The sequence below is a fragment of the Juglans regia genome, chromosome 2, assembly GCF_001411555.2.
Source record: "Juglans regia cultivar Chandler chromosome 2, Walnut 2.0, whole genome shotgun sequence".
Lineage (NCBI taxonomy): Eukaryota > Viridiplantae > Streptophyta > Magnoliopsida > Fagales > Juglandaceae > Juglans > Juglans regia.
In genome coordinates this window covers 30,134,220-30,247,075 of record NC_049902.1, presented here as the reverse complement: position 1 = coordinate 30,247,075, position 112,856 = coordinate 30,134,220, and the positions used below count along the sequence as shown (strand labels likewise).

The 112,856-nt window shown below is 35.1% G+C and overlaps 8 protein-coding genes, 1 long non-coding RNA gene and 1 other non-coding gene across 16 annotated transcripts; 5 read left to right on the top strand and 5 right to left on the bottom strand.

The window, feature by feature from the left end:
- Positions 1-4,819: 4,819 nt before the first annotated feature.
- Positions 4,820-5,476, top strand: LOC108985088 (late embryogenesis abundant protein At1g64065-like). Its single transcript, XM_018957254.2, has one exon. The coding sequence runs from the start codon at positions 4,820-4,822 to the stop codon at positions 5,474-5,476; it is 657 nt and encodes a 218-aa protein (XP_018812799.2).
- A 14,004-nt stretch (positions 5,477-19,480) lies between these two features.
- LOC108985091 lies at positions 19,481-21,136 on the bottom strand. Of its 2 annotated transcripts, none has more exons than XR_001995130.2 (4): positions 21,025-21,136; positions 20,802-20,946; positions 20,180-20,249; positions 19,481-19,783 (listed from the first exon to the last, which is right to left on the bottom strand). It is a non-coding gene; the product is annotated as an uncharacterized LOC108985091 (long non-coding RNA). The 2 variants fall into 2 exon arrangements; XR_001995129.2 differs by having other exon boundaries at positions 20,802-20,935.
- Positions 21,137-22,553: 1,417 nt separating this feature from the next.
- LOC118347702 lies at positions 22,554-23,204 on the top strand. Its single transcript, XM_035687734.1, has one exon. It carries the CDS (start codon positions 22,554-22,556, stop codon positions 23,202-23,204), a length of 651 nt encoding a protein of 216 aa, XP_035543627.1.
- A 6,111-nt stretch (positions 23,205-29,315) lies between these two features.
- LOC109020678 (probable membrane-associated kinase regulator 2) lies at positions 29,316-31,654 on the bottom strand. The gene is made up of 2 exons (XM_019003197.2): positions 30,031-31,654; positions 29,316-29,885 (listed from the first exon to the last, which is right to left on the bottom strand). The coding sequence occupies exons 1-2, from the start codon at positions 31,292-31,294 to the stop codon at positions 29,767-29,769; spliced, it is 1,383 nt and encodes a 460-aa protein (XP_018858742.2). The 5' UTR covers positions 31,295-31,654; the 3' UTR covers positions 29,316-29,766.
- Positions 31,655-53,028: 21,374 nt separating this feature from the next.
- On the top strand, positions 53,029-55,541 carry LOC109021182 (reticulon-like protein B2). The gene is made up of 5 exons (XM_035685309.1): positions 53,029-53,446; positions 54,256-54,436; positions 54,523-54,664; positions 54,881-54,950; positions 55,038-55,541. The coding sequence occupies exons 1-5, from the start codon at positions 53,224-53,226 to the stop codon at positions 55,205-55,207; spliced, it is 786 nt and encodes a 261-aa protein (XP_035541202.1). The 5' UTR covers positions 53,029-53,223; the 3' UTR covers positions 55,208-55,541.
- A 1,532-nt stretch (positions 55,542-57,073) lies between these two features.
- On the bottom strand, positions 57,074-68,947 carry LOC109021181 (putative cell division cycle ATPase). 4 transcript variants are annotated; one of them, XR_002001048.2, is made up of 17 exons: positions 68,438-68,947; positions 64,528-64,649; positions 64,336-64,424; positions 64,226-64,261; positions 63,944-64,037; positions 63,387-63,429; positions 63,186-63,286; positions 61,795-61,859; positions 61,148-61,644; positions 60,986-61,073; positions 60,747-60,890; positions 59,033-59,595; positions 58,453-58,591; positions 58,309-58,377; positions 58,068-58,220; positions 57,531-57,770; positions 57,074-57,449 (listed from the first exon to the last, which is right to left on the bottom strand). XR_002001048.2 is itself a non-coding variant. In XM_019003771.2 (16 exons), the coding sequence occupies exons 1-16, from the start codon at positions 68,647-68,649 to the stop codon at positions 57,657-57,659; spliced, it is 2,529 nt and encodes an 842-aa protein (XP_018859316.2). In that variant the 5' UTR covers positions 68,650-68,947; the 3' UTR covers positions 57,074-57,656. The 4 variants fall into 4 exon arrangements, 3 of the variants coding, with proteins under 3 accessions (XP_018859316.2, XP_035542213.1, XP_035542216.1); XM_019003771.2 differs by having other exon boundaries at positions 57,074-57,770; XM_035686320.1 differs by lacking the exons at positions 57,074-57,449; positions 57,531-57,770 and having other exon boundaries at positions 58,119-58,220; positions 58,309-58,361.
- A 9,195-nt stretch (positions 68,948-78,142) lies between these two features.
- On the top strand, positions 78,143-78,226 carry TRNAL-CAA. The gene has a single exon. It is a non-coding gene; the product is annotated as a tRNA-Leu (tRNA).
- A 247-nt stretch (positions 78,227-78,473) lies between these two features.
- Positions 78,474-82,270, bottom strand: LOC109003498. Its single transcript, XM_018981648.2, has 3 exons — positions 81,943-82,270; positions 81,425-81,577; positions 78,474-79,633 (listed from the first exon to the last, which is right to left on the bottom strand). The coding sequence occupies exons 1-3, from the start codon at positions 82,096-82,098 to the stop codon at positions 78,893-78,895; spliced, it is 1,050 nt and encodes a 349-aa protein (XP_018837193.1). The 5' UTR covers positions 82,099-82,270; the 3' UTR covers positions 78,474-78,892.
- A 1,142-nt stretch (positions 82,271-83,412) lies between these two features.
- LOC109003496 (potassium transporter 3) lies at positions 83,413-94,531 on the bottom strand. Of its 2 annotated transcripts, XM_018981644.2 has the most exons (9): positions 94,387-94,531; positions 93,341-93,584; positions 93,000-93,248; positions 92,813-92,863; positions 91,954-92,214; positions 91,819-91,871; positions 87,535-87,649; positions 85,671-85,925; positions 83,413-84,802 (listed from the first exon to the last, which is right to left on the bottom strand). In XM_018981644.2, exons 1-9 carry the CDS (start codon positions 94,387-94,389, stop codon positions 83,700-83,702), a joined length of 2,334 nt encoding a protein of 777 aa, XP_018837189.1. In that variant the 5' UTR covers positions 94,390-94,531; the 3' UTR covers positions 83,413-83,699. The 2 variants fall into 2 exon arrangements, with proteins under 2 accessions (XP_018837189.1, XP_018837190.1); XM_018981645.2 differs by lacking the exon at positions 94,387-94,531 and having other exon boundaries at positions 93,000-93,258.
- A 3,010-nt stretch (positions 94,532-97,541) lies between these two features.
- LOC109003497 (calcium-dependent protein kinase 1-like) lies at positions 97,542-110,108 on the top strand. Of its 2 annotated transcripts, none has more exons than XM_018981647.2 (9): positions 97,542-98,395; positions 98,512-98,655; positions 98,842-98,994; positions 99,450-99,565; positions 99,900-100,067; positions 108,697-108,824; positions 108,903-109,002; positions 109,483-109,567; positions 109,681-110,108. In XM_018981647.2, the coding sequence occupies exons 1-8, from the start codon at positions 97,723-97,725 to the stop codon at positions 109,564-109,566; spliced, it is 1,566 nt and encodes a 521-aa protein (XP_018837192.1). In that variant the 5' UTR covers positions 97,542-97,722; the 3' UTR covers position 109,567; positions 109,681-110,108. The 2 variants fall into 2 exon arrangements, with proteins under 2 accessions (XP_018837192.1, XP_018837191.1); XM_018981646.2 differs by having other exon boundaries at positions 109,672-110,108.
- Positions 110,109-112,856: the final 2,748 nt, after the last annotated feature.

The window sequence follows — 112,856 nt, the reverse complement described above, 5'->3', positions numbered from 1 at the left end:
AGGGCGAACCTCTAAACCTAATTTCCCTCCTGGCCAATTTGTCGAAAAACCCCACATGTAACCAAACACCATAAGGAAGACATGATGAACTCAAATGTGCAAGCTGAGCTTCTTTACCATCACGTTGGGAATGCCCCAAAATACCACATGTAAAGCAGAAATCTGGCAATCTCTCATACGAGAAACGAACCCAACAAGACTTCTCCCCCCTCCCCTCCCCCCAAACTCATTTTTTTCCTAGGTTGCAGAGGTTTTGAAATATCCATTTTGACTCTTGCCCTCCTATACTCCCCCACTCAATCTCTCCCTTATCCAAATCAACTTCCAACACCTCTCCCAACATTCCTCCAATCAAATTACCCACATACAAATTATGTGCCAACAAACATAGATCATGGATACGTACCCAAAACGACGCAAGAAGAATTTCAAGATTATTAATTTGCATCATACCATCAAACTCCTTCACAAGTACCAGTTTTTTATCAAAAGTCCAAGACCCCTCATGCAACACTTTGGACTTATCACGAGTATCCTCAAACTCAACAAAAGTAAACACAGAACTGAGATCATGACGATACTTGACACTTTTCATTGGCCTCCAAATTTTCTTCATAGTTTGCTTTAATGCTACATGGTTATAATGCTTCCGAGTTAACAACTTCATGATCAAATAGTTCTCCCCTCTAGCAAGAACTTCCTCTACTTGGGTAAAATCCACCACAACATCTTGTTTCTCTTTCTCAGTTAAAGACAAACTGGCATATAGATTTTCGAGGTCTTCATCCATCCTGAAAATCCAAGCCAAGCCAAACCTCATACAGATGACAAGAGGAAAAAAACCACTACTCTAGACCCAGAGAGAGTAGTTTAATGAGTAATGGTACATACAGTCGTGGAGTGTGCAAGCGTCGCGCAATCGCTTAAGAAATAGTATGATCTACTATTAAAAATTTAGTTTTTTTTCATATGGGTCCCCTTTTCATTCACTTTTTTCAAAGAGATTGTGCAGCATTTGCTCATTCCACGACTACAAATATTATTTCTCTGTGATCAATTATTTGTTATAAAATGATTATTTTTTACTAAAATGAATATATTCTCGTCCTAAATAATCATTCTCAATATCGCAACTATATAATTGATTTATTATTTTTTTTTCTTAAGATATTCATAAACACACATTAAACATATTATAACGAGTAGTGGTTGCGCGTAAGCGATGTTTTATATATATATATATATATATATATATATATATTCAAATATTGTCTGCATGTTGATCAGAAATTACCCCGTAAGTAAGTACTTTACAGCAATTGCCAGATAGAAGAAATTGGTATACTATGAGCATCAGTGCATCACAAAGAAACAATGAACACTTCGCTATAGAATACTTTTTTCTTTTTTTTTTTTTAATTTCTGAAAGGCGCTTTTCAATATTAATTTTTGTGTATATATATAATAATTAGATTCCTTCCTGCATCATGCATGGGCTGGAAAGCTAGTAGCTCATCATGATGCATGTAGTAGTACTACGTATAGCTAGCATGCACATCATGTATATAATTAAGATGGTCTCAGCTCCTTATAAAACCAACTCGATCGCGCATTAATAATTTTTCAATTCGGTCAATAAAATATTCTAATTCCAGTCTCTTTCCAACCGAGTCCCATTGTACAATATATAATTAATTGCAACTTTTCAAATACACGCCTACTAGTTCTTTACGACTACTATGATCTATTGCAGTAGAACGTCCCTTGGCGGCTTGGCCCAGGCCAGGAAGATCAAATGCGTCTCTACTTATACAGACAAGGAATATTTAATATCATGTCATGACTCACGAGTACGTTGTAGTTTCAAGGGAATCATATGATTATGTGCTGTATATATATATATATATACACGTAGGTTATACGTACGTCCAGCGATCGCAGTTGGGAGAAAATTAAAGCTAGCTTGCTCCAATTGCAATGGTGGCTTAAATTAAAGTACCGCTAGCTCTATGTATTCCACGATTATAGAGCAAGGAACTGACCAGTTATTGTCGTAATTAATGTAAATAATTAAGACCCCTGAAAAAGGATTTTTCCTAATAATAATAATTAAATTACAGGACAAGATGTGCATGCTTTAGAAAATATATATATATATATATATATATCTCTGTGTGTGTGTGTGTGTGGGGTGGATCATTTTGATCATATATATAATGGTTTTCCGAAATTTCTTTATAAATGTATTTTATTCCTTTATAAATCAATTTGTTAATTTATATGGTTTTTTATAAGAAATTAATACAAATTCTCAAATAAGAATTATTTTGAACAGGACTTTTTACCTTATTTTATATAATGCCGCGCGATTCCTCCACCACTATATTTTTGGCGATGATAAAAAAAAAAAAAAAAAACTATTTGCAACTGGCTGAAAAAACCCCCGCGTAATTGGGTGATAATTTTTTTTTTATCTCTCTCTTCATTTCGTTCCCTCTATCTATCAATTTTTTTCTACACTCTTCTTCCTCTCATTCTTCCTCTCGATTTCACCCTCTCTTCGCGCAACACAAGTCTAATATCCCGTCCATGAAGTTCAATACCCAGGACAAGCTCACACCAGTTGATTTCTCCTTCAGAAACCGATCAAGTTCTTCCATTACAATGATGGAACTTCCAGAAGTTCCAGAAGTTTTATCTTCAAATCCAAATCTGCAACAGTTAAATCTCTTCAACAACTCATTTTTCAATAAGCTACTCAATAACCTAGGCAAATATTCCGACTTGGAGGATTTCGATGTTTCTACAAACAATTTCATCGGTCAGTTGCATGCCCAAGTACCACTGCTTCTAAAAGAAGCTTCAGAATCTAATCGCATTCAAAAATCGATTCTCTGGAAGTTACCAAAATCGTACGGTGGCTCTTCTTGGTGCCGGCGAGTCGTGCTCATCACCGACATTGGGCCGCTACTTCCTGGGCTGATAAGGAAGTTGCTTTCTCTGCTTGAGATGAATGGAGATTGTAGATTGCATATGAATGGACAATGCCAACTGACTGCTTCTTTTGTTTTTTTTTTTTAAATGTAAAAGTTGATTGAGGGGAAGGAGATTGCAAAATTAAAACGAAAATACTATAGAAACTGCCTTGGGTAATCCTTGGGAAACCATTGCCCACGTAGAAATGAAACGTTCTGTTTCATTTGATAACTCAAAACGCACTCACCGTTGGGCTTCTCCATGAAGCCAACCCCTTCCCTTCCCTTCGTCTTCTCCACTCCAATGCACATCTCCTTCTCTTTCTCTCTCTCTCTCTCTCTGCCAAACCCAAGAAGCCATGGAGATCCCAGAAAAGCTTCTCGAGTACAAGTTCCCCATCATCTTCACTCTCACTCTCACTCTCACTCTCTCTCTCTCTCTCACCATCATCTCCATCATCTTTGTAGCACCCAATTTCGTCACCATCTTGGCTTACTTCTGGCCCCTCTTTCTCTCCACCACACTCTTCTTCTTCGCCGTGATCCTCTTCGGCCAGACTTCCATAAAGGGCACCAACGTCAATGATGATGACAAGGCCGGAGAGTGACTCCTCGATTACATCACTAGTCAACCTAAACATCTGGTAAAGAGCTTCAAGTCTGAGTAGCAGCACGGAACAACAAAGCTCTTTCGTTCTCCAAAACCCACAAAGTGGACAATAGCTCATACCCAAAAATTAGAGAAGAAATTAGCAAATGGAAGAAAAAAAGATAAATAAAAATCTAGAAAAATTCGTAGCGTTTTCGGCATCAAATGGGTTTCTCGTCGAAGCATAAGTTGTTGAGGTACCACATGGGATTGGAAGAGGAAGGAGGAGTAGAATGGTCAGCTTCTTCCTTTCAATCTAAATGCTCTGCAGTTGAAATGGGATTGGGAATTTTACAATCAATAGTCTTCTTCCTTTCACTCGAAATGCTCTACAGAAATGGTTTTGCGGCAAAAATACAATGTTTCCCCCCATTTCTTGTCACTTACGAGGCCACAGTTGATTTCTAGACGCAACATTCAAAGGAACTTTCAGATAGAGTAACAAGAAATGGTCAAAATTCAGTGCCCTATTTTCTATAATTAACTAATATATATAAGATGAAAACCTAAGCCAACTTGGGAGTGATAGGGTCAAAGAAAGAGATCGAGCAAAAGACAAAGCAAGCCCACATTATCATACTAGTAAGATTTGTCAAAGAAATTCTATAAATGGTGCAAGGGAGAGAGAATGAGAAAAAAATAAATGAATTTCCAAATGACGACCATTGTTGACCAATTCCAAGCAAAATGATATTGCAGGTGTGGCCAATATTGGAAATAACGCTCCTCAGCCATTGCTAAGAAGATACATGCAACATGATGTTGGGTGTGGCCGATACTCTATCTTCCAAAACCGAGGTCTCTTTCCTTTCCTTTTCTCTGTTTTATTTTAAAATTTTTTAATATATTTACTGAGGTGATTCTCCTATGTTGCAACTGCCGGTCGTACGTAGAAGAATTGATTTTTAAGAGGGCCGCCAAGCATCGCATTAAAGCTCTGGCCCACAATTGTCGTACAATTCAACGCGGTAGTTAGCATAACATCCCCATATATCTATCTACACTCGTAGATCAAGATCATCGGTAACTCAAAACAGACCCTTCATTGTAGTTAGTACGCCTAGTTCCAACACCATTATTAGTTTAATTTGCAGCACTTTTTCAGATCCCCTGCACACCATCAATCTTAAAAAAAGCCTACCAATTACTCGGTTCCTCAACCCTTCTAGCTAGCTCCAAAATATAAAATAAAAAAATGGCAGCTGATGATTCAGTTCCATTTACACCCAGCAAACTGTATCCGAAAAGCGACGAAGAGATCGCCACGTTCAAAGCAATGAAAAAAGAACGAAGTGGTAAATGTTTCGTTTATGTTTTTGCTGGAATTGTCATCCAGTGCGTTTTCATATTGGTCTTTGCCTTGGTTACGCTGCGTAGTAGAATTCCGGATGCTAAGGTAAGCTCGATTATGGTGAAGAATCTCAGGTACAATAATGCCACTTCTTCAGCATCAATATCTCCTTCTTTTAATGCCACTTTGGTCGCCGAGGTGACCATTAAGAACACAAATTTTGGGCGGTTTAAGTTCGAGAATACCACTATGAGTGTGCTCTATGGAGGCATACAGAACGTTGGAGATACAAAAATAGGACATGGGAGTGTCAAAGCTAGAGGCACCCAGAAGATGATCAATCTTACAGTGGAAGTGAGATCTAGTAGGGTATTCATGAATCATTCTCAGAATCTTAGCAGTGAAATCCAATCAGGGATGTTAAAACTGAGCAGCTATGCCAAGTTCAGAGGCAGCGTGAATTTGCTGAATATTGTTAAGAGGGAGGAGATCGCACAAATGAACTGTACCATGATTCTCAATTTCACAAGCGGTAAATTCCAGGATCTTCGATGCCGGTAATTATAGGACAGTTTTGTGAGTCTTTTTATTTTATTTTATTTTCTTTGTTTCTTTTTCTTTATATTGTAAGACGTGGTACTACTTTATATTGCACAAAGAGGTTTACTAATTATAGGAGTACTAGTCTTCTTCTGAGTAATATGTGAGCTTCATATAATGTTCTAAGTAAATTATAGGAGAGAACAGCTTGTTTGCCATTTATAAATATCCCATATGTATCTACTTTCGTGCGTGCTGCGCTTTCTAAAGAGCAAGTACGTACTGACTGCATTCATGCAGCTCTATAATCAAGTTTTATTTGATGTTTTTTCATGGCCAGATTGATTTAGATCATAACAATATCGATCTCTGCTTAATTCGTGATTATTCGATCAATATATCTTAAGAGTCAAGGCTTGCATTTCTTTCTTAAATCTAGAAAAAGTGATCAGATCATCCACAGACTTTTTGAAATATCCGACGTCAGATCAATTATTGAATTCAATTAAATGCAATTTATGGGCAGTCGCTTTAGACAGCCTCATCCCGCCAACTCCCAATGGGGCGAATGAGCTTTCGTTACGGAAAGAAATATCTTTAGTTTTATACATAATTTATTTATTTGATGATGCTGATAGCATAGTAATCCATTCAAGCTTCCTAATTACATGAAGTCCTTGATTTAGATACATGCGTGCCAGTTTTAGTTAGAATTGGATCTACTAATGATTGACACGTGTTCTTTAATATGAAATATCATCATGTGTTTGATCTTATTCGATGGATCCAGTTGATCTATATATAAATATATATATATATATATATATATATATATATAATTGGAAACTGATGAACCCAAATATTACAAGGATAAAATTTATAAGTTGGATATATTTGGAAACTATTATTTTTAAAAGGGATATTAATGATTGGGAAGTGGATGTTAATTAAGGCATTGTTGGTTAAACTTTACGTATTCAAAGTTGGGGCTAGAAATAAAGGATAGTGGATTATTGCTGAAAATAAACTGGTCCAATATCAATTTGCCAGGTAATAAGCTTCTCAAAGTCATCTATCTCACATGCCAAGTTTCATTCTATTCAAAACCAATTCAGACTAATGGTGGGCTCTAAACAATAGCCACCCAAAAGAAATAAAAAATAATAATACCACTGTTCTGAATCTGTAGTGAAGATAACTAGGTAAGTTAACTAGTCCTTAAGACATATTAAGGCTCATCTGGTTGATGGTCCACGTATAGAGATAAACCTCCATAGTAATCTAACATGGAGTATACTAAAATTGAAAATCATACATTATGATACCAATCCTTTTTGAAATTTGGTATGATACATGTGATCTTGTCTATAATTGTTGTATTGTACCCTACGATTCTATTGTAGAAAGAGTATGAGAGTTGTGCGGTAAAGGTTGGAAGGGGAATGGGCAAATGCAGTAAAATGGTTTAGGGTCAGGTACAAGCAAAATGGTTTAAGAATATATCTTTAGGAGAAACGTGTTGAAATAGAGCATGATCATAGTGACAATAATATCAAACGAAAGTCCTTCCCTAGTATATAACCTTTCAATTAGAAACAAAAGCAGGATTTCAGTCTTCGATCTTTATGGAAATATTTTTTCCACAACCTTATATCATCCTCTTCATAGACAGATTTTACACAACCATATGATGGAAAATTGCACAATATGTTACACAGTCAAATACACAGATTCACAAATTACACATATTACACATTACACAATAGAATCAACACAAATTACACAGATTCACAAATTACACAATCATATCATCACAAATTATACAGAGAGAAGAAAGAGGCTCACTGTGTCAACCTAGTGCGTCTACTGGATTGCGACAGGCAAAGGTGGTTGGGGAAGGGTGGCTGATTGGGTGAGGTCGCGCTAGGGGTGGGGGGACTAGCGTTAGGTGACTGGGTGAGGTCGTAGCAGGGGGGAGAGGTGAGGTCGTGACTTGCAGTCGTCGACAGAAATAGAAGAGCGCCCCGGGGGGGAAGGAGAGAAGAATGGGAAAATGAGAAAATGCGATGACAAAAAGTCACCGAAAGAGTTGATAACTTCGCTGTAAAAAATTAATAACCCACGAATGGATAAAAATTTTTACCAAATTGTTTGCAGCGAGAAAAAGTCACCGCAACAAACTATTTTTCGCCGCAAAAAGGCATCTCCCCTCCCAAAATAAAAAGTTTTACTTGCCGACATCATTTCGTGGGAAAAGACTTGTTTTTTTTTTTTTCCACATGCAGTTTTCGTGTAATAAGGTAATTATTTGCCACAATCGAAAAACAAAATTATGGTAAAATTCCATATAATTTCTTGTAGTTTATCCTAAGTATTGCGAAGAACTACGTACGTACAGGACTAACATTTCAAACTTCTAATTTCGTTTGAATAGTGAGATGATATGATATGATATGATTTTAGATGAAAGTTGAATAAAATATTGTTAGAATATTTTTTTTTAATATTATTATTATTTTGTGATTTGAAAAAATTAAATTATTTATTATATTTTATATGAGAATTTGAGAAAGTTGTAATGATGAGATAAATTGAAATGAAATGAGATGAAATACTTTTACTATCCAAATAGACCTTAATCAATCAATTAAGATCATCAACATGATCTCCTGCCACGCACTTGTAGTACGTGAAGCAAGCATGGTATCTCCGAATGACATGGCTTCAGCTCGGATTGGCTATAAGGGACCAGATTCGATTCTGGTTGGCCTGGTTAACTACAAGGTTAGGCCCTAATTAACTTCTGCTTTCTTTCAGTCCCAAAGATCATCCACCTCTCACAATACCATCATCGTAGCATTAGCATAATTGGATAGGCAAAGACAAATCTAAAATTTGACTACTATCGCATGTTTTACTTTTTGTTGATTCCAATCAAAACCTATTCTTATATTAGATTATCCATTTATTCGCTAAAATAATAATAAAATATTATTTATTTTTTATTATCTAATTTATTTTTCTCATATTTTAGAATTCTACTGATCATATGTTAATTAATAATCATATATAATTAAATTATTATTTAAACAATCATATTTTCAATAGTCATTTAACGCTAATAACTACCAACTTTTTGTTAACGCTAATAATTACTACAAATTTTTTGTTAAACTCACCTAAGATTCCATATCAAAGAATTTTGCCTCTTGATTTCCCAAGTAAAAATAAAAAAAAAATAAAAAATCTAGGTAATGACTCCCTTTAATTAGGCTGTCTAAAACAACATATGTTGTCCTTATAGCATATACATGTCAACAGCAAGGTTGATTAGAATAAGAGCAAAAAGCAAGAGGCCGGCCAATCAAGAATCACAATCACAATCAGAAAAGAATCAAAAGCATTTGGGAAATATGCTCAAGTCCTGCATCTTTTAACCCTTCTTGAATAAAAATAGAGGAATGAGAAGCAGCATAAGATTTGGGTTTATTTCGTGCAAGCCATATCTCCCATACAATTGGAGAAGAGACCAGAAAAAAAACCACCAAAGCGAGCACATCTCTCACCAGATATGCACTACTATGTGGTGTGATGATAGCATTTGGGTTTTTCCTGACCAAGCTAGGAGATAAAGTTGTTTTTCTTAAGATAAATAAAATGTTTTTGTAGAAGGCCTAAGTTATACAATGTCGGTTCTTTTTCCCTGGCCACACAGAAAATAATTCAAAGGAACATTGGGGCACAAGTAGGATCCGCCAAAATTTTTATTCACTTGGCAAAGATAACTACGATGCCATAACCCAACTAATTGGGCAACTCAGTAGGACTGTAAATCTTTAAAGATAACACATGGGGTCCTATTAAGTCCATCCCAAAATGTGTTTGTGATCAACATTGGTGAAACCATATGTAACAAGCTGACATTGGGACTACATATCAAGGGATCTAGGTTTTCTACTGGGAACAAGAAGGAAGACATAAAGCTCAAAAATGTAGATACAAAGCACGGCACGCGTGAAGTACTTTACTTTCAAGTCAAAGAGTCCAAGTCTTTTGTTTATAGTTTGTACTTAGTCTGCAGATGGGGATCGTCGGCCATCATTTGGGCTTATTTTAGCATCTATTTTGGCCCAAGGCCTGCCATAGGGAAGAGCAGTATCTATATCGTACAGAAAAACATTCTATAAAGGCATCTGGAAATCTAATATCCAAAAACCCTAAATTTTTCATTCGCCTATTTTCTCTCGAGGCGCTCCCCTCAAAGTGAGCAACCATTTCTTCACTATAATCATTTCCTGGTTTATTTGGTGTGTTACATAGTGGTATCAAAGAGATGCCGGTCTCTGTGTTATCTATTTACAAGTAATGGTAGAGGGTAGAAGATTAAGCCTCGTTTGTTTTCGGAGATGAGATAAGATTAAAGTTAAAAAGTTGAATAAAATATTGTTAGAGTATATTTTTTAATATTATTTTTGTTTTGAAATTTGAAAAAGTTGAATTGTTTATTTTATTTTGTATTGGAAGTTAAAAAATTTGTAATGATTAGATGAGATGAGATAAGATGTTTTCCCAAAACAAACGAGGCCTAATCAACTGTAAAATGGACAAAATGCCCTAAAACAATCTACTGATTTGCAACATCAGATGCTAGAATCACAGTATCAAAACCTAGAAATCGAGATGCTAGCATTAAAAATGAAAAATGAGTCAATAGTCTTGCAGCTCGCAGCTTTAACAATGGAGCTGCAAAAGGAATCAAAATGGCAGCAATGGTGAGTCATCGACTGAAGTTCAGAATAGAGATGTTGTTGTTTTTCTCCAACAACATAACATGGGTGAAGTCCACACCAAGACTATAAGGTTGGACTTTTTGATTTTCCATGGTGAGGCTCCTGTAGGTTGGGTTTACAAAGTCCATCAGCTTTTCAGTTTTCATAATACACCACCACAACACAAATTAAGGCTAGTCTCCTTTCACATGGAGGGTAAAACCCTCATTTGGTTCCAGGATCTAGAGGAGAGTGGACAGATCCTTGATTGGGACTCTTTTATTAAAGCCTTATTGGTTACATTTGGTCCCAATGCGTATGAAGACCCCATGAAGGTTGTTACTAGGTTGAGGCAAACTATTACTGTGGAAGAATATAAAGCAATGTTTGAAACCATGTCTAATAGGCTAAGATGACTGTTGGATAATTACAAACTAAGTTTTTTTTAAGTGGGTTAAGGGATGAGATTCGACTGCCAATTAGAATGTTTAATCCAAACACCCTCACATCCGCCTACAGCTTAAGAAAAATTCAATAAGAGAATTTTAACTTGTTCAAGAAAAGCTATAGAATTAATTTATCATATTCTCCAAACCCAATAATCCTAAAAAACCCAAACACCAGTTTGAAAAGCTAAAAGTTACCCCAAAACCCTCACTATCCATCCAAAAAATTAACCAAGTCCAAATGAAGGAGATGAGGGACAAAGGCCTCTGTCATTATTGTGATGCTAAATGGATTCCTGGACATAAATGCAAAAGCCCAAAACTTTACCTTCTTGAAGAGATGCTGCTAGAGAATGGTGGGTGGGAGACACAAGGGGAAAAATCGGGGGAGAAAGGAGGAGAAGCAGTAGTTATTGAATTGGAAATCCAACAACAAAATCTTAAAAATTCATTGCATGCTTTAACTAGCTCTCTTAACCCGAAAACGTTGAGAGTCAAAGGAAAACATGGTGCAATTTGGGTAACCATCTTGTTGGACACGGGTTCGACCCACAACTTCTTGATTTGCTACCTCTTGATAAGGCTAGCCGAGTTAGTGTGAGGGTGGCCAGTGGTGAGATGATCCCTAGTGAGTGAAGCTGCAGTGGTGTTAAGCTAAAAATTCAAGGAACAATGTTTATTGTGGATGTGAGTGTCCTAGTCCTAGCTGGATGTGATATTGTGCTATGAGTACAATGGCTTCGGGATTTGGGGTCTATCTTGTAGAATTTTTAAGAACTCTCAATGAAATTTATTATGGGGGTAAGGCAGTGGAAATAAAAGGTTTGGTTGTAGCTCAATTGATTGAAGAATAGTCTGTAAACAAATTTCATGGGTTGGAAAAAGAAGGGAATCATTCTACAAGTGCTACAGGAGGAACTAGACTATGTGCCCAAAGCTAGAAATGAAGTACCATTAACCCTACAGCCCATTTTATACCAATTTAGTGATGTCTTTTCAAAAGCAAAAGGAGTGCCACCACCAAGAAACCATGACCATGCCATTAACCTAATCCAAGACACCAAACCAATATCCATGAGACCTTACCGTTATCCCTACAACCAAAAAGATGAAATAGAGAGGATCATGCAAGAACTCATATATTCTGGTGTCATACAGCCTAATCAAAACCCATACTCATCACTCGTGCTACTGGTTAGAAAGGCAAATTGGACTTGGAGACTATGTGTAGACTATAAGGGCTCAATAACGTCACGATTAAGGACAAATTTCTCATACCCGTGGTGGAAGAGTTGAATGATGAGTTGCATGGGGCCACTATATTCTCTAAGGTGGATTTGAGGTCCGACAATCACCAAATTTGAGTTAAACTCGAGGACGTACACAAGAAAATATTTAGGACTCATGATGGGCATTACGAGTTTCTAGTGCTACCATTTGGGTTGTGACTAATTCCTCCTCCACGTTCCAAAGTCTAATGAATTAGGTGCTTCGCCCTCACTTGAGAAAGTTCATTTTAGTTTTCTTTGACATTATTTTGATTTACAGCAAGATAGCTTTGGAGCATGAAAACCATATGCAAAAAGTCCTAGGGATTCTGAGACTATGCAAAGCAGTCCAAATATTGTTTTGGATGCGATAAGTAGCATATTTGGGGCACTTAATCAAGGCTAGGGGAGTCTGGGCAGACCCTAAAAAGTTTAGAGTCACGAAGGAATCACCACTTCCTAGTTCCCTAAAGGACTTGAGGGGACTTTTAGGCCTAACGGGGTACTACCACAAATTTATTAGAGGCTACGAAGGAATCGCAGCACCACTAACCAGAATGCTAAAAAAGTATAACTTTGTATAGAGCAAGGAAGCTAAGGTGGCCTTCCATCGATCGATTAAAGGAGGGTATTACTCAACCTCCGGTGTTGGCACTTCCTAACTTTTCGATGTCTTTCACCATTGATTGTGATGCATCGGGAAACGCTATTGGGATTGTATTAATGCAACAAGGCAAGCCCATAGCCACAGTCAAGCTTGGAAGGGAAGATCACTAGCTTTATCCATGTATGAGAAGGAACTTTACGCTGTAGTTTTAGCCATCGCTATATGGAGACTGTACCTCTTGGGGCAAGCCTTTATGGTCAAAACATGAACTGTTGTTGTGCAAAGGGAGACTATACAGTTCTAATGATGGGAATTTTAAGATCAGAGTCTTAGAGCTTATCCTTAGTAGCTTGTGGGGAGGACATTCAGGTTATGATAAGTCCCTACAAAGAGCAAGGAACGACTTTTACTAGCCCAGACTAAAAAGAGATTTAAAAGAGTTCATTAAGTGATGTGATTTGTGCCAAAGAGTTAGGGCAGACAACACTAAGCCCAAAGGATTGTTACAACGCCTGCACCTACTCTCCCAACTATGGACTCGCATCACCATGAACCGCATAGAGGGGCTGCCCGAATCTAAAGGATTTAATAGTATTTGGGTGGTAGTGGATAGACTCATTAAGTTCAACCACTTTGTTGTCCTTAAATGCCCTTATACTACCAAGGACATAGCAAAACTCTTCTTCAAACATATTTTGGAAGGAGCTATTGTTTCAGACAGAAATAACACTTTTACAAGTTGTTTTTGGCAAGAGCTATTTACGCTATAAGGAGTGCGAATGTCCTTAAGCATGTCCTGTCATCCTCAAACCGATGGCCAGCATGTCCTGTCATCCTCAAACCGATGGCCAGTCTAAGGCTGTGACCAAAACCCTCGAAAACTACCTAACATGCTTTACACTTTTACTGGGGACAAACCAAGTGACTAGCTCCTATGGCTACCCTTGGCAAAGTGGTGGTACAACACCATTTTCCATCTGTCTAATGGACTTACACCATTTGAAGCATTATATGGGTACCAACCACCAAGGATTATGAGTTACATACCAGGCACTACGGGGCCAGAAGAAGTGGAAAGCAACTTAAGATCCCGAGACCAGATCCCATAGCTGTTGAAGGAAAACCTGCAGAAGGCACAAAATCGAATGAAGAGAAATGTGGATCTAAAGAGAAAGGAGCAAACACTTCAAATCGGTGAGTGGGTGTTTCTGAAATTGCAACCTTATAGATAGACTTCAGTTGCACACCGCAAGAACCTTAAACTATCCCCAAGATTTTTCGGGCATTTCCAAGTTTTACTTAAAAAAATAAATAAATAAATTTGGGGAGGTGGCTTATCGGCTAGATCTACCAAAGGGCTCATAAATTCATCCAACATTTCACATATCATAATTAAAGAGGACGATTGGAAACAACATTACTGTGAATCAAGCTTTGCCACCAGTCGACCACCAAGGGATCCTCCATCCTGAATTTGAAACATTGTTGAACCATTGCATGGTGAAGGCTGGAAATAGGGCTCGAGTTGAACTATCAGTGAAATGGCAAGGGCAATTGGAGGATAAAGGTACACGGGAATCTTATTCGCGATTGAAGGATCCCTTCTCCCACCTTGTGGGCAAGGTGTTTTAAAGATGGGAGCCATGATCAAGCTGAGATTGGGACTGCGTATCAACGGATCTAGGGTTTCTACAGGGAACAAGAAGGAAGACATAAAACTCAGGAAGGGATACGAAGCACGGTAAGCGTGAAGCACTTTACTTTCAATTCAAAGAGTCTAAGTCGTTTGTTTACAGTTTGTACTTAGGAGACGTTTGGATTCGCAAGTCATCTCAGCTCATCTCAACTTATCTCACTATTATTTATTACTATTCAGCAACTTTAACTCACAAATCTCACTACTATTCACAACTCATCTCATTACTATTCACAATCCATCTTAACTCATCTCAGCTCATCTCAAATCATCTTCGAATCCAAACATGTCTGCAGATAGGTGTTGTGGGGCATCAACTGGGTTTATTTTAATTATGTTTGGTTTTTGTAATGGGCCGGTCCACTAGTAACCGAGCCTTGTTTTGCTTTGCTTCCTTTATTTTTGTCAAGCGGGTCTCTTTTAGATAGCATCTATTTTGGCCCAAGGTCTGCCATAGGGAAGGGCAGTATCTATATTGTACCGAAGAACATTCTATAACGGCATCTAAAAATCTAATATCCAAAAGCCCTAACTTCTTCCTTAGCCTATTTTCTCTAAAGTTACTCCCCTCAAAGTGAACAACCATTTCTTCCCTGTAATTCTTTCTTGGTTTATTTGGTGTGTTACACACCATAGAAGTAAGAGATTTAAAATCTTTATATGTGGCGTCTTTGTTCGTGGTCAAAATCTAAACTTGGGCATTTCTGATTTCTGAAAATTTTCAGGTTCTTATAAATGGTAAATACAAAAGTGTGGAGTACAGAGTGTACAGTAAACACTATGTAACAAACAAGTTGCAAGGCAAGTAAAGTTTTGCTACTTATCATCCTCACACATCACACACCACACTTTATTTTTTTTATTATTTTTTTAAAAATTTAAAAATTTTATTTTTCTTAAACTTATTTTTTCTACTCATTATCCACATTCCACACATTTGATAAAGGAAAAAATAAAAAATAAATAAATAAATAAAAAGTGTGATGTGTGGAGATGATGAATAGAATTTTCCAGACAAGAATACCATGGAGTTTGCAAATATTCAAACCAGAAACTCAAACTAAGATCACATAATGAACATGCACCAATAATCTAAGAACTTAATAAAATATTGTACAAGTACATGACCATGAAATCAGAAACAGACTTTCGCGAACCTTGATCCTCGTTGTCATGTTCATTTCAACAAGTAAAATTACAATAATAATAGGAAATTGGAAACAAAAGAAACATGTTCTTCGACAAGCTACAGAGCAGAGTCAGAAATACTAGGCATTTGGAAAATATGTAAAAGAATCAATAGAGATTAAGGTTTCTTCTTTATGGGTGTTGTGGAATGATCTTGACAACCCCATTTCCAGAGCCTTCAAAGTGAATCTCTCAATTATATAAATCCCACTTAAACCAGGTCTTTCACAAAACTAAGAATTCAGATACCAGTAATATTTTTCGAGTAAACAATCACTAAAAAAAAATATACTTAAATGCCTAAGCAGCCAGCCAACTTTCCTCTAAGATTGTACATCTCAACTCATTAAACTAAGTAACAAACCTTAGTTTGCAAGCCTCCAAAGTGAAACACCAAAAACACACTTCAACAAGACTTGAATAATTGTTGAATGGTGGCTTGCTGTGCGAAGGAAACTCAAACCGATGGAGAGAGTTTCCAAATATTGTTGAGCCAAGTCAAGAGAGACAAGAAATCGCACAACCCTGGGACAACGGGAACTAGCAACGAAACAATCGCTCGATGAACGAGAGAAAATGGAGAGAAGGGGATAGAAATGCGAGGGTGCCAACAAACACGAGAGAGAGAGAGAGAGAGAGAGAGAGAGAGAGTTTCACACCAAATATAATCAATGGGAGGAGTTTAACTAATCCAATAAAGTAATGCTACTCATCATCTTAACTTCCATCATCCTCCCATCATTATATGATGTGATATTAAATGATTAGAGATTATTTATTATATTTTACTTGTGAACCTATCATTTAATGCCATATCATTGGATGATGGGAGGATGATAGAAGTTAAGATGATGAATAGAATTTTTCAATTATAGGTATTTTAGTGTTAAACGAGGCAAATAACTCAATTCACTGGCTAAGCCGAGGCCAATGCTCTTAAAGTAAGGAAATATATACTGAAGTGTAGAAAAATAGGAGTCTTCCCCGTGGGCCTTTTATAATTACTCGAAACTTACCATTAAGATTTAGCATGGTATCAACAATATTTAGCACAATGAATTTTAATTTAAAATTTTAAAAATAATGTCGATGTGGCAAAACAAAATCCGTATACTTTGTGAATGCTTTATGTATAAGTTCTTGAATCTGAATTTTTAATTTGAAAATAGTGCCACATGCGCCTCGTTAATTCTTGAGAAAATTATTATGTACGTTATTTATTTGAAATAACACCTTAATTAATGGTTTATTCTGCCAAACACAATGTTTATGCTTATGCAAGAGTAATATTCATAGAAAAATTCTACTCATCATTTCTATGCCACATACTGTACATGTTTTTATATTTTTTTCTTTACTAAATATGTGGTGTATGTATGATGAATAAAAGAATTCTTTTAGTTTAACAAGAATAAAATATAAATAAATCAAATGTAATGTATGATGTAAAAATAATTAGTAGAATTACTTATATTCATATATGGATTCGTGCTATTTAAGAGGCCCATTTAACAATGAACACTGTGTTTTCACTCATTGTTACGAAGCCCATGTGCAGGCCCAATCCGAATAGCAATTTCAATGTAGCCTGTCTTACTACAGTCAACAGCTACTATGGATATAGATATAGATTTATTGAAAAAAAGTGAAACTCATTAAAGAAAATTGAATTTTTTTATAATTGGTTTTTTTTTTAAAAGACGCACAATCTAAATTTGTACAACTCATTTTTTAAAAGACATTTAAAACGAGTTGTAACTTTGAAGTGGTAAAGAAAAAGTTTAATTTTAATTTTCAACTTTCGGATACTATATGTGATATAGCTATAAAAAAAATCATATATATTAAAATAATTTAATATATTATATTAAGTCACGTTAATTTATAAATTTTTTTTTATGAATTAAGATATTTTTCTTGTGGTATACGAAGATCATAACATTGAAGTCCTACGGTCAAACCATTCGTGCAAATCACGACCTGTTTTAATGATGTTAGTGGAAAAGTAGCAAAATGTTACTGAATGGCTTTTTTAAGTTTTTTGTCTAAAGCTTTGTTTGTATTGGGAAATTCTCTCGACTCATCTTAATATCTCATCTCATCTAATTATTATTATTTTTTAAAATTTTTATGTGTATATATTTGAAATTGTGGTAAAAAATATAGCTTATATAAATTGGGTCAAAGCTCCATATGGTGGAAAATATAACTTGCAAATCAAATTATGTCAAACAAATAGTTTGGTGGGAAATATGATTTTCCTCAAATGTATTTTTAACTTATTTGAGATTAAAAGTATTTTAATATGTAACATCCAAGCAACTTAATTTTTCTATTAAAAATTCTTTAAAGCTATTTAAATACTTTTTAAAACTCTTAATGCAATTCCCAAATAAACTATATAATAAACAATTCAATTTTTTTTAATTTTAAAATAAAAATAATATTAAAAATAATATTATAATAATATTTTATTCAATTTTTATCTCATATCAACTCATTATTCAAATCTCTATCAAGTTTGTCGATTTTGGATATAAAAAGGCATCTAACTCATCTCATATAATCTAATTGTTATTATTTTTTTAAATTCTCACACAAAATATAATAAATAATTTAATTTTTTTAATTTTAAAATAATAATCATATTTTAAAATAATATTTTATTTATCTTTCATTTTAACTTATTATTCAAACCTTACATAAAAAATAATAATAAATTCATTCACATTTTCCGATCAATCTATGATAAGAAATGCTTTGAATCCCGAATTTGGAATCAAAAAATATCCCGAATAAAATTTTTTTTATTTTATCGAATGATTAAGAAAATTTTTATTAATGATGTTATGAAATTTTTATTTTTTTAAAAAATATTTAAGATGATTAAAAAAAAATTACACTATTCAAAACATAGTGTAATTTAGGCCTCGTTTGTTTTGAAAAAACATCTCATCTCATCTTATCTCATCATTACAACTTTCTCAACTTTCAATACAAAATAAAATAAATAATTCAACTTTTTCAAATTTCAAAATAAAACTAATATTAAAAAATATACTCTAACAATATTTTATTCAATTTTTTAACTTTAATCTCATCTTATCTCATCTTTAAAAATAAACGAGACCTTAAATAGATGCGTAACAGTATTCGTCTATGATATACATCAAGAGAAATTCTATTTACAGTCTTAAAGTGGGGACTGTATGTATAAGCACATGCTTAAATGAGAGAAAACATTATTTTAAGAGGGATAATATTGTAATTTTATAAAATTTTAAAGTTAAAATAGACTAAGTCTACACACACAGTCTCCAAATAGAGACTGTAACTAACATTAGTCAATCAAAAATTAAGTTTGTCTTGGAAATGCACTTATAGTCATTCAAATTGGAATTAATGGTCAAGGACTCAAGGTTCATTTAATACCTTCTAGAATTCAGAGCATCCAAATACTCTGACGATGATTTAGAGATCATCATTAATGTCTTGCAGTTTGACCGTACTAAATTATCATCATTAATGTCTTGCAGTTTGACCTTACTAAATGAACCTTGAGTCCTTGACCATTAATTCCAATTTGAATGACTAGGGGACGTTTGGATTCGCAAGTCATCTCAGCTCATCTCAACTCATTTTATTACTATTCATTACTATTCAGTAACTTTAACTCACAAATCTCACTACTATTCACAACTCATCTCATTACTATTCACAATTCATCTCAGCTCATCTCAAATCATCTCAAATCATCTTCGAATCCAAACGTCTCCTAAAGTGCATTTTCAAGACAAACTTAATTTTTGATTAGATAAATTTATATTAGACTAATTATTTTAAAATTAAAATAATAATTAGAATTTTATATATTTTAATAATATTTGATAATTTTGTTTTTATATTTTACAAATACACTTTAATTTTTTTTTCTCAACCTAATTATTCAATAAATACATTTTACCTACCATTCATTACCCAATAATCACATATATAAATATGCCAACCTTTCTTCTACCCAACATCCACGGTAAGAGAGCAAAATGACATGTAGAGATTATCAAGCCGCAAAAAGAAAATGAATTCCTTTGTGGCACCAGCAATAATGGTTGAGTATCACATGCTTGTAATTCAAAATCACATATATCATCTGGTTTACAGCTTGCAAGGAGCTAGAAAAAAAAATAATCATCAAAATCACATATATCATCTTGTTTACAGCTAATATGTAATAGGAGCATGCAGTGATGCTTCGAGATATTAGTGGCTATTCTTTTATCAGATTCTTTTTTTATCAGTCTGAGCTCCACTTTCAATTCTACCATTTTCAGAAAACCAGTTCACTGAGATATGCCTACAAAAAGAAAAAAATATGATCAAAAGGCCAACAGAATTCACTCTAACCTTAAACAAGACATACTCATCTGGCTCTTTTCATTAAATCAGACAGACATATAATCATGGCTAAACATCCAGCACTGGCTTTCTTAAAGAATTAAATGCATATCTCAATATAGTAACTCATACTAATGAAATCACGATTCACATTATCAAATTTAACTTATGAATTGTAACTTCTATAAAATGTAACATTGAGAAACATTCAACAGAATTTTCTTGAGTGGACTACGTCTAGTGAGGGCAAAACAGTACACTTCCTCATAATCATGTTCCACGAATATATAATGAAGTTAAACAAATAAATACATTGATAGAAAGAAGCGTACAAATGCGTCTAAACCAAGTTTACCTTAATTGATGTTGCCAAGACAGGAAGAAGATGACTCTGTGTGTTGGCCTTGAATCCATCATTGACGTCCCTGTTCACAGAACATAACAGATTGTTCAATAGAAGGAAGGAGAGAACAATCACATAAAAAACTCGTAACTTTAAAATTAATTTACATGTGGTCAATGGCACAATGATACAACAATATAATTTGTCAATATGCTCATAATAAAAAATAAAAAGGAAATATGAGAGCCATTAATACAATTGAAAAATGTGATTTTAACTTATCATACAGAGAACAAGATTTAACAAAAAATGCAGATGCAAGAATTCGGCACTTCATTAATACCATAAATAAATAGACGGTAAAAAGACCAACGACCTTATCATCAAAGCAATCAAATCCAACCGAAAATTCCTAATCAGAAACTCCAAAAAAGAAAAGAAGAAGCTAATCCTAAAGACTCATAGATCCATACCAGCCAAAAGTTCAGCCAAGCAAATCCAACCATAACATAAAAATTAAAAATTGAACTAAAAGTTTTACACAATGAAAACCCAAAATGAAAAACCCACCAAATATATCAAACTAAAAAAAAAATGTTGTCGAGAATAGCAAATCAGATGAAGAAAACTATACCGATCGAACCAGAAGTTTCCAGGCATCAACAAGGGCTCGCTGGACCGGGAGATTCAAAGGCTTAGATCCAATGGTTTTGGATTGCTTGGAAGGAAAGAAAGGAAAAGAAAATGGGAGAGAACACGAGACAGAATCTGAGAAAATACTAAGAGAGGAGAGAGATGAGAGACTCAGAGAAAATGCACAGAGAAAATAGAGAGAAGAGCAAGGAAGAGGGACTTACCGTTTGGTCTAGAAGAAAACAGGGAAGAAGACGACTGAGTGAGAGAAGAGGGCTAGGAAGCTTGTGGGTCTAAAGAGAGAGAAAAGAACGAGGGAACTAGAGGGGAGGTTGATGAGAATTATAAAATAATTCGATGGCTTCTGAACAGTAACTCGCCAATGTTGGAGAGCTCCCTTAATTTACTCTAGCTCAAGTCTTGAGTTTTGGACTTTTGGCTAGTCCAATATAAATGTTTTTTTCTCACATATAGCCAAATTATGGACTTTCATTGCTAAGGTTTTGTTACATCATTAATTAATATTTACGGTATAAACTTTAATATTTAAAAAATCTTTATATCATAACTATTCATTAGACATAATTTAATTTGTAATATTTAAATTTTAAAATTTATTTTTTAAATTAAATTATGTCACATGTATAATATATATGCAGTATAAAGACTTTCAAATAAAATTATTATTTAATATATAAATATTATTAGCTAGGGAACTACGTGGAAGGCTTAACCTATATATTTTGGATCCATATTTCAAAAATACTATTTAAGGTTGCAATTGGAGCGTTTGTAATCATTATAAAAACGTAAGTAATGTGTAATATCATTCATAGATTGTCCCGGCCTCTTATGTTAAACTTAGGATATTTTACATTTAATTTAAAAACAATCTTTAAAAAATAGGGTAAAGTTAGGGTGAATACTGACATTTTTCCTTTATAATTAAGTTATGAGAAATGTTGTTTTTATCATAAAACATTTTATCTCCAATCATGAAATTACTTAATATATATATATATATAATATCTAAAAATAACAAAAAAAAAAAAAACGATAAATAACATTGTTCTTATAAGGAGTGGTTTGGATTCAGAGATAAATTGAGATACGTTGAGATGGTTTGTGAATAGTAGAATAAAAGTTGAATTACTTATTATATTTTGTGTTGAAATTTGGAAAAGTTATTTTGAAATTTGAAAAAGTTGAATTGTTTATTATATTTTATGTGAAAATTTGATAAAGTTGTAATGATGAGATGAGTTACGAATACAAACGAGACCTTAGGATATAATTAATTAAGAGCGGCATTCTTTCATAGTAGCCCCACATCCCCGAGTAGAAGTTTCATTAGAAAGATAGAAGGGAAAGAGACAAGTTTATATTAATTTGATTATAGCCAACAATGCCGTCCAACGATATATTCATTGACGTATCGTTTGATCTTCAAATTTGGAATTTACCTCACTTACAAATTAGTTTAGGATCACATTCTAAGCTGGGAATTCCTTCAAAAAACAGGCCAGGTTGATTCTTCAAAGTCAATAGTCAAGCCGCCGTGACATGCGTGCAAACGCGTTAAGATCGACTAGCTTGCATGGTGGACGACTGACTTATCATGATCATCACATCTCCCAGACTTTCATGGAAGTGAAGAAACTCCCAAAGGTAACCAATAAGGAATTTGCGCCTTATCATTATTATATAATTACCATACCCCCGTTCCACCTTTTTGCTTCAACATACCTTAGCCATGGCGCCGGAAATAGATCAGCAAGTCAAGCCCTTAGCCCCCAAGGCCTACCGGTTCCGCAGCGACGAAGACGAAGCCCTTTACATGCAACAGAGACTCCACCGGAGAAGATGCATCAAGTGCTGTGGCTGCTTCACCGCCCTCTTTCTAATCCTGGCAGTCGTTATGTTAGTTCTCGCCTTCACCGTCTTTCACATCAAAGACCCGGTGATCAGGATGAACTCGGTGACACTCCAGCAGCCAGTTGGTGCCGGAGCTTTACGAGCCACGGTCATAGCTGATGTTTCTGTGAAAAACCCTAACCTAGTCGCGTTCAGATATGGCAACAGCACGACCACTGTTTATTATCGAGGGGAAATGGTGGGTGAGGGTACGATTCCACAGGGAAAGGCCAAAGCAAGGCGTACCCAAAGGATGAACATGACGATGTATATCATGCTCGACAAGATTTTGGCTGTTCCGAGCTATAATAAGGACTCGAATTCGGGAGCTTTGCCTATGAGCACCTTTACAAAACTCAGCGGCTCGGTGAAGATTCTAAAGATAAAAAAGAAAAATGTGGTGGTGGAGATGAATTGCAGCTTTACCTACAATGTTACGAGCAAAGCGATATTCCAAGACAACAAATGTAATTCATGTGTTCGTCTATAGCTTATACGAATTATATATATATGTATATATACTGTTCAATCTCGTGATTGAGATTCGGGTTGAGGTATATTGTTGTTGTAATTTTTAATCCTTCTTTTTTGGTTATCTAGCTTCTAGAAATATACAGCTTTATAGGCAGATAGGTTGCAAAAGAGCAGTCTAAATTAGATCATGAGTGGGCAATATGTCATATATAGAGAGAGTAAATTTGTAATCAAGTTTCCTTCGTGAAACAGTATTTATAAGTCATGAGATACATTGTTTGCTCAAAATATTTCCAGAAAACTTTATAGTAATTCAATGAGGCAGGCCAAAAATTAAGGAACTTTTGATGATTATAATAGCAGCCATTTTGGAAGGACGAGCAACTGTTCACGAATTCTGACACATCATTACCTCTTAAAACTGATTATATATATATACTTCAAGCAGATCAGGGAGACCAGACACCATTGATTTCGCTTCTTTCTGCTACTTTTGAAATTTCCATGGTGAAGTGGAAGGTTTTTCAAGGACTTTGGAATCTCAAAAAGACCTGCAACAGACACAATTAATTAGCGTAGTCCTTTGAGGAAGCTTCCCGTGGCAAAAGAATCATGGCGAGAAATTTCCGTGGTAGGACCGCCGACCTTCACACGGCACCCCCGGCCCATTTATTTCACTTTGGGAGATTTTTTTTTTTTTTTTTTTAGAGTGATATGGAGATAAAATAATAATCTCATAAATTGATGTGATTTTATCATGATATATATGATCTTTTAAATCTATTTTATAATAAAAATAATTTTATAATCTGATAAATTATATCAAGCCATATCATTTTATAAGATTATTTTTGTACAATCACTTTATAGTTAGAATATTTCTCTATTATTAAATATGTAAAATCAAGAATATTAAATTATAGAGCGAATGGAGTGACCAATTTATTACGCAATAAGTATCTAGTAATATTCCTTTTATTACGCAATAAGCAACTTTTATTAAATTTTATTTGTTTAATAAACATTTGAGTCTTTGACTAACTTATCACCCTAAAGGAAAAAATATCAATTAAGTTGAATGAGGAAAAAAAAGAGTAATGCTATATATAATTGTGGAGTGCGTAAACGTAGCATAGTTACTTTGAAAAAAAATATGGTCTATTATTACAAAAATAATTTTTTTTATGTAAGTCTCGTATTTATTCATTTTTTTCAAACTATTTGCGCGGCGCTTGCACACTGATAACTACAACTATCATTCTTCAGAATAAAAAAAATTGGGAGAAAATGATCAATTTTTTCAACACCTAGATTGTATATATCCGGAATTAAGGGCATTCGAGCAAAGAGATTCCATAATACATACGTGCAAAATAATTAAGGTCAATTGATACTGACAGCTTGGATTAGAAAACGGAAGTACTAGTGATCTAGATTAATGATCATGGATAACCACGTACGTCGTATTAATTATTTTATAAATATCATGAGGTGGGTGAAGACATGGAGACGTTGTAAGGTAGTGAGGCAACATCTTTCAATCCACGAGTGAGATCAACAGTAATTAATATACAATATTCAAAAGTGTTGAAGACATGAGACATTATAGATCAAAGTACTGAAGGAAATATCCTTGTACCGACTGACCAAACTATCAAGATTAATTCATGGTAATTATTCGTTCAACATATATAAAGATGGGTATTTATACTAAAATCGTATAAAATTGATGAGAACATGATCCATAAAACAACGGTTAAGGCAAGCGAAGGTTAGAGGGCGGCCAATATATAATTCTTGGTAGTTAAGCCATATCGGCCAGTTGATGTGGCTCATTAACCTACTAATTAATTTTGAGTAATGCTAGATACAGTTTTAATGCGTGAAGGTCTCATATATTCCTTTTGAGAAAAAATTGTCCACCATTAAAAATATAAATCTTTTCATGTGAGTTCAAGACTTATCTATTTTTTTTTAAAGAGAATAAGTACTAATGCTAAATATATTTATGAGTTGTGCAAGCATTACATACTCATTCTGAAAAATAGTGGGATCCACCATTAAAATTTTAATTTTATCACGTGAGTCTCATATTTATTCACTTTATTAAAAAATAATGCGTAGCGCTTGCTGAGTTTATGAATGTAAATATCATTTCTCTTTCTCAATACCTTTTCACCGTCATTAGTCCATTCATTGTTTTTCCATTACATCATTAAATGTGCGTATCGATTTTGAAACTAAGAATCTTCCAAACAACAAGGCTAAGGTGAAAGAAACTTGGAAAATTCACAGTTCTGTTAGGGTAAATATCAAATCAAAAACTATTTGATACACAAGTCTTGGCGTTGAGGGATGAGGTTTAAAATTTTGAAGGGTGGCTAGCATCCACAGATCTGCACAAGTGTTTATGGTTAGGCTTGAATTAATTTGAAAGTAGTGGAGCCACATTTTAATTGAACTCCTTTCCAAAATCATGAATCAAAAGAAGGGTCGAATGGCACCACGCATAGTCCTTAGGGACTATTAGGTCCATGGTCGAATGCCTAAGGGTTTTGATTCTTTGAAACTTTGTAATTATTAGGGCTGACCTTCCTTTAAAACTTACCCAAAATATAATCAAATGAAAGATAATTTGGTCTAGTATTACGAGCCAATTAAAAAAATGGGAAAGAGTTCGACAACTTTTCGAAAAGCATTATGTGACATATACCAGAATGGTCTTGACTCGATAGCCAACCAAGTTTGGCAAGCAAACTAGTATATCCCATGGAGCAAATTCCAAGAGTTACTTGACTAACAGGAAAGGACTAAGGAGCCCATAGACGAGATTACATTTCTCTCCCTTTTTAAAAGCTAACCCAATTATAAAGTTCTCAAGTCCTATTCGTTGTTTTCGATTAGATCTAAACTACTCAACTTAAAAAAATGAAAACTAATCATTAATATTTTAAAAAATTATGAAGGAATCATTCTAAAATACCTAAATGGTATAGGTCCAGCTGTTGATATAGTGTTTCTCAGCCTGGGCAACTTCACGCTGCTGAGTTCGGCCTGGATCCTGTTGAGATAGAGAATAGAGGCTCGGGGCTCGAGGCTCGAGGCACCATGGTACCTCCGATACCTAAGCCAGTCGTTGGGCGAAGGTGGCAAAACAAGTGTAAGAGAAAAATATTCAATTAGAGAGAGAAAGCCCCCAGAGGGTGTGCAGGGATATTTATAGACTTGACCAATGTGATCTTCTGATGAAGGGATTCGAGGAGGTGTCATCAGTACCTGTCAGTCGGGTCGTGGGGGTGTCGCCCACATCCCCTCCTGCCACGTTCCGTGTCAACCTTTCGTCAAGTGGCAGAGCCCCACACCTGATCGTGGCAACCACTAACACCTCAGTCCAGGCCGTGTCATGCTTGACATTGTATTCCATTTAATGCAGCGTGGCTATGGTCAGGCGAGCTCGCCGTCAGTACTTGGGCGCAGGAGCTATCCTTGACACCCTGCTCCTAAGGTGTCATTGCTTCTGTCTGGGCTGCTTTCAACGCCTGGGTGTCAAGGTCCTCGATTTGACCCTGGCACCTTGATCGTGGATGGTCAGGAGCAACTCATACTTCTAATCGAGCCTCACGCAAGGCGCGTCTTCTGGACCTTCTGGGTCAGCCTGACCCTCTTTGGTCTAGTCTTGGTCCATACTCAAGCGACTAGGGCCGGGCCTGTTCAGTGCAGCCCAAGTCTAAGGGATTACTCCCCTCACACCAGCAATTGAGCGTTGATGGGACTTCTTGGGATGCCAACGTGGGATACACTGAAGCAAAATTGATTTATCGAGGATTGAAGTTTTTTTGAATGTTAAAACTATTTCAGATCGTCTGTAAATAATAATAAGTAAATATTTATAAATAGTTTATAAATAAACATGTAAATGATGAATATCTCAAAGAAAATTTTTTCTTCCCAGTCACTATTCACTACCACACACTCCACACTCTATTTAAAAAAAAATTATAAATATGAAGTGCGGGAGCAAAATATGACCTGATGTATAGCATTCATCTATCTCAAATATGATATGTCAATAGTTTATGAATAGGCATATTCTCAATTCTTTTCGATTAAATAATTCTTGACAGTTTATTTTACTGTTTATCATAAGATATTAATTTATTACAGATTAATTATTATATTATAATTTACTTATAAATCAATCATTTCGTGTCTTTGGAAAGACGAAAAGAAAGAAGGGATAAATATGTTTTATTTATAAAAAGTAATAATAAGAATAAAGTTAGTTTGTCACTCTAATCATACTGTTCAGTTTGATTGCTTGTCAAATTTTTTTTTTTTTTTTTACTTAATAATTTTAAGTGTATTGAGATATATATATTTTTAAATATTTAAAAATGATAAATAAAATATAAATAAAAAATTAGATAAAAAAATATTAATTTTACACAAACGATTTGCAGCGATAAATTGCAAGCGACAGTCTAGCTTTACTCTAATAATAAATAAACTTGGCGGTAAACAGTAGTTAGGAGTGAACAGTGACCATAAGCTACAGTTCATGTCATCCTCGTTGAAATTGAGGGGGAGGCATATCAACCCTGGAAACAGAGCCAATCCATTTGCCCTGGAATTAATTATGGTACATGTACACCCACAGTTTAACCCTTTGGTACATGAATTTAGCCATTTTTCCCACACACCAGCGTGCAGCGTGCAGGCTTTTGATGAGTTATTTGTCCCTCAATCCAGTCACAATTGCCATGATTGGCTCAATCATGCTCCCCATAAAATCTCCCCCTTTTTTCCATTTTTTTAGTCCAAAACAACTCCCTCTTGGAACTTCTAAAGATAGCCTTATTTCCATGGGTTCATGTATTTTGAGATATTCTATTAATTCCTCATTTCCTCCTCCCTTTCCTTTCTGTTACTTTAACGAGTTTACATCTCATAAATGTTTTAGGTACATGGCATTGCCTGTTTCAAAAACTAGTTCTGCCACGTAAACTGCACATCTCTGACCTTATTCTACAGGATCACTTCACAGATGAACAATGTAGAAATTGGGAAAGAATAGGGGCCATTTGGCAGCACCAGAAGGTAAATTGAAGGGCACCGCTAGCTGTAGCTGGCACATGTTCAGAGCTCTGTATAAATGAATAATATATCTGATTACAGTATACGACCGTTTCACATGCCGGAGAAAATGGTAATCCGCGAGATTCCAAGAATGACACTTATAGATACGTGGTGGTTTGCGCTATGTTGTAAAATAGTCAAAGGAATATTAATATAAGCCAAACCAAGGTTGCTTTGTTAGTTTTTTGATACGGTGAAACGTTATTCATCATCAAGCCTTCCGACAAGACTGTTCCATTGCCATTTATATATATTGAAGTGTCTTGACATTAAAAAGTGAAAGGAAGATTTCAACAGTGTGAGCTTGTACAGTATGGTTGGAGCTCTTTTGCAATCTGCTACAAACCAAACATTTTGTGCAAGTTTATATGTTCTTCAAAAGGACTACAAGGAAAAAAAAGTTCAAAAAGATGGCAAACTATGATGTGCGGCTAAAAGCTCGAGGAGAAATGGGCTGGGCTTTGAGTGCAAGACTGCAGGTGTAAAAAAAACCATTAAAAATGAGTAAGGATCAGATACTTGGGCAGAACCCACAAACAGGGTAGCCGGAGGCTGCAGGTTTGTGCAAGCAGTAAGCAAATCCAATCCGGCGGGAAAAGTAAAGAAAAATAGCATTAGGAAATAAACAAGCAAAGCAAGCAGTGCTTTTTGTGGGTCCGAAAAATGGCACAAGGAGACAAATTGAATCTCCGACGTTATTTCACAACACAGAAATTGGGTTCATCACCATCAATGACTTCGTGATTTCCAAGGAAAAAGAACGAGAGAAAGAGAGCGTAGGGAGTTATTTTTGCCGTGAGAGAGGAGAGATACTCCACGCCGCTCTGATCTGACTCCTCTTTACTCTGCTGTCTGCTAATCCTCTCTCTTCCTTTAACAAAAAAGAAAACTCTTTTTTACTGTTTAGGTCCGCTACTTTTCCTACTTCTCTGACCACTAAAGACACCGTTGAGAGAAAAATAAATCATCCACTTCTCTAATACAATAATAATAATGATAATGGTAATCAATGCAACAAAACCCACATTACCATATTCACATCAGGAAACAAATAGTAAATAAACCCCATTCAAGACCAAGTGATTACTGGTGTTTCACGCTGGTGTTTTGCGGACTGGCCTGGTTTAAGTGCTGCTGCTGCTGATTACAAAGTAAATAGATACAAAGATTTGATTCTACTTTCATGTTCAAGGAAAGACGTGAGCTTTTACACATGCACTCACCAGTCATCTTTCGTAAGACATGAGCCAACTCTTTTCTTCGCCCTAGCTAGCTATTTTTTTTTTCTCGGTTTATAAAACATTTACAAAGAACAAAGCTGCGGACTACTCACTGAGAAGGTGACATGATTACTACTATTACCTAGTCCTTCGTCTGGGCCTGAAAAACGATCAGTGTGGTCGTGACCGGAGTTGCCACGAATACTTTGGGGGGCCTCAAAATCAAGGAGATTGATCGGAGTGTCCATCTTTCCCTTCAACCGATGACTTCATGGCCAATTCTGAAGATTTGTCGCTCGACGGGTCGCTTACGGAACGTGATAGCAGAGAAGATTCCAAATCTAAGTAACAAAAAGATAATAATTAATCATAACAAAAACTATGTTGCTGTAAATGGTGAATTAGCTTGCATTAGAACTCTAGAGGTCAAGGGTTTCAATTAAAAATATAGAAGAAAATAGCAAAGGTATTTCGTGACATGATTACCTCTGGAGGCATTGAAGGACCTTTTGCAATGCAGAATGGCACCCTGGATTCCATCCTGTTGCTGCAACAGCGAATCATCTCTTCGTCTCGACGACACAGGCGCCGTTGGCGCCGCCGCTACCGCAGACGACGAAGCCGACCGGCTCTTACCCAAATGCTTACACACCACTCTCAGCCCCGTCGGAAGATTGCCCAGTTTCTGACTCATCTTAACATTGTTAACTAGACCTTGATCAGAAGCCGCCGGTTCTGCTACAGCCTTCTCGGCTTCCGATTTCACTGGAGCTGGTTTCTGATCCGCCTTGGAAGACGGAGGTACAGCCTTCGCACCGGCACCTAGGCTTAACTGCCCGGAAACCCTCAGCTTCTCGCCGTACCTTTTGGAAACCCGAAAATAAAGAGGTTTTACCTTTCTCAAGTACTTTTGCATTACCTCCTTTGAGAAGCGCTTCTCATCAGAAACCGACTCTTCCACGTTGTTCTGCTTCTGCGCCTTGTTACCAGCTGAAGCGCTTCTCGAACTGTCTCTAGTGAACAGGGATACTATGGGTACCTCCTCCACCTTGAACTTCACAGTTAAAGACTTACTCTGCTGCTGTTGTGGTTGTTCCTTGTTTTGTTTTTTTGGCTGTGGTTGGGGAGCAGCGGCAACAGGCTCACTTGTCTCTGATTTCGGAGCCTCATTTCCACTCGGTTTAGGTTTCTTAAGGCCCAACATGGAGACTCGAAATTTCGTGGCAGATTTCAACAATGAGACAGGAAACTGGGGCGGCTTGGAATTGGGTTCGGAGGTGTTGAACACGAGCGAAGAAGGCTCAATGGGCACGAGCCTTCCCTTGAAGAACAGATCATCAGAAGGAGAGAGCGACAGATTCTGATCCGTACGGTCAATGCTGGACCCAGAGGCAAGCGTGAAGTTGAATTCTCCCTCACCGTCGACGTCCCCACCGCCGTCAAACTCGTCCTCGTCTTCTTCGCTCTCGTTCTCACGGTTGGTTCCTTCTTGTTCTCCGCTTTCGTTTTCGTCCGCATCTTCCACATCGTCATCTTCGTCTGGAACAGCGAACTCTAAGTCGAAAAAAGGTCCGTCGTCGTCGTCGTCTTCGTCGGTCTCCCCAGCACTACTTTGAGCAACGGCGGTGACTATAGTGGTAGTCCCGGCGGCGCGTAACGAATCTCCGCCACCTCCGCCACCGCCACCGCCACCGCCACTGTTGATGCCACCGGCGCCTCTCCAATACTTGAGCAAGCTAAAAGCTTCCATAGTTGGGAGAGCCAGTATACAAGTGGGAAATGGATTCAGTTGCTGCTTTTAGAAAGGGCTTGGGGGTAGAATGAAATAGAGGGAAACAGGAAAAGTGAACCAGGAGAGGAAAGAAGTTTACGGGAGACTTAACTTAATGGGTTTGCAGAGTAGTACTGGTACTGAAAATGGGGTGGCAGAGAGAACAGGCGATAAGCTTTTACCATAGACAGAGTGAGGAGAGAGGAAGAGAGGGAGAGGGTAAAGACTAGGGGAGTTTTGCTTTTTGGTTTGTCTGTTTCGTGGAGGTAATTGCAGGAGGGTCATGTGAGACCAGTCCTCGCGTCAGATATAGAGACAGAGATAGTCAGAGTAATAAGAGAGGGGGGAGTCTTATGGAAGAGAGAGAAGAACAGAATACCGATACTTATTTTTACCAACACGAGTACGTACGGCCTCTTGGATAACTATTTTGCTTTTATTTTTAATTATTATTAGCAACATATTCTCATTAGAAATTTAATTTATCTAAAAATTTAATTATTATTTAAATAATGAAATGAAATGAAATAATTTCAGATAAAATATAATTTTATAAAGATAAAAGATTTTGAGAAAGTTGAAATGTTTATACTATTTTATGTAAAATTTTAAAAAAATTATAATGATAAGATGAAACATTTTTCTATTTAAACATGCTTAAATAACCTAGCAAAAATTGTTTAATAATCATAATAAGGCCCGTTAACTTAATAAAAATTGTTTAATAATCATAATAAAGTTTGGTTTGGATAATAAAAGTATTTCATTTTATTTTATTTGATAATTATAATTTTATCACATTCTCATGTAAAATATAATAAATAATTCAATTTTTTTAAAGCTCAAAATAATAATAATATTAAAGAATAATAATTTTATTTAATTTTAATTTTTATATTAAAACATCTCATCTCATTGTAAGAATTAAGAAATGTCTCTACACGGATTTGCAACATAGGGGACTTCCTTGAGACTGATTGAAACATAACTTAGACCTTAAACCTAGAAAAAAATTAAAAGAGAAGAAAAGCGATATAGAGCTGTTGTACAATCACCAACGTGTTTATACTAAACTCTAATTAAAAATAATAATTGTGTTCAAATTTCATATTTTTAAATTTTTTTATTAGAAAATAAAATATATCTATAGTGAGTTATTTGAAAGTGATAGGACATTCATACAATAACTACAAATCATACATTTGTTGAATTTCTTGTTTATCATGTTGAATATGCGTTACCTATAGTATTTATATATATATATATATATATATATATATAACCAATGAGGTGACAATGAGTCTCCAAAATTTCCTGGCAGTGGTAGTAAGAAAGGCAGCAAATAGTTTGCAGAGATAAGAGTACTGGGCAGCAGAGCCATGATTGATTGGAGCTCTCTTTACCTCTAAACTCTGAAAGCAATGAGTTGAGTTTGGGATTAATTTTCATCGTGTTCGTGTCAAATAAGGAATGTACATGATATTTTGATTAAATGGAAGGGACCTTGATCCATGAGTTTTTAGTGCAGTACTCAAATGTCTTCGTTGTTCACCACGGATCATAATTGTTTATAATTTTTCTATCCAAACTTTGTTTTAAATTCAGAAAGAATTTGTATTTTAGATTGAGTAATGTTATTTATCATCTCAATTTTCATTAACATTTCATCATCTCATAATGTGATATTAAATAATTAAAGACATAATTAGATATTTTATTTGTGAATTTATTATCTAATACCATATTATTAAATAATAAGAAGATGATAAAAAAAAAAATAAATGGTGAGAAGATTTTGTTTTGGATCAGATGCTTAAGATATTTTTAAGAGAATTAAACTTGATATACTGCAAAACAAAATTTAACAAAAAAAAAAAAAGAGAAGAGAAAGAGAAAATATAACTTATAGATATTTCAAACCATCAGTTTTGATCTTCAACCGTCATTTTCCTTTTACCAAAATGTAGCAGATATTGGTGGCGGAATTAATCAGTGTTCAATTACAAGTTACTGCAGCGAGCGAACTAGATTGGGCGAAATAGTCACGAACCAAAGTCACGTGGCAAGCATGCAGAGGTGGGGGGACCCAACATTCTTGTGCACGTGTCTCATCAGACCTCACTTGAAAAGATTTGACCTTGATATCATATTCAACGCCAAGTTGGTGTAATCCAAACCGTCGGATATCGAGGTGCATGCCTCCCCGAAGCAAGAAAGAGAGAAATGGTCCATACGCCATACTTCACAAAACCCACGAAGGTATTACACCAAAAGTCAAATCGGGCGATAAATACATGAGGGATAAAGATTGATAGCAACCGTCAGATATGTGGACCTTCCCCCCGTGATATTCTTATTATTATTATATCTGCCAAGTGCTTGAGGGAGGAAAGGTCCCCCGACGAAAGTGACAAAGCAACTCCAGAATCTCTTTTAAATGGGGCGTAACCACCGGTGCCTGTGAAACTCCCATGTGGTATGTGGTCGTATTTAAGGAGATTACTTTGTTTCTTTCGAGGGCCAGGGATTGATGATATTTGAGTAATAAGGTAGGTATACCTTTCAATAGTGTCACACACAGTACTGATGATTGCTTCGATCTCAATATCCCAAAACTTAATTGTCGCACTTGGGATTTATTGTTAGAAACCCAGCTAGAGAAGGGAAAGGTTGGATGAAACCCGAGCTTACGAATTGAAGTACACGTGGAAGTGGGAACGACGTCGCGTTTTTGTTAAATAAGTAGAGTATCGTTTTGGGTTTGTTGTAATGGATACTGTTTTGGGATTAAAAACATCATAACGGTGCACTTCGTATTACTGTTATTTTCAATTGCATGTGAGGTTAGATTATTAGTGCTAGGAGTTAGTTACCGAGAATTTAGAGTGGGTTTTGGTATATGAGATGAACTTGAGGAAGAAAAAGGCATATGAAGTGCGGTGCTGGCATCGAAAATAAATGCACTTATCAAAAATCAGAAAAAGGCATATGAAAATTGTTAAGCCTACTATTTTGTATGGAGCTAGGGCAGGTTGGAGGGTGAGATGAGAATTTTGTGTTTTGTTTTAGTGTTTAAAATATTATGTTTTGATATTATTATTGTATTGAGATTTGAAAAAGTTGAATTGTTCATTATATTTTATATGTAGATTTGAAAAATGTGTGATGATGAGATGAGATGAAAATTTTGTGTCTCATCCCACTCCCCAAATCTGCCCTAAGAATCTCTCGAAATATTCCATTATCAAAATATGTGTGGCTCATTGAAGCTTTCATCAAACACCTCTCTTACGTCCCTGCTTTTCATTATTGCATCTTCCATTAACAATTCCACCGAATCTTTATTACACCACAACATTCACAGCAACCATTTCAATAGGTATTTAACATTTATTTAGTTAGTGTCTAATTTCGTAAACACAGCATAATTTCCACCCCTTTCGGAGAATTGGGTTGGTTGGCGGGGGATATACTCGTGTGGGGATATTTTTAAAAGGAGATGGTGGTGTAGCACTGTTAGAATTAGATTTAAAACATCAATACATTAAAACATCAATATATTATAATAATGATATACTTATAACTCTTTTTTATAATTTTATACAATCGTGTGTTAAATTGAGGGTATTTATATATTATATCATCTGTTAAATATCCTCAATTTAACACATGATTGTATAAAAATTATAAAAAAAAGTTATAATTGTATCATTTTCCTCATATTTATGTACTAATACGAGCAATCAAAGTCATAATCTAATATTATAAAATAGATGCAGTTAACTATTCATATACTGATTAAAGCAATCCATCAATGAAATTAGAATTTATATTGCAAAATGTAAAATTAATCCAGCAACAAGTTTTATGCGGAGATTTTGGGTTTTTTGATTTGGTAGCGATCATCTAATTCTTTCGTCATTTACTATCTCATATCGATTATCGAGAGTAAATATTATTAAATTGCGTACCAACTAGACTCTAAATTCTTTAATCTCGCTATATACTTTGTTTTGCAAAGTAGAGAGGATGTATGTATCATCGTCAAGAAACTTAGCGTGTATGCAAAGTGAACAAAAGAATTGGTCCATCATTTTTTTGCATTTGAAAGCTGAAACTTGAAAGGGATTACAACTAGCTAGCAGCTTAGCTGGGCATTAAGACTACGTTTAGACGTTGATCTGAGTTTAATTTAATTGATTTTTTTATGAATAATAATGAGTTGAGTAGTAGAGAGAATTATGGAGGGTCATCTAAATTGAATTTAAAGTACATTTTGATATTAAGATAAGTTTAATACCATTTATGAAAAATTGACAAATGTTGTAAGTCTCACGTATATAAATATTTTAAGTTGAAAAAAATTATAAATCTTACGTGTAAGAATGTTTTAAGTTAAAATGAGTTTAACAATTTAAGTATTGAGTATTTAGATCTTAGACTTATCTTAAAATTAGAGTGAATTTAACTAAGCTCAATTGAATTTCCAAACCGAATGCAACTTAAAATAGCATATGTCTGGAGGTTGTAGGCATAGCCGCATAAGACAAGCGAAGGAATCCTATGTCCGATTTACAACATCAACAAGTTCTGCCTAATTTTGTAGGAATCGGGTATTTGGGCTTATTATTTTTTCTCTATGATATATGGAATATATGAGTAAGGGTGGTTGATCGAATTTATTCGAACTCTCTTTGTTTTTGTAAATTATCTCATCTCATTTTATCTAATTATTACAATTTTTTTTAACTTCTAAATAAAAATATAATAAATAATTCTAATATTTTAAAATCTTAAAACAAAAAGAATATTAAAAAAATTATGTTATAAGAATATTAAGATCCTATTTGGTTTTATAGATGATCTCAACCTACTCATATCATCTCAACATTCAATCACAACCACTTTTTATTTTTTAATTTTTAATTTTTTCATCTAATCATTACGTTTTTCTCAAATTTCTAAACAAAACAAAAAAAAAAAAAAACTCAAGTTTTTCAAATTCTAAAATAAAAATAATATTAAAAAAAATATCATAAAAATATTTTAACTTTATAATTTTTTTATTCAATTTTTTTTTTCTCTCATTTCGCCAACCCTATAATACATCTTAACTCAAACAATTTCATTATTATTCACAAACTATCTTACCAATTTCTCATCTCATATATATAACCAAACGAGTTCTAAGTGGGCATTTGAATACAAAAATAAAACATGAAATTCTCAAAATTTCTTATAATTTAATTCTCAAACATCACTTATCATAAAACACTTTTTAAATTTTAAATTTTCAAATTATTTATCTAATCATTACATAATCACTGTCCAAACATAAAAATCAATACAATTTTTACGAACTTAAAAATGAAACACAAAAATTAATATTTTTTTTTTAACTTTAAAATAAAAATAATATTACAAAATCTGATTCAAACGATTTCTTAATTTTATAATATTTTTATTTATTTTCTCATTCTCTTCTTAAAATTCAGTAAAACATCTTAACTAAAAATATTTTACAATTATTCAATTCGAGGTTTCCAAACGTGCCTAAGGCTTTTGTGACTTTCAATCATAGTATTATGTCTGCATTGATATTAATAAGCTTGCCACATCTTTCTTTCGTGAAACGTTACGTTAGTCCTGAAAACATAGAGAACATCATGGAGAAAGATGTTGAACCTCGTAAAAAGATGTATGCTATAGAATATGGTATTTATTCGCTGGGATGATGTGAAAACTAGAGAAATGCAAAAGTAATTTAGATGTACAAAAGTGGGAAGGGGTAGCTCCACGCTACGGCTTGGCCCCCTAACTTTTCATGAGGGAAGAGTATTTTCTTTCTTTCTTTCAAGTTTGAAAAGTCAGTCAAAGGTCCCACAGTTGGAAATGCTGCCCCCAATTTCTTCACCACTTGCTAGTAGCTAATGCTGTCCACGATGCATCATACATAGTATATATTTTTCCTGTATTTATTACATATATTTTTTTATTATTAAATATAATTTACTCTTGTTATCAACACGTGTTACTCACCTATTATTATAACACGATATACCATTAAAAAGATAATATTAAATGCAATTTTAATAATATAATAATTTGGTTTTTACTTTTTTGGTAAATATGATGAGTAAAAATATTTATTTTGTATTAGTAAAAAGTATAATAATTGATGTAAACACCAAAGTCATATTTTCTCTTTTTTTTATATAAACGAGTTATTCTATTATCAAGTCAGTGTATAGAATATACTATCTACATCACTTAAATTATAATATTTGATTTGTAATATTTAAATTTTAAAATTTATCTTTTAAATAAAATTATATTATGCTTTACACATCAATTCGAGAATATAATTCCTTTTACGAGATATAAGGCACGTAAATTAAAGAGAAAAGAAGAGATGACTATTCAGTATACAGTTGGGTGTTAAGTGTGAAGCCAACCATTAGTCATATATGCATAGTTGGAAAATGCCCGAAGTTAGAGAACAAATAATGCCACATTTTGTTTGAAAGCGACGAGTGGATGACTTTTGTTCATCATGATTACGAAGATCTCATCATCTCATGATTCCGGAACTATTTGTCTTGCTTAGAAAAAAAATATGGTCCAAGCTTGAGATAAACCCCCATACATCAAAACATAGCCAATCACAAGTACTTTGGCATTTTATTTATTTTATTTATTTATTTTATATATGCCTCGACCTTTCTTTTTGCTGCTGAAGAGTGGCCCATCATTCTTTTTCTTTTGTTGTTGACAACGATACCCCCCTAATCCAATCTCGCTAGATCTCTATTTTTTTCTTCTTTTTAAGAGCATTATACATTTTACATCTATATCTAATGCATATTTTTATTTTGTTTTATTTTTATAAACTTCTTTCTCTCCACTTTCTATGAGGTGGGTTGCTCTGCTGGCCCATCTATTCGTGACTGCTTGGGCAGCCATATTAATTTTGAAGGGTCAAGCGTCAACTCAATTCTATACAAAATTTATAAACTAAACCAAAATTTAAATTTATAAAAATTGAAAGATAAGAGATTTCATCTACCCAAGAAAAAAAATGCTCCAAAATCTACCCTAAATATCAGACCATCCACAAATCTGTCCAAGAAAAAACCACCCGAAAAGGGAGAAGAAGCTTGAGCTTAGGAATTTACCTCAGGAATTAGATGCTTGAGCTGTGTTGTTTTTTGGCACTTTGCTGTTTGCAATCGTTGCCTCCTTTTGGGTTGAAGAGCAGAACCAGTAGGAAGTGAAGATGGCGCGCGAAATATATTGGGGCTGAAACGAAATAATCTCCCCTCGGGGAAGAAAGAAGTAGAAAGCACATAGAGAAAAAAAAAATGAATAAAAAACTTGATAGGCATGGATCTAGTTTTAAAGATCATTTGTAAGTTTCAAATGAGTCAATTACAAAATCAAGAGTCAAGAAGATCAATGAGATAATGTAATGATTGGTTTAATCCACTTAAGACGAATGGTGCCCATCAAAACTTATACACTTGTCTAATAGTGTTGAAATACATAATCCATTAGAGAGATATTGCGAGCTATTTTTCCATTAGATTTTACAAAAAGATAGATTTTACAAAATCCATTCAGAATGCTTTAGAAACATTATTATTTTCCTTTCTTTGGTCGCTTTGTAATTCTGGTCAACATTGATAAAACCATCTAATCTCTCTTTTTTTGTTCCTGATGTTTGGTAGCGGAGAAGATCATGATTTTACAAAGAAAGTGATTGGTTGATCTCCATCTTTCTTCTCCCTTATTTTTATTTAATTTCATATACGTCTAAATCATCATTATTTTAGATATCACATTAAATGGTTATTATTTTTTTTTTATCTCACTTGTTCGTCAATTATTAATGCGCATCAATAAATGATAAAAGGTGTGTTAATTAAAAGGATAATAAATAGCATTCATTTTTTTAATTTGTTTTCTAAGTCCATTAGAATTTGAGAGGTTTTTTGGAACAATAATCCAAGAAGTTATCAGGAGATAATTAATGATAGTATAATGATTAAAAAAATAAATAAATAATATTTTTCTTTAATTTATTTTAAAATCCATCAAAAAAAAGAGAGGAGGGAGGATAAGCATAGACTTCTTGGAGCAACAATCCAAGAGAAGAAGAAGATTTTCAGGTTATAATGATGATTGATTGCCACATCTTTGGCATAAATGAAACTTATCTTCAGCGAACAAACTTAAGGGGACCCAACAAAATTGACAGACCAACTTCTAAAATTCTGAATGGGCCCAGAGCTTCACAGCCATCGCATCGCAAACCAATGTTATGTTTCACAGTCGAATTACATGGGAGTAAATAGGATGAAATCAGAACAAGAAGCCCAAGTCCAAATGTCTTTTCATTAGAATGGACTGCAACAGAAGATGGAGTGCTTGTTTTGACACAGTATCTGGTCCAGGCCTTTTTCTACTTGGTCTGGGGGGAGCAAGGCCCATCTAACCTAATGATTTATAATCAATCAAGGGAATAATCAAGCCCACTTTCACAATGGCTGTGGATTTTCCATTCTATTCATTTGGGTAAAATCTAGCTGCTTGGCTGTGAAAACAGCTGCAGAGTGCAGACCTTTGATTTTTTTCGTTTGGTAAATGATCGGAACCTAGAGAAATTACCGATGCCCTGATGATGCTCTTTACGTATTGTAACAACAACATATTGTGATCTTGGTTTGATCTTCTTGTGCTTTCACTTCTAAGAAACTGCCCCAATTTCATCAGTAAGGTCTTCTATTGTGGTGGTAGAGTTGCAAAAACTGACATACCACCTTTGGTTGGTTTGGATTTAGAGATGAGATGATTTTAGAAGAAAGATAAAAATTAAAAAAAAATATTGTTAAAATTTTACTTTTTAATATTATTATTATTTGGGATTTGAAAAAATTGAATTGTTTATTATATTTTATGTGAGATTTTGAGAAAGTTGTAATGATGAAATGAGATGAAATGAAACACTTTTTGAATCCAAACGGGACCTAAATATATTCAAAATTTTTGCATTCCCACTCATTTGATGGAGAAAATCAGCTTAAGTACTTCCATTTAGCCTCAACCTTTGTCTATTAACTTTCCCTGTCATTCCTCTACGTTCTTTAAGTTCTCCTCCATCTTCTTCTTCTCCCCATTGTCAATTGTCTGCATCCCATTTTTATGAATTGGCCCGTCCCTTCGGTTGACCAAAAGGCTGGTATATTTTTTCCTGTGTGTAAAGAATACTTTCTGCATATATACCCTTAATTTAATTCTGGCACCAAATTACAGAATAATTTAGTGGAAGAAAGTTTCAGAATAATTTAGTCTTTCAACTGCATTTTGCTTTGCTTATATCAGCCTTTTTAAGCTAAATATGCGCAGATCTCAAAATCTAGGGTGTTAAAGTAGTTGCTTTATCGTTTTTGCTTCGCTTTAAACTTACAATGGCTAATGTGGAATTCTTGTGGTTGTATTCATATGCATGCGTATGCTTTTTGAGGAGTGAGTGCTTTTATCTCAATGAAACGTGAGAGATGAAGATGTAGGTCCATTTTTAAATCATGCCCAGGTTTCTGAATCTGCTTTTGAATTCGGGTTAAACATAGTGATGTCCATCACTTTTCAGGGTCCACAGATTTAAAGTTGTCGAAGTTTGATGTTTTTTTTTTTTTTCTTTTCAAGTTATTGTACCTCCTTGACATTCTACAGGTTGGTGTTTAGAAGAGAATAACCCTGTTCTAACTACTAGCTCTCAGCATTCAGATAATGCGTGCATGGGGTTCACATCCACAGCCTGATCAAAGGCTGTTACAGTGAGGTGTCTCTGGTCCTTTGTTTGAATAAGATATCATCACCACTAATCCGTTTTTTTTTTTTTTTTTTTGAAGAAACAATACTGAGTTATATTTCTATTCAAATTGTTCTGTACAACTTTTGTCTCCCATCAGTGCATTACAGCAGGAGGTCCCTCCTCCATCCATATTTTTTCCTTACCAAGGGACAATGCATGCTTAGCTAACAAGTGTGCCACATTATTCCCTTCTCTAGGAACAAAATTCACTTTCCATTCCCTTCTACCCCTTGTGACCCGCTTACAATTATATGCCCCATCCATGAGTAATCCTCCTCCTCTTTGCTCACTCCATTGATAATTGCAGCTGCATCCTCTTCCAGAATCACCCTCGAGAAGGCCAACTCATTGCAAACCTCGATAGTCCTCCATAGTGCAAGGTGTTAGACTTTTGGTTTGGTTTTCCTAGAAAACCATTTGTCTTTCCTAAGGTGGTTCACTTCGTCTAAGATGATTCACTTCATCTATCAAGTATATGTAATTGCCCTTAATAAATAAAGTGGTTAACTCTTGCTATTTTTTATGGATGAAATAATGAGGGTAGCCCAAAAATTGTAGGAGTAATAAGTAAGAGTCTCTAGTCTTGCCTATATAAAGGGACTTGTGTTTTCCATTAGACTCACTCAAAAAGTTCTAAAGCAAAAGACTAGAAGTTCCTTCCCCACAAAAAATCTCTACTCTCTTTTGTAGGTTTTTCAATTCTCAAACCCAAATGGCTGGAGGTAAAAGATCCTAAAGATCTCTTTATTCTTTTAAGAAGATTTTGCAGTTGGTATCAAAGTCATACCTTTCAGCTTTGTGTTTGAATTATTAGCATTTTGATTTTGTTCATATAGTGGGCTTTTAAAATCCAATTTTGTTCCTTGTTTTATTCTCTTGGCGTGATTAATGGATTTTGTCATGATCTGTGTCGCAAGAGAATAGCCGAGTCATGATTTAGAGTGCATTTTTTGAAAAAAAAAATTTTTGATAACATAAGTCTTTTCGCATGTATTGGAACAATGTTATCCATTTAGTCCATGATTTGTGGTCCTTTGTTCAAACATTTGTGGGCTTGATGAATGCGTCTTTAATAATTTCGGAGATGGGCTTGACTTTCGACTTTTAAATTTTTATCTTTGAATTCATATCTGGATAGTTCTGTGCTCATAACTATATTAATGGATTTCAAATGCATGTTTTGACTTTGAGCTTAATTTCAAGCTTTATACATATCGATGGGTCTTTGGACTAATTTAAAATTAATAGATTTTTACCTATTTTAGTAGAAGTCCAGTTGTATTTCTTTATTTCTTTTGAATAATGAAGGTAGTACTATAACTTCTTTATTATTACATAAATAAATTTGGAATCTCATTGTAACTAAATCATAAGTTTTAAGGATTTATCCCTATAGAGAAATCTTTAATTTTTGTGATTTAATTAGTATAAGAAAATGATTTTTGGTAATGACGGTAAAATTAGGGTAGGTTTGGGAGGTGGGATGAGATGAGAATTTTGAGATTTTTGTGAATAGTTTTAAGATGAAATAAGTTGAAATTCTTGAAATAGTTTTAGAAAAAGTTTGTGGGTCCCATTTAGATATGTTTGGATGTAAAGTGAGATGAGATTTCTGAAACTATCTTGGGATAATAGTCGTGGGTCCCACCGTTTCATCCACCCGAGGCCAGTGTCTTCTTCATTGTCTTGGTCTTTCATCTTCGTATTGTTTCATTTTCACCCCAGACGTAAAATGCACCTCCCATCCAGCATCAGCTTCATCCAGCAGCACTGACACAACAGACCGAGGATACTCAATAGCAGCTTCATCCTCCAGCACTAACACGACGGACCGAGGAATCTTCAAAACGGAGTTTCGAGACGACCACTTCTCGTGTGCATCTCAACTGTGGTAAGTTCCGTCTCTGCAAGTTTAGGGTATCAATTTTTGCTTTGGATCACTTCATGGGAGGGTTCCCCATCTTCGAACAAACATTTTTCTGGTTAATAGGTCAATTATCGATCAACGATTTTCAAGATTTATGTCCTCTGATAATAATGTTTTTCCCTTTAGGCAATGGATTTCATTTGAAATGGCTTGGTCGATGAACAATACCCTGTCGATTTGAAGATTCATTGCTTCGATAAAAATAACGTATTTTGTAAAAGATTTTTAGATTCTAGTGTCGGATCTATGTGTTCATGCGGTTCCCGGGTTGGTAAATATCATTTTCTTGAATTTTGTGGATCTTGTTTGTTGTTAATGTTTTGATGATTTTTCTCCTCTACGTCCATTAATTTTATGGGGATTTCCATCTCCATTTCATGACCTCCCTGGTTTGATGTACACATAACAACGCTGGTAGGAATTATTTTATGTTGATTTCTGAAGCACCACCCTTATTTTATTTGGCATGTGCTGCTTCTATTTTGGTTAGAAAAATTATCTTTCATCGATTGTGAAAATGCTTGTGTCGTAATAAAAACTGTCCCAAAAATCATGAAAATGAGCACTTGTTCCAAACTTGTGACTTCATACATATGCGGATGACTTTATTGGCAGTTCAATTCTCAATGCATTTTGTTTTGAGTAATCGCATACATAAGGGGAAACATTGTTCCACTAGATAGTTTGGACAGTTTGGACACAAATTTTTCATTTCGGTCATTGGAAAGAAGCTTATGTTGGACAGATTCTTGAAGTACTTGTTGTGATAAGAAAATGCAACAAAGCTGTTTGCAAAGAACTCATGTCGTCTGCTACTAGTGCTGCTTATGTTAGTTGAAATTGTTGTGGAAAGTATGGGTTTTTTTTACTACTTGTTTGTACTTTGTTTGCAAGAAATATGGATAGTAGCAGCAGAGTGAGCATATCTACTACTCACCATATGAGGCCAGAAGATGGAATGATCCAGGGACGAAGACCACTTTGTTATTGTGGCATTCCCTCCAAATTGCGAACGTCTGCAAAGCCCAACAGTTTTGGCCGGAGGTTTTTTAACTGTCGACATTATAAGGCTCAAAAGCAGTGTGGATTTTTCGAATGGCTTGATCTTGCATGGAATCAACCAGATTGTTGTAAGCGCACGTCAGAGTTAGCAGAACGAAGGAATGAAAGGATCGCAGATGAACGTGCAAGAATAGAACATCAAAGATTCCAAGCTATGAAGAACAAGTATAAATTCGCATTGATTGGGTCTTGGGTTTTATTTATTGCCTTATTAGTTTGTTTTAAATTTTTCCAAGTTAATGATAATTTAAACCGTTTAATGCTACATTAATGTCAAAAGTTTTTCACTATGGTAGTGAACTCTTCATTGGAAACTCCATGCTTCTTTAAAAATTCCGTCCATGCTCTATATTTTGTTTGTCATGTGCTCCCTTTTACATTAGGTTCTTAAGTGACGAACGTGATTGTTAAAGTTTTTTTAAAATAATCCGATAATAGACGTGGAATCAAGACAAACCACTTAAAATTAAACATGCAATTACCAAGAATTAGAAAATATGTGATACAAATTCATCCCCCATTCCAGTTCTCCTACATAGGAATCGCAATCTCATCTCTCTGTACTGCCAGAACTCCGGCTGACTCATGGGACATGTCTACCACTTCTTCAGTCGAGCCCACATCCTCTCTCCCAGGCATATTTTGTCCATTGAACTGAAGGCCCAAATATAAACGCTGAAATGGCTTGGACCGCATTCAGCATGCAGTTTTGTTTATGGACAGTTTTCCTTTAAGGTAGAATGAACCGACACATGCACCACATTTTACATGGAAATAATGTAACAAGTATAGCTCATGCATGGGAACACCGAACATGTTGTGCTAAGTATTGTTATATTCCTGAACTCCCAACACAACCAACAGTCGAGCTCATGCATGGAAATAATGTAAACAATTTAGCTCATGCATCAATTCAGATGTAAAAACGTTGAAGATGATAATTAATAGAATTACTTTGAATATTTTTTTTTTTTAAATTTTCCTCTGAGAAACTGATTTCCTAAAATTAAACGCACAGAAATGTAGCTAGCAATGTTTAAGAAATGTCTCAGCCAAAATTTATGCTATAAGTTATTGTGTATATAGCAGAAGAGAAGATACCTGTCGAGAGGATAGAGTGGAAGCATGCCTCAAGCAGTAACGCTACAAGAAAGACCGAGGAATCAAGAAGTAGCCCTTAAACAAACAATAAACAAAAAAAGGGGGGCTTCTCGATACTCACCTCATACGACCGAGTCATCGGACCCGTGGTGATGCACTTGTGGAGGCAACGACGGGCAGATTTGTGGATAACGGTGCGAGGGTTGATTCGCTTCATACGGGTGTCTTCCTCTCTATCAACTATGCTCTTTTGTACACCATTGTTGTCTATTCTATAAGAGACGTCCTAGCGGTTTTCCTATGCAACTATTACTGCCCACACGAGGTCTGATTTTGAGCAACAGAGGTCAGGTCAATTTAATTTCACTGCACAGAACAGCTAGGTTCGAGATTCGACTTCGTCAGGGTGAACAATCACCTGCTTTATTGACATGAAAGTGTTCAGAGATTCGCACGAAGGCAGCAGAGGGAAAGTAGGGTTTTGTGAAGTTGCTTACCTCAAACGATGAAGATGAGCTTAGTGGTGAGTACTCTCACCAGATGCCGTGACAAGCGTCAAATCTGCGACGGTCAAGCCTCGCTTTGATCAGGCTTGAAATGGCACCGATCGATAAATGGGGGTTCTTTGTTTAACCACCTGTGTGTTTCCAAGTGTGATGCTTCTCAAATGGTGGATGATTTTCGGTTTTCTGTGGAGGAAGTGTGCTAGCTTGAGCCTTTGGTAATGGAGGAGGATGTGGAGGAAGGGTAATGGCACTGTACGAACGCTGGGGGGAGTAATGTGGGGGGGACAGACGCTACATTTCTGTGCAATAGGTCTTGTCTATGAACAGTTTTGAGATGTTTTGGAAAATGGTGGAGATTTTTGAGAAATCTTGAAGTGATTGTTTGGAAAGTATGTCTCATCTCAGTTAAAGAATTGGGATGAGAAATCTCATCCCAACTCAGCGCCCAAACCTACCCTTAGTCTTCTGCCTACATGTGTGGATAGTTTTATTTGTTAATATTCAGAATAATTTGTCTTATAAATAAAAATAAGTAAATTTATGTTGTTGCATTCCCACATGAAGGTTAAAATTTACTTGAATTCATAACATTAAAATTTTCTTGGTTTTGCAACTGTTCTTCCACAATCCTTAGATGATGGTGTTTATTTTATTCTAATGCTTGATGACACTAATTATTCTGACTGGAAAGATTCGGTTCATTTTACCTTGGGGTATATGGACCTTGACTATGCACTTCATGTGGAGCAACCACCTCGGATACACAAGAAGTCATCGAAAATCGCCTATGGTGGAAGCGATCTAATTGCCTAAGTCTAATGCTCATAAAGTCTAGTATGAGTAAAAACATTAGAAGTTCTATTGGTGACTGCATTACAATTAAAGAATTAATGCAGACAATTGAGGAACAATTTGTTCGCTCTGACAAGGCTTTAGCTAACACTCTTATCAGACAATTTAATACTAAAGCCTTTGACAATTCTAAGGGTATGCGTGCATACATTACGGAAATGAGAGACATTATTTCTCAACTTAAGGGCTTAAAGATAAAGATATCTGAGCCGTTCTTGGTCCATTTCATCCTTGACTCACTGCCATCTAAGTATGGGCCTTTCAACATCTCTTATAACACACATAAGGAAAATTAGTCAATTATGGATCTTCTGATCATGTGTGTACAAGAAGAGGAAAGGATAAAGCAGACCTGAAAGTGCAAATATGATCGTGAATGATAAAGTTAAGATCGAGAAAGGCCAAGGTGGACCTCAAAAGAAAAGGAAGCATAATGTGTCATCAAAGAAGAGCTGCATCAAGTATAAAAAGTGGCTTGAAAAAAAAAATGTAGCTCTATCTCTCTTGTGTGTCATAAATCTTTTTTCATTAATGCTCTTAAAAATTCATGTTGGATTGACTTCAATTCTTCAATTCATATTGTGAATACATTGCAAGGTTTTCTCACCAGAAAGAAACCAACAACAAGTGAACTTTGAGTTTTCACTAGAAATAAATGGCGTTCACAAGTTGTTGCAGTTGGAGTTTTAGAGTGATTCTCAATTTGAGACATATTTTGGATTTAAATAATACTTTTTATATTCCATAATTTTGTAAAAATTTAATTTATATTTCTAGATTTATTATCAAAGGTTACAATTTCCTTTTTGAGAATACTATAGCTATTCTAAGAATAAAATTCATGTTGGTTCTAGAACTTTATTTGATAATTTGTTTAAATTAGATATTCATCCCAATTTTGAGGAGAATTATCTCTCCATGCATTTAATTGGCATTAAGAGAAACCTTTTGAATGAAAAATCTTCTTTACTGTGACATAAACGATTGGGACACATCTTTATAAAGAGGATGAAACGGTTAATAAAAGAATGGGTCCTACAGGATCTCAATTTTACCTATTTCAAGAATTGTGTGGACTGCATAAAGAGCAAGCAGACTAACAAAAATTCTAAAGGTTCAAGAAGGAGCTCAAGTGTTCTTGAGATTATACACACAGATATCTGTGGACCATTTCCTACCCCTTGTCTGAATGGTCAAATATATTTTATCTCATTAAATGACGACTATTCTAGGTATATGTATCTCTATCTTCTAAATGAGAAGGTTCAAGCATTAGATGCTTTCAAAGCCTATAAAGTAGAAGTAAAGAATCAAAATTAAAAAAAAAAATTAAGATCGTAAGATCTGGTAGATGATGAGAATATTATGGTATATATACAGAACAGGGACAAATGAAGGGTCCATTTGCAAATTTTCTTTAAAAGGAAGGCATTGTTACCCAATATTCAATGCTTGGCACACCACAACAAAATGACGTTGTAGAAAGAAAGAACCGTGCGCTAACGGATATGGTAAGGAGCATGATTAATAAACCTAACATGCAACTTTCCTTGTGGAGTGAAGCTCTTAAAACTACAGTGTATATATTGAATAGGGTTCCATCCAAGTCTGTCTCTAAGACACCTTTTGAGTTGTGGAAATGGTAGAAACCTAGTTTAAATCATATACACATATGGGGTTGTTCTGCTGAAATTAGGATTTATAATCCTAACATAATGAAGTTAGACCCAAGGACAACTAACAGTTTCTTTATTGGGTATCCAAGTAACTCCAAAAGATATAGATTTTATTGTCCCAGTCATAACCCTAGAATTATAGAATCTAAAAATACAAGGTTTCTTGAGGATGTTGAATCTAGTGGGAGTGTGAATCCTCAAGATGTCACTTTTGAGGAAACACCTGAACATGCTACTTTACCTTCTTTTGGAGGAAAAATGGTTGTCTTAAGGCAAAATAAATCGCAAGATCATGCAGTGACACCAATTCAAGACAACATGTCCCCATAAATAAGATTCAACCTGAAATTATTCCGCATTTACAGTCTGAGCCAATTGAGTCATCCCCAAATGATGAAGTAGTGACTCTAAGAAAATCCTCAAGAATACATAGGCCTATTATTCCAGATAATTACATTTTATACCTAACTGAGTCTGAGTTTGACATTGGACTTCTAGAAGACCTAATTACGTTTTCACAAGCTATAAGTGGAGATAAATCTATATTTTAGTTGGATGCCATGAGGAATGAGTTATAATCCATTTATAAGAACCAAGTTTAGGATCTCGTCGAATTACCAGAAGGGGCAGCAATAGTTCGGTGCAAATGGGTTTATAAAACCAAATGAGATTCTTCTGATAATGTCAAACAATATAAGGCTAAACTTGTTGCTAAATGATTCACTCAGAAGGAGGGCATATATTATTATGAAACCTTCTCTCTGGTCTCTAAGAATGATTTATTGAGGATAATCATGGCCTTAGTTGCTCATTTTGATTTAGAGTTACATCAAATAGATGTAAAAACGGTTTTTCTTAATGGGGATGTTGATGAAGTGGTATAAATGAAACAACTTGGGAGTTTCAGTGATGACAGTCAGAAAGTATGCAAGTTGAAGAAGTCTCTTTATGTACAAAAACAGACTTCCTATCAATGATATTTAAAGTTTCACAAGATTGTTATCTCATACGATTTTATCGAGAATATTATTGATCAATGTATATACCTTAAGGTCAGTGGGAGCAAATACATTTTTCTAGTCTTATATATTGACGATATTCTTCTTGCAAGTAGTGATTTAGGCTTACTAATCGAGACTAAACAATTTCTCTCCCAAAATTTTAAAATGAAGGATATGGTGAAGCCTCTTATGTCATTAGCATAGAGATTCATAGAGACAAGAAACAAAAGTCTTAGGACTGTCTCAAAAGGCCTACTTTAAAAAGATTTTACAAAGATTCGGTATGAAAGATTGTAAAACCTTTATAGCTCCCATAATCAAAGGTGATAAATTTCATAAAGGTCAATTACCTAAAAATGCATTGGAACAAGAGCATATGATAAGTGTGCCTTATGCATATGCAGTGAGTAGCTTGAGGTATGCTCAAGTTTGCACCCGTCCATACATATGTCTTGCAGTAGGATTGTTGGGTCGCTATCAAAGTAACCCAGGTCTTCAATATTGGATAGTTGCAAAGAAGGTAATGTGGTATTTGCAAGGAACCAATGACTACATGCTAACCTATAGGCATATCGAATTTGCAAGTGATTGGCTATTCATATTCAGATTTTGCTGGTTGTGTAGACACCAGAAAGTCTACTTCTAGATATATCTTTCTTCTTGCTGAATGAGCTATATCTTGAAAGAGTACGAAACAATCTATAGTTGCTACGTCTACTATAGAGGCAGAATTCATTGTGTGCTATGAAGTAACGACACAAGCCATGTGATTGAAAATTTTTATTTCGGGTCTTAAAGTTGTCGATTCCATTCAAAAACCAATAAAGATTCTTTGTGATAACACTGCTGCAGTGTTCTTCTCAAAGAACAATAAGAGCGGAAGCATAAGCAAGCATATCGACATAAAGTATTTAAGTGTAAGAGAGAGCATAAAAAATAATGTGGTGTGTATTGAGCACATCAGTACATATTTGATGTTAGCTGATCCAATGACCAAAGGTTTACCGGTAAAATAGTTTCAGGGTCATGTGGATTGTATGGGCCTATCTAAAGTGTAATTTCTCATGTTGCTATATATTCCACAAAGAATAAAGTTGAATTCAGTTTCAGTTTTACGTATAAAGTAACGAATTCATTATATCATTAGGTGATTAAGTTGGACCCAAATGACTTTTATTAGTTGTTCATAAAGTATTTTAAGGGATACTATGTATTGTGATGCCCGGAAGAGAAATGCTCACCATAAAGAGCAATATCGCCATGGTTTGTGTGTAGGATACCTTGACAGAATTCAGGGCATTATTTTTTTTGCCATTTCAATTTTACCTATTAAGTGAACCAAATGGGAGAATGTTAGACTTTTGGTTTGGTTTTCCTAGAAAACCATTTGTCTTTCCTAAGGTGGTTCACTTCATCCATCAAGCATAGATAATTGCCCTTAATAAATAAAGTGGTTAACCCTAGCTATTTTTTATGGATGAAATAATGAGGGTAGCCCAAAAGTTATAGGAGTAATAAGTAAGAGTCTCTAGTCTTGCCTATATAAAGGAGCTTGTGTTTTCCATTAGACTCACCGAAAAAGTTTTAAGGTAAAAGACTAGAAGTCCATTCCCTACAAAACATTTATACTCTCTTTTGTAGGTTTTTCAGTTCTCAAATCCAAATAGTTAGAGGTAAAAGATTCTATAGATCTCTTTATTCTTTTAAGAAAGTTTTACACAAGGCTCTTTGCAAGTGCAGGCTGATCCACATTCATTCTCACAGCACAAATAGATACCAACACCTCTCCCTCTGCATCTGTAATAATAATCCCTACTCTCATCCTCATACTCTTTGTGTCAAGAGCAGCATCCTAATTTGCCTTTACTTCATTAGGATTTGGCCTTTTCCATCTCTTAATTAGTCTCACACTTGTATCTTTTTTATCCTTTAGACCCACTTGAGCAGATTTATAATCTTCCATACCTTCATTTGTCATTTGAATCAATTTCCTTGGGCTATAGAATTGATTTTCAAAAATGAATTTGTTTCTTCTCAGCTATATCTTATGCATGGTTGTTGCAATCCATTTCATATCTACATCTTTGAACTTGCTTATTAGCTTACCCCACAACTCCAGAAAGTCCTCATCTTCTATCATCTTCACTAATAATTATTGATTAGTTAAAAATTGTGTCCCACACATGAACAGTATTGTGTTGCAGGGGTAAAAAACTGGTACAATCTTGGATAAATTGTGTTGATTGAATTGTGAACTTTATCTGCCTTTAGTATAAAGAAATCATATTTGTAATTATGGATTATATAAGTATTGCGCATTTTTAAAAAAAGAATAATCTTTTTAAAAATATATATATATATATATAAAATTTACGTAAAAAAAAGTTATATTTTTACTCACTACTGATATTTTTGTTGTTATTGTTATAAATATTATTATTTTTGAGATGGTCAATGCCGTTAGGATATACTAAAGAGAACACTCATTTATTGGTTTTGGTCCAAAGATAATATTAATTATACAAGCCTCTTTTTTTATTTCTTGTTTTTTTCTTTTTTATCTCTTTTCCTGTCATATTCTTAGGCTATTGCAACGATCCAACTACCCAACATGATCAAGTCATGGACGTTTTTTTTTTTAATAATAATAATTTATGAAATTTATTAAGTCATGAAATTCAAGTTTTTATTATTATTTTTTTCATAACACATTTTTGTTTGGTTTGGTTTTTTAAAAAGAGATAGGCGAAGAAATAAAATCTAATCCGCCGTCGCATGGAATTCCATTGATTCATTTGATTGTGTTGCAAAAGAGGGTGAGAGTGAATTTAAGGTGCGGTTTGTAAATTGAGATAAGATGAAAGTTGAAAGTTAAATAAAATATTATATTTTATATGAAATTTTAAAAAAATATAATAATAAGATGAGATGAAAGACTTACACTATTCAATAGGAGTGTAAATCTAGATGCAAATCTAAGAATCTGACCATACTCTAATTCACATTTGAATTTATAATGCAGTCCAAGTACCCGCTTGGATTAATCACGATAGAACTCGAGCAGGTACTCGATTTTTATTTTTATTTTTAAATCGAGCAGGTACTCGATTATAAAAATTTGAATATTCTACTATTTGAATTGTGATCAGATATCTAGATTTATAAAAAAAAAATCATTTTAAAGAATAGAGCTATAAATATAAAACGATATTATTTTATTTATAAGACAAATTAGTTTTAAAATGTGAAATTGATATCGAGTATTCCCCGCATTAAATAACGGTACTCATCATATTAAAAAAAAAAGAGCAGATACCAAATTTGGATAGCAGTCAAGGTAAAATTCCGACAAATAAATTGACTTGAACGCACAACCTAGTATTTTGAATTGAATTTCCTCTTAATTAAATTTATGAATTTACTTAAGAGCTAAGGTTTTCCGAACCGGAAAAGTATGACCAACCCGAAACATATATACAACTAGAAATTTAATTTATGTGGGGCCCAATTAGGACACGTATTTGGGTCGGCTCATGTCATTTTCGCACTCTCCTTTCCTCCAGCATTGCGACTTTCTTGTTTCTTCTGTGATTTCAAAACCACCCCTGATTCTTCTCCCGCCACGTATACGGTATACCCCTTGGAGCACCCGTCATCTCTAACGGCCGTTATCCTTGCACCTTATAAATATTACGTTCCCCGTTGATGTTAAGCTAACCTGCTCTTCGTTGGGTTTCGTGTCTGTCCATTCCTACAGTTACAGATTCTTGCCATTTTAACGGTCCAGATTAATTCTATCAGTTCCGCTTCGTCGCCGTATATAGTCTCCACAGAGCTTAGAGAGAGTGACTCTACGCTCCCCACGAGGAGATCTGAAAACGCGGTAGGGTTTCGGTGAGTTAGAAAGCCATGGCGGAGGAGCATCACCACGAGGAGCCGAAGCAGGAGTCTTTGATTGAGAAGATATCGGAGAAGATACACGGCGATCATGACTCCTCGTCCTCGGATTCGGACGACGAGAAGAAAAAGAGCAGCTCTTCTTCTTCTTCTTCTCCTTCGCCGATGAAGTCCAATATTTACCGCCTCTTTGGTAGGGAAAAACCTGTGCACACGGTTTTCGGTGGTGGCAAACGTATGTTAAAAAACTCCTCTTTTCTATGATTGCCTCAAGAAATGCTATGGAAATTGTTTTCGAGTTCTATTTTTTTCTTTGCTTCTGTTTATTCTAATTTTATTTCTGGTGTGGAAATTTCGTTGAATTTGCTTGAAATGCACTGGTAATTTGCTTGAAATGCATTTCCTGGTTTATTTGTTTGCTGTGAGAAAGTGTAGTAGTAGTGATTGTGAAACCTCAGAACAGCTGAGGCGTGGAACGGCTAATATTAGATCCCAATCTCTGTCTTCGCAGTTTTCCCCTCCACAACATATATGTAATATTAGTGTCGTTGTAAGAATATAATACGGTTTCAATCAGAGAAACAATTTATTTTCTCGAAAAGTTCGGCGTTATTTTGTAAGCTTGGTATCGATTGTGATTAATTTCCTTATCTACTTTTATTATCAGTTTCAGAAGGTTTTTTTTTTTCCCAGATATTGCTAGGTTATATTGGATCTAGATCTGGTTTTGTTTTCGAGAGGAACTTGTGGCACCGACTAATCTATGTTACTGAATACTTAATCGGTTGTGTGGAATTACTTAATTGGCTCTCAAATGTTGTTGACGTGAAGGTTTCCGGGTTTTAGCTTTACAAAACCTTGTGAGGTTCTTAAATACTTGTTTTATAAGTTAATCGGCATTAAACCTTCAGTTATCGACTCCCTTCCTTGGTTTAAAATATGATAACCCCAATATTTCAACTTGGCAAAACCATATCTTTTATGAATAATGAAACAAAAATATCATTTTGGCCTAATGATGTTGATTTGGTGTTCATACCACAGCGGCTGATGTTTTCTTGTGGAGGAATAAGAAGATATCAGCAGGGGTGCTTGGTGGAGCAACGGCAGCGTGGATTCTGTTTGAATTGCTTGAATACCATTTGCTGACTCTGGTCTGCCACATCTTGATTTTGATACTTTCAATTCTGTTCTTGTGGTCAAACGCATCCACCTTCATCTACAAGTAAGGCTGCTCTTGTTGTGGTGGATTAATTATTTCAATTTCTCTATTTTGAGTTGTTTTGCTCATACATCTATTTGATCATGTAGACGTCCACCGCACATTCCAGAATTCCATATCCCAGAGAAACCACTGTTACAGTTTGCTGCAGCCCTGAGGATAGAGATCAACCGTGCTTTTGTTGTTCTGCGTGATATTGCGTCAGGAAGAGATCTCAAGAAGTTCTTATATGTACGTTCATATCCCTATTTGATGAACTGACTTGTTGACATTGATTATAACCCATATCTCTTAAAGAGCTTAAGAGTGACTAAATATTTTTATGCAAGTATATGACCTCTTGAGTTCCATAAAATGCAATCTTTGTTCGTAATGTTGTTTTGAAATATTATGTTTCCCTACTTATGGTTTATATTTTATGCTCTATGAAATGACCTGATTAATTAGGCGATTGCTGGCTTGTGGGTCTTGTCTATTTTGGGGAACTGGTGCAACTTCTTGACCTTGTTCTACATCGGTAATGGAGTTGCTACATGCATTTATTTTTTAGTTATACCTTGAATAGATTCAATCTTTAACGCACGGTTTGATCACTTTTTTACAGCATTTGTTTTGCTCCAAACATTGCCTGTGTTCTATGAAAAATATGAGGTCCAGGTGGACTCATTCGCTGAGAAAGCACATGCTGAGATCAAGAAGCAGTATGCAGTTTTTGATGCAAAGGTTTTGAGCAAGATTCCGAGGGGACCATTGAAGGATAAGAAGAAGGTTTAGAGTGGCATTCAGTTGGCCTTTTCAATGAGCTGAGAAATATTTGGTAGCTGTGTTATGTGAAAAGGTGGTGTGAAATTTTTATCCATGATTGTCAAGAACCTGTTTTACTTCTATTTTTCTTTTCTTTTTTTTCGTTTTTTTTCCCATTTAGGGTGTTGGGGTTCACATCGTGGATTGATATGGGTGCAGTGGTACTTGTTAATGTGTCTATCTGCTGACGGCCACCGAATGATATGTTGTTACTTCATACTCCTATATATTTTGCATATTTATTAATGCATGTACATTGGGCTAATTTTATATCAGAATATTTTGCCATTGGTGTTTGTCTGAATACTGCTTGCTTTGCTTTGCAGTGATGTAAAATAGTTCTGACCTCATTTGTTGTTGGGGGGATTTTGGCTGTTTAGTTTAAAGGTTTTTTTTTTTATTGAGTTAGCCAGTATCCAAATCAATATTCTTCTGTTCAGTGCGTCATGAGTCGACTTCTAGGGATTAATGGATGATGAAGATATTTGTGGTGAAGTACAAAATCAAACATAAACCGGTCTGATCAATGGCCAAATTGAAATAAGAGAGATACGGCTTTCAAAATGAGTTTAGATTAAAGTTAAAAATTTGAATAAAATATTATTAGAATATATTTTTTAATATTATTTTTATTTTAAAATTAAAAAAATTAAATTATTTATTTTATTTTGTATGAGAATTTAAGAAAATTGTAATGATGAAATAAAAAAATTTTCAAAATTTGAAAATTTTGAGTCTTGAAAGCAAATCAAGCCTAAATTCTTATTAAAAAGGTCCCGAATCGGTTTGAAATGGTGCAATGGTGCCGCATCGGGTAGAAAGACAGAAATGACAAAACTGGCCGAAAACTCGGAAATTCGGCCCAAAACAGTGGAAAAAAAAAAAAAAACGGTTGGCAGGAAAATGTTGTGCATGACCGAAACATATATCAATGTTGTACCAACTAAAAGAGTGTGTGAAACCGAATGCTCTGAAACTTGTCCTTATCTTAATCTGCAAAATACTGCAACCTAAAAGTTACTTTTATAAGTGGAATCTTTGTTGAGGCTTTTAATTTTCTTTCTACATTGGTTCAAAATATGACTTCCCAATACCCCAGCTTAGGCAAAAACTAACTCCTTGTGTGAACTACGAAATAGCAATTTTGGGCCTAAAAAGGAAATGAGAAATGATAGGTATACAACCCTTTTTATAACATTTTATGCAATTATGTTTTAACTGAGGAGCGTTTTTGTAAAGCAACTTATAAGAGTAATATCACTTTACATAAATATCCTCATTTTAAAACATAGTTGTATAAAGAGTTGTAAAATGAGTTATACATATATTATTACTTGATTGAGACAAATTTCCTAGAAAGCTGAATAAATGAGTAATGGTACAAGTCACAAATAGACAAGTCTCATGCAAGCCATTTGTCAAAAAATAGATTTCACTAATAAAGAATAGTTTTTTTTTAACATTTTTTTAAGGTAGAATCCACTTTTTTTACAAAGACTTGCATGAAATTTGTCTATTTGTAATTTGTACAAATCATTTCTCTTTCAGCAAACCCTTCGATGGTGGAAAGAAGACTGTTTTTGGAGAAATTTACCTAACGGTTAGTGGGAAATTTTTTCAAACAAGGGTGGAGGAAAACATTGACCTAAAACCTTGTATTCTTTAATTACAGTACCTCGTGAATGCAATTATTAGTTTGAGAAAGAGACATGCAAAAGGAATGTAGCAGTATGCCAAATGGGATAAAATATTTCAGCCACAGCCAATGTTTGCAAAAGTTACATGAAGTCTATCAAAAAAAAAAAAAAAGTTACATGAAGTAGAAGTAGCACCATATAAGAGAAGGCCATTCGTAAGCCTCTTGGTATCTTTTTTAAAACCCATTACCCTCAAATTGATCAGAAATACAAATAATCCACTACAAATGGTAAAGAAATATTGCTTACTTTGGATACTCAAATCCCATCCAAGTCCAAAATAGTGTGGCATGTCCGACCATGTCTGTTTTCCTCGAGTATCTGGCTAATGCTCAAGCATTTTCGTAGTGGTTATATCAACCTCCAAGAACTAAAATGTATTCCCTAACAAGTAACAACCCCCCCGTTTAAACAAAGGTTTCCTTTGCTTTGCTTGGCGGCACAGCAATGAAAAAGATGAAGCAGCAAAAAAGCATAAACAAGCTCCATCCAAAGAATCGTACATGCATATATCCCTAGAAAAACCATAGCACTACATGATGGTTCCGATTCTTGAATCACCAGATATTAGGACCTAATCAAGTGGACAAGCATACCTCCCATTTTGTTTTCTCCACCATCTTTTTGTTGGTTGCTTCAACTTCATGTTACAGTGGACATCATTTCAATGGTTCACCCAATGATTTAAAATCGTTCTCTTAACAGCCTTCTCATCAACCTCGTTACAAGAAGTAAGTTAATTGCTGCTTCTTTCTAGAACCCCCCTCCCCATACTGATCGTTCCATTGCTTCAACTCACTCATTATAGATCCCTCGGCTGCAAAGCTTGTGGAAACCTGCATTCCAAACAGCAAATGGAGCGGACCAAGCATTTGCACAAATAACCAAAAACATCAATTGGCTAGGATATATGTGTGCGTGTGTGTCTATAGATCAGGATAATACATTAAACCCAAATCCTTTGTCCAATGTGGTTGAACATAAAATTCACAGCCAGTCCAATGATATTTGATTTGTATACAGTGGTCGGGCAGTACATATTCTTAAACTAGGCTGTGGTTACCAGAATTTAATTATATACTCTAAAAAGTCATCTTCCGCAAACAACAACACACTATAGACAGATATTTTACCTGATTCTTCGCCTGCCTCAAATCTTCCATGTTCAATGGCCTAAGGGTAATTACTTCGTTCTCCTGATCTTCTTTTGTGTCTGAAGCACTTCCTGGATTCTGCTCTTCTGCAGATTGGACTGCTTTCCCTTCTGAAGCTCTCTGCCTTTTCTCCTGCAAATAACAGTTCACAAGTAGAATCTACCTTAAAATTACTCCATGAAGCATTATGGTAACAGCTTAAAATTGTCACCACTCTTACCAAATCCTTTAGTCTCTCTTGCTTTATTAGCTCTCTAATTGGCCGATAAGCAGCTGTTGTGCACAAGTTCTGGTTTAAACGGTTACGCCTAGTTAATAAAACCCAATTATACATTTGAAAATCAAGTATGTGTCAAATCCAGACCTTCAGATCACTTCCTGTATATCCTTCCGTCATTGTTGCTAGCTCCTTAAAGTCTAGTCCTTCTTCAACCTTTTCCTTTGCCAAGAGAGTTCTGAAGATCATCTCTCTGTTCTCCACAGACGGCAATCCCACCATAATTCTGTTATATGAAAGTAAGCGTCATCATAGACAGTAACGATTCTCTAATAAATAAAGGATTCATTTCTATCTGTCTGTTGGGTCCATACTCTGCAACAAAATTCTATTCAGATAAGTTGAAGCATTGTTCAAGTGGATTGACGGTACTACTTCCATTGGGAATTCCCATATGTAGATTTTCCTATTGGATTTCAGGTCATAAACAAAGTAAAACATCATTCTACAAACATGACACTATAATTAACACTGAGATCTTCAGAGTAAAACGGTTGTTCTCAGAGCTGTAAAATTGCAGTCTTCAGATTAAACTTGAAAGGATATATTAATTGCATTCTCAAAGCAAGTTTAGAATGGAAATTGCAAAATTGCAAACTAGTGATACGACATAGCCAAGTAAGAGACTTAATGGTGAAACTAAATGTCACTACGTATGTAGAAATACCTCCTCTCAAAGCGCCTAATAATTGCTTCATCAAGGTCAAATGGCCTATTGGTTGCGGCGAGAACAAGGATGCGCTCACCAGGTTTTGTCAAGAGCCCATCCCAGTGTGTCATGAACTCATTCTTTATCTTACGCATTGCTTCATGCTCCCCAACTCTGGTCCGCTGCCCAAGCATGCTATCAACCTCATCTACAAATATAACAGTCGGAGAGACCTTGGCTGCCAGAGTGAATAATGCACGGACATTCTTCTCATCTTCACCAAACCATTTAGAAGTGATCGTAGACATGGATGCATTTATGAAGCTTGCTCCAGCCTCCTTGGCAATGGCCTTAGCCAGCATTGTCTTCCCAGTGCCAGGCGGACCAAATAGCAATATCCCCTTGCAAGGTTTTAGAAGGCCTCCTTTGAAGAGATCTGGTCTTCGAAGAGGGAGCATCACTAGCTCTTGAAGGGACTCTTTAATCTCGTCTAAGGCACCAATATCGGCAAAAGTTACACCAATCTCATTTGCCGGTATAACTTCCGGCCTAATGCGCTTCTCAAATTCATTGTCAGGTTCCTGTTAGGAAGTGACATGCACCAACATTTTCACACAATTAATCATATAAAAGTAGTGAAGAAGAATGTTGTGCACTGTAGAGATTGGTGACTTTCAGAATATGAAAACTTGAATACAATTGAACTATGAGACATATTTCCCGAATTCCTTTTGTTCTTTATATGGGGGTTTACAACTTTGTTCAAAATAGAGTTTAATGTGTACATGTACAAATTGGGGATGTTTTGATCAGTCAACCACAAAATATAATTTTTTTTTTTAAAAAAAATATGTAGACCAAGAAAAATGGAAAAAAAGAAGGGTTAAGTACAAAAAAGTCTTTGAATTTTGTATGGTTTTCATTTTGCTCAAGTTCTCAATTTTATAATTTTTTTAACGTAAGTTTTTTTAATGAAAACCCTCCATCAGATTTCCATTAACTTAAATTAAAGGAAATCTAACGTGGCAGGCCACGTGGCTAAAAAGGGAAAAAGTAAAAAGTAAAAAAGAAAATTCATTTTTAAAAAATTAAAATAATTCAAAACCTGAAAATATATTACTTTAAAAGTAAACGAGCAAAGACAAAATTTTTATAACAACGAAAAAGGGAGGCCACAGGGCCACCCTTCTTACCGCTGAATGTGGCAATTAACCTAGGCATTGCTTGTGTTTCCAAGACCGCTGTTGGGTCCAACACCCAGGAATGGACTCTTGCCAGGGAATGGTGGCCGTGTATTGTTCTCTTCTTCTCTTCTTCAATTTTTCAAATTTTTTTTCATTTGAATTCGAATTTAAAAAAAAAAAAAATCGTTATTAGTTCCTTAAAAAAATTTCCAAATTTTTGGCTTTATTTTTATTTTTTAACTTTTGATTTTTTTTTAATAAAAGGGTGTTATTCTCTTCATTTTTATGTTTTCAAAATTTCTAATTTTTTTTTTTAGGCTTTAAAATTTTTTAAATGCTTTTTTTTAAAAAAAAAACCTTTTAGAATTATAAATCAACTTCTTTTTGTTATACTTTTTAGGGTTTTGTAAGTAAAAAAATACAAAGCTAAGGAACAAAATGATAAAATTTAAAACTTAATGAGCAAAAAGATAATTATGCAAAATCTAGGGACTATTTTTGTACTTAACCCATAAACGAAAACGAAAACAAAAACACGGAAGACTTACGGGAGCTTTGGAAGATGGAACTGAACTATCACCATCTGTCTTTGGCACTGAAGCTGGCGTTTCTGCTTCTCTTTTGTGTTCAGGAGCTGTGCCTTCAGCCTTTGTTTCAGGCTTCATGTTAACAGCCTCTTCCTCCACTGCATTCTGTAAGTAAATGAAACGAAGCAGAAACAAGTCATTCTAGTGCCATACGACTTCTGCTATTCTCAACTTAATGTATATACATATGTTCAACAGACCTTAGATGTTTCAGCTTGTGCTTCCAACTTCAAAGTATCTTTGTCATCCGATTTTCCTTCTTGGAATATACTCAATCCATGGGACAAACTGTTCTACAGCAACAACAGTATAAGCACATAAAGCTCAAATGGTTAGGACACCATTAGAAATGTTAATCTTACCTATTAGATGATATAACAAGTTTTCCATTTCTGTATTCAGGATCCTTGTTATTCATTAAATGATAAGAAATTGCTGATACCACGATCTCTTCTATGAAGTTACTGAGAACCATTGTGTCCGCCACACAGATTGTATCCAGATCATCACAATCAAGATCATTTGATGAAAGTGCTTTTATAATGTGGTTTCTGTTGTCTTGAACCTGGATTGTCTTCATATCCTCCTCCAGTCTAGACTTCCAGCTGACGAGATGGGATTCATCCTCTGGAGGCCTGATCTCAATGCTGTAAGGGAAGAGAGCAGTAAGCCTCTCATCCACATCTCCATAGTCATTGCAAGGATCCATAATTTGTGAACCAAGGATCAGCACTGATCCAGACAGTTTCTTCAACAGTTTCTGGAACAAGTTATATATCCTTTGCGATCTGAACAATAACTTATCAACATCCCTAAGATATAGCACAATTGGATTGGTTTTTGAAACAAAAACCAATACCTGCAAAAGAATTCGACAGAGATGTCCCCCTATCAATACCCTTACGAAGCAAGAAGTGAATGCAGAACTACAGTCCAACAAAATAAGTGTGGACATGAACATGTTTAGGTGTCAGTCTCGCCACTGAAATTCATAACAAAAAGATGGTACCTTGTAGAGAGACTGTATAAGAAGCTTCTCATCAAAGGACCAGCTGCTTCTTCGTTTGAGAGGAGCTAGAAAAATAAAGAACGGAGAAAAGTGAAGAAATTAAAAGCAGCAAAATATAGAAACCAATTAAAATGGAATTACAAATGTTTTCAAAATATTGTATAACAACCCAAAGAAAAATCAAGGCACATCTAGGTTTATTCTCCAAAATGACTAGTCATAATTACAGTTGAACCTCATTGGAATTATTATGAAGCTTAGTTCCATCTAGTAGAAACCAATAAGGGACAGCACTTAATGTAACTTTATCATTCTCATTTGCCCTTCTAATACTTTAGCCACCCAATGCAGGTCTTAGTGGTGGTGTTAAAATCTCCTCACTTGAATCCCTAATGTCCATCTCAGGGTACACGTCGCACAAATCTCCTCACTTAAATACCTAACTTCCTTCTCAGGGTACATGTCGCACAAATCTCCTCACGTTACTAACATTTGTAATAACACAAGAAAAGCCTAAGCCACATTTAAGCTTATACTAAAAAAAAGGAATAATCAAGGTTACAACCGAAACCCATTGGAGTCATCATAAATCTAAGTTCCATCTAGTAAGAAACAACTGTAGTAACAGATACTCAGCACGCCTTTTATTAGACTTATTCACCTCTATCACACTTCATCCACCCTAGGCAGGACCTTTTTTTATGAATAATACTTAATTAAATGGACTAAACTGTAGAGTCAGGATTTGAACTCATAACCTCTACTCTGATATCACATGAAATCACCACTTGTCCTAAAAGTTCAAGCTTCCACCCTAGGTAGGACTTAGCAAGGTGTTAAATCTTGCTCTTTATCAAGTTCATGAATAACTAAGAAACCATGGGTAGGATTCAACGAAAAAAGCATGGTAAAGAGCATTCGCGCTTAAGCTGTATTAATTAACATCTTATCCATAGCATATCACAAAGGGAGTCAATCCGTCATCACATAGTGAAACCTGGAGAAGCAGTAAGGAATTTAAAGCATCTATACCCCTAACACAAACATATTGAGACTGGCGTGTTTGAATCACCATTTAAATTTGAAAGGTTCCTTGACACTCATTGCATAAAGACAAATGCATTAAACTTCACATTTCAGTATAAGCTTGGTGACTTGGTCCACAAAATTGTTAAAAAAAGACACACCAACAACAAAGTGCACGACAAATGCTAAAAATTCTTCTAGTTAAACATATTGCCCAAGTAAAATATATATCACAGACGTGACTTTCACACAGCATCAGTAGTTGAATACTATGTTTATTCCATAGACATGCTACATTATTCCCAGCACTTGTAGAACCACATATCAATCCGGAATCTTTAGTAGATTAATTTTCTTTGGAAAACCTGAATTTGCAGAAGTGTTTTGCGAAATGAGGTTACTGATATTAGCTGAAGCAGAAGCATGTCTACGAAGCTTAGGAGGATAAGAAGAACCATCTGTGGGCCTGCAATTAGTGAATGAGATATAATTCCAAAGATAAAGAAATAAAGAGGGAACCAACGCATGTCTCCTGTCATCAACTAAGAACATCCACCCTACCATACCTTGAACCAATATCCGCCACACTGCTCTGTCTCCGTAATGTACCTGAAACAAAACTTCTTTGTCAGTATAACCAGAATATTAATTTATTTAACCATCAAAACATCAGTATACAAGGTATACTATATCTAATTATTGTAACCAAATCCTATATCCTGGCAACTAAGCTATCAGATCTTGCATTTCTGCCTGTTTGGAAAGAAAAAAAAAAAAAACACAATTCACATATTAGTTTTAATGATTTGTCACATGTAGGCCCAAAACTTCCCAGAGGGAGTCTAACACTGTAATATGGTTGCATATATTGCACCAATGCTAGCCGCACAGGCATTCACATATTGGATGAGTTGGACCTCAAGTTTCAAAATTGTAGGCACAAAATTGGTAAGTGAAAGCACAGAATATGTTGCTCCAACTCGTAGTTATTCTAATGCAAAAATGGTTGTATAGAACCATACTCTGTGAAGTTCATGATCTGTAAGATCAAATGACGAGAAAGAATTCGACAATATTCAAATCGGTCCACCCAAATAAAATGAAATTATCTTTTTCTTCGTACCTTTAGATTCCTCTCTCAGCTGACGAGTTGAAAACGATCCAAATAAGTCAGATAATCGCTCCAAGGTTGACTCTGAAGTGGACCTTTTAAAGGACTGCAAAAGAAGATCACCCATGGAAGCAAATGAAGGGGAGGCAGCTGAATGGTTAACTCATTATGCTGCATATCATATCGGAAAAGAGTCCTGAACTCCAATGCTAGAGTATCATGAAAGATTTAAATACACAACACAATTCATACACAACACAAGAACATAATGAAAATCAATTAGGGAAATCTTACAGATTCTCTGTTCGCACTACCATATTTGTTCTGAATCTGTACAAACCAAATCATTACAATTATCAATACAAGAATTTATTTCAAAGACAACAATAACTGCAGATACTCACCTTCAGTGAAAAGTCTGTTACATCTAACAGTAGTAACTTCGCTTCAAAGAAATGGGCCAAAGCCTTGGCAAGCATTTGTTGGTAAAGCTCTTCAACACAAAAATTATTGTGATTACCATTTGTCTGAAAATTTTGAATATAATCAAACATTCAATGTCAGATCAGGTAAACATTGTAGTCCAGATAACCAACCAGCTGGTCCTGAGAGCAAAATAGCCCGACTGGCAGGAGAAAGATTTCGTGTGTACTTAGAAACATCAGCATGCTTCAAATGGACAAAAGCAGCACTTGTTAGCAAGACCCGTGTCTGCTCACTGTAATTGAACGGCCAAACAAGAACATTTGAGTTACCGTAATACAATTAAAGGACACTAATTGTAAGCAAGTCCATTTCAGCATCAAGAATTTATGTGGAGACCAGGTAAGAAAGCAAATAACGCTGCAAACTTCTTCAGTTCAAGCGCAACATAGTTGGCTAGAACTGATGGACATTTACATTTATTATAATGATACAAGATAATATGATAATAATAAAGTTAGTTCTTAAGATTAAATGAATGCAATTTGATGCATATATAGTTGGCATCAATTCCATTTAATCATTAACATTCAAGTCTACGCAAACTGATTCAAAGAGGCTGAGAAGACGAGATCAAGTGAATGGTATCAACTGCCACGGATTAGAATCTTATATAAGTTGTTGACGTGAACAGATCCAAATTACCTGGGAAGGGGGGATATTACACTTGTTTAATGAGTGGTTTGAATTTTAAGCCTGACACGATTGCTCATTTCTAAAAGATCCTAATCTCTCAGCTTATATATCAGTCGTGATATATTGAAGATTACCTGGACAAGAATCATCTACATTCCTTTATATTTTCCCTTAGGTGGATTGAAGCACCACACTTTTTTGGTCATATAATGATGGATGCTCAGAAAAAATGTGCACAAGTACTAAGTTATGGATGGTGATACTGGGTCAATATACTCGGCTCCCACTGAGTCACTGACTGAGTAGTGACAGCCCATTACTCGAGTTCTTTGTGGCTCCAAAACAAATAATACAGGGCAAAATAAATCCCAAGTAGTTTGATCTTTGAAGAGCTGGAGGCTCGCAGAGAACATAATAATCATTAGAATTTTTTTAAATTTTCATGTAAAATATAATAAATAAATCAAAATTTTCAAATCTCAAAATAATAATAATATTAAAAAATAATATTCTACTAATATTTTATTTAATTTTTAACTTTCATCTCAACTTTCATTCAACTCAACTCACTATCCAAACCTAACATAAACTCTTCTAAAAGCATTCTCATCCGGTTGCCTAAAGTATCATTTTCCCTAAATTATAGAGTTTATTTTTGGAGTTTTTTCCAAATACATACTCCATCCGATTTCTCATTTTAAGGAAAAGAATAGTGGCTTTCTATATTTGGGGAGTTACTGTTCATCTCCTAAATCACATTTTATATATATTTTATACGAAATAGTGAAAGATGTAAAAATAAAATAGTAGAAATAATACTAAAAAAATAATAAAAAATATTATTTTAATAGAATAGAGAAATGATAAAAAATAAAATATAAAAATATTTTTTTAAAGATATGTAAAATTTAAAAAAAATTATAAAAAATGTGATTTCTAACTAAAATTTATAGAAAATTATAGGAAATCAAAGAGAATGCTCTAAATATAGAATAATTCTCGGCCACCACCCCAGTTTGGCAGCAGGAAAATTGCTATATCGGTTCACGGACCAAATTTCCAAAGTCCAAACATAATGTAATATTATTAGAGCATTGGCAATGGCCTAGCCATTGCCAAAGCCAAGTGCAAATTTTACCTTTTTTTATCACAAAATTTCTACATTGAACTAGCTATAGCCATATATTTTAGTTTTGAGCTACAGTAATTTTTCCCACCTAGCTATATTTGGCTATACACTATTGAAGGACCAAATGAGTTTTTTATTATTTTTTCTCAATTTCCCTCCCTTTCCCTCCCTTTTTGGTAATTTTTCTTGCCAAATTACTTTTCTTTTATGATAAAGTTTCTAATTGAGGGTACATTTATTTTCTATCATTATTAGCTTAATACACAATATAAAAATATAAATAGCAAAAAAAAAAGGTTAGCAAAAATTAATTTGTTGGTTTCAAGAATTGTTGTATAATTTTTTTTATCAAATATTATTAAAATATATGAAGTATATTTACAAAATATGAAAAAAAAAATTTGTCAAATATTATTAAAATATATAATATAATAATATTATTTTGACTTTAAAATGACTAGTCCAATGTGGACTTAAATAGTCAAAAGTTAATACAATAGCCAAAATGTAAGATTTTAGCCAAATTTTAGACTTGGCAATGACTAGTCCATTGCCAATGCTCTTAGGCAGGGAGGAAAACCAAGAAATTCAACTCGAACACCGACAAATCAGATTGCACGTGAGCGTCAGATTCTCGGATCAGATTTGACATGTCCTGGTATAAACAATTAACATGTCGAAAAAATCCCCAGAGGTCCATTATCAATGCATCATATTATTTTGAAAAATTCTAAATCGTAAACTTTACGTTCCTACACACTAATTTAAAAATATATTATTTTATTTTTTTATCCACTTAATAAAAATAATTGTAAATATATTTATAAGTAAAATATAATAAAAAAATAAAATGACATATCTTTAAATAAATATATAAAATGTGAAGTTTATAGATAATACTATTCTATTATTTTTTAAGGAAAATTATAATAAATAAATTATATAAAAATAAATTTATAAATTGATTTATTTTTATGTGATTTGTTAAATTTATTTTATAATAAAAATAATTTTATAATTTGATATATTGTATCAAATCATATTAATTTATAAATTTATTTTTATATAACTACTTTACAATTAAAATATTTCTTTTCTTTTTTTTAGAAGGTGCTCTAGAATCGTCCATGAACATAGAAAATTTAACACATTTTTTCCGACTAAAACGATAAGGTTTTATTTGAAAAATATTTAATTTTTTTATCAATCATATCTCACACACATATATGTTAGATGTTTGATGAATAAAAATGAAAATATACGAGCATTTATAGAAGTAAAAAAACTTATCCGTTAAATGTTTGGAAATAATTTTTACCTCATTTTATTTCTAAACATCACTTATAAACACTTTTAAACTAATTATTATAATTTTTTTAAACTTTTAAATAAAAAAATAATTTAATTTTTTTTAATTTTAAAATAAAAATAATATTAAAAATAATATTTTAACAATATTTTAAATTTATAATATTTTTTATTCAATTTTTTCTCAAAATCTAATAAATAACTCAAAGTATCTTATTATTATTACAAACTATCTTACAATGAGATGTGATTAAAATTTACAAACTATCTTATAATGAGATGAGATGAGAAAAAATTGAATAAAAAAGATTATAAAATTAATATTTTTTATTTAAAAATTAAAGTTGAATGATTAATTTGAAAATTTTATATTTTATTTATATTTAAAAATAAGATGAAATAAAAAAAAAATGATATCAGATAAAAAAATTTTTATCTCGTCCCATGTCCCATGTCCCAAACAAGCACAGGACGATTGTGTGCAAAGATGAAACTTGAAATTCTCTATATTTCTCAAAATTTCATTCCCCAGCATTACTTAATTTTTAGGCTCGTCTCATTCCCAATGATTCCTTGGAAAAATATATATTTCAACTCACGAGGTCTCGAAAACTAGCACCAAAATATATTCTAATATTATTTATTTGATCGGTTTTTCTGAAACCAAAATCGCCCGAATTTGAACCAGCAAAACCTTAAGGCAGAAAAAAGAGAGAATAGAACGAAAAATAAAATCTGCGGCTAAAAATTTAGTTTATTTTACATAATTCTATTCAATTATTCAGCCATTCATTTTCAGTAAACATAAATTGAAATGTATCGTATCATCGATGAGTTGTACCTGAAATTCTAGAATTCAGAAGAACTTTTATCGTTCGAACGTCTCTCTCTGTTTTTCTTGATTTTGTTTTAAAGACGGAATTGGAAATAAATATAATGTGGAAAATCACCTGAGGTAGTAGGGGAATTGATCGAACGTGACGTTGCTTTCTCGTCCGTCAACTATCTGCCGGAGCAACTCCTGCTCCATCTTCTCCAGAGTGACGGCGTTCGAGGCGGAACCGGTTCCTGACCATTTAGTCTGTCCTGAGGCCAATCCCAGCCCCACTCCGACTCCCACCCCTACACTCAAAGCCGACCACAATATGCTTTTCTGTTCCATTCAGCAGCCGACTTCAATACCAAACAGAGGAAACGATTTACTAGCTCGAAAAACAAAACGACAGGGAAACCCGAGATCTTTGTGACAAACAGAGCCTGCTATGTGTTAGGAAAACAAAAGAATCCAAAAGCTCAGAAAATTGTCAATATCTGTTAATCTTGGTATTTCTTCCACTACTATTTTTGATTAATTTTATAGATTTTTTGTGATGGTGGTCGATTTAGAAGGAGCGAAAGAAGCGGATAGGGCACTAAAGAGTCGCCCTAAAAAATTATCGGCGGGGGGAGAAGCGGGGGCACAGTGGAGACGAGAACGAGAGAGAGAGAGAGAGAGAGAGAGAGGGAGATTGGGGGTGGTGATGGAGTTTGTTCCCGCTTTTTCAGTACTGCCCCTCGGGTTTCGAGTTTTTAAAGACAACATGGAGAGAGAGAGAGAGAGAGAGAGAGAGAGAGAGAGAGTAAAGCCAATGTCTATGTAACAGTCGTCACCATTTTGACAGTTTATCCTATCCGTTGGACGGTTTACAGATTGAGTTTTCTTTCCCAAAAAAACAATTTCCTCCGAATTGGGTATCATCACATCGACGATGCATTAACAGTTACTTCAAACAATAATTCTATAGACAACCGCCCCGCATCCCCGCTGCGGCATCGTGTCCGATGTGGCAAAATAAAAACGGCAACGTTTCGTTTCACTACAGTGGAAGGGTCTCCTCTGGTCTCCATCCTCTTTCGTCCCACATTTTCTCTTTTTATTTTCTCCATCTTCTTCTTCTCCGTCCCCAAACCTCTCTTCGTCTTCGACACATTCATCATTCTATCTCACAAACACTGCCGAACCCACGATAGGTCTCTTCTCTTCGTCCTATCCACGAAGCCACAGAGCCACACCCACGAATCCACTGGTTTCTCTTCGTCATCACCCCCCTTCGAAGCCCCTTTTTCTTCTTTTTATGTCAATCTCGTTTGTTAATGCAAGAATTTTCCAATTCATCAATGGGTTCTCTGCGTTTCTCCTATCCAAAACCTCCCAAGCTTCCGAAAGATAAGACCTTGAAGTTACAGTTTCATCAACAGGCTCTTCTTCCCCATCTTTCTTTCCGAATTTTTGCAACCCCGGAATTAGTGATGCCAAGCTCGAAGTCCTATCTTCTTCTGAGAAAAAAAAAATCCAGATCCATAAACCCTCTTCCTTCTACCACTACTTATGACCTTTTTCTTGGATGATATTTCGAATCTGCGGGTATGATTTCCTCTGGTTCCGTGACTTCTTTTTTTGAAAGGATGGTTTGGAGCTTTGAAGTGAGGAGGACCGAATCTGGAGATAGAGAGCCATCGTCGAAGCTTGCTTTGGAGCTCAATTGATCACTCATGGACCTTTTATGGAGAGTGGGGATGCGCAAAAGCTCTAGCTTTTTTTTTTCCCCTGAATTTGATTTTCTGGGATTTCCTGATGAAAACTGGATGAATCCTGTTGATTTGGTTGTTTCTAAAAAATCTCGACCCCGAACCAGCACAAATCAAAGAGCTTCATGACCTCCTCTGCGTCCATAGATGGCTGACGACGATGAAGCAAAAGATGAAGATTTTTGTGGTTGGTTTTGCCGTGTGCGGAATTTAGGCTCCATATATATACCCAGGCTTCAGAAAACTTCAACTGGTTCAAAGACGTTTTGCTTGTGCATAAATAAACTTATAACAATACCAGATCCATTAAAAATTTTAAAACGAAATCTAAATAATGTCTGAAGAACGACGGTGATGAAAGACGCAATGCTCAGATCTCCCTTCCCTATCTGGTTTCGCTCTACAACATCCAACCAAAGCACAGCTCTTTTCATTCGATTTCCCTCCTTTTTTTTTTTTTTTATTTAATGGATGACATGGCATACTGGTGTCGCGGCGGGGACGCAAGTCGGTTGTCCCTAGAATTACTGAAAAAAAAAAACAGTTACTTCAAAAGATGTATATAAAAAAACACTTTTACCTATTTTAATGAACTTTTGAATTTTAAATTTTTTTTTAGAAGTTATTGTTAATGACAAAGAAAACTTGTCGATAAAAATAAATAAACTTGAGGATACAAAAGTTTCAAAACCAAACTTTAAAAATGAAGTGCCAAGTGCACGTGGCGTGATGACACAAGACTTACATCTTCTACATTTTTAAATGGAGATCATAAGTTCGACCCTCTCCTCCAACGTAGAGTAATGATGGACATATAATATATTGTACAATATATTGGATAATAATATTACAAAATAAAGATATTTTTATGAGATATTTTATAAAAATATCTTTTATTTAAAATATAATTATATAAAATATTATAAAAATATTGTGTGTAAATTATTTTCCGAGTTATGTAAAAGCTACAAGTACCAATATTTAAAGCAATCAATTCAATCAGAAATAATCAGCAAAACAAAATGTATTAAGAAATGAGCTTTACAAATCAGTGCCTAAACCTAAATAAAAAAATCTACTCAACTTCTTACTATTCACACAACTTTCACACTTCACATTATTTTTAATTTTTATTATTTTTTTCTTTTATTAAATATTTATTATATGAATAATGAATAAAAAATTTGAAATAATTTAAAAAGAATAAACTCAAAAAAAAATTTAAAAAAAATATTAAAAATTTAAAAAAGTGTAGAGTGTGGAGTGTGATGGAGGTTGTGTAGCAAAGCTCAACCTAAATAAACTCATGTAGTCCAGCCTATATTTCCCTAAGGCCAGAAAATATGTAATAGAAATACCATCATGCATCTCTTCTTTAGCTAGATAAATCAGCCACAAGGTTACTTTCCCGATAAGAATGTTGAAGAGAAAATAATAGAACCCGTTGAAAAGAAAGAATGCCATCTCAAATATTGTAATACTTTCAAAGAGAACATTTTAAATTCAAAAACCAATGGACAAGTATAGCTAAATCAAACTCAAATATCACTCTTGAAACACCTAATATAGACAATAGAGTGACATTGTCTTAGAGCCATTAGTTCTACATATGTATTAGTGTCATTTTTCAAATGAAATGCAAAAATGAAAATCATGTCACCTGAGTCAGATCTGAGTACTGCTCTACACCCTATCTTACCGGACCTTCAAAGACAGAACCATTTATATTAAATTTTAACATTCTAGGAGGAGGATGCTACCAACATATTAAAATAAAAATTTAATCTCAATACTTTCAAAGAAATGAAAGCATAAAACGATAGAACCAGAAATGGCTTTATCAATATATTAAGGTCAACTTGCTAATGATAAACTTTGTTAATTACTATAGAGCACACCAATTCCTTGCCATCATGGTAGTAACCATATCTCCCATAAAATGAGCATGGAAGTGATGGATGCAATAATGATTTTTTGAATCTTAATTACTAATTATTTACATATAATATCATTTCTTTATTCATTTTTATATCATTTAAATATTCTTTTATTTTTAAAATTATATATATTTCTTCGAACCATCAATAAATTATGTATTATCTGTCTCCTTCAATACTTACATTTTTTTTTAGGAAAACAAACCATTTTGTTTATATAAATTTCTACAAGAGAGATTCAATACAATGAGGAGTAGTAGACTCCAAATCAATGATAACATCATAAATAGTCAATGCATCTTTAGCAAAAGCATGAGCTATTGAGTTGAGATCTCTTTTGACATGATTGACAGACCAGCTAGAGTATTTAGAGAGCAAAGATTTGATATCATATATGAGCATGCCTTTATTGTTCATGCTATCTTCATTACTTTTGATGGCATTGATTATTTGTAATACATCTCCTTCAAGAATAATTTTTTGAAAACCAAGGTCAAGACTAAATTTAGTAGCCTAGAGTGCTGCAAAAATTTTTGCTAATAGATCTAGGAACAATGATCTATGCATCCTCATAGTAGCCATGACATCTCCCTGCCAGTCCCTAATGATGACTCCAATCCCAACTTTATACTGCTTTTTATCAACTGTTGCATTCCAATTGATTTTGTAGACATCCCTTGGAGGTGCCTTCCATATACAGTTGTTATGAGATGAAGAAAAAATTTGTTTTGTAGGCTTCTGATGAATGAGTCTGATATCCTACAACTTTTAAAGAGATCTTCTTATAAGAGTATCTGGAGGTGTAAATACTTTCTGAAAAACAAACTTGTTTCTTCTTTTCCCTAGATTCCAATCCACAAATGCAAACTCTTCCAAATGTTGTTTGTCCAGAGATCTCATCAAAGACAGTCGAGTATCTTTAAAACTCTAAGATATGATGCCCCATTTTTGTAGTGGTCTTGAACATAAACCCCAGGCATCTCTTGCAGAAGCACATTCCCATAGAAGATGTGTTGTTGTTTCCTGCGCTTGTGAACATAGGGGCATTTAAGATCTTCCAACACCTTCTTCCTGAATAAATTCAACTTAGTTGGTAAAGCCTTATGACATGCCTTCCAAAGAAAAAGTTTCTCTGCATTTGGGACAAAGAGTTTCCAGAGCTGGCTCCAATTCTCTTCCTGGTTGATGTATGCCCTCAGAGATTATGTCGGATTTCCCTTTGTAAGTGATATGCACTTCTAATTGAAACATTCCATTGGTTGTGCCTCTCCATATCAATTTATTTGCACTGCCACACTAACTTATCGGGATTTTGCTAATCAGATTACCTTCTTCCTGCAAAAAGGTAGAGCTAACAAGGGCCATATTCCATTGTTTAGTATCATGGTCAATCAATGCAGCTACCTTCTCCTCTGCATGAAATAAGTTGACCTTGCTCTGAACCTTATAAGAGGAAGGTTGGGGCAACCATTTATCCAACTAGATTTTGATAGATTTCTCATTACCAACTCTCCAAATTAATCCTTATTGATCAAGTAGTGGTTTTGCTACTAGGAAGCTCCTCCATAGAAATGAAGGTCCTTTCCCCAATTGTGCTCAATTGTGCTCGGTGAAAGTCTTCCTTTGAATAATATTTGAGGGATAAAACTCTTGTAGCAAGAGAATGAGGATTCTAATTCAGTCTTTAACATTACTTGGCCAACATGGCTAAGTCAAAGTCCTCTAAACTTTTGAAGCCAACCTCCCTTCAACTTGGTCTTGCTCATTAGTTGCCAAATAGTCCAATGAATATTTCTCTCTCTATCTTTTTGCCCCCACCAAAAACTTTGTATCAGTCGATTAATCTCCAGCAAAATAGCTTTTAGGATTTTGGAAATTCTCATACAATAAGTAGGAATAGCTTGTATCACATATTTCAAAAGAATATCTTTTCCAGCTTGTGAAAGAAGTTTGGTCTTCCAGTTGCTTAGCCTTGATCTAACTCTATCCAACAAGTTGTTAACTGATCTTACTCGAGTTCTACCCACTTGGGTTGGGAGTCCCAAGTATTTGTCATAAGACTGTGTGGACTAATACCAGATATTTGAGTGATGATGCTCTTTGACTCTTCTTTTGTATTGCTGCCAACAAAAATCGACGTTTTCTCCTTGTTGAGTCTTTGGCCTGAGGCTGTTTCATAGGTCTCCAGCAGTCGCAAAAGTCTACTTCATTCCAATGAATTTACTTTAGAAAAGAGCAAACTATCATTTACAAAGAAAATGTGGTTGATTTTCCTCAAGCCAATGGAACTCCAATGAGATGACCTGTAACTTCAGCTTGATTTAACATGTTACTAAGAGCTTCTGAGTAAAGAATAAAGAGATAGGGAGAGAGGGTCACCCTGTCTGATCTCTCTTGAAGGGTAAAATTTCCTGTTGAGTATTCCATTGATGATAATGGAATATGAAACTATTGAGACACATCTCATAGTAAGAGCAATCCACTTAAGAGCAGATCCCATCCTTTTCATTACAACCTTCAAGAATGGCCACTCAATTATGTCATAGGCCTTACTCATGTCCAACTTTAGAGCCATGAAGCCTTCCTTGCCTTTCAGCAGAGAGTTCATCGTATGCATGGCCTCGTATGCAACAATCATATTGTCAGTAATAAGTCTACCTGGGATAAAAGCACTCTGAGTAGGTGATACAATGAAAGGAAGGATAGACTTTAATATGTTAGTCATCACCTTAGCTAGAATTTTGTACTGCACATTACAGAGGCTGATAGATCTGAATTCAGTGACTGTGTGAGGTTTTTTTACTTTTAGAATCAGAGCTATGAGGGTATCATTAATAACAGAGTTTCAAGAGGTTGTATTAAAGGCTTCTATAACAACTTTGCATACACCATTTCCAACTATCTCCCATTGATTTTGGTATAAGGCTACTGGAAAACCATTAGGCCCTGGAGAGCTTAATGAGTTCATTTGAAAAATTGTTGTTTCTACCTCTTTAGCAGTCATTCTTAAATGATTCTCTTATTCACATCATCGATCTATCACAATGGGACCAAGAGTGTGTAAGCAAGCATCCGTCCTTGTTGGCTGGGAAGAGCTAAAAAGTCCTTGAAAATAAGAGAGAAACATGGAGTTGATATCTTCATGTGTTATAGCTATATGACCTTCCACATCATAAATTGATTTTATGGAATTGATTTTCCTTCTCTGATTAGCACACATTTGAAAAAATCTAGTATTCGAGTCCTCGTCTTTGAGCCACTTTTGTTTAGCTCCTTGTTTCCACTTAATATCTTCATCTTCAAGTAAACCTTCAATCTCTTTTTGCAGCTTTGGAATTTCAACCAAGTTGTCACCTTCATTTGTTTCTTACAGGTCTTTGAGAAGAGATAACTTGGAAGATATATGGCCGGGTTCCTGCAGGCTAGTTTGCTCCATATCTATAAAGTTTGTTTACATGATTATTTTTAAGAAAATCGCTTTGCAGCAGTCCATCCGATGTTAAGGCATTAACAACCCTTCAATAACACTCTGCCACATCAGTAATTTCACATAAATTATAATTGACTCATTACATTGAAATGATTTTTTAACTTTTTTGAATGCAATTAGAATGGAGCTATCCACGAAAAGAAAACCGAAAATTAAATTTCAACCCCCCCAGTCTCTGCTCCCCCCTTCGATCTCTCTCTCTCTCTCAAACATTTTCGCATTCTGCTTCCCCCCACTTCTCTCTCTCCATCTCTCTCTCTGAAACAGTTAAAAGGAAAATAACTGCATAAAATCATATTTTTATGCATAAAAGGAAAATAAATATATAATCTGAGAGAGGAAAAATCCAAGAAACCCAGAGAGAGATCAGACATGAACAGGTAGATATCAAACATGAACAGGTAGATGACAAACGTTGTAGGGAAACCCAGGTAGAGAGAAATACTACTTAGAGACCGTACATGTTATAATAAAATGTTACACAGCCATTGGAAGCCCTAAGAACAAGTGGAAGAAACGGCTATAGAAGGAGAGGGCATGGGGATGACAACGTATAAAGAACAAAAAAATTTTTTACTGTAGTTAGGCGCATAAGTTTTAACATAGAAGAACTACGTGGCAATAGATTATTGGAGGCTGTTATTTGGGTATTAACAATTGGACCGGTGGTAAGGTTTTCTCTATTTTTAAAATGACGTGATTGCAATATCTTGGTCATTCTAAAAAAAACATAGCTAAATAAAAACTAAAAGTAACATATCTTAATATTTTTTAACATGTATATTTTAATTTGTCTATATTAAAATACAATATTATGATAAATATTACTGTAGTTTTTATCATGTTCTATAAAGTAATTTTATAATAGTCTTTTTTTTTTTTTTTTTACCTTTATTACATTTTTATGAAAATAACGTGTTTGTGAGAAATATAAAAATGAGAGAAAGAGAAGAAAGAATTAAAAAATTGTACATGAATAAACAGTCATGCTTATCCAAATGTAGATAATCACTGCGCGCGCGCATGCAATGCATGATTTTGCATTTACGTTACATAAATCTGTTGAAACCATTTTTAAAACCTTTGTTAGTACGTAAAAATGGCCGCTAAACCAGTGTGACAGATTATTTTTAAATATTCGCGAGGACTACAGATTAAATTGTACATGTAAAATGGTCCTCGATAAATAGCAAGGCATGCAGATTGAGTACTGATATGAGCTGCAGAAGCTTGAAAATATTTTCTACTGCGATCTACAAGATCGATTGAGCAGCTTGATCAGATGCATGCACTCTTCAGGGGGCATGCAGCCAAGTCCTCGAGCATGCAAAAACGTAGGTGCTCGGCGTGCTCCTATGAATGCGCGTGATGATTACGTACGCGTATGGATTAATGGTGGTGATGGATCAACGATGACAAGAAATTTGTCCTTTTGCGGAGAGCTAAGTTCACCGCAAATTGAAATTGAAATAAAACTTTTCGTTCGTTCTACGGGAGAGAAGGGGAGAGAGCGTGGAGTGGGAGAAACGGACGGAGAGAGATAAAGGAGAGGGAGAGAGAGAGAGAGACGCGCACACATAGAGATGAAGATAGAGAAAGAAATAGAGGAGGATTGAGAGACTCACCTCCTCGGCGAGGTGGCGACAGCACGGAAGCACGCACGGCTTACTCAGAAACGATAGAGAGGGAGTATCGATTTGGGGGAAAAGAAAAAAGCGGGAGAAGGAAAAGAAACAGGGGGAAAAAGAAAGAAGGAGACTTCGAAGGATTTTAATATGATATTTTGTGGCGGTTACAAATCGTCGCAAATACAGCAAAAACGTCGTCGTCAAAGACCCATGCGTGCCATACGCGGAGGTTGTATGTGCGATTATATTTGCGGCGACATATTGTCGCCGTAAATAGTATTTTTAGCGGTGATTTTCTCTATCTCCAGAACAAAAGCACGGCTACAGTAATAAATGGTTTCTACCGTCCAATTGCTGCTCACCGCAATATGTTTTGGCCGCATAAACGGCTATTTATTGTAGTGAACACAGATTCATAGACAAAAAACGAGGTTGACAGAGTAAGAAAGAGAAACTAACATATATATGATGCATGGCAACAAGTTGCCCATTGGTCCGTATGTGACAAATTCTTCAATTAGATCGAAAACGACATTATGGGTAGGCCAAAAGCTGGCCATGCAATGCAAATAACTGGTAAACTTTGAAGAGATTTTTTACAATTTAATTACATGTCTAACAATCATGCTGCTAACCAAGCCAATGAATGCCACAACTGCTTCTTTCTTTCTTTAGGAAGATCTGTGATTCAGACTCTTTTAACATAAGGAAATAACCTCCCTCTCCCCAACAAGACAAAAAAAAATAGATGTGAATATGTAAGCGTTACGTAATCATTTTGAAAAAATATGAATAAATACGAGATTCATATTAAAATGGACTCCACTATTTTTTAAAATGATTGCACGGCACTTATATACTCTACAACTGTATGTCGCATTTCTTAAAAAAAAAATTTCAGAAGTACCATAAATTTTCTCGAAGCAATTTTAAACAAGCTCAAGTCCCAGATCCGAAAACCAGAAGTGAGCAACTGCTTGAGTTTTGTTAAACTTAAAATAACTAAAAGCGAGATGTTAAACTCATCCAACAGTCAGGATGGCCGAGTGGTCTAAGGCGCCAGACTCAAGTTCTGGTCTTCGAGAGAGGGCGTGGGTTCAAATCCCACTTCTGACATTGTTTTTAACAAAATTTGGTAATGGATTTAGTTGGAGTTGCAATTTCATTTTTTTGGGCCTTCAGAAGTGTGGTTCCATCAAATTAGATACAAGGGCGGGGCCAACTAATTCCCAATATGATTTGACTACCAACGAAGGAATTGATGACCTAGTTGTTCAACTTTCCAACTTTGACATTGCTTTCCTGCTTTGAGGTTCTTAAGTTGGAATTTACTGTCCTGTCTCCGAAAGCCAAATGAGGCGGGACATTTTTCAGGTGAAAAGGTTGGCCCCAGATACATTGGTCCTAGGTAACAAAATGGTAAACACACAGAGACAGAGGCAAGACAGGACAGGATTAGGAGAAAGAGAGTAATAATGCTCATCAGGAAATTTACAAGAGAGTTTCACATTTTGCTGGAATGCAAGATCCACTATGGAAGATGTATCGTTCGCATTCTCTCTTTTATACCTATACCCTTTATGTCATCAAAGACAAGACATGATGGCATAGTCCGTCAGCCCAATGCTTGGTACTTTCATTCAGCAGGTGGACTCGTACTGTTTTCTGTGGGCATGTTTTGATAAACTTATTCTGCTGCCCCACGAAATGTGCCCGACGTTGTGCTTCATTGAGAATGGATAGAGGTATCACTAGACTATATATTTGGCACAACTTTACCAGTTATTTCATCAAATCTAAGAACACAAATCCATTCCAGAGGCTATGCAAGAGCATTGATGGTAATAGATTCCTTGACCGTGTAAAAATAACACCCATTACCGCCCCAAGAAAAATAAGCGGTAGCATCCTCTGTACATTAAAATGTGCTAGAGCAAAGATGACCGAGCTCACCAGTACTGCACACCATACAGGCATGTACTTGGTCAAGGAAGGAAGAAGAAAACCACGAAAGACTATTTCCTCCCAGACAGGAGCACATATTGACACTACTACTGCATACAATGCCATCGCCACGGGATCCCGAGCAAAAATTGACTGCTCAACACTTGAGAGAGTGACAGGCGTAGAAGGTAAAAGAGGCAGTAGGTTAAGGTTGAGCTGTGAGAGCCGATTAACCAAGGGAAACATGAAGCAACCCAGAACCACATCAATATGCCAGTTCCCTCTCAGGCTAAATCTAAACCAATCGGGAGGAAGAGGATAAAACCTAGAAAGGCAACGATGAAGAATTGCAATTCCAGCAATGCCTTCAGTTACATCAGTTATGAGGCTCAAAAAGGCTTGTCCTCTAAATGTCAGCGAGTCCTTGTTGAAACCAGCAATGTGGGCTGCAAATGGAATCATCCACGAGCCTATGAACCAGAATGCTGCAATCCATAAAAGCATAACCTGCAATATGGTCTCTGCTGTCCAGGGTACAGTCCATCTGCTCCCAATCACCCTGGACACTGAATTCGCAGCCTGCAAGTTAATCATAGCCAGTTAGTACACACCTTGGTGTATGCTGACAAATATGTCATACATTTATTAATAATAATTGGTATTGAGGTATAATCAACATTTCCTGGTCTAAAGTAAAATTATATTCAAAATTTCCACATATATGGGGAAATTAATGCCCCAGCAAAGTATTTGGAAATTGGCGGGAAAAGAGGGAGGAGGTTATAGTAGCATCTTGAGTGTAAATTACGAGAAAAAGAGCTTTTATTTCCTTTTCCAACACTTCTAGACAACAACAAAAAAGCATCTGTCATGCAAACCCACACATAAGAAATTTTGTGATTGAATTCCAATTGCACAGCCAACTGCTTCCTTTGGTCTATATGGTTGAATTTGCTCAGGGTATAGCATTATGTTGCGTGGGGGCAAGACCAAAGGAGGGGATGGGAAATCCACAAGAGACAAGATGCAGGCAAAGTCTATGGAAATGAAAGACACATCCAAGGGAGCAAATTTCATGCAAAGAGAAACAAGAATAGTAGAAGACGTGGGGAAGCTAAGAAAGACAAGAAAAGTAGTTATCAGAGTAGAAGGCTTAGGCATCTTTGCTTAGGTGTGCCTATCTTATCTCCATTAGGATTAAATATTTTATGTTATTTCCATTATTAAAATTATTGTTAGGCTTCAGTTATTCTCTAGTCAAATGTTCTTCACCTATTATTTAAGTCATGAAGTTGAATGGCCATTTTCTTCAAAAAACTTAAGTTTGCTAATTTGGGGGTTTGCAAGACCCATTTTCTCCTTTATTTTCTGTTTTTTTTTAAGGTAATCAAAAAGATCCACAGTCCTTTCCTGTTCAATGTCCAAATGCAGGTAATTAGGCATGTAACACATCCTACAAGGGAAGTATATATTGCCATTTGGAACAGTTGGTCTACTAATCAATTAACTTAAGACTGCAGGGAAAACTCTACACCCTAGGGTTCTAAGAGCAACATCAGCACAAAAGTCAGCTGCCTCACCACTAAATGGTAACTCGAATTATTAGATCTCCTGAATACTATATGACAAAGACACTGATATCAACCAAACAATGCTTAGATTTCTTTTAACCAAAAAGGGTAATGATCCAAAGTCATATATGGGTTTACATTCCAAAAGAACTAGTCAGTTACAATCAAAGATCCTTAGAATCATTATTTTTTTGATAAGTAGATCCTTGGAATCATCATAAAGGCAGCAAGAGTTTCTCCCTCTCATGCAATGTGGGTTCCCATTCACCATCTTCTATATTCAATATGAGGTATGAAAATTTTCCACCCCTCAATTCCTAGCGTCCTCGTCAGGCAATTCCCTTATAACTGACACAACCCAAGTTCCACACTTATGGTTGGAATCGCTCTGATATTGTTTGTAACGACCCAAAAAAAGCCAAGCCGCATCTGAGCATATACCCCAAGGACTATTCAATGTTGCAATTTTTTTTTTAAGTAAACTAGTCTATATTGTTTCTTCTGAAGTGATGTGGACAGTGCCTCAATGTTAAAACTATAACTTCTTAGGATAATTACAAAAGGCAAGAACTTCTCCCATGTGGGATCTCATTCACCACCTCTTAAAATGAATATGGAATATTACAAAAAGTCTTAATCCAATAAGCCAGTCCATTTATTGTTCTTTGATGTATATGAAATGGTGTACATCTAATGCACAATACATAGGCTAAAAATTGAAGAATAGCAAGTATAGCAGCTGAGAATTATTAACATCAGACACCCATGATAAGGAATGAATAATGACCAGAAGTGTTACCTCTCGAAGATTGGATGCCCAATCTCTTTTACTGGTACACAAATTGTCAGTTTCTGAATTCAGTGATTCCTCAGGCAGATAATGTTCGACATATTCGGTCTTTGGGGCTTCTGAAGCAAAACCCTCATGCCTAAAGCATGATATTTTCAATTTCTGAAAAGTAAGCAGGAAGAAGAAATTTTTTTATCAACTCAGGACTCACGCCAATACAAACACAAAAGAAGTTGACAAAAATTAACCCCGAACTATTTGATTCAAATTCACAAGATCCATACAAATTTAATTCCAATGTTGTACCCTTAATGTTTCGAAATAATAAGTAAAAGTAAAAGTAAATTAAACTACGCCTCTGAACTCAGGTTCCAGACGGTAAAAACCAGAACTTATATTAGCATTTTTTTTTTTCCTCTTTTCTTTTCTTAAATGTTGTCAGGAACCCAATATGGTTAAACCCTAATCAGACGTTAAAATTCACCAAAAAAGAAAAACGGGAACAAGGTTATTCCGGAATCGCTTACGTTCTTAAAGAGGGGCGAATGAGATTGAAAGCTCCGGGAAGTTCGGGTACATGGGCGAAGAGTGCCGGGTCGATTGGAAACCCTAATTCGAGAGATAGAGGGAAGAAGAAGGAAGGGGTTATGGGTGAAACAGCGAGAGGAAGAGGAACTCAACATGAGTCCAATTCCCACAAGACAAGTTCCAAATGATGTCTCAACAAGTCTGGGATTTCGATTTTTCAAAGAGGTCGGGAAATTTGAAATGCCGTTTTAAGAAACTAGTAAAATTTCGACCATCTCCTAATTCTTGGATCTAGAATTTAAAGAAAAACACATAAAATGTAATGGAGAATAAATTATTAAAAAAAGAATTCTACCTAATTTATTAATGGACAGCGCTACCGGGGACCGATACTTAACCGAAGAAAGTGTAGAGTGCAAATGTATATTTTTATTTTATTTCTCTTTTCTTTTAATTATTTTTTATGCAGTTTTAAATATTTTTAAAAAATAAAAAAAATCAATTCACTAATATAAAAATTAAAAAATTAAAAACCCAATCGGTTAAATAAAAAATACTGAATATCATTGGGAACTTTATAGAAATAATAAAAAATATTATGATCTTTGACCGAAAATTTTGGATAGTTGAGTTGGGTAATGTGACAAATATTTTAGGACAGCCGATTAAAACGTGGACCATTTATTGGTCATGTTTAGATACAGAAATATTCTTAATACATATCATTTTATTATTATAATTTTTTTAAATTTTCATACAAAATATAATAAATAATTTAACTTTTTTAAATATCAAAACAATAATAATATTAAAAAATAATATTTTATTTAATTTATCTAAAACCATCTCATATCATCTCACTATCTACATAGAGATGTTAACACTTTTTTTTTTTTTTTGCTTTTTTTATTAATTTGTTAGTAGGTGTTATGCCTTTTTTTTGGGTTAGGCGAAGCAGTAATTACTTTGTTAGGTGTTAGCCCGTTTCTTACGTCCACATAGAAGACCTTTTAATGGTCTCATTGAAGAGAGTTAAAAGCACGTTTTTAATATGGTTATCATGGCATTCCTCTGAGTTTTCAGAGACATAAATATTTGCTCAGGGCTTTGTTCAAGAATTGGGTTCCCATCCCACGAGAAAGAGGAAGACAATGTTTAAACTGTTTTGATATTTCTTTATTAAGGTGAACACTCTTGGCTGAAGCACAATAGTTTTGAGCAAAAGGCCAAGCTTTTAAATTCTTGGCTTCGTAGCGGAGAATTCTGTGAATAGTAATAAAAAATAAGATTAATAAAATATTAAATAATTGTGAATAATAATAAAATAATAAATAATAGTAAGATATTATACCGACTACTAAGTACCCAAACTAGGCCTAGAGTTAGAGTCCCCAGTAATGGCTCTTAGATTCTTGCCTTCTATTGCCAAGGAAAATACACTCAGTAGGTATGATAACTTATTCTACAGAAAAACAAAAGCAATTTGGAAAATCATAAATGGCGAGCCTTCCAAACTGGAAGATCAGTCCATGATCTAAGATTGAGCATAGGAGCCTGCATTTAGTGCTACAATAAAATGAATTGAAACAGTCATTCAGATGCAGCCTCTCACCCCCTACCATTATGCCCAGTGAAGATTTCAGAGCAACAATTCTCTCAAAAACCACAAGTGTGACAACATATTGCAATTTCCAGTAGCACCAAAAAAAGGAACTCCATGTAACTTAAAATACTTCAGGCGTACATGTAGATTCCGCTACACATGGTAGGTCATACCAACTTCAATCAAACAGATATGGGGGATATTCAAGCCCACAGAAAGGGCGCGGCAGTTTTTACGCAAGAAAGAGTAGACGATATTGACTGCAAACTTCTTTAAGAATGATGAATTCCATTTTGCTTTGATATGCGAGTGGCCTACAACATATGCAACCTCAGCATGCTTGGCTTCCACAAGCTCCAAGAGCTCTTGCTTGACATGTAGATCCTTGTATTTTGTATTCACCAACTCAAAATGAACCGTTGGCCTATTGTTGAGATGGATTGATTCCTGTCTATTCATAGACTTCAATTTCTGCAATGTGGCGGACTTGCTGCTAGTCACAGTAGCAGAGGTCAAAGGGCTTGAGCTACTGCTTTCACCAAAGAATGCAGATTCTGACCTTCTCAATCTAGTCCCAAACTTTTCAGACGTCCTCACAACTGCCATTCGACCATCTACAGAGCCATCAAGAGTACGGGGACCTTCAGCTTCCAGTTGGATGAACTCTGCTATGCTCATCACCAGATCATTTTCAAAATCATCTTCACTGCTATTAAAATCTTTGTAGCCATTTCGGACAATGCAGCGGTACATCCGGTAAGATCTGGGACCAATCCGGCCAATGAGATACCGTTCTTGAAGGGGTACATAGGGAACAGGAACAGTTTTAACACAGACGAAGACAACTACTTGATAAAAAGCGGGTAAGTTTGTTAAGAAATGGTTAAACATTGCTGGGACTCCAGTTGCCAATTCAGTGTATATGAGGCCAATCCCAGGAACCTTAATGACCCCAAGACTAGGACCCTGTGTCAGTATCCATTTCATGGAAACCTTGTTATGTTGGTCATATATATACTTCTTCCTGGAACCATAATGCCAGACATACATAATGAATAAGAACATCGCAGCGATCACAAGAGGAACCCAGCCACCTTTAGGGATTCTCATGCAAGAAGATGAAAGGAAGATAAGCTCAATGGATCCAAAGAATAGGATGAATATAAGGGAAAACACAAGACTCTTGTGCCATACGAGGTTGATGATCAGTGACATCAAGCAAGTTGTCACAAATGTGACAGTCAGATATGCAATCCCTGAAATTAACAAAGCCATATTAGCTATTTCCAAAGAAATTGGGCGGGCGAGGGGGAGAGAGAGAGAGAGAGAGAGAGAGAGATCACACTGAATTTCCTTTTACAATGTCACACAGAAGATATGATGATAAACAGATGATTAGTTATTCCAACTTTTGATGGATCAACACACACCTCCAGCCAACTAGTTAGTAACTACCATTTCTTTTATTTCTCAAAGTTGTCCATAAAAGCAGGTGATAGTGAATCCAGAGGTGGATTCCAAGACTCCAGGCACTGTTGGAAACGTTAACATGATTTATGTAACCATTCTTGATGATGTAGGTTTGGATGGAAACAAAATGGCAACCAAAATGACCTTTCATGCAAGAAGAAAATATTCATCTAACACACATTCTGCTAATATGCATATGCTCATCATTTCTTAAAAAAAAAACAATACACCATGGAATAAAAAGGGGTTAGAAAAGCAGCTTCCCTTTCTGATATCTCTACTATTGAAGTCATCCAACTCCAAATTCACCATTAGCACCATTCCGGTAAACTTCAGGCAGAATAAAACTTGAAATTCTCTCGAACTTCACTCAAATATTTCCACACATGGGTTATTTAGGAAAAATGGCATTCTGTTTACAACTTGACGCTATTCCATAACGCACGAGATCATACAGGCAATAAACCAGCAATATCTCTCTCTCTCAATATATAAATATCTAACCAGCACTGTATCAAAAATAAAAAAGAACTCCAAAGTCAAACACAAAAGTGATGCACACAAGAATTATACATGTACACAAATACACCAATGAGAGAGGACAATTATATTAAAATGAGCAGCTTAACATATATCTTGACAAAAACAACTTACCATAAGCATTTCCAATAGGATTCACATCTCGAAAACCGACTATGACAGCCAGATTGAGAATCATAAGGATCCAGTTTATCTCAGGAATGTATATCTGACCAGGGATCCATCTCCTTGTATGAACAACCTTGACACGAGGGAAACATCCTAATGCATGGCATTGTTTGACAATTGAGATCGTGCCAGATATAACAGCCTGACTGGCGACCATTGCAGCAAAAATTGCCACCACAAGCATTGGCCAAAATAAGGGATCTACAAACATGGCAAGAATATTGCATTAAAAAATAATTAACATGTAAGTCACTCCCCTTCAATGGTGATTCAACAGGAGTTTTAGCTGAATTAAATTTATCAATTTAACTGAATTACATTTATCAACACTCCACTTAACCAGTAACCATGTACACAGTATTGCTATCATCATGATATCGCATTTGGACAAAGAAATATTGTTCAGGCAATTGAAAATTTTAATGTCAATTACTTGGATCGCATACAATATTCTAGGGTATTTACAATGCTTTTGAGGTTTTTATGACTTCCCAAATGATATCACCATGGAAACTGTCTGAATGGAATTGAATTATTTAGTAAACCCTTTTACAAAATATGGTGAAATGGAAGAATCTGAAAAGAGAAGAAAAAAAAAGAAGAAAGAATTTGACTTCTCCACTTGTTCAACAATTTTTCCATCTTTATTGTTTATATATGTTATCTCTTGACAGAATAATTAAAAATGCTGAAGTCAGTCAGTTTACATCATCGGGTGCTACAGGTGTAAAGAAGCTGAGGCAAAGTAGAGTTTATTTGTAGGTGGCTTAGAGTAATGGGCATTAAGCTATAGGCTGGAAGATCATTGCTTGATCTGAGCTAGGAAAAAATGAGTAGGCCATGCTCAGTTTGACTCAGTTTGCAAAGACAAGCAAATCTTTACCAGGATCCAAGGTCTACCCACATGTTTTTCAGTTTCTCTCCGTCTCTCCAAACTCTTAGGCTGCAGAACTGTGGAAGTCAATGAGATAATGAGAAGTGGAAAAACAGAACTACACAAATGACTCCATTCAAAAAGAAAAAAAAAAACAAGAGTTGAAGTTGGGAGGGGGAGGTCCTCCCCTGCCTTCTTCAGTTAAGAAGGTGGCTCGCCATGGAACCACCTTGATTTGGGTCACCACATGGTGGCTGAAGGTGAAGGAGCACCTCCCCCCGCCCCACCAGCCGCCACCCCTCCCGGTGCTGGGATTTTTTTTTTTCCTTTTCACTATTTCTTATTATCTACTAATATTTAGTTTTTTTTTTTTAATCATTTTTTCTTTGCTATACATTATTTTTATTAGTAACAAAACATGATTATTATTAGTTTTTTTTTCTATTTTATTTCTTACTTAAAAGAAAATATGCAAATTTAACCTTAGCAATGAAGATATTTTAGACAACTTGTTCGAAAAATCAAGGGTTTCTTTAAATTTAATTGTGCAGAGTGCGAATTGTTGTTCTTGGAAATTTAGAGCGCAATTAAATAGGGTGGTAGTTCAAGAATGCAAAATTAAATTTTATAAAAAATAAGCTTTCGACTAGAAAGAAAACAACAAGAAACTTTGATATATAACATCAATGGTAAGCTAATTGAGTGACTCAGATCATCAACTGGACCAAATCCAGCCAGGAATCTAACTAATTACTAGTCATGTGCCAATGATAGAGAGAGAGAGAGAGAGAGAGATCAGGAATTCAGCATCATGGCACATTGTAGCCAACAGGATGATGTAAGAAGTGGCATTTATCAGGGAGAGTCCCCCCCCCCCAAAACAAAAAAAAAAAGAATGAATGACTTCAACTATATTTACCCCTTCAATAAACTTACCAGGAATGGAAGCATAAAAGCTCATAGACACTTCGGAAACATTCTTTGAAAGAAATGCAGCTTGGCCCATATATTGAAGTATTAAACATGGGTAAATAAGACAAGAAAATGTGACCTGCACAAAGCAAAAACTATTTAGAGTTTTACTAGCAGTTGTTAACAAATTGATGAAATAATGGTCAATAAATTTAAATTAAAAAAAAACTGAGCCACAATAATAACAAGCACAACCTTAAAATACAAGGAACTACTCAACTCCAGATTGTGGGAAAAGGGGAAACCTGTCCCATTTGACCAAACATATGACAAAAGAGAATCTGGGTTCAGCATACTGCATATCAAAGTTCCCCTGAGACTTTTCCTTTTTGACCATCTACATTGGATGGCAGGATCAGAACCACTGATTCAAAAATGGGAATATTTTGGAATATTTTTCAATTGACATCCTTTACCATTTTATGACAAAATCTTCTGTGGCATCCACCGCAGAAAAATAGAATAGAAATGGAAAACAGAAATTGTGAGTTCGGGAGATATACTTGCCAGTTAAGACTGATCCTCATAGAAAGATGCTAGGTTATTGTTTTGATTCCTAGTATATGGATTGTTTTCCTGACCCAACATCAAGCCCCATCAACAAAGCCAGGCATGATACCTCCCAAAGCGTATAACATTGCCAAAGTAATGAACCACCGGATCCCATAACTCCCCTTCCCCTATAAGAAACCAAGGGGCAAGATGGCAGACGATCATTTTGATGCTAGGCAATCATTTTGATGCCCCAAAACAAGAACATGAAGTTGGTGGCTAGTACAGGGAGATGATGCATTTTGAGGATAAATAGTTAGAAAGGCCGTTTTCCTGCCCCAGCATCAAACCCCATCAACAAAGCCAGGCATGATACCTCCCAAAGAGTAAAACATTACAAAAGTAATGAACCACCAGACCCAATACTCCCCTCCCCCTATCAGAAAAGGCGAGGCAAGATGAACAGCAAGAAACATTCATTGGTATTTGATCCTCATATGCAGGTGTGAAGCTAAAAATTAGACTTAGGCCAGACAACGTTAAAGTACCTTTTAGGCGGCCAAGAGTAGAAGAAAATGCCAAGAAAAATTTAAAGAATCAGATTTTTGTCCTTCCCCTCCTTAGCCTCACCCTTGCTCATGTCCCAAGTGAGTTACAAAAGGAAGAGTAACGAAACGGGATCTATTTCAAATATAGAAATATAAGGGATAATTGCACTTTACCTTTCAAATTACCATTTTGCTTTTTTGCAAAATGATCAGCAATGAGCAAACTATCACTCCTTTTGCAATTTGCCCCCTCTTTTAAGATCCAACCCTTAAGGAGAGGATAAATTACAACTTATGTTTTAAATTGGGGAGCTCAGCAACAAATTTAGTAGTTTGGTGATTATATTGCAAAAGGAGTGATAGTTTGGAGGGGCTAAAGTGTATTTTTACAAAAGATAAAGGAACAGTAGAACAACTAAAGGTAATTTCTATAAGCTTCAACAACAGTTTACCATGATTTAAATCAACAAGCTCTTTCCATTTTGATCTAAATAACCTAGAGGGTAAAACTTTGAGAGTCGGCTCTGCTTGATCTAATTTTGCTGGATACAGTAATGTCCACAGTTATAATGCTTGAGCAGCATTATCTTCCTTTTCCCTTGCCACGATGCACTTATGTATTACCCCAAATTGAGGATATGAGAGTGGTGAATGGAATCTCATATTGCTTAGGAGAGAGCAGCTCTTGCCCTTTATAATCATTTTAGAGAAATGCTCTAACCACAAAGTTATTACACAAAAACAATCACACAAACTAATGTGGCTTAATATGATTCGTCAAATTGTAAAGTTACTTTTATTGTAAAGTAGATCTAATAGATCAAATGAAGCCACGCCAATTTGTGAGATTACTTTGTGTAATTCATTTGTGGATGTAGCACTAATGATTTTAATGGGTTCTAATTGTAACCTTGACTAGTTCTTAGGAGTGTAGGCTCAAATGTGACTTGAGTTTTCCTTGAATTATTACAGATGATATCAAAGACAAGTTCCAATAAAAATTGTAGGCTTTCAGCTGTACCACCTACAATAGAATAGCCTAACAAGCACGTACGAGATTTTAAGGGGGGTTGTAACGAGGGTGGTGAATGGAATCCCCCTTGCCTGGGAGGGAGAAGCCATGCCCCTAAAAGTTGCTTTCTTTGGTTGGCTGGCCTCTCAAGGGAAAATTCTGACCATAGACAAGTTGAGATAGCGTGGTTTTTTCAAAAATAGATTGGTGCTTTATGTGCAAATGGAATGGCGAATTGACAGACCATCTTCTTCTCCATTGTAATGTGGCGAAGGCTTTATGGGATGAAATATTTTTTAGGCTGGACATTGATTTGGTGAGGCCTAAAAGGGTGGTGGATCTTTTGGCTTGTTGGAGTGGAATACGGGGAAATTGTCTAGTAGCGGATGTTTGGAAGATGGTGCCACTATGTCTTATGTGGTGTATTATGGAATGAAAGGAATGGAAGATGTTTTGAAACCAGAAAATGCTTATTTGGGGTGGGGGGGGGGGGGGGGATTAGAGACTTACTTTTCCAATCTTTGTTACTAGTTAATTTTAACGACTTGTATGCTTCTTCTTTTGTTCGTAGGCTGTAATTAGGTATTTCTATCTTGTATACTACCTGTGTACTTGGGTTATGCCTAACTATGAGGATCAATAAATTTTCTTATTAAAAAAAAAACTTTGACTAGTCTATTTGGAGTATAGGCTCATACGTGGCTTGAACTTTCTTAGAGTCGTTACAACTTAAGTGATCCACGGCGAGGAAGCAACGGAAAAGATGAGGAAAAAAATACCGGTAGACAAGCAAGAAAATTTTATGTCCTAATAGAAAGTACACATATTCTCATAACAAAAAGCAGTTGAAGTGAAGTTGCATACTCACATTGATTGGTAGTCCTAAAATTTCAAAGAATTGAAACATATAACACACCAAAAGACAAGTATTTAATGCAGCATAATTAAGGCCGTAATCGGCTCGGCTCGATTACGGCCTTAATCACTTATCGTTATCACTTATTATCTTCAATTTTTTAATGCAGCATAGTAGGTCCATCCAAAGATTTAAATAGGATCGAGATTAAGGCCGTAATCGAGCCGAACCGAGCAGGTCTTTAGCTTGCCAAGCTCAGCTCGACTCAAAATACTCAAGCTCGAGCTCGAGATTATTTTTTTATTCTTTGTTCGAATTCGACTCGATAAGCTAAACTCTCAACTTGAATTCAATCTCAAACTCATCCTACAAACGAGTTCGAGTCGAGCCGACCTCGAGCTCGAATTGTTTATTTTTTTATTTTTTGAATAAGATTTAATAATTAACAAATTAAATAAAAATAAAATAAAATATCTAATATTGAATTTATACAACTAACAAGTAGAATCTCTATTGAATTATAAAATTATAAAAAAATATAAATAATTAATATCTAACTACTTGATATTTATCCAAAATAACAATATATTATATGTTTACACATACTATTAATAGCATATATCTATTTCATATATGGTTCCCGCATACTAGTATATTAAATTATTAAATTTTATCGACTAATTATTATACAAATTATAAAATATACCTATGAATTACATTCACTATATAGACATAAGTAATTAATTACATATTATATATTTAATTATAAAAGTGGTATGCTTAAATTATTAGCTAATACATATATATATGTATATATATAGGTATATGTATATATTTATCAATATATGAATGAGTTTTAATCGAGTCGAGCTAACGAGTCGACTCGAACATAAACGAGCGGGCCTTAATGAGACTTAGCCGAGTCGAGTCGAGTTTTGTCGGGTATGTGTCATTTACAAATCGAGTGGGTATCTACTTTCACAAACAAGCTTTTTTTTTCACGAGTCGAGTTCGATTCAAGTTTAACCGAGTGAGTACCAAATAGGCTATCGAACAGACTGGTTCATTTACAACCCTAATCGAGATCTTTTAATCTATGGGGTGAGTTGTTTAACCCTTTAATGCTGGTAATGTACCGTTCAAGAATTTTTATTTTAACCAAAATACGAAAACCCAAAGCCTCTATCAGAAGTAAGCTTTAAAAGTTCTAAGCATTATTACCCATTTAAGGCATAAGTTGCATTAATGACCATATTTCATTCTTGTGGCTTCAATATTGTTACCCAAAAACATTAGATATGGAAACAGAACCCTATTCTGCAATCAATCATTTTACATACCCTCATTGATGCTGCGGTGAAGTAGCCAAGTTCTGCAAACATTGCTTCAGTTCCTGCAGTCAACAAGAAAATTCTACACAGATTAACAAGTGCAGAGCTTAACAAACCAGAAGAGATTCCAAAGGCCATATTTACCAGCAACACAGAGTATTACTCCTCCAAGAGAAACCCAACCATCTTTTCCTGTGTCCTTAAAGAACTTGTAAATATAATATGGAGAAAGAGCCTGGTATACCCTTGGATTCCACTTAATGACATTGTAGACACCAACAGTAGCAATCGCAAGGACCCATAGAATCATGATGGGAGCGAACATAAATGCCACCTTGTGGCTGCCTCGGTGTTGCAAGACAAAAAGACCGACCAGTAAAATACAGGCAATAACAATCACGATACCTGTGTAATTATTTAAGTGTTGGCAAATTCAATTGAAAGTCAGAAAAAAGACAGTAAACTGAATTCCAGTACATTACTCCATGGTTAACAAATAGTTATATATGCATAAAATAATAGCACTTTTATATGCCAAAAGCAGACAATTCCAGAAAATCCCCCAACTCTTACCCTCTTGCTAGGCATTGATGCTGAAAGGATCAGAAAATAAATTATGTAAAATTTAGGTTCCCTTTGCCAATGTGAACTCAGGCATACAACATTGTGAGTTCAAAAAGGTTATAGCTCTCATGTATAGCCCTCTTAGTTCTCATCATAGCATTTCGTGTCTCATTTTCCTCATAACTTTAGACTGAGATCTTCCCTCATAACTTTAGACTGAAATCTTCCTTGTACAGAATGAGGTCAACTTATCATAAGATCATAGATCATAACACTTCTCAAGTTAGATACCCTTTTCAGCAAGACATATAATATTAACTTTCACATTTCGTAGATAAATTACTTACAAAAAAAAGTTTCCTTGGCAAATCACAAACAAGTTGAAGACATATGCATACATTTGTATATTATTTTTCTCTTTTATGAGAGTCATACTCACTATTATGCAGATTTGTCGCTCGAAATTTTAGGCCCTCAACAGATGAAAGAACTGCCAAAACAGGATATCTATTAGCACAGGTAGAAAACAATAGACGCACATAACCATGAGTGATGGCAAAATCGGTCAGTAGAAGTTCAACTGAAAAACTCTAAAAAAAAAAAGTGAAGAAAGAAAGTGCATTTACCAGAAATTGCAGGTGTTAAGACACCAACACTAATTACCATGCAAGCACCAAATAAGGTAACAATCAGTAAGCCGGTTTTTGTGCTTTTATGCCTCTCAACAAATCGTCTAATTATAGAGGAAGGTATACTTCTATTTGAGAAACCTCGGTAATGATACGTGAGAAGCTCCTCATCCGCTGCTTGATAATTAGGCAGCAACGAGAATTTTGCATTTCGGCAAAGGAGTGAATATAATGCCATAATTCCTCCTGCAAATGACTAAATGGTCATAGATACATCCAAATAGAAAACAAGGAAAACAACTTGTAGCTTCTTTGGGGAAAAAAATTGAAATCTTTACCTTCACCATTGTCATTTGCACTCAGCATGATAATGACATACTTCAACAGCGAAAGAAGGGTAAAAGTCCAAAAAATCAAGGAAAACACCCCAAATATTGCATCCTCAGTTTGATAATTACCCAAACTCCCAGAAAATGTACTCTTGTAAACATAAAGTGGGGAAATGCTCAAGCCACCAAAAACTAGCCCAAAGCTCTGATATACCAAAATCAGAATTTGTTTGCGCTGACGTCGACCTTCAACCTGTTTAAATACGGAAAGAAAGTAAATTTCGGAAATTAACAATTATTGGATCATTCCAGCAGTTGCATGAAGAAAGCGATAAAAAGATATCATTGGTTTTGCAATATTACCTTTTAGATGAGAAACATGTCCTATCATACTGCAGAGTTCCATGGATTTCAAAGTAGTTTCTTTTAACACAAGTTATTACTTCTCGCGAGAGAGAAAGGGGAGTAATAAATGATCTTTTCTGAATACCAAAATAGTAGATAAGTACCAAATCAATCTTCGTTTTATAGTTCCCATCAACATTTCCTCGTTGAATTCTCAAAATATCTATATCTTAATCAAATTTCACAAGGTATTTTTCAATCAGCCTCATCAAACTCCAACTCTCAAAGCATTAACCGTGCTTGAATCTATTCCAAAGTGCTCGCTGAGCGAGCACAAAAAAGGGGGAAAATCAAAATAAAAAGACTCAAGCGGGTGACGTTCCAAACAGTTACAGCTAAGCTTTTTTACTCCAGACTGCTCAGCCAATTTTCTCTTGCATCACGAAACCAAAAATTCGATCAATTGCTTCCAGCACGGTTTCACACTTTGAACTCAATCAGATATGATAAGACTTTAATCAAATAATACCATAATATGAACCAGCAACAAAAAGAATAAAAGGGAAAATATGCGTGTGTGCGCACGCGCGCGCATACATATAAGAAAGAAAAAAAAAACGAATTAAACACTGTTTGATTATCAGAAAGTATGGACAAATAAACTAGCTAAACAAACGAATTTGGTTTCGATGTGAGAGACGAAGACGTACCATGGTCGTTCTTCTCCTCCTTTCTCTGTCGCTAAATTGCTGAAAACGAAGAAGCTCGAAGCGAATGCTTTCGGGATTTTCTATATATATACGTAGAAAGTTTTTTCTTACGACGAACGGATCGGAATCTCGCGGGTTAAAAGGACTGTTTCGTCTCTTTTTATTTCAACTGGGAAAAGACAACCAAAGAAAAAAAGGTATTACTTTTATCGCGTATCATTCCTTGCTGTCGGTGATTTTTTATTCCAAACTTTCTACTATTTTATCAATGCAGAAATTTTAAACATAATAATTTATATATTATCGTAATTTAATCATTAATTTGATTCATTAAATTATAAATTTCTTGTTATTATAAAACAAAATTTGATATATTCTATTATATTAATTCATTTTATCGTATAAGTATTTCTGTGTAAATTAAATATTTCTGTGAAAAGGGTAACTACTTTTTTACAAAATTTTAAAATGTACTGTTTTTAAATTGAGGGACAATGCTTGGTTGCATGCGTTCCAAATATGCACGTCAGTCTAAATAGTTTTTTTTTCCATTAAGTATTTTTTAAACATTCTTAACCATTAAGAAAAAATAAAAAATAAATAAATTTATTAATCACCATTTCTTTAATCATTAAGAAAAAATTAAAATATATATATACAATTAAAATAAAATAATTTATAAAAATAATTCAACCAACACAGTTGAATAAGATCTCTAAGGATTTTGCATGTATTGTCTAGGGTTCTACATAAACCAAATTTATAATAATATGCAATATTAATATATAATAACTAAAGTATAATAACATGTATTAGTAATATATAATAATCAATATATAATAATATGTAATACTAATGTATAAACATTAACATATAATAACATATAATACTAATGTATAATAACATTAATTTGTATAATAATTTATTTTTTCAAATTTTGTTATTTTTAATAAAATATAAATCCAAATTTTGTTTTTTTTTTAACAAAAACTGAAATCTGGAAGTCCAAATCTAATTAGTGAGAGTCCAAAATAGTCAAATTGAAAGTTCAAATAGACTAAGAGAAAAATCTCAATACAAAAATCTAAATCCGACTCCACTCCAACAAGTTGGAGTTGGAGTCAGATTGGAAGCTATACGAATCGGAGTCAAAATTGGAAGTTGGATTCAACCTCTGACAAAATCGGGATTGGAGTCGAAGGTAGGTCGGTGCTCAACCCTAAGAGGAGCACTATTGGTCATGCAAAATTTTAACAAATCTTTATATAATATGCTTTTTTTGTTTTGTTTTACAAATGTGCGTTATATATTGTCCATGTGAATTATATTAAAATAGTTTATTTGTAAGATTTAAAATTTAGAATTTATCTTTTAAATCAAATAATGTCATATCAATATTTTATTAAGTGTGTCATCTATACATGTTTATAACTTTTAAATTTCACACTTTTTATAATAATAATTTTATTATTATTTGTTTTTATTTACTTTTTCAACGACCACATTTTATAGATCTAACTTCATGTTTTGTATATTATTTAGCAATCATGCATGTTATTTAATTAGCATATTTTAAAAAATATACCTTTCCAACTGTCTTATATGAATGGTTCTTAATAATAGTATTGTCCACGTATAACCAAAAACTATAAATATTTCAATAAATATTCTGTATTGTTTGAGATGTAGATAGATAAAATAACATTTCCGAAGGTCATCGTGCATGTGAGACACCCATTCCAATGTAGAGTACATGTGTTAGGTAAGAAAATGGTTGAATAGGACAAACGACTCCTCTAACGTGAGTGCTCTAGCCATTACCTTCATCCCCCAATTAGATGAATGGGGTGGGTTTAGAAATTTAATTTAGAAACGATAAATATTATTTTTTATACTTTTTTCCAAAATGTTATCTTGAAAAAATGAACTTTTATAAAATAATGACTTTGAGTTGTAAAAAAGGTTGTATTGTTTAAAAAATTAATTTTTTTAAGAGAAATATTTTAGCTAAAAAAGATTTTATAAAAATTAAACTCACAAATTCACATGATTTGATGTGATATATTATATTATAAAATTATTTTTATTATAAAATAATCTAACATATTATACGAATTTTCATAATATTTTGATCTCTTTTATGAATTTCAATAGAATGCTAAATATATTAATTTTTATTTTCTTCTAAAACCATAGTATATTTTTACGCCGGTTATCTAATTTAATACTTTTGAGGGACAAGAATAAATTACTTGTCAATTTATAACAAAACGAAGTAAATCTTGAATCTTTTAGAGACTATATATGATAAATTATATTTGTAGTTCTAAGTGTGAAATTACATGTACAGTCCTATTGATGAATTGAAGATAAAAAGAAAAAAAATATCATTTAAAAAAATATTATTATAATTTTAAATTTTTTTAAATATAACTGTATAGATTTATATGAACAATCTCCAAATGGGGTCGGACAATATATAAACTAACTCTCTCTATATATATATCACCCATCAATATATATATATATATATATGTTATATTATTATTATTTGGAAGCATCAACCCCTAAACTATACTGCAGCTGTGCAGCATCTCGTGTACGTATTCTTTAATCACGTCACTTACTATGTAGTAATTTGAGATTGCAAGTCTGTCAATTGCTTATAAAACAAAGGATAAAATTTTATTCCAAAATTAAGTAACGCTACATATATTTTTAAGATGTATAAGTTATGTGTAATTTTTTTAAAAAAGTAAGGTTTATTATTAAAATATATATTATTTTTATATTGGTATCAGATTTATCTATATTTTTTAAAGAGACTACACGAAATTTATACATCCTAAAATTATAAATATTATTTCCTTAAAAATCTCAGATGAAGAAGAAAAATATATAGAGTATATATAATGTTTATTATTTGTTGCTTGTATGCATTTTTAAATAATATTTAATAAATAATTATATATATATATATATTTATTTTTTAAAAATATTTAAATTCAAACAATAATTTATAAATACTTGTTTTAAAACACAAAGCATTTTATTTTTTTTTTAATTTTTTTATTAAAAAAATAAACACAGAGCATTTTAAGGTGGTCATTAACCGTATCTTGCAAGCAAAAATCTACGAATTAAAACCAAAGAAAAAAAGAAAGGTTGCACCCTTATTCCTTCCTTATCTTGCAAGCAAAAAAAGAAAGGTTGCACCCTTAACTGTCTATGAACCGGGCGCGCAGACACACAGAGATATGCTACAGTGTGTCGACTCTCACAGTTTAGTAAGAGCTCTCCTTCCCCTCTGACTCGCATTGACCACAACACCCCCAGATGGGCAACTGCAGCAGTGGCTACACCTCTGCCTACACCACCCGGTCTGACGGTCCGGCCCATAACGGCGTCAAGATCCTCCCGCCGACGCCCAAACCCTCAGACTCTGAGACCCTGTCATCTGAAAGTCAAAGTCAAAGTCAAAGTCAAGCTCAGGCTCCCCAGGGCCGTGTCTTGGGCCGACCAATCGAAGACGTCCGGTCCACCTACACCTTCGGCCGTGAGCTCGGCCACGGCCGGTTTGGCGTCACCTATCTCGCCACCCACAAGCGGACCGGTGAGAAGTTAGCGTGCAAGTCTATCGCCACCCGCAAGCTCGTCAACCGCGACGATATCGAGGACGTCCGCCGTGAGGTCCAGATCATGCACCACCTAACCGGCCACCGCAACATCGTAGAGCTCAGGGGCGCCTACGAGGACCGCCATTCCGTCAATCTCGTCATGGAGCTCTGCGCCGGCGGTGAGCTCTTCGATCGGATTATCGCCAAGGGCCATTACTCCGAGCGCGCCGCCGCGGGTCTCTGCCGCCAGATCATGACGGTTTTGCACAACTGCCATTCCATGGGAGTGATGCATAGGGACCTGAAGCCGGAGAACTTCTTGTTCTTGAACAAAGATGAAGATTCTCCACTCAAGGCCACTGATTTCGGTCTCTCAGTGTTTTTCAAGCCAGGTATATGGATGTGGTTTTGTGGTAACCAAGCGTTTGAGTGGTGAGAAAATGTGGGTCGGAGCGCTTTTTTTGCTGGGTCGGAGCTTTACTGTCTATATACGTTCGTGTCAATGCAGGAGAAGTATTTAGAGATCTCGTCGGAAGCTCTTATTATGTCGCTCCTGAGGTGTTGCGCCGAACTTATGGAGCTGAAGCTGATATTTGGAGTGCTGGGGTGATTCTATACATTCTACTGAGCGGGGTCCCACCTTTCTGGGGAGGTATGGCCTTTGTCCGAAATAAGGAAAAACTAAAATCGCCCAAAACGACCATAGTTTTTATGCTCTCTCGGGGAGTTCAGCATGATGACAGATTTTTAGATTCCTTAACCATCTTGGGATATCAATAATTTGTATAGTAATCGGCGGTGGCTTACCAGTGTATCCTCTCTTCTCTTTCATACGCAGAAAACGAACAAGCTATCTTCGATGCTGTTCTTCGAGGACATATTGATTTCTCATCTGATCCTTGGCCTTCCATATCCAGTAGTGCCAAAGATCTTGTGAAGAAGATGCTACGGGAAGATCCTAAAGAACGGCTGTCAGCAGTTGAAGTCCTTAGTAAGTGTCAGTTATAAACAGATTATCTAGACACAATATATTGTCTTTGAGTGATTCTGGGCAGCAGCCCATAGCCGCAGCACACCGTGCTGCGGTTTTTTTTTTCCACTCAATCAGTGGAGTGTGCTGCGGCTGCTATAAACAGTAGGCTGCAAAGTATATTTTCTCATTGTGTTTTCTCAAATTCTACGACTGCAACAATGTCTGTATTCCCGATATAAAGTTTAGTAAAGCATTTGCCTAGCCAATAAGGAAAAAAAAGTGGAGACTAAAAAGGAAAAAAATATTCATGCATTTGTGTACTGGCTTCTTATTCTCTGTCTTTCTTACTTAAAGATAATGCATTTGTGTACTGGCTTCTTATTCTCTGTCTGTCTTACTTAAAGATATGCTATGAGTTTCTTGGCATTCTATAAATGCTTAAATGATGTTCAACAACTCCAAATGCGATGTAGATCATCCGTGGATGAGAGAAGATGGGGATGCATCTGATAAGCCTCTTGATATTGCTGTTTTAAGTAGAATGAAACAATTCAGGGCAATGAACAAGCTCAAAAAAGTTGCTCTAAAGGTGAGAACATCTTTTTTTTTTTTTTTTCTCTCTTTTATAGAGGTAATAATTGAGAAATATCTTTATCATGTCTTTATAGACATCAGTAACATGTTTCTATTTCATTTTTTTAAAAAAAATAGGAAAACTAGCAACTTCTAGAAATTAAGAGGAGTCTACAGAAGAAGGCTTTTTAAAACCATCCCCATAGAAAAATCCAGTTGTTCTCTCAACCCAAGAGAACCAACAAAATTTATGAAGAAAAATGCCCAAGGGCTCAAGCATCTATTTCCAGCCAATCTGAATGGAAGTGTTCCAGTCTTTCATCACTTGGCAGTTTCTCTGTATTCTTCAGGTAATTGCAGAAAATCTTTCTGAAGAAGAAATCATTGGCTTGAAGGAAATGTTCAAATCCATGGATACAGATAGCAGTGGAACGATAACTTTTGAAGAGTTGAAAGCTGGGCTTCCTAAACTGGGTACCAAGCTATCTGAGTCTGAAGTGAAGCAGTTGATGGAAGCGGTAATAACTCGGGTCTTTTATTATAAAAAATTATTTACCCTTGTCTGTACAGAATTTTGTGAAAATTCTGATGGCAGATGATTGTCATTATCGTAGAGCCTTAGCTAATATGACGTCGAAACTCTTGATTTTTGACCACTGCTCTGTATAGCATGCTCGGCTCATAGCTGATTAAGAACTGATTTTTCATAACACAGGTAAGAACTGATTTAAATAACATGGATAAGTATATTTTGTGGAATGGGTAAGTATATCTTCAAAGTTCGTTTCTTGATGACCATTGATACAAAGTTTTCTTTGTATAAGGATAGAGTGCCTGCGAGAGTAATAATTTTTTGCAATCCAGTGTGCATATATTTTGTTAAATCTGAGGGTTATTTTACATCTTGCTTATAGGTTCTAGTTGGATTATATCCAATTTCATTTGTCATTGCTCCTATTCTTGCAGCACCTTTGAGTTGAAATGAATCACTTACTTTTCTGGCTTTGGTTTTGCTTTATGACTAAACCATTGAAGCTTGCTTTATAGTTTTCCACAAGTGCTCCGTCTAGCTTTTCACAAAGAAGTTTGGGGCTCCATGGATTGTCTTGATACCCAGGTTTGCGTGCATAGTTAACAAAAGAAATGATGTATCATAGGCTCCACAGAGACATGGCAACTTGAAAAAGAGTGTAATAATTATGGTTCTATAATTTAAGTCAAAAACTTTAAATCTACAAGGTCATGGAACTCTCTACAATAATTCTTACATGTATATAAAATAAGCAGGTTCAAAATCACCAATGTAATTTAAAAAAGTTAAGCACAAGTGGCCACTAGAAGCAGAGAAGAATTTACTTAAATACTAGTACTCAAAACAGATTTTTGCATAAAGGTCATAACAGTTGCAACTTGCAAGGGTAATATGTATTTGTTTGAACCAAGAAATGCTTATTGATATCTAAAATCTTCTCTTTGGAAGAACCCTCAGTACTAGAATCAAGCTATTCAAACCATGTAGTATAAGAATGTAATAGCAAAAAGACTCATCATACCTCCTCTTCAACAATAATGGTCTTTTAGACAATAATGGATTTACCAATAACTCTGCCCACTCATCTGAGGCCAATTTCCATTGACCTTTCTCTGCAAAATAGAATCTTCTATTGCATCATTGCAGTCAATATACAATAGGAGCATTATGTAGAATAAGCAAATTAGCAAGAAAATAGTAGGTAACACAAAAGAGAAAAAAAAAGAACAAACATAAAGTTGCAAATGAACAAAGAAAGATATAAAGACCCCAACTCACAAGTATTCCCAAGTATGTGTAAAGTGAGATTAGAAGCCAATTGTTCCCATATCAAGCCAAATATGCCAAGTATTACACCAGGTGTGAAGCCAAAAAAATTAGTCTTCAGATACTAAGCGGCCCAAGACATAAGTGTTTGAAACATCATCATCAGTTAACTTTCTGACAAAACAAAAGATAGCTTAGACTCCAACATTGATGAAGCAAGTGCTATAATGGCTAAAATGGTTAAATCATGGATCCTTTGATTGTCAGCCCTAAAGTCATATAAAACATATTTAAACGAAAAGAGAGAGAACATTTAAAGAAAAAGAAAAAGAAAAAATGACCCATGAGACAAACCTAGAGGAAGGCAACAAGAACCCTCAGAACAGGGTAAGTTCAACGATCAGCTTGGGTTATGCCTACATGGGCTCTTCATCGAGTTGATGCCGAAGACCTTGCGAGAACAAGCAAGAAATGAAACTCATGTTCAAAGGGTCTCTTTGTGTTATCAACCTTGATTTGAAAGCCTCTCCTTGATTGAAAAGCTTGACTCCAAATTCTAGGCTTAGACGTGAATAATTTTTTTCTTAATATCGGTGTTGGTTAATGGTCGCAATTAATCTTCACTCCCCAAAACCACCAACTTAAATATTTACGAGGATTATAACTTGTCGAAAGACATCGTAAAAATATTTACTTCGATCTACCTTGTCACGATTAAAAAAGAGTGGTCAGTATTTATATTTAAATACTGTTCATAATACGGTGGGCATCTTTTACCCACAAACTCTTGCGGCAAGTTGATTTTCCCTTCCCAGGATATTAAAGATTCTACAGTTAAAATTTAAAACTTGCACTTACAAATTTAAGAGAGTTTTGCAGTGGAATTCATTAAACTAAAATACAAGTCCTTTTACAAAATAGGATTAAATATATTACATAAAAGACCTAGGCTTTTGTCACCTCTTCCTTGGGCCATGTCTGTCCTGACGCGTCGTCCTTATTTCATTTCCGGGTGGGGCACACATAAAAACAAAATGAGTCGAATACTCATTAAGCATTACTTAATACTGTAAAAATATACCAACATAAATTCCATTCATGGATTTCTCATTCATATACATATTTTATATAAAACATTTTATTTTCTTTAAAAACATTACAAGGTGGGGTTTTTCTTTTAAAAAGATTTTCATTCCTGGAAACATTTCCCACCTTGTACATTCCTTTATAAAAGTAAAGCATTGCATACATCCAATTATTCTTATCACTTTTCCTCTGGCCGGTACACACTGTTACGCCCCGTGTGTTGGGGTTAGCGGTTTTTTGGACCCGATTCCGCCCGTGGCTGCCGGTTGGGAATCCCTACCAGTACTACTTACCCGTATTGGGTGCTCCACCAGTACTACTTACCCGACATTGTAATCTGCACAATCCATTGGTACCATCATCCATTCATTTAGTCATGGCCGTTACGTAGCTTCATACATTAAAACATTCATTTCTTTTCAGTCATTTCCTTTCCTTTAATTCATTCCTTTCATTTTTATTCTTTTCATTCATCAGTCCATTTCATTTCATAAAACATCATTTCATAAAGCATAAAACCTCATCATTTCATTTCATGGAACATAAATACAGTACAACTACATATAACATCCATTCACATGCATACAACTATTATTTGGGTGCATAAAAAGGGGCTGCCAAAGAAGACCATTACATACATATACTTAAACATTAATACCTTAGCATAGATTCATAAAGTACTTTCATTCTAAGAAAACATTTCCTTTTCTTTCATTTCATAAAAGAACATTTTTCTCATAAAAACATTTTATTTCCTTTCCATAAATAAAACATTTCTCTTTCATTTCATATCTTTTAGAAAACTCTAGAAGAGTATAAACATAATACTTACCTGGATTCCATGCTATTTACGTTTCATGCAGTCCATTCATGTACGTGTCAGATGGAAACCTACATGCATACATAACTTTACGTCATTTCCTTTTTCATTTACATATGAAACTTAAACTTAGAACTTGCATAATAAAACTACTCCTAACTCTTAGTGCATTCTCTTCCACATGACCTTAACCTTCACTTGGTTCTTTACTTAAACTTCCTCCACTTAGACTAGTCATTATCCAAATAACCTCCATCATCTATTTACTTGCATACTTCTTCATAATGTTCCTAATTGTACAAACTTACACCTCTAGGTATTCATAATATCCAATTCATTTCACTTACACATGTCATAATCCAATCCTTGAAGCATAACCATTTTTATAAATCCTAAGTCTAAACTAGGAATCTAAAAGCCTAACTTCATTTTGTAACTAATAAAGTGAGCTCACATGCTTCACTTTAACCTTCAAACCATCACTCAACAAGTTTTACAAATTAGTCCCACTTAACCATTAGATCCCAACTACAATTACAATACCCATCCTCCACACAAACAATCCAATCCAACATCAACTCCATTCACTTCCCTCACCTACAAACATATTACACAATCCAAATCAAACATACATATACAATCCACCAACATACATGCGTCATACCCTTTTTATCACCTAAGGTCAACATATAATCCATTTAAGTATCCACTTGTTCTTACAAACATCATCCATACATAATACATTTAATATGTACAAATCTGTCCAATTCTTCCAAAAGTATCCTTATAAAATTCTATGCAACTTAATAGCATTCATACATTTCCACCATCTTACAAGTTACAACTATACATCATATATATCTCACACAACAAAATGCAAGAAAACCAATTCGAACACAATCCATTCATAACATAAACTCTTGCATACTTAACTCAACATACACCAACACAATTAAAATCATATAGCTTACTAAGCTTCATACGCACCCACAACTAGTCATACAACCCAAAGCAAAATATCACTTCAATATTTAGTACCACATTCATATCATTCTATTCCATCCTTCCATACACCCAACTCAAATTATAACACATATTAACATATTTTCTACACATGTACGTCAACCCAACAAAATTACAATATACAAAGATTAATAAGCTTCGTTCATAGCTCCACACAAACCCAACCTTCACAATTAAAAAATTCAACCAATAAACTTCTTAACAATACATACAACACATATACTCAATCCAAAGTCCAACTAACTCCACCTAGAACAACCAACACAATCCCCATAATTCAAAATCTCCATACTTCACTTACTACTTCATTTCAATCCTAACCACACCCTACTTTTTCTCATTCTATCACAACCAATACAGTCAATATATATAATTTTAGATCTACCTATATTCAAACACAACACCAGCAACATCCATACAAACTACTTAACATAATACTCTTTGAGGCATAGAGATAGAATTTATACCACAACGTGAGGGGCCGAGCAGCGAGGGAAGTGTGTGGCAAAAGTGGGTTGGCTCACGGCTGAAGTGGTCCGAGGTGGGCTGAGCAGTGGTGACTGTAGGTTTGGGCATGGGGCTTATGGCTTGCGGCTATGGGGCTTTGTGGTGTAGGTATGATGGAGGCTCAACCCTTACTGGTGGTCATGGTATGAGGGCTTTTGTTATGGATAGGTTGCCATGGATGGCGGCTGGGCTTGCCGTGCATGGTGGACAAAGAGGGTTTTTGGTCTAGGCACAGAGGAGTTGGGTCGTCGACTAGTAAAGGGCTGGGTGGCTCAGCATGGATAAAAGTGTGAGAGGGAGGTGGAGGGGCAGCTGACCCACGTTGCCGCGCCGTGGAGGATGGCGGTGGTTGTGCCCAAATCCAGAGAGGAGTAGAGAGAGAGAGATACTCGGGTGAGGGAAGGCTGTGAAGGATGAGGGGTGGTTGCGGCGAGACTCGTGGGACTACTCACAGTGGCGGTGCGCGGCATCGTTGGGTGGTCTATTGAAAGAGAGTGATGAAGAGAGGGAGTGGGATTCGGGGAGGAGGGAGGGAGATCTAAGGGATGAGGGTGAGGCTACAATGGATGAGGGGCTAGTCGCTAGCGAAGGCATGAGGGTGGACGTCTGAGGTTATGCCGTCAGCGGCAACAGTGGCTGGTGTGCAGTGAGGCGAGGGAGAAGAGAGTCACTGGGAGGGGGGGGGGGGTTAGGGTTTTAAGGCAATTAATCTAGGCCCTACATCTTGGGGTTCCTAACCTAGATCCAACGGTGAAGATTAAACACTTAGAAATAGGAGAAAAGACAAAGAAAATAGAAAGGAAAGGGAATGAGACTAAACGTAAAAATACAACTTGGTTGTATTGATAAAAAAAATAATTCTTTTCATCATAAAATAATATGATGAGTTTTTTCATAAATATTTCTTAAGAGAAATAAAAACATCTAAATAAATAGAATTTTTAATATAAAATAAAATAATGAATATTAAATAATACTCTTAAAGAACTAAAATCATTTAAACTTGATGGTATGCCTTTCGAGACTATTGACAAGCTAAGCTCTACATGGTTGGAGAGGCCATTCGAGTTGGAGGAGGTTTTTCAGGTGATTCGTGGGATGGCCAAGGATAAAGCCCCTGGTCCGGATGGGTTTTCGATGACTTTTTATCTTGATTGTTGGGAGGTAGTGGGTGGTGATATTATGCAGGTTTTTCAGGAACTATACACTTTTGGGGAATCCGAAAAAAACATTAATGTGTCTTTTATTGCTCTTATCCCTAAGAAAGTTGGTGCGGTGGATGTGAAGGACTTTCAGCCTATTAGTCTTATAAATGGAGTTTATAAGATCATCTCAAAGGTGCTCGCTAATCGCATGAACACAGTTATGAGTAGCATTATTTCTAAATCTCAAAATACTTTGGGAGACAAATTTTGGATTCGGTATTGATAGCTAATGAATGCTTGGATTGTAGAATCAAGGAGGGCTTACCTGGACTCTTGTGCAAGTTAGACATGGAGAAGGCTTATGACCATGTTAATTGGGACTTTTTGTGTTATTTACTTGGGAGGTGCGGCTTTGGGGATAGATAGATTACATGGATTAGGCATTCCATATCTATGGCTCGATTCTCGGTTTTGGTAAATGGAGTACCAGAAGGATTTTTTAACAGCTCCAGGGGCCTCCGGCAAGGGGACCAACTCTCCCCCTTTGCTTTTTGTGGTTGTTATGGAAGCACTGAGTCAAATGTTGTGTGCGGCGTTGAATGGAGGCTTTCTTGCTGGATTTTCTGTGGGTGGGGTTTCCATATCTCATCTTTTATTTGCTAATGACAAACTATTGTTTTGTGAGCCGCACATTGATAATTTGCAGTATTTGAGGGCTGTACTACTTTGTTTCAAAGCGGTGTCAGGCTTGAAGGTAAACCTATCAAAGTTTGAAATGGTTCTCGTAGGTAGTGTACATAATATCCAAGGTTTGGCGAACATTTTGGGTTGCAAGGTTGCCTCGCTGCCCTTGAAATATCTGGACTTACCGTTAGGGGCTGCTTTCAAGACAAAAACCATCTGGGATGGTGTGTTAGAAAGAATTGAAAGACGATTGGCTGGGTGGAAATTGATATAATTGTCCAAAGGTGGTCATTTGACTCTTATCAAGAGCACTCTTTCTAATCTCCCTACTTATTTCTTATCCCTTTTTCCATTACCGGCAAGTGTGGCCTCTTGTATGATCTTTTGCAACCTTCTGTGGGGTGGGATGGGGGAGGAAATGAAGTTCCATCTTGCGAGTTGGGATAAAGTTTGCTTACCCATTCAATGTGGTGGGTTGGGGGTGTGTAACATGAGGGCTTTCAATAAAGCACTATTGGGGAAATAGTTGTGGAGATACCATAAGGAAGTGGAGGGTTTATGGCGAGAAGTCATAGATGCTAAATATGGTAGGGGTTCTAAGGAAGCTAGGAGGGGGAACACATGGGGTGGGACTGTGGAAAAATATTAGAGCAGGATGGGATAAATTCTCCCAAGTATTTTAGATTTGCAATTGGAAGAGGTGATAGAGTTTTCTTTTGGCACAATGCTTGGTGTGGTGAATGGGTCCTAAAGCAGGTGTTTCCCATCCTTGATCAGATTTCCAGCGACAAAGAGGCTGTCGTGGCTGACTTGGTGGTAATTTATGATGGTGCTGTCCATTGGGATGTAAGCTTCTCGAGAGCTGTTCATGATTGGGAGCTGGATATGCTTGCTGTATTTTTTGACTCGCTATATGCAATAGCGATGGGCAGTGAGTTGGAGGATAATCTGATCTGGATTTTGAATGGCAATAACAAATTTTCGGTGCGCTCTTTCTACAAGGCCCTCTTGGGAGTTTCTAATGATCATAACTTTCCTTGGAAGGCCATTTGGCAATGTAAAGTACTGTCTAAGATCGTTTTCTTTGTATGGACTGCATCTCTTGGGCGGATCCTCACGTCGGATAATTTGAGAAGACGTGGTCTTACTTATCATAGTAGATTGGTGCTTCTTGTGCAAGTGTGATGGGGAATCAGTGGATCATCTTGTGTTACATTGTGAGGTGGCAAGGTGTTTATGGAATGAGATCCTTAATAGGACAGGGGTGACTTGGGTTATGCCCAGAACAGTTAGAGATATTCTGGGGTGCTGGACAGGAATTAGGTGGAATTCACGTATAGCTGCTGTGTGGAGAATGATTCCTCATTGCATTATGTGGTGCTTGTGGCTAGAGAGAAATAAGAGGTGCTTTGAAGACATGAAACATTCTTTGGAGGAGCTGAAGCGATTCTTTTACAATACTTTATTTTCTTGGGCTTTGGCCATTATTTGTAATACGGATGCTTTCCATGACCTGCTTGTATATCTCACTAGTACCTAGATGTAATTAGGTTTCATGATCTGTTTGTATACTCCTGGGTACTTTGTTTCTATTCTTATTTCAATAAAACTTACTTTTACCTATTAAAAAAAATATTTAAATAAAATGATTTTCTAAACCTATATTATTTTCGGGATTCCAAAATATAAAGATGCTTACTTGAAAATTAGGCTTGGTTCAATAATACTAAAAATTACCCCATTTAAAATAATTTTGAACATTTAAAATATTTCGAGGATTTTAAAGTACTCGGCTCACTTTAAAAATCATATGCTAAATTTAAAACACAAATTCGAGATTTAAACGTAAAGTCAAGACTCGTGACCAATCGAGAGGAAAATGAGCAGTTGGTCACATGTATCCCTCAATTGTGACGATTTCCAAACCTATAAACAGGAAATGGAAATAGATATTGATATTTGTTCTATTTTCATAGCTGTTTTGTTCTTTTCTTTTGTCTTCATTATTATAGTAGACACAGGTGCTCATTTTGATGAATGGGTTTCTGGCTCTAATAATATAACATACTTTTGTGCATTTTCAGGCTGATGTTGATGGAAATGGGACTATTGATTACATTGAGTTTATAACAGCTACCATGCACATGAATAGAATGGAAAGAGAGGACCACTTATACAAAGCTTTTGAATATTTTGACAAGGACAAGAGCGGGTAGTCACCCTTTGTTTCTTATCTGTAATTATTATTTGGTATTTTATCTTGGTTCATGTTTTTTTCTTCCCATTTTAGGTACATTACAATGGAGGAGTTGGAGCATGCCTTTAAGAAGTATAATATGGGAGATGAAAAAACAATTAAAGAGATCATTGCAGAAGTTGACACAGACAACGTATGTTTCTTCATTCTCCCTTCTTCATCGATCTTTTCCAAGTACTAGTACATGCACATGAGTGAAAATAAAGATATGGCCGAACATTGCCGAAGCAAAGTCATATACCTCAATCTTGATGTATTTATCTTTTATTTAGTAATGTATTATTTTGCTCATAAAATAAGTCTCATACCTCAATCCCGGCATGTAATCTTTGCTTTTAATTTTAGTCCAGAATACACATGAATGGTCACATTAATCATTATTCTTGTTTGATAAATAATGCATGAAAGGATATTCACAAACTTTGAAGCACAAGAAGGTTAGTTTCTCTTTTTTCAAAAACAAGATTTCTGACTCTCCAGACCCATTTCATTTCATAACAGCACACCATTTGTCAGCACACTCCATTCTTGACTATGTATTCTGTCCCAACAAAACATAGAAGTCCATATTTCTTGGTGACTGATTCTTCACGAATCCCAAATTGTTTCACAGGATGGAAGGATTAACTATGATGAGTTTGTTACCATGATGAGGAAAGGCAATCCAGATTTGATCACAAACCGACGGCGCAAATGAGGTCAGCACAATTAGCATATTTCAGTTGTTCAACCACTAGCGGCGTTTGTTAATCTCAATATGGGTGGAGTTCATATCCCTATCATGTGTTCAATCTCAATATAGCTACCTCAGATTACAAGACAGTCCTTGCTGTCTGAACATTGTTGTGGATTGTCCGTCTGCTCTTTACCGGAAGAAATGGGCAAAGATTGCCTTCACTCTGGGAATGATTTCACTGTTCAATTTAGCCGGTTTGCTTGACTGGTTAGATGCCGGAATGTGTCAGCAAATTACATGAATTCCAGAACCCGTGTGCCCATGAGGAAAAGGAAAAGATGGAAATAAAGGAATGCCAATGCCGTTTCCATTCTTGTTTCTGTATTCTTGACCATGTTTTATGTAAAATCTGAATTGTTTGTTGATGTCAAGTGATCCACCAATCTGGAACGAATATAAACTCATAAAGTGGTTATTTGGTTTGGCATTGTGATTTCCTGAGGAGTGCGATTCCTGGACCTTGTTTTGTGCATTTATATAAGAGCATATCCTTCAGTTCTCAGTAGCTCTTGGCACTTGCTAAGAAACTAATGATTATCACCTTCAAATCAGGTGGTGTTTCTTCTTCAAATTAATATAAGAGAGAGAAAAAAAAGTAACCAGAAGATCATAATTCGTTATGAATCGCCGCTAAAGGGGATTCCCTTTAGTGTCTTTTGTTACTTTTTTTTGTATTTGATTTTTTATTTAGTTATTATTAGTAAAATTATATATATTTTTAATTTTTTCTTAATGATTAAGGATATTAAAAAACTACTTAAAAGAAAATGATAAAAAAAATAAAAAAACTTCAAATACACTATAAGTAGTAAATGGGTAGTAATCCAATCACTATCCTTATAGCAGAAAAAAAAAAAAAGTAAATATAATTAGTTAAAATTGCATATTTCAGCAATTGATTTTCTCGGGAGTTCAAGGCTAGAGTAGTAAATAAATAAGAGTACTATTTGATAAATCGTTGGTGATCGGCTCGGCGAAGCTCGAAATCAAACTTGATTTGTTTATAAAATGAGTTGCTCGTGAATGCAAAATTATGATTTATTATTAAAAGATACAACTTGTATAAGTAGCGGAGGAACCAACAATTTTTTTCACCATGCGATTTATTTATGTAAAATATAAAAAGATTAAGAATTTCATAAAAACATAATTATGTATAAAATTAGATCTCGATAATTTGTTATATACACAGAAATAAAATTCTAAAAACACAGCTTTATATATATTTAAGATTTTTGACGATAATATTTTATGGAATAATATTCTTAATTTCATTATTATTTTTGTAATGAAATATCTGAATTTATTTTTTTAATAAAAACTATCAAGTGATTTTTTAGAATGTCATCTTTTATTTTAATATATAAGTTAATTTATCAAGTTTTATATAAAATCTAGATGTTTTCGTGACACGTTGGCCCCTAAGCACAAGGTGGGTCTGCCACTGTGTATAAGATTGGATTGAAATTATATAAACTTGAGTAACTTGTTATTTTTTTAATATTCTCTCTATATTTTGTTAAAATGAAGTAATGAATTTTAATTTTGAATTTGCTCGAATATTAAACGAGCTATTTGTCAATATAATAAGCTCGAATGACCTTGTACTTGAATAAGATTTGATCATTCACTACTCACTCAAACTCGATCCATTTACATCCTATTTAATGCTAATAGAAAAATTAAAATTTTTGGTTCGGTTGTTTAGATTAAAACACGGGTTCATTCCAACCAATTGTATATCCTTTTCCTTGGTGTCCATCGTCAATTCGGCTCTGACAATATTATGTGGTCAGTCATTTTCGTAAAAAATAATTATTTCCAATCAAAATGAATATGTTTTTTTTTGTTAAAAATAGAGTTCAAGTCCCTACAACTACCACACCAGCTCTATGATAATTCAAATATTACAGATCATGTAAAGGACCAAGTCAAAGATAAGATATAAGAAATGAGAAGATAATAACATGTAGTTTTCTATTTGTATTTTGAATTCCTTTATTTACAGTTTCTATTTATTGTATCTTATCACAAACTCTTGTATAGTACTCTTATAAATATGAACTAATCGTATGGTATGGATCATCTCCCATACTATTTCACTCAAATTCCTTTCATGGTACCAGAACCCCTAGCTCACGCTAATCATTTACCTATGGCTTCCCAATCTTCCTCCAACTCCACTACATGTCCTACATTTTCAATACCCAATTGTTCTCAACCCATTTCCCTTAAACTTGATAGTCAAAATTATCTCTTTTGGCTCTCTTAGTTTCTTCCTATATTGCGGGCTAACGATCTCATGGGCATCGTTGACGGCTCTAAGCCGTGCCCTCCCAAATTCTTACCTGAGGATCAAGATAAGGCCATCATTAATCCTACTTACATCCTATGGAACAAAAATGATCAATGCATCCTTAGCTGGATTAATGTCACTTTGTCTAAAAGTGTGTTATCCACTGTCTATGGACTTAACACCTCCAAGTAAGTGTGGACTGCTTTGGCAAACTATTTTGCATCACAATCACAATCTTGAGTTGCACATTTGAAGAGGCAACTCCAAAATCTCCACCAAGGGTCGAAGACATGTTTTGAGTACTTACAATCTGCCAAAGCTTGGGCTGACCAGTTAGCTGCTATTGGCAAGCCTATTGAGGATGAAGACTTGATTTCTTTCATAGTGAGTGGCTTAAACCATTATTTCAATGCATTCATAACTTCTTTATCATTTGCCACTTGTGAGAATCCCTTAACTTTCAATGATTTCCAAGATGAATTACTAAGTCATGAGATGCTTTTAAACCAACAATCTATTGTCATAGATACCACTGCCATTGCACTTATTGCCCAAAAACCAAGCACTCATCCCTTTCAACAGAACTCCAAACACAGACCACCAATCCTATGAAGTTCTCCTTTAGGCCTCAAAATCCCAAGCATTCTGCTTCTGGACAAAATGTTCCTAAATAGACCCCTACATCCTCCAACTCAACTCCTAAAGTTCCTTGTCAAATATGTAGAAGAACTAACCACCAAGCCCTCGATTACTTTCATCAAATGGATTACTCCTACCAAGGTAGACATCCACTTCCTTAATTGGCTGCTATGGTGGCTCAAACAAATGCTATTTATGATGATCAATGGTTTGCGGATAATGGGGCCAATGCCCATATTACAAAGGAGCTTGAAAATCTGACCATACAACAACCATTTCAGCCTGATGATACAGTTGCAGTTGGTAATGGGGATGA

Coding starts and splice junctions, on each gene's coding strand:
- LOC108985088 (XM_018957254.2), top strand. CDS start 4,820: ATGGCAGCTGATGATTCAGTTCCATTTACACCCAGCAAACTGTATCCG.
- LOC118347702 (XM_035687734.1), top strand. CDS start 22,554: ATGGCGCCGGAAATAGATCAGCAAGTCAAGCCCTTAGCCCCCAAGGCC.
- LOC109020678 (XM_019003197.2), bottom strand. CDS start 31,294: ATGGAAGCTTTTAGCTTGCTCAAGTATTGGAGAGGCGCCGGTGGCATC. Junction 29,886..30,030: donor GTCCTTCAATGCCTCCAGAG/GTAATCATGTCA, acceptor TTTGTTACTTAG/ATTTGGAATCTTCTCTGCTA.
- LOC109021182 (XM_035685309.1), top strand. CDS start 53,224: ATGGCGGAGGAGCATCACCACGAGGAGCCGAAGCAGGAGTCTTTGATT. Junction 54,437..54,522: donor GCATCCACCTTCATCTACAA/GTAAGGCTGCTC, acceptor TTGATCATGTAG/ACGTCCACCGCACATTCCAG. Junction 54,665..54,880: donor ATCTCAAGAAGTTCTTATAT/GTACGTTCATAT, acceptor CTGATTAATTAG/GCGATTGCTGGCTTGTGGGT.
- LOC109021181 (XM_019003771.2), bottom strand. CDS start 68,649: ATGGAACAGAAAAGCATATTGTGGTCGGCTTTGAGTGTAGGGGTGGGA. Junction 60,891..60,985: donor CACAAGCTGAAACATCTAAG/GTCTGTTGAACA, acceptor ATTTACTTACAG/AATGCAGTGGAGGAAGAGGC. Junction 58,592..59,032: donor ATTAGGCGCTTTGAGAGGAG/GTATTTCTACAT, acceptor TTCATATAACAG/AATTATGGTGGGATTGCCGT.
- LOC109003498 (XM_018981648.2), bottom strand. CDS start 82,098: ATGTTGAGTTCCTCTTCCTCTCGCTGTTTCACCCATAACCCCTTCCTT. Junction 81,578..81,942: donor ATTCGCCCCTCTTTAAGAAC/GTAAGCGATTCC, acceptor CTTACTTTTCAG/AAATTGAAAATATCATGCTT. Junction 79,634..81,424: donor GGGCATCCAATCTTCGAGAG/GTAACACTTCTG, acceptor ATTAACTTGCAG/GCTGCGAATTCAGTGTCCAG.
- LOC109003496 (XM_018981644.2), bottom strand. Junction 91,872..91,953: donor AGTAATACTCTGTGTTGCTG/GTAAATATGGCC, acceptor TGTTGACTGCAG/GAACTGAAGCAATGTTTGCA. Junction 85,926..87,534: donor CTTTTATGCTTCCATTCCTG/GTAAGTTTATTG, acceptor CCATGTTTGTAG/ATCCCTTATTTTGGCCAATG.
- LOC109003497 (XM_018981647.2), top strand. CDS start 97,723: ATGGGCAACTGCAGCAGTGGCTACACCTCTGCCTACACCACCCGGTCT. Junction 98,396..98,511: donor CTCAGTGTTTTTCAAGCCAG/GTATATGGATGT, acceptor GTGTCAATGCAG/GAGAAGTATTTAGAGATCTC. Junction 108,825..108,902: donor TTTGACAAGGACAAGAGCGG/GTAGTCACCCTT, acceptor TTCCCATTTTAG/GTACATTACAATGGAGGAGT.